The sequence below is a fragment of the Zootoca vivipara genome, chromosome 5, assembly GCF_963506605.1.
Source record: "Zootoca vivipara chromosome 5, rZooViv1.1, whole genome shotgun sequence".
Classification (NCBI taxonomy): Eukaryota; Metazoa; Chordata; class Lepidosauria; order Squamata; family Lacertidae; genus Zootoca; species Zootoca vivipara.
In genome coordinates this window covers 957,104-1,101,282 of record NC_083280.1, presented here as the reverse complement: position 1 = coordinate 1,101,282, position 144,179 = coordinate 957,104, and positions in this window count along the sequence as shown.

Genomic DNA, 144,179 nt, shown 5'->3' with positions numbered 1-144,179 from the left:
TCCTGCTCCTCTTCCTATTGCCTTTGACCTTTGTGGCTATGGCATTTCTCACCTTCCCAGGCTCTGCCCCAACCTTACTTGTCACAGGACGGGCTTTAGCATCCTGTGAAACCTCTCGTTGGTGTTTAACAAAATAACATCAACCATAAGCACATACACAGTAACAATTTCATTTTAAAAACAAACTCGAACCCAATACAGATGCAGACCATGAAAAGAAAAAAAAGTATCTCCACTTGTTGAAATCGGTGCTTCGTTTCCCCAAGTTTGATGTCATATTAATATTGACCCCAGCACATTTGTATTCGCCTGGGGGCATTGGATCAAAGAACCCAAGTACCAATCACTGTTTTAGTTAGGCAGGATCCTCACCCTGTTCAGCAGGAAATGTAGTGTAAACTGGGGTTCCAGGAAAATCTGGAGGGTTGCATCAAGGCCCCCAACCCTCATCCCTGATTTAAAAGGAACTTACAAAACATCTCCCATAGATCTGCCCATCCCTATGTTGAACCCAGTGCTGTTTGCTGTTCTAGGAGACCAAATTATTCCCAATATACAGCCGTACCTTGGGAGTCAAACGGAATCCGTTCCGGAAGTCCGTTCGACTTCCCAAACGTTCGGAAACCAAATCACAGCTTCTGATTGGCTGCAGGAAGCTCCTGCAGCCAATCAGAAGCCACGGAAGCCCCATCGTACATTCGGTTTCCAATAATAGTTCACAAACCACAACAGTCACTTCTGGGTTTGTGACATTCGGGAGCCAAAATGTCCGAGTTCCAAGGCGTTCAACAACCAAGGTACAACTATATGCTGAATTCTGCTCTACAAAGGAGGGCACGGCCTGTCAGTAGGTCAGAGTGTGGTGCTGATAATGCCAAGGTTGCATGTTTGAGCCCCATATGGGACAGCAGCAAATTCCTGCATTGCAGGGGGTTGGACTAGATGACCCTCAGGGTCCCTCCCAACTCCACAATTCTATGATTCTGAGGCTCCTCTAGTCTCTAGTCCATGAGGCTGCAACGAAGTTCTGCTCTGTGACTCCCATTGCCCTTCCTCTTTCTGCTTAGCCAGCTAATGACAATGGAGCTGGTGATTACTGCCGCCAATTAAACTGCTGCTTTGTGTTCCATGTTCACTTAATGAACCGAGACCTTCATTCCATTCCTCCTGGTTCCTCGCTGCGAGCTACAGCGGCCAAACCAGGGTTATTGCATCTTAAACCTCAAGCCAAGAGTGCAATGAGAAAGAACAACGGGGGCTCTGGAACTTGTGAAGGTGAAGGCTGGAAAATTCAGAACCCCGATAAAGGAAAGTCCTTTAAACTGTGGAACTCATTCCCACAGGAGGCAGTGAAGGCCATCTTCCTTCTGTGGTTTCTTATATCCACCTTCTTCCATTCCTGCCCTCAGACACTTCCTGCATTTTTTATTTTTTATTTTTTGCTCCATGCCTATCCCTCCTTCCACCATTGTTCTTAAGAGCTGTGCTCCTGAAATCTCCTTTTTGCCAACTGCTTCCTCCTCCTGTTTCATGTCAATGGGGAATGCTGACCTGCTAGTTTATTCCATGCAGGGAACTACTATAATGTGGGTGGAACATTCTCTCAAGAGGAGACTCTTGAGAGTCCCATGGACTGCAAGAAGATCAAACCTATCCATTCTTAAGGAAATCAGCCCTGAGTGCTCCCTGGAAGGACAGATCGTGAAGCTGAGGCTCCAATACTTTGGCCAGCTCATGAGAAGAGAAGACTCCCTGGAAAAGACCCTGATGTTGGGAAAGATGGAGGGCACTAGGAGAAGGGGACGACAGAGGATGAGATGGTTGGACAGTGTTCTCGAAGCTACCAACATGAGTTTGACCAAACTGCGGGAGGCAGTGCAAGACAGGAGTGCCTGGCGTGCTCTGGTCCATGGGGTCACGAAGAGTCGGACACCACTAAACGACTAAACAACAACAACAACATGAGACAGCGTGCTGTAGTGGTTAGAGTGTCAAACTAGGATCAGGGAGACCAGGGTTTGAATCCCCATTTAGCCATGAAGCTCACTGGGTCGCCTTGGGTGCTAGTTACTGCTTCTCAGTCTAGCCTACCTGGCAGGCTTGTTGTTGGGACTGAATGAGGAGGGGGGGGGGGGACCATATATGCCAGCTTGACCTCCTTGGAAGCAAACGTGGGATATAAGCACAAACAAAAAATACCATGCAGAGAGGATCACAGCCTCCCACAAGGAATCGGGGGGGCAGCAGGTTGGTGAAACAGTTGAGAATTCAATGAGGGGTCCCTTTCGTCCTTTACAGACACAATTGCAGTCCTGAGGACATCCAGATAAGCAGAAATAACAAAGGAGTTTTAGCTGCCCAGGGTGGCTGGGGCAACTCAGCCTGATGGGTGGGGTATAAATACAGTGATAGGTAAAGGTAAAGGGACCCCTGACCATTAGGTCCAGTCGTGACCGACTCTGGGGTTGCGCGCTCATCTCGCATTATTGGCCGAGGGAGCCGACGTATAGCTTCCAGGTCATGTGGCCAGCATGACAAAGCCGCTTCTGGCAAACCAGAGCAGCACATGGAAACGCCGTTTACCTTCCCGCTGTAGCGGTTCCTATTTATCTACTTGCATTTTGATGTGCTTTCGAACTGCTAGGTTGGCAGGAGCTGGGACCGAGGAACGGGAGCTCACCCCGTCACAGGGATTCGAACCGCCGACCTTCTGATCGGCAAGCCCTAGGCTCAGTGGTTTAACCACAGCGCCACCTGGGTCCCAGCTAAATACAGTGATACCTGTCAATAATTCGGCCGTCCCGGGGGCCAGCTGTTAGACTGGTCCCACAGGCCAAATATGCTCTCACAAACGTGATGAACAACACACAAGTCAGTAAATAAGGCTAAACTGCTCTATTTACAGATAAACAAACTGGGAGCGCTACATCATGGCTCCCTCTCTCTGGCATCACAGCCAGTAAAGAGAGAGAACAAAGGAACAACAGTCCCACGTAAACATCCTATGACTGCAGACGGGGAATGAATCTTAACAATACCTTGGTACTCAAACAACTTGGAACCCAAACATTGCAAACCTGGAAGTAAGTGTTCCGGTTTGCAGACATTTTTCGGAAGCCGAACGTGCTCCGTTCTGAGTGTTACGCTTCCATTTTGAGTGCCTATTTATTCTGCATTTTTGGTTGTTGTTGTTTGGCTCTTTTTTGTGTGTGACTGTGTGGAACCCAGTTCAGCTTCTGATTGATTGATTGATTGTCTGACTGCAGTACATTGTTTATTGCTTTCATTTTATGGATCAATGGTCTCGTTAGAATAGTAAAATTCATGTTAAATTGCTGTTTTAAGGGTTGTTTTTAAAAGTCTGTAAGGGATTAATCCATTTTGCATTACTTTCTATGGGAAACAAAATAATAAAAATTCCTTCCAGTAGCACCTTAGAGACCAACTACGTTTGTCACTGAAAGCTCATACCAATGACAAACTTAGTTGGTCTCTAAGGTGCTACTGGAAGGAACTTTTTTATTTTGTTTTGACTACGTCAGACCAACACGACTACCTACCTGTAACTTTCTATGGGAAATAGTGCCTTGGTTTTGGAACGCTTTAGTTTTGGAACGGACTTCCGGAATGGATTAAGTTTATTATTATTAATTATTATTATTAATTATTATTTATTATTATTATTAATACCCCGCCCATCTGGCTGGGTTTCCCCCGCCACTGTGGGCGGCTTCCAACAAATACCAAAATACATTAAAATATCACAGATTAAAAACTTCCCTAAACAGGGCTGCCTTTCGGTGTTTTCTAAATGTCATGCAGTTGTTTATCTCCTTTACCTCCGATGGGAGGGCGTTCCACAGGGCGGGCGCCACTACCGAGAAGGCCCTCTGCCTGGTTCCCTGTAGCTTTGCTTCTCGCAGGGAGGGAACCGCCAGAAGGCCCTCAGTGCTGGATCTCAGTGTCCGGGCAGAACGATGGGGGTGGAGACGCTCCTTCAGGAATATTGGACCGAGGCCGTTTATGGCTTTCAAGGTGAGCGCCAACACTTTGAATTGTGCTTGGAAACGTACTGGGAGCCAATGTAGGTCTCTTAGGTTATGTGGTACTAATGTAAGGTACTAATGCAATGAAATTATTAATATTATTAAGTTTGCTCTTACGTATTAAGTTTGTACCTCCGTATAGCATTGAAGGGGCGTCTTCATCATGCAAGGAGCTGTTTGACTCCTGTGCAGTTGCTTATCTCTTGAATGAACCCTCTCCAGTTGTGAACAAACTGCCATCGCCTCCTGCTGCCCTCGAGTGCCCGGAAGTGCAATGACCGCTCAGTGTCCCTCGCCTCATTACATGATTCGCATTATCAGCCCAGAAAGGCCTTTGGTTTCAGGTCAGGCTCAATGCCAGAAGGCAAACGCAAGTCTCTCTCTCTCTCTCTCTCTCTCTCTCTCTCTCTCTCTCTCTCTCTCTCTCTCTCTCTCTCTCACACACACACACACACACACACACACACAAGAACGCCCCCCCACACACATGCCCAAGCAATGGAGGGGAAAATCCAAGTACCATAAAATGCTGGGCTGCTAAGAGGAGGATGCAGCTCTCCCACTTGCAAGCAAAGACTGGAAAATAACCTTCTCCCCTTTTCCTGCCTTTGACTGCAGCTTCAGTGTGACTACGATGCTGCATTTTAAAGCCAGGATTTCATGATTCTGCATGAAATTGGCAAAGTAGGGTTGGAAACAACCCCCAGGGTCTCCCCCCCCCCCGCTCTTTTTCGGCTCATGTTCAGTTTGCAGTCTGCCATCACCCCTAGATCCTTTTCACGTGTACTGCCTTATGCCAGGTGTCCCCACCTTATAATTGTGCACCCGGTTATTCCTGCCTTGCATTTGCCCCTATTGATATATCTTTGCAGGCTCCCCACTCCCATGAGGAGTGAAGGATTATAGGGAGAACTCCTGTGGAGGCAGATCAGAGCCATCCTGGCTAGTAGTCACTCACAGCCCCACTGGTGGAGAAAGGCGGGTGTGGTGCGCAACGGGTATCAGCTGTGAGGGCGGGTGACATCGCCATGCCACACACACACACACACACACAATTGGAGAATAATATATATGATAAGAATAATATTGGAGAAAACTGGGTATTGAAACTTGCTTAACCTAAATCATATATCCCAGTTTCCAGCGGCCCTTTAAAGTACGCTTCATGCTGACCTGGTTGACCTGGCTAAGAAAACACCACCAAGAGCGTAGGGTATTAATTCCCTTATATGAAACCCCTTACTAGCTGCACACTTGTAAAAGTATGCAGATGAAAATACAAACGGTTGGGTTTCTTTAACTGAAAAACAAACTGAATCTAAAGAGACTTTAAACTAAAGATAAATGCTTTCTCCCACATTCCAAACCTCCCACAAACTCCCACAAAACTCCCATTAAACTACCCAAGAATTAACAGCAAACTAGCATTATAACTAAGCAACTCTCATACTAAGATTCACCTAAGGAATCTCTTAAACTGAGAGTCTCTCTCACTAAGATTCAACTTGGAATCTCTTAAACTGAGAACAACTGAGAGAGTGATCTACTAAAAGATAAATCAAACTGAAAAGATTTAACTAAGAGATGCAGAAGGCTTTCTGTCAGAGCCTTATATACAAGAAGCAGAGCCCACGCCTGTGAGCAATTTACAGAAACGCCGGCACCTGTTTCTCTTAAACAGACAGTATTTACATTAGACCGGCTCTAAAGTAACTTGACTATTCAAAAAAATCCAACACACACATCGCTCGCTGCGCGGGCGGTGGGCCGCTAGGGATGCTCATCGTACGGCTGGCTAGTGGGGCCCCTACCGATGCTCGCCGTGTGGGTGGCAGGCGGCTAGCCCCACCCCCACACCACTCCAGGTGCTGGGGCAGGTAGCTGCACCCCTGGGCAGCCCTCATTTCTATGAATTTGTCCACTCCTCTTTTAAAGCCATACAGGCTGGTGACCATCACTGCCTCCTGTGGGAGGGAGTTCCGTAGTCTAACAATTTCATTTATAAGTCATCCTTCCGCCCCGAGATGTCCAGGGTGGCAAGGGAGCAGACAATTTATTCATTTGTTTCATAAAATCTATACACTGCTTGATTGTAAACAAGCAAACCTCAAAACAGTTTACAATGATGAGAATAAAACAAGAAAATTATCAGTAAAGACAACTCCTTAAAATGTTCAAAAACCAAAACTGGCAATCAATTAAAAACAGAATCAAGGCATGCATCAATGTGTCTGGGTAGTTTTGCCGGGGGGGGGGGAGTTTTTAGCAGGTGCTGAAAAGAGTAAAGGGAAGGAACCTGCTTGGTGTCAATAGGCAGGGAGTTCCAAAGTGTCATTATCACTGCACTTGATTTCTTCTGGATGTAGAACAGGTATCATGTGACAGGTAGGTAGCTGTGTTGGTCTGAGTCGAAACAAAATAAAAAAATTCCTTCAGTAGCACCTTAAAGGCCAACTAATTTTTTATTTTGGTATGAGCTTTCGTGTGCATGCACACTTCGTCAGATACACTGAAACAGAATCCACCAAACCCTTATGTATATACAGAGGGTGGGGGGTGGGGGTGATGGGAATGGGTGATGGGCTGATAGGAGTGGTAAACCTGTTGATGACTGTTGACGACTGTTAATGACTGCAATTGGTCTAGCGGGGGGGGGAGCAAGGGCTGAGGTGCTAAGGAAAGCTTGATCATGTATAATGAGATAAGAATCCAATGTCTTTGTTCATCCCAGGTGGCTCCATGGTTTTAAGCTTGCTAATGAGTTGCAATTCAGCAACTTCTCTTTCCAGTCTGTTTCTGAAAATTTTTCTGTAATAAAACAGCTGCTTTGAGATCTTGTATAGAATGTCCTGGGAGATTGAAGTGTTCTCCTACTGGTTTCTCTGTCTTGTGGTTCCTGATGTCAGATTTGTGTCCATTTATCCTTTGGCGTAGGGTATCATGTGGTACATGTTAACTGTGGCAGTTGATTAGGGTCCTCTCTAGTCTCCATCCAGAAAAGGAAGAGGCATTATCATAACCCGATTTGGGCATCTGGCCGGCTGCTGTGACAACAGCATCATGGACTGGGCGAGTCCCCTTTGATCTCACTCAGCAGCCCTGTTCTCCTTCTGCAAGCTGCCTTTGCTGGGTTTATTTTGGCACCGAGTCCAGGAGGCGCGGGGTACCTCGATCCCCTTTGAGCCAGCCTTTCTCGCCTCATCAGGGAAGGCTTTCCGAAAAGGGAATTTGCACAGCTGCAGCCCAAACAGCGCACGGCTGCACTGACTTGGAAGCCCGGCAGATAAACTGTGCAGAGATCTGATTGTGCAAAATGTATTTTATCGTTCCCAGCCATCGCTCCATGACTATTGATTCCTAGCCAACGATTAACTAGGAATGACCTTAGTGGCTCGAAAACACCGAGGCAAGGTGCCGTACAAAGGCGGAAGCCAATGGCCGAGGAATGCCGGCCGTGCCACTCCCACCCTCGCCCCTGCCCAACCACACACACCCTTTGCTCCCAGCAGTAAACTCAAACCAGGTATTTTTCCACTACGAGTCCTGAACTGGTGATCCAGAAACAGCCAGGAAGTCATAGATGAAGGAAGGGGGTGTGCTGGGAGGGTACAGAACAATGTGCCAGTGACTTTCCAAGACGGAAATTGGGCTGGACTTGGGCCTGGTGGTGCAGACACTGTAAGGTCCTCCAGTTCACAACCTCTCTCAGACATTTTGGCACGTTGTTCTCACCCCATATTCCCTTTGTGAAGGGAAGCAGCTTAGATCTGGTGTCGTTGCGAGCTTCATCCAGGTGAATGGGATCTGGGGTTTGCAAATTGAGGTCCCATACCCTCCAGCATATGCCTGTTGTCTTTGTCCATGGAGTTTTCTTGGGCTCCTTGATCACTGCAGATGGTGACAGCAGCCTGCTTCTTGGGAGAAAAGCAATGACAAACCTAGACAGCATCTTAAAAAGCAGAGACTTCATCTTGCCGACAAAGGTCCGTATAGTTAAAGCTCTGGTTTTCCCAGTAGTGATGTATGGAAGTGAGAGCTGGACCATAAAGAAGGCTGATCGCCAAAGAATTGATGCTTTTGAATTATGGTGCTGGAGGAGACTCTTGAGAGTCCCATGGACTGCAAGAAGATCAAACCTCTTCATTCTTAAGGAAATCAGCCCTGAGTGCTCCCTGGAAGGACAGATCGTGAAGCTGAGGCTCCAAGACTTTGGCCACCTCATGAGAAGAGAAGACTCCCTGGAAAAGACCCTGATGTTGGGAAAGATGGAGGGCGCTAGGAGAAGGGGACGACAGAGGACGAGATGTTTGGACAGTGTTCTCGAAGCTATGAACATGAGTTTGACCAAACTGCGGGAGGCAGTGCAAGACAGGAGTGCAAGAATTAGGACCTTACTGCTCAAGCCAGGGCAGCTGGACCTTTCAGTTGCATATTGCATCTGCCAATCAATATTGTTGTTGTTGTTGTTGTTGTTGTTGTTGTTGTTGTTGTTGTTGTTCATAGAATCATAGAGTTGGAAGAGACCACAAGGGCCACCCAGTCCAACCCCCTGCCAAACAGGAAACACCATCAAAGCATTCCTGACAGATGGCTGTCAAGCCTCTGCTTAAAGACCTCCAAAGAAGGAGACTCCACCACACTCCTTGGCAGCAAATTCCACTGTCGAACAGCTCTTACTGTCAGGAAGTTCTTCCTAATGTTTAGGTGGAATCTTCTTTCTTGTAGTTTGAATCCATTGCTCCGTGTCCGCTTCTCTGGAGCAGCAGAAAACAACCTTTCTCCCTCCTCTATATGACATCCTTTTATATATTTGAATATATATATATATATTTGTTGTTGTTGTTGTTGTTGTTGTTGTTAATTGTGTTTATATACCGCTCTGTACCCGGAGGTCTCAGGGCAGTTCACAGAAAAGATCACAACATATATAATCAGAAGAAAAACAACAACCCAATCAGCACTGGATTGATGTATAAGCTAAACTATCAATAGCTGAGGGCCCCACTCTCTTGGGGCCTTCCAAAAAATACACTATTAATATACTTCTTCTTAATTGTATTTCAGTTCAACAATTACTTTGATAAAATACATATTTTGTTATGTGCAGATGGCTTTAGATACCTATGAGGTCCATAAATTACCACACAGCATATACTCAACACAAAAACCAGTGACCATTTGTTGTTGACAAAGGACAGCTGGACATATAAAGGGCCCCATTACCTTCAGGAGCTTAGGGAATCATCAAATCATCTGACCCTGAACCCAATAACACCCCCCCAGAAAAGAGACACATTTTAAAAGGGTATAGGATGTCAATGAGATCAACCCAAGGCCTGGTTAAAAAGGAACATTTTTGTCTGGCACCTAAAGATGTATAATGAATGTGCCAGGTGAGCCTCCCTGGGGAGAGCATTCCACAGATGGGGAGTGAAATATACTCGGAGTCGAGAGTGAATTTCATGCTCTTTATTCAGCTCATAGTCATCAAGGAGAAGAAGAGAAGAAATGGCTCTTTTCCCAAAACCATCTGCTTATATACATTATTTACACAATGGGCCTTGCGTGATTGGCTACTTCAGGGCTACAACTGTGGGCCAATCAGGTTGTGGATTGACTTCTGCCTGCAGCCTGATTGGCTGCTCCTACAGGCCAATCAGGTTGCAGATTCACTTCTACCAGCCGCCTGATTGGCTACTCCTGCAGGCCAATCAGGTTGCGGATTCACTTCCACCTGGAGTTGGATTGGGTAGCTCCTGCGGACCAATCAGACTGCTGATTCTGAATCCTATTGTTCTAGGATTCAGCTCAGTACATAACAGGGAGCCACTGCAAAGAAGGCCCTGTTCCCGTCTTGCCACCCTCTGGACCTCTTGAGGAGGCATATGAAGAAGGGTCTAAGAAGATCTCAGGGTCCAGGGAGGTTCATATGGGAAGAGGCGGTCCTTGAGGTATTGCGGTCCATTCTCTGTGCATATAAAAATTGGGTGGGTGGGAGGTGATTGGGGGGAGGGGAACAACTTTGGCTATTGTTCTCCTACCTTGCAGCTAGTTGGGTGGTGGTGGGGAGTTGTTCTGTGGCACAGAGCAACGTATTTGGTTAAGCCAACCATGGTGCTTAACTAATCACTCCAAACCATTGCCTGGAGACAAAGGGACTGGTTTGGCATGCTTGCTCTACAGCAGGCATCCCCAAACTTCCGCCCTCCAGATGTTTTGGACTACAATTCCCATCTTCCCCAACCACTGGTCCTGTTAGCTAGGGATCATGGGAGTTGTAGGCCAAAACATCTGGAGGGCCGCAGTTTGGGGATGCCTGCTCTACAGTATCCTCATAGACACAGGATCCCAAGAATTGAGTGGGCACCATCCAGACGGACTCCCCCAAACCCACAACAGTATATTCTGTGACAGGAGTGCCAACTTGGTCCTGCGACTGTGGGTGTCCAGGGTTGTGGGTGCCATACAGGTGCACGGCCCTGGCATAGAAATTTGTGGGTGCCCGGCCCCTTCGTGGGGAATTTTGTGGGTGCAAGCATCCCTGAACACCCGCCGGCTGTCATATCCCCTCCATGCTGGGGTGGGGGTGTGTGCGTCTGGTTGGAGAAACCAGCTGTTATATAATACTGCAGATATTGTACAGGGCTGTGGGGTGACAAAAGCAGCCGTCTGTGGGGAGGAGGCGGCGAGAAGCCCTGTTGCGCCACCAGCCCACAGCCCTGACGGCACCGACTCCCAGCCTGTCTTGTGACTTTCCGGGCCTCGCTGGGCACATTCCGTTCGGTGGCGCTCGGGAACTGACCACCGCTTGCTTAACTGCGGGTGACTAAGACAACCTCAGTTGCGTTTCCCTGCTCCCCTTTGTGATTTATGGTTGCCACATTAACCACATTGGGAAATCGCTCTCTGGGGCGGATGGGCTGCAGGGGCAGGGCAGACCGTGATCTGCTCTCAGGTCCTTGGAAGACAGAGGGCCGGGGAGTGACGCAAGGGCCTACCCTGCAAAGCACCCCCCTAGATTCTCTGAATTCCTCAGAAGATTCAGTTCCTGGAAAGACCATCACAAATCCTTCTACTGGCTCCCAGTACGTTTCCGAGCACAGTTCAAAGTGTTGGTGCTGACCTTTAAAGCCCTAAACGGCCTGGGTCCATGAAATATACTCGGAGTCGAGAGTGAATTTCATGCTCTTTATTCAGCTCATAGTCATCCAGGAGAAGAAGAGAAGAATGGCTCTTTTCCCAAAAGCATCTGCTTATATACATTATTTACACAATGGGCCTTGCGTGATTGGCTACTTCAGGGCTACACCTGTGGGCCAATCAGGTTGTGGATTGACTTCTGCCTGCAGCCTGATTGGCTGCTCCTGCAGGCCAATCAGGTTGCGGATTCACTTCCACCTGGAGTTGGATTGGGTAGCTCCTGCAGACCAATCAGACTGCTGATTCTGAATCCTATTGTTCTAGGATTCAGCTCAGTACATAACAGTCCAGTAGACCTGAAGGAGCGTCTCCACCCCCATTGTTCTGCCCGGACACTGAGGTCCAGCTCCGAGGGCCTTCTGGCGGTTCCCTCGTTGCGAGAAGCCAAGTTGCAGGGAACCAGGCAGAGGGCCTTCTCGGTGGTGGCGCCCGCCCTCTGGAACGCCCTCCCATCTGATGTCAAAAAGGAAAACAGCTACCAGATTTTTAGAAGACATCTGAAGGCAGCCCTGTTTAGGGAGGCTTTTAATGTTTAATAGATTATTTTATTCCATTTTTCCGTTGGAAGCCGCCCACAGTGGCTGGGGAAACCCAGCCAGATGGGCGGGGTATAAATAATAAATAATAATAATAATTATTATTATTATTATTATTATTATTATTATTATTATTATACCATTCTATGAGCTGCTCCTTGCCTTCCATTTATCATTATTTAAGAACTTATGGAGGACATTGCTGCATCAGGCCAATGGCCCATCTAGGCCAGCATCCTATTCTCACAGTGGCCAACCAAATGCCAATGGGAAACCCATGAGCAGGATCCGAGCACAAGAGCAACATTCTCCCCTCCTGGGGTTTCCAGCAACTGGGATTCAGAAGCTTTGCTGCCTCCGACTGTGGAGGCAGAGCAAAGCCATCCTGGCTAGGAGCCATTGACAGTCCTCTCCTTCTCCATGAAGGCATCCAATCCTCTTTTAAAGCCATTGTCTCATGTGGGAGGGAGTTCCACGGTTTAACAATTTCATTTATAAGTCAACCTTCCGCCCTCAAGACATCCGGGGCGGCAAGGGAGCAGACAATTTATTCGTTTGTTTCATAAAATCTATACACTGTTTGATTGTAAACAAACAATCCTCAAAACGGTTTACAATGAGAACGAAACAAGGAAATTACCAGTAAAAACAATTCTTTAAAATATTCAAAAACCAAAACTGGCAATAAATTAAAAACAGAATTAAGGCATGCAGCAACGTTCCACGTTTCTGGGTAGGCTTGCTGGGGGGAAAGGTTTTTAGCAGGTGCTGAAAGGAGTAAAGGGAAGGAACCAGCCTGGTGTCTTCTGGATGTGGAACAGGTATCACGTGGCGCATGTTAACAGTGACAGTTGAATCGGGACCCATAGGGTAAGGCGATTTCACAGGAACTCAATTTCTCCAGGGAGAGCAGAAATTCTCCAACAGTTGGGTCACACCATTACCAAACGCTTGCTGTCTCTCTCTCTCTCTCTCTCTCTCTCTCTCTCTCTCTCTCTCTCTCTCTCTCTCTCTCTCTCTCTCTCTCTCTCTCTGTGTGTGTGTGTGTGTGTGTGTTTTTATCTGTCTGGGGGGGGTGCAGGATGGCAAGCCCCATGGGAGGGAACGTGGAGAAAATTTGGAGACTATCTTGCAAAGTGGGCTTCTTTTGCTGGAGGGCTAAGAAAAAGGAGAAATGTAAAGTACTGCACTTGGGCAAAAAAAATGAAAGGCACAAATACAGGATGGGAGACACCTGGCTTGAGAGCAGTACATGTGAAAAGGATCTAGGAGTCTTGGTAGACCACAAACTTGACATGAGTCAGCAGTGTGATGCAGCAGCTCAAAAAGCCAATGCAATTCTGGGCTGCATCAATAGGAGCATAGCATCTAGATCAAGGGAAGTAATAGTACCACTGTATTCTGCTCTGGTCAGACCTCACCTGGAGTACTGTGTCCAGTTCTGGGCACCGCAGTTCAAGAAGGATACTGACAAGCTGGAACGTGTCCAGAAGAGGGCAACCAAAATGGTCAAAGGCCTGGAAATGATGCCTTATGAGGAACGGCTTAGGGAGCTGGGTATGTTTAGCCTGGAGAAGAGAAGGTTAAGGGGTGATATGATAACCATGTTCAAATATATGAAAGGATGTCACGGAGCAACGGATTCAAACTACAAGAAAGAAAATTCCACCTAAACATTAGGAAGAACTTCCTGACAGTAAGAGCTGTTCGGCAGTGGAATTTGCTGCCAAGGAGTGTGGTGGAGTCTCCTTCTTTGGAGGTCTTTAAGCAGAGGCTTGACAGCCATCTGTCAGGAATGCTTTGATGGTGTTTCCTGCTTGGCAGGGGGTTGGACTGGATGGCCCTTGTGGTCTCTTCCAACTCTATGATTCTAGGATTCTAAGGAAGATTTCCAAAAACTGTCCCAGGAAAAAGAAGTCATCAATTTGGCTTTACCGAAAATGTCTCTGAGATGCTGGGCTAGTCTTGGAAAGGGTCATAGCTCAGTGGCCAAACCATGCAGGTGTTCTGCCTATGGAAGGTCTCCAGTTCAGGTACCCTCCAGGTAAAGGGGTCAGGTGAGGTCCCTGTGACCCTGGCGAGTTGCTTGCAGCCCAAGGAGGAGCACCAAAGGCTTCTTCATATTTTCAATCTTACTCAAGATGCCATTTATAAATCTTGCTCTTGCATTTCCTCCCTCAAACCATCTCCCTTCGCTACCATCTCACTTTAATCATTTCAAGATAAGGAAGGCGAAAGGTCTGAAGGGAACTGCGAGGGATCCTGAACCCTACTCTTTGAAACTCCTCTCTCCCTTTATCAGACCTGTCTCTCTTCTTTCCCCAATGCCTCAAATGTTTTGACAGAGCAGGAACTCCCAATTTTTTATTTCTTCTTTACTTTTAAGCAACATGTATCATTGTGTGGCAGCTCCAGGGTGCAGAAAAGAAAGAGAGAGAGAGAGAGAGAGAGAGAAAGAAGAAAATGTCCCCTTTGACTCTCTGTTTTGGTATGAATCTAAGATTACAAAACTGTCAACAGGGACTCGTGGAGAACGAAATCATTAAGGTGTGATGATGTTATCTGATGAGGAAACGGCTCGATGGCGCTTTTCAGATGTGCAAGGCTGGCAAACCCGCCACAGAGGAAACAAAAGTGTGAAGTCTCTTTCAACACAAACACAGTCCAGGAAATGGCAACAGGTGTCTCTGTGTTTCTGTGTGTGTCCCTGCCTCTGCACAGTGGATTTTTTCAACCTTGGAATTTGGCAAAATTGACGGGTAAGAAAGATCACATCCTTCCAGAGTGAATTTCTTGCCTTTTTCGTGTTGTTGTTTTTATTTATTTAAAGCCACTTTAGATCACAACCAACTAAGTTCTACTCAAAGCAGATAATCATAGAATTGTAGGGTTGGAAAGGATCCCCAAGGATCATCTAGTCCAACCCCCGGCAATGCAAGTACGGACCCCAGATCTGAATTGCAATTAGAAAATCTGACTCATCAGTATTCCCATTAACTTGCATTGCAAAACCAACATATTCATAACTTTTTTCACATAAGTGCATGAGACTCAGAGACATGGTAGCCCATCCAAAGGGGATTGTCTTTAGCAAATTGCAGCCCAACAGGTCCTGAGGGCTGTGGGTCTTCCTCCCCCCCCTACTAGCCACATTTCAAGCCACTTATTTCAGGCCCTGTGTTGGAAGCTAGAGCTGTCAATGAGCAATGCCAATGTCCCCTCCTCCCTAGCCTGTTGTTCTCCATATATGGTGCTACACTTCATAATTACAACACTTTGGATACAGGCTGTCTGGCTTTCTTACAGAGTACATTCAACTATGAAGTACTCTCACATACCCTCCAACATTTCTCTGATGAAAATAGGGATGTCCTATTCCAGAATAATAATAATAATAATAATAATAATAATAATAATAATATCTTTATTATTTATACCCCGCCCATCTGACTGAGTTGCCCTAGCCACTCTGGGCGGCTACTGACATATAAAAATTTAATAAAACATTAAACATTTAAAAAAACTTCCCTATAGGGGGCTGCCTTCAGATGTCTTCCAAAGGCTGTATAGTTACTTATCTCATTGACTTTTTTTGGGGGAGGGGGTGTTTGCATGACTCTATGTCCTCCAACATTTCTCTAATGAAAATAGGTAGTGCTTTCCCCCCTAGAAAAATAGGTGCCTGTATTCACCATGAAGTTGTTACAGTAAGTGCTACACTTTTTAATCAAAGAGAGGGAGGGGTGTGCCGGTACTGCGTACCCTTGAAGAAGAAGAAAAGCACTGAAAACAGGGACTTCCCAATGAAAAACGGGACATTCTGGGACCAAATCAGAAACCGGGACGGCTTCTGTAAATCAGGGGTTGTCCCTGGAAAATAGCGACAGTCTGGAGTGAAATAGAACTGCCATGACCCAAAACAGAGCAGTTTCAGTATGACTGAATTCAGTTCAGTATTCAACTGGATTGTTTGTTTGTATCTAAATCAATAACCAGCAATCCTTCTGCTTGCGTTGCCTGGGTTTGGCACCTGTCAGCTTAACTATAGGTATGTTCATGTAGGCTGCTTTTTTCGTGTTGTTACAATGCATCGTGCGGTTTGTAGCCTTACCACTGCCAATATATATATATATATATATATATATATATATATATATATATATGTATGTATCAGGACCCAGGTGGCGCTGTGGTTAAACCACTGAGCCTAGGGCTTGCTGATCAGAAGGTCGGCGGTTCGAATCCCTGTGACGGGGTGAGCTCCTGTTGCTTGGTCCCAGCTCCTGCCAACCTAGCAGTTCGAAAGCACGTCAAAATGCAAGTAGATAAATAGGAACCGCTACAGCAGGAAGGTAAACGGCGTTTCCATGTGCTGCTCTGGTTTGCCAGAAGCGGCTTTGTCATGCTGGCCACATGACCTGGAAGCTATACGCCGGCGCGCAACCCCAGAGTCGGTCACGACTGGACCTAATGGTCAGGGGTCCCTTTACCTATATATATATATATATATATATATATATATATATATATATATATATAAGTCTTCTGCTTGGAAAAAAGTGGTATTGGAAAAAGAATTGTTCAGCTGGGCCCTGCACCTTCTCTGATGTGCATAGCTGCCAAGTTATCCCTTTTTTAAAGGGAAATTCCCTTATGCTGAATAGGCTTCCTCGTGAGAAAAGGGAAAACTTGGCAGCTATGCTGATGTGCAGAAGCGCTCCAAGTCACAGGGGCATGAGGATACTGTAATCATCCTTGTCTTCCTCGGAGGGTTGTTGCAAAGATTTCTCCAAAAAGAAAGCCTGTGAAAGGCAGTGCACTTTCAAGGATTTTTTTAAAAAACAAAATGCACAGCTGACGCCGCCACTAAAAAAATGCATGAAAGGAACCCAGATTCCGAGCCAAGAAAAACTCAATCCCATGATCTGAATTAAAGACATAAATCAAATATCCTTGATTGCACAACAGACTTGGCTTCTGCTAGTGATGGGATGGGTCACAGAACATTGGATAACAAAGGCTGGAAAATCCCATTATGTTGTGGTTGCTATGGGGTGGACTAATGTTTGTTTATTATTTCATTGGAGTGCCAGGCACTCTGCAACGAAGAGTATAACACGGGTTGTAGCTCTGTGGGAATAGGAGGGTTTTCTGGAAGATCATGGCACCCGTGATGGGCTGGGGTTCCTGGGATTCGTTCGAGGGGGGCCTTGGCTGTTCGAAGTGGCATGATACAGCTTTGAACATATTGGGCACGTGGGTCCTTAGACAGGAACTGAAGTGGGAAAAGAGAATTGAGAGCAAAAACGCTGGAGTGTAGGTGGGTTCCCACAAGGCAAGACACAGTGGAAACAGTAAGGACCTTCATTGAACTACATATCTGGGAAACAGGGGCAAAGCAACTGCTTATATACATTCCTGAAAACCTGGGCCACTCCCACTCCCAGCGTGATTGGCTGTCTAAACTTCGAAGCTGCGAATCACAACTCAGAGTTCATGGGCCAATGGCAGAGGCCCAAATCCTGAAGTGTTCTGTGATTGGACAACTTGTATCGAATCAGAACACAGGAGCTCAGAATCCTTAGTCCAGACTCAAGCTCAGACAAACACAGAACACTGAATATATAGCAAACGCCTCGCTGACATCTCGAAGCATTTGACAGCGGGATGGGGGATCTTGATGGTGATGACGGATGAGTTACTGCTACTGACTGAGGTGGCAGAAAACACTCTGCTTCAGGAACAACTGTAGATTTTGACCATCTGTCCTGGATGCTTTAGCCGAGATGACCTGCATTGCAGGGGGTGGACTAGATGACCCCCAGGTTCCCTTCCAACTCTACCGGTACAATTCTAGGATTCAGTAAGGCACAGATCGTAGGAAGTTCAGCAGAGACTGAAAACCTACAGTTACAGGTATACCAGACCATGGATATGCCCAGGTCTCCTATTTATTGAGTATCCATTCTTGTTTGTAGGTGGGGAGCTTAGACAAAGTTGTGTCAAGCAAGTGTTGTCCTCCCAAGTTTCCCAGTGCTTCCACCATCGTTTTCCTTATTGCAAAAACTCCAATGGGAGGGGGGAGTGGCTTTGTTGCACAAAAGCTCCAAATCAACTGAATACCACCCCCAAAACTGCATCAACAACCAGGGACTGCCAAAAGGACAGGGTGGCACATAATTCTTCCACTTTTGCTCCCTGCATTTCTGATTTTCTGAAAGACCACGTCCGTCTGTACAGAACGTAAGAACATAAGAAGTGCCTGCTAGATCAGGCCAGTTTCCCATCTAGTTCAGCATCACAAGTGCACTCTCCCCTCCTGTGGGTTCCAGCAACTGGTATTCAGAAACAAGCACAGACATTGTGCTTAAGAGCCATTGAAATCCTTCTATTGAACTTCCAGATGTCCATGGAGGTGCAGGTCCATTCTGTGTCCAGGGCAGCTGTCTACCACAGGCATCCCCAAACTGCGGCCCTCCAGATGTTTTGGCCTACAACTCCCATGATCCCTAGCTAACAGGAGCAGTGGTCGGGGAAGATGGGAATTGTAGTCCAAAACATCTGGAGGGCCGAAGTTTGGGGATCCCTGGTCTACCAGCTCCATCTGGTACGCAGGCTGAGACCCTACCTGCCTGCGGATTGTCTCGCCAGAGTGGTGCATGCTCTGGTTATCTCCTGCTTGGACTATTGCAATGCGCTCTATGTGGGGTTACCCTTGAAGGTGACCCGGAAACTACAACTAATCCAGAATGCGGCAGCTAGAGTGGTGACTGGGAGCGGCCGCCAAGACCACATAACACCAGTCCTGAAAGAGATTCATTGGCTCCCAGTACGTTTTCGAGCACAATTCAAAGTATTGGTGCTGACCTATAAAGCCCTAAACGGCCTCGGCCCAGTATACCTGAAGGAGTGTCTCCACCCCCCATCGTTCTGCCCGGACACTGAGGTCCAGCTCCGAGGGCCTTCTGGCGGTTCCCTCCCTGCGAGAAGTGAGGTTACAGGGAACCTGGCAGAGGGCCTTCTCGGTAGTGGCGCCCATGTTGTGGAACGCCCTCCCATCAGATGTCAAGGAAATGAACAACTATCTGACTTTTCGAAGACATCTGAAGGCAGCCCTGTTTAGGGAAGTTTTTAAGGTTTGATGTTTTATTATGTTCTGATATATGCTGTGAGCCACCCAGAGTTGCTGGGGAAACCCAGTCAGATGGGCGGAGTATAAATAAATAAATAAATAAATAAATAACTATTATTATCATCTCCTCCCTGAATTTGTCTAATCCTCTTTCAAAGCCACTCAAGATAGTGGCCATCGCTGCCTCCTGTGGCAGCGAGTTCCACAGTTGAACCATCATGCACTGTGTGAAGGAGTTCTTATGGAACTCTCATAGAGTTGGAAGAGACCACAAGGGTCATCCAGTCCAACCCCCTGCCAAGCAGGAAACACCATCCAAGCATTCTAGACATATGCCTGTCAAGCCTCTGCTTAAAGACCTCCAAAGAAGGAGACTCCACCACACTCCTTGGTAGCAAATTCCACTGCCGAACAGCTCTTACTGTCAGGAAGTTCTTCCTAATGTTTAGGTGGAATCTTCTTTCTTGTAGTTTGAATCCATTGCTCCGTGTCCGCTTCTCTGGAGCAGCAGAAAACAATCTTTCTCCCTCCTCCATATGACATCCTTTCATATATCCTTCCTGAATCTTCCAACCATCTTCTTCACTGGATGTCCACGAGTTCCAGTGTTATGAGAGAAGGAGAAAAAACTTTTCTCCATCCCCTTTCCTCATGCCAGGCATAATTGTATAAGCTGCTATCCTGTCGCCTCTTACTCGCCTGGATCGTTTGGGTTGGCCTTTTCCAAACTTTTTCGCACTTGCCCCCCTTCCATTCTCTTCCAACCAAAGCGTGCCGCCCAGGACTCCCAAGAAATCTCTCTTTGTGTGTGTGTGTGTGTTGCGTTGAGCCGAGCTTGGCCAACACAGAATCCCAGCTGCAACGCTGCATGTGCATGTGAGCGCATTCCTTTCCCCTGCTCACAAATGAATTTCTCAGCAAAAACAGATGAGCAAGGTCAGTGGGCATATGGGAAGCAGCAGCAGAAAGAGGTAGAAAGTCAGGGCCCGCTTTTCAAAGCAGAAAGCTGCTGTTGTCTCTCTCAGGGCTTATCCACATTTAACTTCTGCCCTACTCTTTCCAGGCCCAGGTCTCTGCTTTAAAACTCCATGTCTGAGAGCTCTCTCTCTCTCTCTCTACCCGCCTCCCGTAGCTTCACCCACAAAAACCCACTCAATCCATCGTTCTCAAACCTTTATTGGCATATAGAAAAAATTCCGAAAGGTTTATAGTAGAATAAAATCACTCAGCAAAAATCTGCAACGAAAAATTGCAATGCTGTCCTGTAACATTCACCAATCCTAACTATGTGTTGCAAGAAACCTGGCTACGATCTCAAAAAAACAAAACAAAAAACCCGGTAAAAAATCCCCACTCTTTAAAGCTGAAGCGCAACAAATAGCAATTGCAGGTTGTGTACAGTCATACCTCAGGTTGCGTCCGCTGCGGGTTTCATTTTTCCGGGTTCTGAACGCGGTGGACCCGGAACCCGGAAGTGTTTACTTCCTGGTTCCGCCACGTGCACATGCCCAGAAGCGTTCTGAGTGCTTTGCGCATGCCCAGAAGCGCTCTATCGTGCTTTTGCGCATGCGCTCTATCGCTGCTCGGGTTGCGGACTTTTCGGGGTGCTAACGGCACCCTGGAACGGATTGGGTCCGCAACCCGAGGCACCAACTGTATAAGCCCTCAGTTGATGCATTAGCAACCTCTGCAACTCCGAGCCACACATTCCAGTCTGGAATTCCAGCCTGTGTCTACCGACACTTAATATAGAAAAGATGGGGAATTGGGACCTACCCCCTTTGTTGCAAAGGCTCAGCACTAGGGATTCTGATTCCGACCTGCATTCTGAGCATCTGCTCTGTCAACACACTTAGCAGAGCAGAACTCAGTCTCTCCTAGAGAGCTGCATTTCTAGGATTTTGCTAGCTGAGCTACAGGGAAGCGGAAAGCTCCTGTTACTTTTTCCCTGCAGCAAAAAGCAAGATAAAATACAAACTCTCTCCCTCTTGGCTTAAATAATAGAGACAGCAATGCTTCTGGATCCCAGTTTCTAGAAACCACAGGAGGGCAGAGAGTTGCTCTTGTGCTCAAATCCTGCTTATGGCTTTCCTGTTAAGGGCAGCTGGTGGGCTGCTGTGAGAAGAGGGTGAAGGGTGAGATGGACCACTGGCCTGATCCAGCAGCGTCTTTTTGTGTATTTATGGGAGAGGGCTCTTGTGCTCAGCTCCCGCTTGCTGGTTTTCCCACAGGCAGCTGGACGGCCGCTGTGAGAACAGGAGGCTGGATGAGATAATCCCTTGGACTGATCCAGCAGACCCTTTTTATGTATTGATGTTCTTATGAAGCAAACTGGAATCCACTCTTTGCCTTCCATGGACACGCCCCTCTTCCTGTCCCAGCAGGCATCTCTGTTTGGGGTGAGCAAAACATCTGGGATATTCAGGGAGTTCCCCCGTTCTGCACTCATGCAAATGGATTGTTACAGCCTTGCATGACTCATCTTGCATGTCACCCCAATCTCTAAGCCATGAGTTGGCAAGCTAAGGCCCGCGGGCCGGATCAGGCCCAATTGCCTTCTGGATCCGGCCCGCGCACGGTCCGGGAATCCAGGCAGCCGGCATAGTGCACGCGCGGAATGGTTTTTGCAACTCAGCCAGGCTTGGGGGTCAAAAGTGAGGCGGGCGGCTGGCTCGAGACAAGCCCCTTCTCCGCCCATTGCGCATACACAGCAATCTTTTTGTAAGGGGGAGAGAGTATAGAGAACCTCCCTCTCTCATCAGGAGCAGTTCCTCCCCAAGCAGCCAGGAAAGTGTGGGGTCTGAAGGGGCTAGTCAGGAAGCGGAGAGAGAGTGCCAGATCTATGGCAGCGGGAAGAGAGAGGGGCAGAAACGGGGGAAAGGGAAAAGACGGAGCGTAGACCTTTCCCCCCGGCACCGGAATTACGGAGGAGGAGAAAGGGGAGGAGATTCACTGTCCCGAGGCTATTATGTTGGTGGAAATCGCGAAAAGGGGCAGTGCCGGATTCTGGATCGGAATAAGCAGACATGCACCCAACAGCTCGTTACACTGTAAATAGAGTGCAGCAATAAAGACTGTTAAAAGACAAGCATGTGGAAAGTCGTTACTCTAGAGTAGTCGCAACAACCCTGACACTTTTCTTCCAGGGTGGGGGGTGGGGAAGAGGGAAAAGAAGCCACAGTTCGGATTTCCACCATGGAACTGCTGGCGACTGACCTCAGGAAGGGCAATTCTGGTGGCAGGAGCTCGGAGGCGCCTGGGCGGCTGCACTCCAAAGCAGTTCTGCTGGGAAGGCCACAGTGTGAGCCCTGGAAAAGTAAATAGCCACCGCCGCCTCGTCTTCCCTCACGTGGGGAAAAGAACATTTTTGCTTGAGTGGCGGCAGCCTGACTTAGCGCAGCCAGCGGCTTTCCCCTTCACCCACGCATGCGGACATGCTCTCCAGGGCTGACAGGAATGGCGCGCTTACCTCAGCCCCCCACCCCACCTTACGAGAGAAATAATAACTGTCAACGTGTAAAGTACAAAGGAAGCAGCATGGCTGAATGAGGGACACCCCCCCCCCCAAAAAAAATCACATTTGGGCAACATTGGGGTTGGTCCCATTAAGGGTTTTTTGCCAAAAATGTGGGTCATAATCATGGCAACATATAGTCCAACACACCCACACCCACACCCACAAGGTCTGAGGGACAGGGGACCGGCCCCCTGCTGAAAAAGTTTGCTGCCCCCTGTTCTAAGTGATGCTGGGCACTTACCCAAGGTTCATGTTTCGTTTGATAATTAGGCATAGAGGAGACTGTGGCATCTTTATGATATATGGTTTATTTGCATGCATATACAACCTGACCTTGCAATAGAGGGGTTCGCAGCATGAACACCCCAAATGGTCTTGTTTACCCCATAGCCGCAGCCTTGGATTCAAACAATAATCAAACATTGCTGTCAAACATTGCTCTGACTCTCTCTCCAAATCATCAGTTGCTGGCTGCTCCTCAGGTGCAGGCCCATGCCTCAAGCTTTGTCTGCATGCTTTCTTCCACCGCCATTTCCCTCAGGTGCTGACTGCTCCCCCTGCACGTTGGCAAGGACCTCCAACGCCTCCTGTTCATGTATGCACCCCTATTGCCTCCCGTCTTCCACAGCAGGCTCACAGAGAGTGGAGAAATGAATCAGCAGAAGCTCCTCAGCTCCATCCAGCTTGCTCTTCTCTGAGGCATCATCTTCCCCCTTGCCTTCAGCTGCTGACTGCGTCTCTTTGCCATCTCAGCCCCTCAGCTGCCTGGTGACACTCTGCATCTTCATTAACCAGCTGCTCCAGGAATGTTGCTATTTCTCCCTCCACTTCGACTCAGTCAAACCTCTCTCACAGGAAACACAAATCCCACTTCTGACACCAGTGTTGCACACCACCCCAATTCCCCTAATTGTGTGATATTCCAGGGCTTCCAGGCGCTTACCTAGGGTTTGGGAATGAGACTCGGTGCACACTGTGGTATATTTATGATATATGGTTTATTTACAAATATATACAACCTGAGGCTACGATGGACGGCATCAACACTCCAAGAGGGTTTTGTTTCTCCCATAGCCTTGGTTTCAAACAAAAACTGAACATTTCTCTCAAACATTGCTCTGACTCTCTCTCCAGCTTGGTGCTTTTCTTCTAGGCCAGGCATGTCAAACCTTCGGCCCTCCAGATGTTTTGGACTACAATTCCCATCTTCCCCAACCACTGGTCCTGCTAGCTAGGGATCATGGGAGTTGTAGGCCAAAACATCTGGAGGGCCGCAGGCTTGACATGCCTGTTCTAGGCCATATTACTGCAATTCAGCCCTAAACTCAGACTTTGTCCTTCTAATGAACTGTGAGCTGAGGGCAACCATTTGCCATCTCACACAGATCCCCTTGGTTTTCCCAGTAGTGATGTATGGAAGTGAGAGTTGGACCATAAAGAAGGCTGATCGCCGAAGAATTGATGCTTTTGAATTATGGTGCTGGAGGAGACTCTTGAGAGTCCCATGGACTGCTAGAAGATCAAACCTATCCATTCTTAAGGAAATCAGCCCTGAGTGCTCACTGGAAGGACAGATCGTGAAGCTGAGGCTCCAATACTTTGGCCACCTCATGAGAAGAGAAGAATCCTTGGAAAAGACCCTGATGTTGGGAAAGATTGAGGGCACTAGGAGAAGGGGATGACAGAGGACAAGATGGTTGGACAGTGTTCTCGAAGCTACGGACATGAGTTTGACCAAACTGCGGGAGGCAGTGCAAGACAGGAGTGCCTGGCGTGCTCTGGTCCATGGGGTCACGAAGAGTCGGACACGACTAAACGACTAAACAACAACAACAGATCCCCTTGCCTTTGTTCTCCTGACTGGCCCATCAGCCAAGCTATCACCTCAACACAGGAAGCTAGCCTGGCTTATATTTTAACACTTGTTGAATCCTTGGAGGATTAGAACAGCTTCACGTGGAACCTAATGCTTCTGAATCCCAGATGCTAGAAACCTCGGGAGGCGAGAGGGCTATTGTGCTCAACTTCTGCTTACAGGTTTCCTATTAAGGGCATCTGGTTGGTCACTGGGAGAAGAGGGCAGAGGAGAGCAACCAAGATGATCCAGGGTCTGGAAACCAAGCCTTATGAGGAATGGTTGACGGAGCTAGGTAAGAGGAGACTGAGAGGAGATATGATTGTTGTTGTTTAGTCGTGTCCGACTCTTCGTGACCCCATGGACCATAGCACGCCAGGCACTCCTGTCTTGCACTGCCTCCCACAGTTTGGTCAAACTCATGTTGGTAGCTTCGAGAACACTGTCCAACCATCTCGTCCTCTGTTGTCCCCTTCTCCTTGTGCCCTCCATCTTTCCCAACACCAGGGTCTTTTCCAGGGAGTCTTCTCTTCTCATGAGGTGACCAAAGTCTTGGAGCCTCAGCTTCACGATCTGTCCTTCCAGGGAGCACTCAGGGCTGATTTCCTTCAGAATGGATAGGTTTGATCTTCTTGCAGTCCATGGGACTCTCAAGAGTCTCCTCCAGCACCATGATATGATAGCCATCGCCAAATATCTAAAGGGCTGTCACATGGAAGATGGAACAAGCTTGTTTTTCTCCTGCTCTGGAGTGTGGAACTCAAACCAATGGCTTCAAGTGAAAAGAAAGGAGATTCTGACTAAACGTCAGGAAGAACATTCTGACAGTAGGCGCTGTTAGACCGTGGAACGGTCTCCCTTGGGAGGTGGTAGACTAGACTCTCGTTCCTTGGAGGTTTTAAAGCAGAGGTTGTCCCGGATGCTTTAGCTGAGATTCCTGCATTGCAGGGGGTTGGACCGGATGACCCACGGGATCCCTCCCAACTCTACGATTCTATGTTTCTAGGATTCTAGGAAACTGGATGAGATGGGCCATTGGCCTGATGGGGACTTGCTCTTGTGCTCAGGTCTTGCTTGCTGGTCTCCCCACAGACACCTGTCTGGCCACTGTGAGAGCAGGTGCGGAGCTAGACGGTCCCTTGGCCGGATTCAGCAGGTTCTTTTTATGTATTCATCTTCTTATGAAGCAAACTGGATTTCAATCTTTGCCTTCCATGGATACGCCCCTCTTCCTGTCCCAGCAGGCATCTCTGTTTGGGGTGAGCAAAACATCTGGGATATTCGGGGAGTTCCCCCTTTCTGCACTCATCCAAACTGGCTGCTACAACCTCTTGTGAGTCACCTGCAGCCACTTCAACCCACCAGCATGCAGGTAAGGCCGGCCAGTTTCTGCCCTGAAGCCTGGGCTTGCCTTGAGCTTCTGCTCGATGCGCCCTCTGAACTGTTCCTAAACTCTCCTTGGATCCGTGCCCAATGGCCCCGTTGACCCAGATTTCAGTTTTTTTCCCTAGAGCAGGGCGGGTCCGTTGCAAAATCCCTCACGTGAGCGAGAAGAGCAAAAGCTCCCTTTGGCGACAGAGACAAGTTAGTGATGACCCACAGAGCATTTGCCTGGGGGGGGGGGTGGGGGGGGAGAGAGAGAGCATACCCTGCAAGAAAGGGTGTGTGACTCAGGGCGTGAGACATCGCGGGTGGCTCCCCTCTTGCACAACAGCCTGGAGATGCTCAGTTCAGGGATTGAGGCTATGCGAGGAGGAGAGCAGGGTGGGTGGGCTTGGAGAAGTCTTGGCCCGTGGCTTGCCCAGTAAGTCCCAGCTCTTCAATTCCCCCCCCCCCCCATGCATCTCTGGTTAGAAGGATCAGACAGGAAAGACCATTCTCTGCCGGAGAGTCTGATGAACTGCTGCCAACGAGTGTGGACTCAGATGGACCATGGGTCTGTCTGCGTGTAAGGCACCTTCCTCTGCACCTGTGCCAAGAAAACTCCAATAATAATAATAATTTATTATATATACCCCGCCCATCTGGCTGGGTTCCCCCAGCCATTCTGGGCGGCTTCCAACAGAATAAAACATTAAAAACTTCCCTAAACAAGGCTGTCTTCAGATGTCTTGTAAAAGTCAAATTAAAAAATTCCTTCAGTAGCACCTTAAAGACCAACTAAGTTTTTATTTTGGTATGAGCTTTCGTGTGCATGCACACTTCTTCAGATACACTTGAAACAGAAGTCAGACCCTTATGTATATACAGAGGGTGGGGTGGGTGGGAATGGGTGATGGGCTGATGGGAGTGGTAAACCTGTAGATGGCTGTTAACGACTGCTGATGACTGCAATTGGAACTCATTACCAAGCTTAGAACCATGGAGCCACCTGGGATGAACAAAGACATTGGATTCTTATCTCATTATGCATGATCAAGCTTTCTTTAGCGCCTCAGCCCTTGCTTTTTCCCCCGCAGGACCAATTGCAGTCATCAGCAGTCGTTAACAGCCATCTACAGGTTTACCACTCCCATCAGCCCATCACCCATTCCCACCCACCCCACCCTCTGTATATACATAAGGGTCTGACTTCTGTTTCAAGTGTATCTGAAGAAGTGTGCATGCACACGAAAGCTCATACCAAAATAAAAACTTAGTTGGTCTTTAAGGTGCTACTGAAGGAATTTTTTTATTTTGCTTCGACTCAGACCAACACGGCTACCTACCTGTTGTAAAAGTCAGATAGTTGTTTATTTCCTTGACATCTGATGGGAGGGCGTTCCACGGGGCGGAAACGTACTGGGAGCCAATGTAGGTCTTTCAGGACCGGTGTTATATGGTCTTGGCAGCCGCTCCCAGTCACCAGTCTAGCTGCCGCATTCTGGATTAGTTGTAGTTTCCGGGTCACCTTCAAAGGTAGCCCCACATAGAGCGCATTGCAGTAGTCCAAGTGGGAGATAACCAGAGCATGCACCACTCTGGCACTACTTGTCCTAGGTAGAACTTTATCCTCTCAGGACCCTTTTGCGATGTGCCCATGGTTCCATGGCGCCGCACAGAGGCATTCCTGCCAGGCTGATCTCTTGCTTCCTGTTGTTGTTTAGTCGTTTAGTTGTGTCCCACTCTTCGTGACCCCATGGACCAGAGCATGCCAGGCACTCCTGTCTTGCACTGCCTCCCGCAGTTTGGTCAAACTCATGTTCGTAGCTTCGAGAACACTGTCCAACCATCTCGCCCTCTGTCGTCCCCTTCTCCTAGTGTCCTCCATCTTTCCCAACATCAGGGTCTTTTCCAGGGAGTCTTCTCTTCTCTTCTCTTGCTTCCTAAGCACATACCGTAAGAAGAGCCCATCTAGTCTAGCATCCCTGGTCTCACAGGGGCCAACCAGATTCTGGGAGAGGGAGCCTGCAAGCAGGACATGACTGCACAGCAGTTTGCCCACCGCGATTCACAGCAACTCATATTCTGTGACAGCCTCTGACAGTGGAGGTAGAACCTAGGCATTGAGCTCAGTAGCCATCAATAGCCCTGTCCTCCATGAACTTCTGTAATCCCCTTCCAAAGCCATCCAAATGGGTGGCTATCCCTGGCTCCTGGGGGAGGGAGTTCCGCAGTCTAACTATGCACTTCCTTTTATCTGTCTTGAATCTTCCAACATTCAGCTACATTGGATGTCTGCGAGTTCTAGTGTTATGAGAGAGGGAGAAATGCAGGAGGCATTGATGGCAACCAAGTTGGGTGGCTTTGAAAGAGAATTAGACAATTTCATGTAGGAAGAGAGGGCCATCATAGAATCATAGAGTTGGAAGAGACCACAAGGGCCATCCAGTCCAACCCCCTGCCAAGCAGGAAACACCATCAAAGCATTCCTGACATATGCCTGTCAAGCCTCTGCTTAAAGACCTCCAGAGAAGGAGACTCCACCACACTCCTTGGGAGCAAATTCCACTGCCGAACAGCTCTTACTGTCAGGAAGTTCTTCCTAATGTTTAGGTGGAATTTTCTTTCTTGTAGTTTGAATCCGTTGCTCCGTGTCCGCTTCTCTGGAGCAGCAGAAAACAACCTTTCTCCCGCCTCTATATGACATCCTTTTATATATTTGAACATGGCTATCATATCACCCCTTAACCTTCTCTTCTCCAGGCTAAACATACCCAGCTCCCTAAGCCGTTCCTCATAAGGCATCGTTTCCAGGCCTTTGACCATTTTGGTTGCCCTCTTCTTCTGGACATGTTCCAGCTTGTCAGTATCCTTCTTGAACTGTGGTGCCCAGAACTGGACACAGTACTCCAGGTGAGGTCTGACCAGAGCAGAATACAGTGGTACTATTACTTCCCTAGATCTAGATGCTATACATCGACGGCTATGATCCATGTTGACTATGCTCTGACTCCACAGCGGAGGCAACAGTGCTGGAAACCAAAGGAGGGGAGAGTTGCTCTCGTGCTCAAATCCTGCTTTCCCATAATAGGCACCTGGTTGGCCCTTGTGAGAACAGGATGCTGGAATACATTAGCCATTGACCTGATCCAGCAGCCTCTTCTTATGTTCTTAAAGATCTGTAACGGCCACCTTCGAAACTGCTTCGTATCAGAGCAACTGAAGGAGGAAGCTGAAAGGTTTCACTGTAAGAGATTAAAATTTCTGATATAGAAATGGATATCTATATAGATGATATAGATATAGATGCACATGCAAGGTGGAAAATGTTCACCCACGCTTTTAAAATCTCTTGTAAACGTGCTCCTCCAAGTATTGTGCAAAAGGACTCGCTCCAAGACCTTGCATTGAGTGGGCGATGGCCACACAAGGCAGCCTTCATTGAAGAGGAGCTACCCACCGATTCCTCGCTTTCGCTCTCCTCCCAGCCCCCCCTTCCTGCTGCCCAGCTGAGTCACTGGTGCTGAGTCACACAACCTGCCTATTTTCTCCTCTCTTCCCCCGCTGCCTTCAGCTGGCCATGCAGATTTGTTTTGGCTGTTGCAATCTGGGAAGAGGAAAAGCCATCTGCCGCCACCACTCTGCTTGCCGTAGAAGATGAACGTCTCCTGCCGCGTGGTGGGGTCGAATCAGGTCGGAATTAGCCCGGGGCCATCCCGTCACGGCACTGCCTTCCCTCTCTCGAAAGCGACAGTCACGAGAGGCATGGAAAAACCCTTCCCAACATGAGCTTTGCAGCATGGGGAGGGGGGGTCTCAGATGGGGGCTCCTTCCCACTCCACTCGGGTCATATGACGCAAGTAGCTGCCAAATGGGGCTCTCAAATCCATGGGCTTCTCTAGAGAGGTTGCAGATTGGCATACGTCCACAGAGCAGAGGAGATATGAGAGCCATCTTCAAATATATGAAGGGCTGCCACACGGAAGATGGGGCCAGCTGGTTTTCTCTTGCTGTAGATGGGGGACTCAAACAAATGGATTGGAAGCTACAAGAAATGAGATTCCGATTAAATATTAGGAAGGACCTTCTGATGGTAAGAGCCATTGGACAGTGGAATGGACTTCCTTGGAAGGTGGTGGACTCTCCTTCCTCGGAGATTTTTAAGCAGAGGTTGGATGGCCACCTGTCATGGATGCTTTAGTTGTGATTTACATGTGAAAAAGATCTAGGAGTCTTGGTAGACCACAAACTTAACATGAGTCAGCAGTGTGATGCAGCAGCTAAAAAAGCCAATGCAATTCTGGGCTGCATCAATAGGAGCATAGCATCTAGATCAAGGGAAGTAATAGTACCACTGTATTCTGCTCTGGTCAGACCTCACCTGGAGTACTGTGTCCAGTTCTGGGCACCACAGTTCAAGAAGGATACTGACAAGCTGGAACGTGTCCAGAAGAGGGCAACCAAAACGGTCAAAGGCCTGGAAACGATGCCTTATGAGGAACGGCTTAGGGAGCTGGGTATGTTTAGCCTGGAGAAGAGAAGGTTAAGGGGTGATATGATAGCCATGTTCAAATATATGAAAGGATGTCATATGGAGGAGGGAGAAAGGTTGTTTTCTGCTGCTCCAGAGAAGCGGACACGGAGCAATGGATTCAAACTACCGGTACAAGAAAGAAGATTCCACCTAAACATTAGGAAGAACTTCCTGACAGTAAGAGCTGTTCGGCAGTGGAATTTGCTACCAAGGAGTGTGGTGGAATCTCCTTCTTTGGAGGTCTTTAAGCAGAGGCTTGACAGGCATATGTCAAGAATGCTTTGATGGTGTTTCCTGCTTGGCAGAGGGTTGGACTGGATGGCCCTTGTGGTCTCTTCCAACTCTATGATTCTATGATTCCTGCTCTTCTATGATTCCATGAATTTCCAGTGCAACAATGGATGTGCCTTGCTGAAAAATCAAAAGTGACTGGAAGGTTTCCTAAGAACAAAAGAAGTGCCTTCTGGATCAGGCCCAAGAGGCCCCCATCTAGCCCAGCATCTTGTCCTCACAGTGGCCAACCTCAAAGGGAAGTCCACGAGCAGGATTCAAGCACAAGAGCAGATCTCCCTTCCTTTGGTTTCCGGCAACTGGTATTCAGAAGCATTGCTGCCTCCATCTGGTGCCACACGCTTTCGACCAGAAGGTCCTGTCAGCAGTCTGGCCTCAGCATTCTGCCCCAGCTGCAGTTTCCATACCAAAGCTAAGGGCAGCTCCACATACAGCACACTACAGTCATCTAGTATTGAGGGTACCAATGCATGCATCCCCTCCAACATTTCTCTGATGAAAATAGGGACACCCTATTCTACACTAGGAAGCTTCCCCTGTGGTTTGATCTTCTGAAACGTAGACATCATACAAATGTCAACATTGGTATAATAATATTAATAATAATAATAACAGAAACAGTGAGCGTGATCAGGAATATGCCAGAGAGTAAATCCTATTGAACTTAGTGGGACTTAGTTCTGAATAAAAATTCTTTGGATTGCAGCGTATGGCTGCCCAGCCCTGACCTAGTTACCTACATCAGTGAAGGAATACAGAGAGTAGAAGCACATCAAATAAGGGTATATTGTACACTAAATATCTCAACACAACACATACTGTAACTCAGAATAAGGCGACCTTAAAGAATATATATTTATATATATTCTTCTTCTGTCGCAAACACTCGTAGCCGAGTAAGATTGTCTTCCATTAACAAGGTTTTAATAGTGAGTCCATAAGTGACTGTGGAGACCAATTCTGGATCTTTCCAGGCAGGAGTTGATCACGGTGTGGATTTGCCAAGCATGTCTTCCTCTTAGCATTTTTCTCCCTTGCGTCCTGAGTTCGTGTGTCTTCAAAACCCATGAAACCTTTAGTAAATGCTGTTCTCCAACTGGAGCGCTCACAAGCCAGTGTTTCCCAGTTGTCAGTGCTTATACTACTTTTTAAAAGATTTTCCTTGAGAGAGTCTTTGAACCTCTTTTGTTCACCATCAGAATTACACTTTCCATTTTTAAGTTTGCAGTAGAGTAGTTGCTTTGGAAGACGATAATCAGGCATCCGCACAACATGACCAGTACAACGAAGTTGGTGTGTGTGTTAAGCATATCTGGTGCCCTGCCGCTGTGGTGCGAAGATCCCTCTGGCGCGCCCCCCCCCATTTCCCAGCGCGGCTGTCTGGCGGCGCAGTGCCCCCTGGCGGCCCTGCGCCCTGGCGCATTGCGCCACCCAGCCTTGCCTTAGGGCTGGCCCTGACACACACACACACACACACACACACACACACACACACAGAGAGAGAGTCTCAATCAATCTTGAAGAGATATATACAATCTTACAGATTACTATTCAGTGTCACCAGGTTCAGCTGTAATGTAATAATAATAATAATAATAATAATAATAATAATAATAATAATTTTTTATTTGTACCCCGCCCATCTGGCTGAGTCTCCCCAGCCACTCTGGGCGGCTTCCAGTCAAATATCAAAACAATACAGCAATAACACAATTACAAAATAACACAATAACAACACTCTGAAGACCAGAGTGTAGATTCTTTGTGCTAAATCTTGTAGTTGAGAAACTGTGTCCGAGGAGGACTCTGACAAGGAGACATCCGGGTAAAATCTCTGCTTCATCCTCCTCCTCCAGGTCGGTCCAAGTACATTGATGAAGAGGCAACTGAATGCTCAACAAAGTTGCCTGTTCATCAGTACTTGGGCCAACATGAAGAAGGGTGATTAAACAGGGATTTTACCCGGATGTCTCCTTGTCAGAGTTCTCCTTGAACCTAGTTACCTTGGAGCCAGCTTCATTGAATACAGTGCGACTTCCTTCTGAGTAGACAGTGTCCGGCTCCATTTACAATCAAGGAACCAACACTCCTCAGGCTTCCTTAAAAATGACTGAAGTGTTGCAGTGAAAGAATTTAAAGTGGATTAGTGACCTTTCCCTTCAACATCATAGGAAGGGCTTTGTAGGCCAGCTTCACTGTTTCCTTCATTTGGTGCAGGGATTTTATTTTCAGGATAAACAGGACATCCCAACAGGATCCAATCAGAAACCGAGATGGCTTCCGTCATTCTGGGACTGTCCCTGGAAAATTGAGACCCTTGGAGGGCATGGAGCCAGGGCGTAGGAAGGGAGGGGCGATGGGGGCGCTCAGCCCCAGGCAGCGTGATCCCGAGGGCGCCATAGCGGCTGCCCCCGCCCACCTGCACTGGGCTCCCCGCCCGGGTGGCGCGTCACGCCCCCAGAACGCTTGCCAGTCCTGCCCCCGCCTGCTCTCCGTCCCCGATGCCAGAGAATGAAGCTCCACCAGTGCATGGAGCATGGAATGCAGACGTCAGGCTACCTCCAACCAGGTATGGGCATAGTTGATGAACCAGACCAGTGATGGCGAACCTATGACACGCGTGTCAGACGTGACACGCAGAGCCCTCACTACTGGCACGCGCCCCATTCACGCTGTCGTTGTTGTTCCCCCCCATTTGTTCGCCCTCCTCCTACAGCTTGTCTCCACTGTTGCTGTTGGGTTTTTTTAACCCTTTCTGTGCTGTTTTTTCTGGCGCTTTGGCAGACTATGATTGGGTGTAACAGCGTTCTTTTTTAACCCGTTCTGTGCTGGGGCTTTTGGCACTTTGGCAGACTGTCGGTGCTGCATGTTAGTTCCAGCGAAGGTATTATTCGTCATTTATTTCTGTTCTCTTCCCCCCCCCAAAAGCGCAGCAGCTTTGGGGCACCCCCCCCAAAAGCAAAGCACCTTTTGCACCCCCAAAGAAACCCTCCAAAACTTTGGTTAGCAGCTCCCCCCAAAAAGTTCAACACTCTGGGCACTTTGTGATAATAAGGTTTTTTTGGTTTGGTTTGGTTAAATAATTAGTTTTTGGTTTATTAATACAGTTATATATTACAATTATACATTTTTGTTATTTAAACTATAAATAACAGGTGGCGCTGTGGTTAAACCACAGAGCCTAGGGCTTGCTGATCAGAAGGTCGGCGGTTCGAATCCCTGTGACGGGGTGAGCTCCCGTTGCTCGGTCCCAGCTCCTGCCAACCTAGCAGTTCGAAAGCACGTCAAAATGCAAGTAGATAAATAGGAACCGCTACAGCGGGAAGGTAAACGGCGTTTCCATGTGCTGCTCTGGTTTGCCAGAAGCGGCTTTGTCATGCTGGCCACATGACCTGGAAGCTATACGCCGGCTCCCCCGGCCAATAATGCGAGATGAGCGCGCAACCCCAGAGTCGGTCATGACTGGACCTAATGGTCAGGGGTCCCTTTACCTTTTATCACAAAATTGACACACCAAGCTCAAAAGGTTGCCCATCACTGAAGTGCCCATCATGGAAGTGACACACCACCCGAGTTATGCTCACTTTTTGGCAAATATTGACACACCAAGCTCAAAAGGTTGCCCATCACTGAACCAGACAGAGCTCACAATTGGCCCTCCTAGCCGTAGAAGGCGTTTGGGGGCCTCTGGTGACCAAGGGGTCCCTAAGACCACCTGCAAACTATGCACTTGCTCCCCCAGAGGGTGCACAACCCCATTCAGAGTAGGGAACTTGCCAATTTCCCGAACGGACGAACCACCACCTCCCCAAGACTCAAGCATTGCCCTGCATTGCCCTGCAACGCTTCCCCAGTGTTACCGCATTGTCCCTCTGCAGAGGAGCTGTGGTCCGGCAAAAGCAGAACCAAAACAAACCGGGACGTTTGTGGTGTAGAGAAAGTTACGGGATTTCAGCAGGAAGTTTGAGAATAGGCACTGTGATTGGAAATGAAGCCGCATGGCCACGCCAAAATAAAAAATAAAAATTGCAGGCTGAAAAAGTATCGGAAGCGGGAGCGCAAATCGTCATGGATGAACAATAGAATAGGCATGTGGAGAGCGTATTGTGGCATAAAGCAAATTTCTAAATACCTCCCTGCATTGATCGCTGCGCTCTGATGGTCTGCATCAAGAAACCAGAAGTATTGGGGTCAATGCAAATCACATTCAATATTGCAGGGACAGCCCCTGTGGATTTATTTGTTTTGCTAACCGTGCCTTGCAAATTCCTGTTCCTATTTTGTCTCTATTTAGGGGACGCAGAGCGGTTGTCTGTCAAGCATCTGGTTGGCCACTGTGAGAGCAGGATGCTGGACTGGATAGGCCATTGGCCTGATCCAGCAGCCAGACTCTTCTTCCTACCGTAGGTTCTTATCTGGTTGTGCATAATACCACCTGCTCGAGCCCATTCAGCGACTCCCATTGTCTGGAGTGAGGGCTGGTCTGTTTGCGCATTTGCAAGCCAGCAACAACAACAACTTCTTCTTCTTCTTCTTCTTCTTCTTCTTCTTCTTCTTCTTCTTCTTCTTCTTCTTCTTCTTCTTCTTCTTCTTCTTCTTCTTCAAGGCATCCCCTGAAATAGGGACAAAAGTAGGAACAGGAATTTACAAGGGAGAGTAGGCAAAATAAACAAGCAAACAGGGAGAGTCCCCTGCTAAACTGAAGCACATGCGATTTGCAGGGACAACGATACTTCTGGTTTCTAGATGCAAAACCTCAGGCCGGATTCAGATCAAACTTGGGAAAGTCATTCTTAACATTTTCATCATTTCATTTCATTTCATTTCAACCCAAAGTGACTTGCCATAAAACAAACAGACAATGCACCCTGCACAGATGCATTAATACCAAGAGGAAAGAGAAATACGTTAAAAACATTCCACCCCCTTCTAAAAGGCCAAAGGGCTCATTATAGAGGTAGGTTTTCATCAGGCACCTAAAGATAATAATAATAATAATAATAATAATAATAATAATAATAATAATAATAATAATTTTATTTATACCCTGCCCTCCCCAGTCAAAACCGGGCTCAGGGCGGCTCACACTAATAAAATTACAATAAAACATAAAAAGCAATTAATTAAAATACAAATTAAAATACAATATTAAAATTTAAAATGCAGCCTCATTTTAAGTAGTCATAAATCCAAGCCATGAGGGAGGAAAGCACAGGGGTCAGACTATGTCAGACTACAATGATTGCGCCAGGCAAGTCTCCCTGGGGAGAGAGTCCCACAAATGGAGAGCCACTGCAGAAAAGGCCCCATTCTCATGTTGCCACCCCCTAGACCTCTTGTGGAGGGGGCACACAAAGACTAAACATTACGGAAAACTTTCTGCTTGACAATGGAACGGACTTCCTTGGAAGGTGGTGGAGATTTTTAAAGAGAGAATGAGTGGCTATCCGTTGGGGATTTTGAAGCTGTGATTCCTGCATTGCAGGGGATTGGACTAGATGACCCTTGGGGAATCTGTTCCAACTCTAAAATTTCTCCGATGAAAATAGGGACGTCCCATTCCATCATGATAATTTTACTATTTATACCCCACACATCTCACTGGGTTGCCACAGCCACACTGGGCAGCTTCCAACATACAGTATATAAAAAAATTCCTCTTCTTCTTCTTTGGCGATCCCTCGTAGCCGAGTAAGATTGTCTTCCATGAACACGGTTTTAACAATGAGTCCATAAGTGACTGTGGAGGCAATTCTGGATCCACACGTCCTTCCACAGTGGGGACAGTGGTGGGAGTTGATCACGGTGAGGGTTTGCCAAGCGTGCCTTCCTCTTTGCATGTTTCTCCCTTTCGTCCTGAGTTCAAGACACTGTTGATGGAATCTTTCGAGCAGTTGGAGATGGCGTTCATAAGTTGTCCATGTTTCACAAGCATACAGTAAGGTTAGTAGTACAATAGCTTTCTTTATAAACAAGCATTTTGGTTTCCCTGCAAATGTCCCAGTCCTCAAACACTCTGCACTTCAATTGGGAGAAAGCTGCACTCACATAATAAGACATTAAACATTAAAAAAAACTTCCCTATACAGGATTGCCTTCAGATGGCTCAGGGGTTGGAGAACTCCATCCCCTGCAACATTTCTCCAGCGAAAATAGGGACACCCTAAGGAAAAGTGGGACATTCCGGAATCAAATCAGAAACCGGGACGGCTTCTCTAAATCAGGGACGTCTTGGAGGGTCTAGATACAGATAGGTAGCCGTCTTGGTCTGCCGTAGTTGAAACAAAATTAAAAAAAATTCCTTCCAATAGCACCTTAGAGACCAACTAAGTTTGTTACTGGTATGAGCTTTTGTGTGCATGCACACTTCTTCAGATACATAGGTTGTGTAGCAATGTCCCTCCCTCCCCAGGAAATAAAACACAGGAGAAATAAAACACAGGACACAGTGAATTAGATTTAAGTGGGCGAAAGGGCCACAACTTTATTGGTTTCGGATGTTGAGCGGTATTGGCTTAGGCATTGGAACCTAACCGACTATATCCGACTGTAACCCGTGTGTTACAGTCTGGGAGAAATTAACCACCAGAAAGGAGCCCCAATGATGTAAATCCACTGAGACACCTCCTGTGGCCACCGTTGGGGGGTGCCATCAGGCCCTGACCTCAGTAGGCCCAGGACAAAGCAACCGCCCCCGGAACCCCTTTAACGGGGTTAAATCTCCAAATTGCGGGCAGAGGATGACGCAATCTGCCCCCCCCAATTCTCTTATGCAAATTTCCAATGCCTAACCGCCAATCGAGCCCCAAAGGCTCGCCGCCAATACCCTCACACCCGCAACCAACGCTCTAATCCCCTGACTAGGTCCCCCAACCAAATATCGTTTCCCAGTGGTGATAAATGTACCCCATCCTCTCGATAAAGGGCTGCTTCAGTGCGTATCAATTCTGGGTGATCAATTATCTGACCGTTAAGGTCCAGCACCCTGCGCATCACAAACGAATTCAGAAGCCTCCTGGATTTGTTCAAAGCTTTAGGGCAGTGCCCGTCACGCCAAACACGCCTCTGCAACAGGCAGGACCACAGCAGCGTCATCCCAGGGAAGGAAGCCAGCAACTTATCAAAGTCCTCAAAAATGCTCAATTTCAAGTCCACGGCGTTCCTGTACGCCAAATCATTCTCCCCCAGCTGTATGACCAGCGCGTGGGGGGGCCCAACTGAAGCAGCCCTGGCCTGGATTGCTGGTAAGAGTTCGCTCCATCGCATCCCCCTCCGGGAAATCCACGAAACTTTCACATTTTCTGGGAGGCCAAGACCGTTCCCCAGACCCGTTTCAACCGCCCTTTTCTGGGCCCAATGGATGATGCTGTGACCCGCTATCCACACCGAGATGTGGTGCCCACCTGAAAAAGGAAAATGACAGGCGGGGATCAGTTTAGGGAGAAGGCTAAGGGGTGGGGCGCAGGTAGCCCTTGTAAGCATTCAATTTCCACCTCCCCAGCTCCTGAATCCTTTCAGACGACAAACCCATGTGCATAGCGGAGGTGGCTGCCCCAATACGAAAGGAATGGGCAGAGAATTGGCTGGGTTCCAGGCCACAAGCTGCTATGGCTTTACGTAGAACCCGAGTGAACTGGGCACACGTGAGTTTGGACTTGTCTTCGTTCAACAGAGGGTCAGTGCCAGCTGGCCTCAGGGAAAGGAAACGCCTTAGATCTAGCACCGGACATGGGCCGTGACTGCCAGTTGCTGGTAGGCGAATGGTGACACCCATTCCCCGCTGGTCAGTCTTTGATCGTCGAATGTGCACGACCGCTAAGGAATTTGACAGGGACACATCCTGCATCCTGATCCCCCGGGAGAGACCATTGGGGTGGTCTTCGCACACTACTTCTCCAACCCTTAGGGCTCCAAAAAATGCTAAGGAAAAGGCTGCTGCAAAGAGACTAGATTCGTAGTCGGACCAGCAGAGGGCGCGCAGGTGGGTGTGAATTTGACACAGCAGATCAAACGTGATGGACCTTCTTGAGTCGCGAGACGGCGGTTGCAACCTGCGCCATCCTTCCATGGCCCTGCGAAGATGGAAATTATCACAAGGGTCCCTGGAGTATAGTGATTTGCAAAAGAATGAAATGGCTGCTGTGTGCAAATTAAGTGTTTTCGCTGCGCGACCCAGATCCCTGAGGTGAACCACATATTGCATGACCTCCCTTTCTGAAGGGGGGTCAAGCGGTGCGGGAACGGGACCTTTACGTCTGAAACTTAAAAATTCGTTCCACGCGCGCCTATATGAGCTCAAAGTGGAGGGGGCAACAGACGCAAATACTCCCTTCAAGATTTCTCGCTCCCAAGGCTCCATAGGGACTCCGGGAATGGCTCTGGCCACTGCTGTGCCTCCGGTGCCAACGAGCGGAAGCGGTCCATCTGGAAACGAGACAATGCATCCGCAATATCGTTATTTACCCCGGGACGAACTTTGCTGTGAATTGCATGTTCAGTTCTAAGCTGCGCAGCACAAAAGCCCGAAGAAGGGCAGAAACTCTGTTGGAACGGGATGATTGCCGTGAAAGGACACTAACCACCGCCTGGTTGTCGGTCCTAAAGCAGACCCGGCGGTTCCTAAATTCCTCAGCCCACAAGTGCACCGCGGCGACTATTGGAAAGAATTCTAAGAAGGTTAGATCACGTGTGATGTCTGAGTCATGCCAACTTGCTGGCCAAGGCTGGGCGCACCATCTGCCCTTAAAGTAAACACCAAAACCCAGGGAGCCTGCTGCGTCCGACTGCACCTGGAAATCAGAACTCAAGGTCAGATTGTCCTGCCAAAGTGACACCCCGTTGAAATGGTCCAGAAAGGTCAGCCAGGCCTCAAGGTCGGCTCTTACCCCCTTGGGCAAGCGGACTCTATGGTATGGCCGCTTGAGACCCACAGTCAGCCTGGCTAGACGACGGCAGAAAGGGCGTCCCGGCGAAATGACCCTGCATGCGAAGTTAAGATGGCCAAGCAGGGATTGAATTTGTTTAAGGGTAACCTTTTTGAGGAGGATGAGCTGCGAGATTAGTTCCTTAAGGGCAGTGAGCTTATCCATGGGTAAGCGCGATGTTTGCGCCACGGTGTCCAACTCTATCCCCAAATAAGTTAATCTAACCACGGGCCCTTCGGTTTTATCGGCCGCCAGGGGCACTCCAAGTTCCTGAGTAAGGGCAGCGAAGGCCTGCATAAGGCCTGCGCAGTCCGCGTTATTTCCCTTACCCACGAAGAGGAAGTCATCTAAGTAATGTGTGACGCCAGCTAATCCTGTTCTAAAGCGGAGGGCCCAGTCCAGAAACGTGCTGAAAGCCTCAAATGCTGCGCACGCAACCGAACAGCCCATGGGCATGGCTTTGTCTATGAAGTACGCCCCCTCAAACCTGAAGCCCAACCATTTGAAGTCCTGAGGGTGCACTGGCAGAAGGCGAAAGGCCGACTCTATATCGCATTTGGCCATCAAGGCCCCTTTCCCAAATTGTCTTACCAACTTAACGGCTTGGTCAAAGGAAGCGTATTTCACGGTACAAAGCTCCTGCGGGATTCCATCGTTTACCGATTTACCAATAGGGAAAGAGAGGTTGTGAATGAGTCTGAATTCACCCGGTGTCTTTTTTGGGACGATACCTAGGGGGGAAATGTGGAGTCCGGGGATGGGTGGTGCTTCGAAGGGGCCCGCCACCCGACCAGCAGCTATTTCCTTATTGATTTTCTTAACCGCTATGTCTGGCCTCTCCCGCAGAGACTTTTGGTTGGGCGGGTCGCCCGACAAAGGCGGGGAAAGCACCGGGATTCTGAAGCCTTGAGAGAAACCTTCCCAGATGTAGGTGGACGCACTGCTGTTGGGGTAGAGATCTAGGAGTGAACGTAGGGGGAAAAGGTTTATGGGGGAGCGTGCTATCGTTAGGGATGTGTTAGTATCTATTTTGGCCAGGGGCTGGTCCTTGCGCACCTCCTTGAGGGTTCCTGGAACCCTGGTTGGAGCCGCCGCCTCTTCCCCCCCGAAAGGGCTGCCTCCCCTTGAAGCAAGATACCCCAGGGTGCTGTCCGAGACACTTGTCGCACGCATGCGCGTACTTACAATTGGGCCTCTGGCAAAGGCCCCTGTTAAATTCCCAGCAGACCCTATGACGGGGGTCCTTCCTGGGTTCCAACCTGAGAGACTTTTGTGGCTCCGCCTGCTTCTTTTCAACATAGGGGACCACGTGGTTGCTCCAGAAATGCTGATTCCTCTGGTCCCAGCGAGTCTTTGAGTTTTGAGAGGCGTTTCTACGAAAATCTTCATCATAGTTTAGTGCCGCCGCCTCCCCAGCCATTGAATAGGCTAACCTGACATCCGCTATGTAAGCCATCAAATGCATGGCCCTCTTGGGATACGCTGCCGAAATCACAGCCACCCAAATATGTATGCCCTCGTGCCAGTTGTCAAAAGTACGCTCAGCGCGCGGGGTTCTAAACTTGCGCCTGCCATACTGCTTCCTCTTCTCCCCTTTGCCTAACATGTGCGACAAGGGCAGGAGAGTGAAGACATCTATGAAGTCCCCGTTCAGTATCTTTTCCCGCTTACGGTTTGAAAGGTGGGACCCCAGCACAATATCGGTGTCTGCACAGGTGGAGACTTTCACTTCAGGAACCACAGCACCTCCCCGACACTCTAGCGTACCATTAAAGGACTTCCGATGGGAGCTAGCCCTCCTCCTATGCACCCAGGCCGGGAGGCCCATCTGGTCCTCAGCCACCCCCCAATAATCCTCCATAGGGATGTCCGCGTCTGAGTCGGAAGACGTACCTGATTCATCATCAGAGTCATCCTTCTTGCTGCGCTTCCGCTTGTCGGTCTTCTTCTTCGCCTTCCCGCCTTGATGTCCTTCTTCGGTGGCTGGTGCCACACTGGCGGGCCCAGGCCCCGTGCCGATGGCCTCTGGTGCCGAGCTTGAACCTGCAGCCGCCTGAGACCTGAGGAGATCTGAAACCGACTGAGCAGACAGGAGGGGGGACGGTGGGGGACGACCCAAGTCCTGAGAGGAGTCACGTGGACCTTGGTGGGAGATGTGAACGCCTGCTTGCGCTGCCTGCGCCGCGTTGGCAACCTGCTGAGAGTTATGGATGAAGGAAGATGAACCCTGCGAGACGCCACTAACCTGTTGAGAAGGCTGCACTAAGGGCTGGATCTGATGCGGGTTAGCCATGAAGGAGGCTCCCATAGCCTGCTGAGAAGGCTGCGCTGTAGCCTGAGCCTGAAGAGGGTTAGGCATGAAGGAGGCAGCTGCAGCCTGGACCTGATGAGGGTTAGGCATGCAGGAGGCCGATGTGCCCCCTCGTGCTTCCGCGTCCTGCCGCTGACTAGGGAACAAGGCAGCAGACCCGCTGGCCTGAGAACTAAGTTGTGAAAAATTATTCGTGAAAGACGCAGATGTGCCCGGGCGGGCACCATCGTCCTGCTGTGTGCTGGTAAGTAAGGGGCCAGGAGCTCCCCCGCTGCTAGTCTGAGAACTAAGAAGGGAGAAATTAGAGGAGCTAGATGCCTGACTATTTTCCAGAGGAGTCTCGAGGACACAGGCCTGGGAGCTGGCAACACTATTTTGTGATGCCCGGTTCGCAGAGGCGAGAGAGACACACAAAGGGGCCAAAGTACTGCACAATGGACCTAGCTGATTGCAGATACTCTGCAAATTAGAAGCCACCTGGGCCAAGGCTTCGGGGTTGAAAGCCGGGGCAGGGCCTGCAGCCGCGAGGTCAGTGTTGGCTGGGGGGGCTGCACCCTTAGATTTGTTGCGCAGGCTGCGGCCAGCCATGGTCCTGCGAGCTATAGCGGGCCTAACTAGAGCGCTATACGTATGTGTGCAGCAACGCCCGCCCAAAGCTAGCTCCCTTCCAAAAGCAGCAGTCAACTGCAATCTAATGACGGTAAGGCAAAAGATCAATGCTAAGATAAAGAATATATAGCCAGGCTAAACCCACTAATACAGCACTGACTGAGCCAAAGACGCAATCCCCCAAGCTTGAAGAAGCGGGTGACTGTCAGAGGTAACAGGCCTAGTTGGAAAGAGGCAATAAGAAATAACGTGGAAAAGCACAAACAAATAGGTATTAGCTTACTACGTGCGTTAATTAATGCCCACGCAGCCCCCAATAACGTTTAAGGAAGGCCCAGATATTAGCAAGGTCCACCAACAAAGGTTATTATGCTAAGAAAGGGATGCACGCGAGAGAGGAATGCAAGCACCAATTCCCAGGATTCCCTGGATCAGCTCAGCACTGACGCAAATCGAAGGAACAATAATGCGGGTTATTCGCCTAAACAAAAACAGCAGATCAAACATCCAAGGATCCCAAATGAGCGAAGTGCAGCCAATACAGCCAGCCCCCAGGACTAAGTACTAATAAAGTAATAAAGTAATAAAGAAATAAATTAATAATAAAGTAAGGCTAGTGATAAATATGCTGCCGCTAAGGGAAGAGTGAGCGGGAAAAGGACACTCAAAATGGCCGCCCCACTGAGTGAGCGGGAAAAGGACACTCAAAATGGCCGCCCCACTCGGACACGTGGGCCTTCCAAGATGGCCGCTGGGGCTGCGACTGATGGACCCTTTCAAAATGGCCGCACGGGAGGCACGCGTGGCCACACTCTTAATGGCGACCGAGCGGCAGCAATTGAGCGGCGGCAATTAGCCAAGAAACCCCCCGGGGAGTCGCTAACAGAGCGACGTGCTCGTACTCACTGCGACCCCAGAACAAACAAGCCAGGAAGCGGCAGCGATCCAGAAGCGGCTGGCACGGGGGCCCTCGGTCAGCTGTGAGGCGGAGTGGGGCGATCAGCTGTGCGGCGGTGGACTAGCCTCAGCGCGCACCGCTACGGGAGCAGGAAGCGACCGCCGCAACCCGGAAGCGAACGGCGCGTGGAGAGCGCACCCAAAAACACGCCGTAAAGCGGCCTACGGGCTAAGGGGACTCCGGCGAAGGTACGGAGGCCCGTGGCTCGCGCCGCCGAACACAGCGGTGGCGGCAGAAGCGCGGCTGCCGGCGCGGAGCTCGGCCGGCTACGAAGCAATCCCCGGGGGCTCGGGTTGAACGAGGAAGCCGCCGGGAGAGAGCTGGTTCCGCTGGGAGATGTTTGCGGCAAGGCAGCGGGCTGGGAGATGTCTGCGGCAAGGCAGCGGGCTGTTGAAATGATGCGAACCCCCAGGGGCTCGGACCGACGACCGTCGCGGCGTCCTCAATCCACGACCACCGGAGCTGGGATCTGAACGCCTGCTTGAAATTAAACAGATGCACCAGGAAGGAAAGGTAAGGTTAAAGGGGTTAGGAGGCTAAGGGGAAAACACGCAAGGAAAGCTCAAAGCAGGAGAACTCGATCCAACGACGATGCTGAACTTCTCGCTCTGGGATCCGGGGCGAAAGAGGATGCGTTCCCGCCCCGTCCCAGTTTAAATGGGTGGAAGCCCCGCCCCGGCTGACCCGATTGGCCAGCCTGCTTATGACGTGGCGGGGATTCCCCCCCTCGCGAGAGGGCTGAATCTCAGCCCCATCGCGAGAGTTCTGTCGGGCCAAGCCCACAACCCCACCTCCGTGTCAGCGGAAGTGGTTATCCCACGATGTCTTGTGGCAGTAAGTATGCCTTGTTTGCGGAAACGAGGCTGATCTGCACAAAGCAGTTTCATTCATATAAATATATTTCCATACGATTCATTGCACCTGTTCTCTGCTCAGAGCTTGGACCAGATTGTGTGGATTTAATCATGTGTTTGATGGGTGAGTGATCCTTTTGCGCCGCAGAGCTTTTAGCAGGGGGGTGGGGGGCTGAGAAAGTTCTCAGCCAAAGTAGAATCCAGCTGAAACGAAGGTGGCGGTTTGTCCCCACGCACCCACCCTTTAGCCACCGTGGGGGGGGGGAGGAGAAAAACGCTGTGACTTCAATTGTGCCTGGAAAGCTATCAAAGAGACCCAGCATAACATCTCAGCCACCCACCCTTGCCTGGATGCCAGCCATCCTGCTTCAAACCAGCTGCAGCTTCGCATCCTCTTCAAAGGCATCTCCACCAAAGGCACATCACAGCAGTAAAAGGCAGGGGCTTATACAGACATGCTATAGATTAAACAACCCTTTCCTGCCCCCTCTGCATTCCCTGAACCCGGGCCAAGATGCTTCCTGGTTCTCTTCAAAACCTAGAGGTGGATCCCACAGCATGGCAGACTCCCGCATGGGTACCAGGGCCGGATTGAGGTTTGATGAGGCCCTCAGCTCCTGAAGGTAATGGGGCCCTTTATATGTCCAGCTGTCCTTTGCCAACAACAAACTGTTTTTGTGTTGAATATATGCTGTATGGTCATTGATGGACCTCATAGGTACCTAAAGCCGTTTGCACATAACAAAATATGTATGTTATCAAAGTAATTGATATAGAAATGAGCAAACCAGTGATATTTGAGGGAGCAGGCTAGCAGGCAGGGCCCATGACTTACATCATAGGAGCCTACACAACACAAAACACGGTTGTTGAATGTAGGTTTTATTTTATTTGTTTTTTATCTTATACAGTGGTACCTTGGTTTATGAACACAATTGGTTCTGGAAGTCTGTTCATAAACTGAAGCGTTCATAAACTGAAGCGAACTTTCCTATTGAAAGCACTGGAAAGTGGATTAATCTGTTCCAGACGGGTCCGCGGAGTACTTAAACTGAAGCGTTCATAAACTGAAGCATGGGTGTAATTGGTCCCGGAAGTCTGTTCATAAACTGAAGCGTTCATAAACTGAAGCGAACTTTCCCATTGAAAGTAATGGAAAGTGAATTAATCCATTCCAGATGGGTCCGCGGTGTTCGTAAACCGAAAATTCATAAACCAAGGTGTTCATAAACCAAGGTTACACTGTATTTTGGAAATGTACATCCAGGTTTTTTCCTTTAAAAATCCATTCTGGACCAATAAAACATGGGCCACAGTAATGGCATGCAGTCCTTCCAGTGAGCACTCAGGGCTGATTTCCTTCAGAATGGATCGGTTTGATCTTCTTGCAGTCCATGGGACTCTCAGGAGTCTCCTCCAGCACCATAATTCAAAAGCATCAATTCTTCAGCGATCAGCCTTCTTTATGGTCCAGCTCTCACTTCCATACATCACTACTGGGGAAACCATAGCTTTGACTATACGGACCTTTGTCGGCAAGGTAATGTCTCTGCTTTTTAAGATGCTGTCTAGGTTTGTCATTGCTTTTCTCCCAAGAAGCAGGGGTCTTTTAATTTCGTGACTGCTGTCACCATCTGCAGTGATCATAATATCCATTTGAGGTGAAGTGACCTCTCCATTCTGCAGGAAATCAGCCCTGAGCGCTCACTGGAAGGACAGATCGTGAAGCTGAGGCTCCAATACTTTGGCCACCTCATGAGAAGAGAAGACTCCCTGGAAAAGACCCTGATGTTGGGAAAGATGGAGGGCACAAGGAGAAGGGGACGACAGAGGACGAGATGGTTGGACAGTGTTCTCGAAGCTACGAACATGAGTTTGACCAAACTGCGAGAGGCAGTGGAAGACAGGAGTGCCTGGCATGCTCTGGTCCATGGGGTCACGAAGAGTTGGACACGACTAAATGACTAAACAACAACAACGACCACATTTAGTTTTGGATAGGGAAATTGGTGCTGATAGTGTGTTTGGATTAGAGCAGGCATCCCCAAACTTTGGCCCTCCAGATGTTTTGGACTACAATTCCCATCTTCCCCAACCACTGATCCTGTTAGCTAGGGATCATGGGAGTTGTAGGCCAAAACATCTGGAGGGCCGCAGTTTGGGGATGCGTGGGTTAGAGTGAGGGAGCCTAAGTGGATGAGAAGGGCCAAAACAGTAATCCAGTCTGCAGAGATGATGTTCGAAGGTATCTTATGCCGATTCAGACCATTGGTCCACCTAGCCCATGTTTGCCAATCTGATTGGCAGTGGATCTCAGCAAGGGGTCAGGTCTCGGGATGTGGGAAGGGACTCCTTCCTGTAACCAGATCATCCCAGCCAAAGAGGCCAGAAATTAAACCTTTTCATGCACAAGGCGCTTGTCCTACGAGTGAATCTTGCAGCTTGGTGCCTCCGAGTTGAAAGACTGGAAGGCATTCTAGACTCCAGTCCTCAGATGACCCTGGTCTGATGCAGGCCAGGAAATTCATAGAATCACAATTTTCTGCCAGTGCAATTTTTGGTTTACTTTGCAGGATCGTTGTGAGGCTCACAGCTAGATAGTGCATGGGAAGTCTTTCCAGTACTACATAAATGTTAAACATTCTGCTTTTGCAAAATCTCCTTTTGCGTAACTCTTCCGGTTCCAGATGGGCTCTCCTCCTTTGCATCTCGTCATTCCACTTCCCCCTCGTCACCGGCAAAAGTAGGAAGCCCTCTGTTCTCTTCCAGTATTCTTCTTCCCCTCTAGAGAAAGGGGAATTTCACAAGATTTTCTGTCCGTTTCTGAACTTTCTCGTAGCCAAGTTCCTTTTTGCTTTCTAGTCTTCTTTTTTCCACTCAAACTTTCAAGTGCATAAACAACCATTCAGGCTGCTTCACCGAGGACTTCAAAGTCTGCCTGAATTTTTAAAGCCAGTTAAGACAAGGCAGTCTACCTGTATAGGTGCAGTTTAGAAATATCAGTGTGCATGCAGAGTGGTGCTATATATATATATATTAAAAAACTCTGCTCAGTTAGTGCAAGGAATTATTTATTTAGATTATTTCTATGGCCCTCTTTTGCGCAAGCCGCAGGGAGGTTTACAAAAAGACAAATAATAGATCTTAAAATGTAAAAAATAAAATAAAAAAATCCATAAAGCATCAAAACTCCAAATAACAACTACCAACAGAATTGGAAGGTTCCCCCAAGGGTCATGTAGTTCAACCGCCTGCAATGCATGAATGCTAACTAAAGCATTCAAGACAGAAGACCGTCCAACCTCTGCTTAAAAACCTCCAAGGAAAGCTTGTCCTAACCTCCTGCGTCCATAACCTCCTGAGGGAGAATGTTCCCCTGTTGAACAGCTCTTATTCTCACAAAGTTCTTCCTGAGGTTTAGTCAGGATTTCCTTTCTTGTAACTTGAATCCATTGGTTGGGGTCCTTTTCTCTAGAGCAGGAGAAAACAAGCTTGCTCCATCTTCCATGGGACAAACCTTGAGATATTTGAAGATGGCTGTCATATCTCCTCTCAGTCTCCTCTTTCCCAGGCTAAACATACCCAGCTCCTTCAACCATTCCTCATAAGGCTTGGTTTCCAGACCCTTGATCATCTCAGTCGCCCTTCTCTGCATATTTTCCAGCTTGTCAACATCCTTCTTAAATTGTGGTTCCCAGAAGTATTCCACGTGTGGTCTGACCAAGGCAGAAAAGAGTGGGATTATGACTTCCCTGGATCGGGACACAAGACTTCTGTTGATGCAGCCTAGAATAGCATTTGCTTTCTTTGCTGCTGCATCACACTGTTGACTCGCGTTCAGCTTGTGGTCCACCAAGACCCCTAGATCCTTTTCACATGTACTATTGGCAAGCCAGGTGTCCCCCATCTTATATTGGTGCAGCTGGTTATTCCTGCCTAAGTGCAGAACTTTACATTTGTCACTGTTAGAATTCACTTTGTTAGTTTGAGCCCAGTTCTCCACATTCTAGCTCAGCACCTGTTTACATATTAGAGCACTGGCAGGTCTGAGATAAACCTTACAACGTATAATTGATGGAGCATTTTATATGAGATTATAGAAAGAACCATGTATAGATATCAACAGTATGCTGATATAAATCAATGTGTAAATTTTATAGCCGTCGAGTTCAGCGCCTGTTCTTACAGTGGCCAGCCGGTTTGAGCCCAGTTCTCCAATCTGTTAAGGTCATTTTGAATTCATCATTGAACAACCACAGGCCCAGGACAGAACCCTGTGGTACCCCACTTGCAACTTTCCCCCAGGAAAAAGTCCAGCCTGTCAACCAGTTACAAATCTACAGTCCACATTTTACCAGCTTCTCCATAAGAATGCAGTGGTGTCGCAACGGGGGGGCGGTGCGCTCCCGGTGGCACATCTTCAGGGGTGACAAGGCGGCGCCCCGCCACAGCAGCGTGAGCAGCCATTGCGCCGCCACAGCCGCATGTAGAGGATCCTCCGTTCGCAGGGGACCCCGCCCCTCCCAGCCTCCCTCCCTCCCCGGCTCGCTGTAAGCGGCTCCTGCTTTGCTGCTTTACAGTAAGCCAGGGAGGGGCGGACAGCTCCCCCTCCCTCCCTCCCTCTCTCCTGGGTTTGCTGTAAAGCGGCAAACAGGAGCCACTTACGGCAAGCCGGAGGGCCCCCCCCAGCCTCCCTCCGAACCTGGCTCGCTGTTAGCGGCTCCCACTTTGCCACTTTACAGCGAGCCGGGGAGGGAGGGGGGTGGACGGGAGCCGTGACTCCCAAGAGGACACAGCTTTGCCAGCGTCCCGGCAAAAAAATTCCGCACTGACAAAAAAATTCCGCACTGGGCACCACCTGGGCTTGCTACGCCTCTGTGAGAATGTCCTGGGGGGCTTTGTCAAAAGCCTTACTGAAATCAAGATATACTATGTCCACGGCATTCCCCTGATCCACCAAGCTTGTAACTCTTAAAAAACAAAGAGATTGGGTGTGACTTGATTGTTGAGAAACCCATGCTCTATCTTAGTAATAACCGCATTCTTTTCTAAGTGCTCACAGGCCGATGTTCAGCAACGAGTGACTGCAAGAATTAAAACACATCCTTAAATTTTCTGCATTGGCAACAGAACTCTTCCCTTTCTTTCCCCGCATGCCACCTAAATCTGTTCCAGAGTTTCCCACCCCTCTCCTCAATCCTTCAAATATAGGACACTTTCTTTTTTTAAAAAAACAACACCATTATTTATTTGGTTTTTCAGATTAAAGTTTTACAATCACATATCGAACATACAACATCAAAACAAGAGTCCAAAGGATCTCCTGGAATTCCCTCCTCCCCTTTGTGGGTCCTATTCTTAGTCATTTCCTCCTGCATCTTTTATAATAATCCAGATCCTTTACATCTTCATTATATCCAAAATCCACCATTAAACTACAAGTGTTATTCCAAGCCTACTAACGATTTTAGCTGTCTGCAATGGTTTTTAAGATAAATTATATACATTTCCCCCGTTCCTTATTAAAATATGGGTCTCCCCGATTTCTGATTATTCCGGTCATTTTAGCCATTTCAGCATAATCCATCAATTTAACCTGCCATTCTTCTCTGGTCGGGGCTTTATCTTCTTTCCATCTATATAGGACACTTTCAAACAACACACCACAACCACTTCAACAGCCTAGAGCAGGCATCCCCAAACTTCAGCCCTCCAGATGCTTTGGACTACAATTCCCATCATCCCTGACCTCTGGTCCTGTTAGTTAGGGATCATGGGAATTGTAGGCCAAAACATCTGGAGGGCCGCAGTTTGGGGATGCCTGGCCTAGAGGTTGCCCATCCATCCAGGCAGCGATCTGAGTGGACACACCATCTTCCCCACTAGGGTGAGCGGTGCAGAATTTCTATTTAGGAAATTCTATAATAGGAAAATAGGTTTCAGACAGGAGAGGTTCCCTCATCCCTTCTGCATGCAAAGCAGGTGCTCATGCCCGCTTCGTCATGATTTTCCAAATCAGCTGCTCCGCCTATAAGTTTCAAATGCAAATGCATGCAAATAGTTGCCCTCTTCCTCTGGGGTTCCCCCTGCAATCGACTGAGTGGGCCGTAATTAATGGGATTTGTGTGAACAGCTCCCTTTGCCCCTCATCAGCCTCTTGGCAATCAAATCCATTGCTCCTGCTCTATCTCCTCCCCTCAATTTTAATGGTATGAGAAAGGGAGGGGGGAATCTCCTTCCCATAAGGATAGCCTGCCGCAGGATCAGGCCGGTGGCCCATCTGGGCCGGCACCCTGTTCTCACAAGGGGCAACCGGATGGAAACCCTGGGAAACCCGCAAGCAGGATTCAAACACAAGAGCAACTTCCTCCCCTTCTGCAGTTTCCAGCAACTGGAGACCCATCCTGGTTAGTAGCCATCGATAATAATAATTAATAATAATTAATAATAATTAATAATAATAATTTATTTATACCCCGCCCTTCCCAGTTTAGAAGCCGGGCTCAGGGTGGCTAACAACAAATATAAAACATCAACCAAAAACAACTTAAAAACAATGAAAAATACACATCAATATACAGTGGAACCTCGGTTTATGAACACCTCGGTTTATGAATTTTCGGTTTATGAACACTGCGGACCCATCTGGAACGGATTAATTCATTTTCCATTACTTTCAATGGGAAAGTTTGCTTCAGTTTATGAACGCTTCAGTTTATGAACAGACTTCCGGAACCAATTACACCCATGCTTCAGTTTATGAACGCTTCAGTTTAAGTACTCCGTGGACCCGTCTGGAACGGATTAATCCACTTTCCATTACTTTCAATGGGAAAGTTTGCTTCAGTTTATGAACGCTTACTCCGTGGGCCGTCTGGAACGGATTAATCCACTTTCCATTACTTTCAATGGGAAAGTTTGCTTCAGTTTATGAACGCTTCAGTTTATGAACAGACTTCCGGAACCAATTACACCCATGCTTCAGTTTATGAACGCTTCAGTTTAAGTACTCCGTGGACCCGTCTGGAACGGATTAATTCACTTTCCATTACTTTCAATGGGAAAGTTCGCTTCAGTTTATGAACGCTTCAGTTTATGAACAGACTTCCGGAACCAATTGTGTTCATAAACTGAGGTACCACTGTACAGTAGTATCACTAGGGCAACTGGCCAAGTTAGTGCTGCTAAGACCAGCAAGGAGACCAGGGAAAATTTTGATGTGGGGACCTAGAAGGGTTTATTCATAAAAAAAGGAAAGGGAAAGGGGATGGCAGATCAGGCTAAATTGAAGGCCAGGCAGAATAACTCTGTCTTACAGGCTTACCTTCCAAGTCCCAGACTGCAGAATCCGGGACTAGCAGCCGTGTGACACCGGAAGTTGCGTCGACGTAACTTCTGGTGTCGCTTTGCCCTTCTATGGGCACAAAAAATGGCCGCCGCCAGCTTCGAAAGTCGCTTGTACGCATGTCAGGAAGTGCATCGACGCAACTTCCGGTGTCGCTCCGTCCATCTATGGGCACCAAAAATGGCCGCCGCCGACACCGGAAGTCGCATCTATGCACTTCCGGACATGCGTAGATGCGACTTTCAAAGCCAGCGGCGGCCATTTTTTGTGCCCATAGAAGGGCAAATCGGAAAGAAAAAAAATGGCCACCGGCAGGAGAAAATAACGGAGAAAAACGGGAGACGAAGTAATACGGGAGACCACCGGGAAAAGGTCAGTAAAAACGGGGGTTTCCTGGGGAGAACGGGGTACTTGGCAGCTATGCTTACAGGCTCTGCGGAAGGAGATCAAGTCCCACAGGGCCCTAGTCTCATGGGATAGAGCATTTCACCAGGTTGGTGCCATCACTGAAAAGGCTCTGGCCCTTGTGGAGGATAGTCTGGCTTCTTTAGGGCCTAGAAACCTTAGGCTGTTATTATTCGTGGACCTTAGGGTCCTCTGCGGGGCATACCAGGAGAGGCGGTCCCGTAAGTACGAGGGTCCTAGGCTGCATAGGGCTTTAAAGGTCAAAACCAGCACCTTAAACCTGACCTGGTACTCCACCGGAAACCAGTGCAGCTGGTAAAGCACTGGGTGACTATGCTCCCATGGCAACGTCACCGTAAAGAGCATCGCTGCAGCATTCTGCACCCGCTGGAGTTTCTGGAACAGTTTCAGTTTCGATAGCCCTGACTTCCATGAATTTATCCAATCGCTGCTTTTACTTGGATGGGGGCAGGGCAGGGATGCAGCAAGTTAGGGGCTGTACAGCTGCGCCAGCAGGGGCCACCACCACCAAGTCCTCATCTGCCAGAAAGCCAGTGTGGCATAGTGGTTAGAGAGTTGGGATGTGGCCTGGGAGAACAGGGTTCAAATCCACACTCAACTATGAAGCTCATTGGGTGACCTCGGGTGTCAGTCACTTGCTCTCAGCCCAACCTGTGAGGATAAAATGGGGGGGGGGATGTATGAAAGCCCCCTCGGATTCAAATTCCTCTTTTTCTTTAATTTCCTCACCCTTCATAAATCTGCCACAAGATTTGCTTTCTCTACCTTATTTTTTAAATATATCTCAAAGGACTCCCAATTTTTCCCTGCTTTCTCTTCCTTTGGAGATCCCATATTTTATAGCCAAATTTTTATACCCCATTAATTTAAGAGGAATTTGAAATAAGTATGCATTAATCAAGAATGAAATAACTCAATATATAGGAAAGACTGGAAGTAAGAGAGGGGGGTGGGGGGTAGAGGGTAGAAGATTTAACGGGTATGAAAGAGAGAATGACTGTAAGAATTTGTTACATAATTTTTTATGATTTAATTTAGGATTATGTTTATGTTCTTTATGTTCTTTATGAATTAATTTATGACTATGATTATGTTTATGATGATTTTTATTTCTATTTTTTGTGTAAATGCGTGAATCTGTTTGTTTTTTGTTTTTTGTTTGTGAACGTATTGTGAATGTATTTTTAATGTGTAATTCAATAAAGTTTAATTTTATAATAATAATAATAAAGCCCCCTCGGATTCCTCAGAGGAAAGGTGGAATAGAAACACAAGAAATAATAATAATGATGATAATGATATAAATAATCTATTTGTAAACTGTTTTGAAGTTCTTCAACAATCAAGCCGTGTGTAATCTTTATGAAATAATTATTTCATGCCAAGGGTCAAAACACCGAGTGTCAAATCCGGGCTGTGTTAGCGCAATTTGAAATCTGGACATATTGCAAGGTGGTTTTGAGAAACAGACTGAAAAGAGGAAGAAAACAGAACCTTGTTCTCAGCTCGTCTTGAGAAACAAGGACATAGGAACTGAAATCCCATTCTTGCACACCCTGGTCTCTTCTAAGAACTGTTTTATGCAACAGTGGGGTTAGCTTAAAAATTGGGCAATTAAATGCTTAATTGAAGTATAAATTCAAACATCGGCACACAATTTTTAAGTTTGCTGATTCTTCTGTGAGCTTTGGAGAGCTTTCCTTCCTTCCACCTCCTTCTCCTCCACTCTTCGCTGAAATGTGCTAGCACTCTAGCGACAGAAATAGAAAGATTTTGTCAGAAAAGCATCATTTCGAAACTGGGGTGGCTTCTCAAGAGCCCAGACACGCTCTGAAATTTTGCACAGAGCAGAAGAACATTAAAAGAGACCCCTTTCCTTGAGCCATGGCTGTCTAACCTCTTGCTTCCCAGAGTGGGCAACTGCTATTGGAAAGCAAGACATCTTTAGTAAGGACCACAAGCTTAACATGAGTCTGTTGGATATTCTCTCTGTGTGTAAGAGAAGCATTTGTTCCAGAAACAGAGAAGAACAGAGAAGGAGTTCCAAGAAGCAGCAGAAGACTGAGATTGTTTTGTCTATGCAAGGACGTTTTCTTTGGAAACTCTGCTTTTTTGCAGTGAGAAAAACAGAGAGAGGGTCTTGGACTCTTGTCGGACTCTAAGCATGCCTCGCCCACAGCAGTGGTGAATGTCTGCATATATTTGCTACCAATATGCTTTTATGCCTATCAAGTAAACCTCCACACTTGATTTTATGGCATCCATGAGTGTTTATTACCTACTGTCAGGGCCGGCTCTAGGGGTAGGCTGGGTGGCGCGGGGCGCCAGGGTGCCAGGTCGGCAGGGGGGCGCTGCACGGCGAAGCCGCGCGGAAACCATGCTGCACGCTGCGCCCACCCACCAGCCGCGGGAAGAAACTGGGCGGGGCAGGGCGGGGTGGGGGCACCGGAGTGATCCGCGCACCATGCGCCAGGGCGCCCGACCCGTTTAAGACGGCCCTGCCTACTGTGTGTACCTTTAACCCCAAAGACATTTCCAAACAAGGAGCTGCAGAGAGATGTAACTCTGCTGAGTATAGATACTGGCACACACACACAGCGAAAGTGATGCTGGACCCGATCCTTCTAAATCTTCCATCGGAGGTTGGTGGATCGATCCAACAGAGCCAACAGCGTGATGCAGCAGCAAAAAAGGCAAATGCTATCCCAGGCTGCATCAACAGTCTAATCCAGGCATGGCCAAACTTGGCCCTCCAGCTGTTTGGGGACTACAATTCCCATCATCCCTGACCACTGGTCCTGTTAGCCAGGGATGATGGGAGTTGTAGTCCCAAAACAGCTGGAGGGCCGAGTTTGGCCATGCCTGGTCTAATCAAGGGATCAAGGGAAGAAGTCCTGTGTCCACTTCTGGGTGCTACATTTTGAGAAGGGCATTGTTAAGCTGGAACATGTGCAAAAGAAGGCAGCCAAGATGATCAAGGGCCTGGAAACCAAACCTTATGAAGAACGGTTGAGAGAGCTGGGAATGTTTAGCCTGGAAGAGGGGAGATATGAGAGCCATCTTCAAATATCTCAAGGGCTGTCCCATGGAAGATGGAGCTAGCTGGTTTTCTCCTGCTCCAGAGGGTAGGATCCGAACATTACAATAAAAGAGATTCCAACTAGACATCAGGAAGCACTTTCTGAGCTATTCAAGAGTGGAACAAACTCCCCCAGGAGGGGGAGTTTTAAGCAGAGGGGGGTTTTAAGGGAGGTTTTAAGCAGAGGTTGGAAGGCAATTTGTCAGGGGGTTGGGCTAGATGGCCCTTGAGGTTCCGTTTCAACTCTGCAATTCATTGATTCTATGAATTATCACCTCCCCTGTTGCTCTGCTTTGCACAGGGGCCCAACGCCATCACGGTGGCTTCTTAACAGATTTCTTTATAGTGCCATGAAAGTTGCTCTTTTATCACTCAAAAAAAATCAGACTTCTTCTGCAACCAACATGTTGGTATCTTTGCTCTATTTTTATAACAAAGCTTTCCTTAGTAATACTGTTTTGACAATACATGACAGAATTTCGAAAATATTTCTTTCTCCATTCTCTCTGACACCTCCCCCTACTTCCACATTCGGCCTTTTCCCTGTTCAGTTCAATTCCTTTTGCTATCTTACTCAAATAGGAAATGTGATTTATCGAAAGTGAAAGAACGGTGGGCTAACTCGCAACTTTTCTACGGTTGTTTGAATATTTGTATTCGATTGCAGCCTCGGTGGCTGAGCATCCCATTTCTTCTTCTTCTTCTTCTTCTTCTTCTTCTTCTTCTTCTTCTTCTTCTTCTTCTTCTTCTTCTTCTTCTTCTTCTTCTTCTTCTTCTCCTCCTCCTCCTCCTCCTCCTCCTCCTCCTCCTCCTCCTCCTCCTCCTCCTCCTCCTCCTCCTCCTCCAAACATGGAAACTTCTAAACTTATCCTTTCCTCTTTGATCCGCGATGCAATAAGTAAATTCTTCGGAACAGCTTTTCCAGGCAGTGGCGGAGGAAGAGGAGTGTGGGGGGAGTGCACCGCACCCGGCAACGCGATCCCAGTTAGGGTGCCATCATGGCTGCCCCCACCCCGCCTGCACTGGGTGCCACGCCCCCACAGGCAGCATGCCACGCCCCCAGGACGTGTGCCAGCCCCACCCCCACCTACTTTCCACCCCCCAGTGCCAGAGCATGAAGCTCCGCCACTGTTTCCAGGATAAGTAAACTGTTTCAAGGACGATTCTTCATCAGCAAATAAATTCCAAATAAATTGTCCTCTCAGGTACAAATAATGACTATGGATCAGTACTCACAAGTTTACTCATCCTGGAAAAACTGTTCTGTTCTGTTCTGTTCGCTGTTTACTGCTGCGTCCGACAGTGCTTTGAATACGTTATTCCTATGTTTGGAGCACCTACGACTGCAATATTGCCCTTCAGCTCTCTATATTGGACAAACAGGCCAAACCCTACGCCAAAGGATAAATGGACACAAATCTGACATCAGGAACCACAAGGCAGAGAAACCAGTAGGAGAACACTTCAATCTCCCAGGACATTCTATACAAGATCTCAAAGCAGCTGTTTTATTACAGAAAAAATTCAGAAACAGACTGGAAAGAGAAGTTGCTGGATTGCAACTCATTAGCAAGCTTAAAACCATGGAGCCACCTGGGATGAACAAAGACATAGGATTCTTATCTTATTATACATGATCAAGCTTTCCTTAGCACCTCAGCCCTTGCTTCCCCCCCCCGCAAGACCAATTGCAGTCATTAACAGTCGTTAACAGTCATCATAGAATCATAGAATCATAGAGTTGGAAGAGACCACAAGGGCCATCCAGTCCAACCCCCTGCCAAGCAGGAAACACCATCAAAGCATTCCTGACAGATGGCTGTCAAGCTTCTGCTTAAAGACCTCCAAAGAAGGAGACTCCACCACACTCCTTGGCAGCAAATTCCACTGCCGAACAGCTCTTACTGTCAGGAAGTTCTTCCTAATGTTTAGGTGGAATCTTCTTTCTTGTAGTTTGAATCCGTTGCTCCGTGTCCGCTTCTCTGGAGCAGCAGAAAACAACCTTTCTCCCTCCTTTATATGACATCCTTTTATATATTTGAACATGGTTATCATATCACCCCTTAACCTTCTCTTCTCCAGGCTAAACATACCCAGCTCCCTAAGCCGTTCCTCATAAGGCATCGTTTCCAGGCCTTTGACCATTTTGGTTGCCCTCTTCTGGACACGTTCCAGCTTATCAGTATCCTTCTTGAACTGTGGTGCCCAGAACTGGACACAATACTCCAGGTGAGGTCTGACCAGAGCAGAATACAGTGGTACTATTACTTCCCTTGATCTAGATGCTATACTCCTATTGATGCAGCCCAGAATTGCATTGGCTTTTTTAGCTGCTGCATCACACTGCTGACTCATGTCAAGTTTGTGGTCAACCAAAACTCCTAGATCCTTTTCACATGTACTGCTCTCAAGCCAGGTGTCTCCCATCCTGTATTTGTGCCTTTCATTTTTTTTGCCCAAATGTAGTACTTTACATTTCTCCTTGTTAAAATTCATCTTGTTTGCTTTGGCCCAGTTGTCTAATCTGTTAAGGTCATTCTGAAGTGTGATCCTGTCCTCTGGGGTGTTAGCCACCCCTCCCAACTTGGTGTCATCTGCAAACTTGCTCAGGATTCCCTCAAGCCCATCATCCAAGTCATTGATAAAGATGTTGAACAAGACTGGGCCCAAGACAGAACCCTGTGGCACCCCACTAGTCACTACTCTCCAGGATGAGGAGGAGCCATTGATGAGCACCCTTTGGGTTCGGTCAGTAATCCAGCTACAAATCCACTGAATGGTAGCATTGTCTAGCCCACATTTTACCAGCTTCTTTACAAGAATATCATGGGGCACCTTGTCAAAGGCCTTGCTGAAATCAAGATAGGCTACATCCACAGCGTTCCCTTCATCTACCAGGCTTGTAATTCTGTCAAAAAATGAGATCAGATTAGTCTGACATGACTTATTTTTCAGGAACCCATGCTGACTTTTAGTGATCACAGAGTTTCTTTCTAGGTGCTCACAGACTGTTTGCTTAATGATCTGCTCTAGAATCTTTCCTGGTATTGATGTCAGGCTGACTGGGCGGTAATTGTTTGGGTCCTCTCTTTTCCCCTTTTTGAAAATAGGGACAACATTTGCCCTCCTCCAGTCTGCTGGAACTTCGCCTGTTCTCCAGGAATTTTCAAAGATTATTGCCAGTGGTTCTGAAATCACCTCTGCCAGTTCTTTTAATACTCTTGGATGTAGTTCATCTGGCCCTGGAGACTTGAATACATCTAAACTAGCCAAGTATTCTTGTACTACCTCCTTACTTATTCTGGGCTGTGTTTCCCCTGCTGAATCATCTGCTCCATATTCTTCAGGTCGGGCGTTGTTTTCTTTCTTGGAGAAGACAGAGGCAAAGAAGGCATTGAGGAGTTCTGCCCTTTCTCTGTCCCCTGTTTGCATTTCACCATCTTCTCCTCTGAGTGACCCCACTGTTTCCTTGTTTTTCCTTTTGCTACGGACATACCCATAAAAGCCCTTTTTGTTGCTTTTAACCTCTCTGGCGAGCCTGAGTTCATTCTGTGCTTTAGCTTTTCTGACTTTGTCTCTACACGTGCTGGCTATATGTTTGAATTCCTCTCTGGAGATTTCCCCCCTTTTCCATTTTTTGTACATATCCCTTTTAAATCTTAACTCAGTCAAAAATTCTTTAGATAGCCAGCCTGGCTTCTTTAGGCACCTTCCATGTTTCCGTCTCATTGGTATTGCCTGAAGTTGTGCTTTTAATATCTCCCTTTTAACAAACTCCCAACCATCATGAACTCCCTTCCCTTTTAGTATTACTGTCCATGGGATTTCACCCAGCGTTTCCCTAAGTTTTCTGAAGTCGGCTTTCTTAAAGTCTAGAATTTGGACCTTAGTATGCTTGGTTGCTCCTTTCCGCTGGATAATAAACTCCAGAAGAGCATGGTCACTCCCACCTAATGATCCTGCCACTTCTACCCCACTAACCAAGTCATCACTATTGGTTAGGACCAGATCTAAAATGGCTGATCCTCTTGTTGCTTCTCCCACTTTCTGGACAATGAAGTTGTCTGCAAGGCCAGTGAGGAATCTGTTCGACCTTATGCTCTTGGCTGAGTTTGACATCCAACAAATATCAGGATAGTTGAAATCCCCCATTACTACTATCTCACTTCCTTTGGAATGCTTGGCCATCTGTTCCAGGAAGGCATCATCTGTGTCCTCAGTTTGGCTTGGGGATCTATAGTAAACTCCCACAATGAGATCACTGTTGTTTTTCTCTCCCTTAATTTTGACCCAGATACTCTCAATTTGGCTTTGAAGTTTTAAATCCTGGATCTCTTCACAGGTATACATATCCCTAACATATAAAGCTACTCCTCCTCCTTTCCTGTTTGGTCTATTTCTCTTAAATAGATTGTATCCCTCTATTACTACATTCCAGTCATGAGACTCATCCCACCAGGTTTCAGTGATGCCTATTATGTCATATTTAGTTTGCTGTACCAAGAGCTCAAGTTCATCTTGTTTATTTCCCATGCTCTGTGCATTAGTATACAGACATTGAAGACCGTTGATCATTCCCCCATGTCTCTTATTTAAGGATATTTTCGTCCCACCACTAGGTCTGCATGCTGCTTGCTCCATTTGGTCCTTGACATTTGGATGATCATCTTCAGCATTTGATAGACTCCTACCTTCAGGACCACTGTCTCCCTCCCCCACATAAGTCAGTTTAAAGCCCTCCTGATGAGGTTTTTGAGTTTTGTGGCAAAAACATTCCTCCCAACTTTTGTGAGGTGCAGTCCATCACTTGCCAGAAGTCCATCTTCAAGAAACTGCAGACCGTGATCTAGGAATCCAAACCGTTCCTGTTTGCACCATTTGCGAAGCCAGTTGTTCACTTCCCCTATTTTTCCCTCTCTCCCTGGGCCATGTCGTTCAACTGGGAGGACAGAAGAGATGACAATTTGTGCATCTAATTGCTTCAACTTCCTGCCCAGAGCCTCATAATCATTTTTGATCTTCTGTAAGCTATGGCTTGCAGTGTCATTGGTTCCCACATGCACCAAAAGGAAGGGGTATTTGTCGGTGGGTTTTATGATTCCTTGCAGCCGTTCTGTTACATCTTTGATCTTGGCCCCAGGTAGACAGCACACCTCTCGAGACATCTTGTCAGGCCCACAGATCACTGCTTCTGTACCCCTCAGTAGGGAATCCCCAATCACCACTACACGCCTCTTCATAGGCTTGGTTGGGATTCTTCTATGTGCTGTCCCTTCCAAGGTTACCTGCATATTTCCAGAGGACTGACTTGGTTGCTCGTCTTCATATTCCTCATCAACTGTGATGAGGGAGAGATCCTCAGGTGGAGTCTGTTCCTCGTCTTCCATGAGCACTTCAAAACGGTTGTGTAATTCTAAGCACTCAGAGCGATCCCTGGGCCTTCTACTTCTATGAGTCACGTTCCTCCATACATCTGGCTGCTGTGTTGGGGAACTGACCTCCTCCTCAGGGAGATCCCCTGTCTCCTCCTTGGTGCAGACAGTGTGCTCTGCTGCATCCAAGAAAAGCTCCAGCTCTTTAATTCTCTGGAGCGTAGATACACGCCCCTGAAGCTGCTGCACCTTCTCTTCCAGAAGGGCAACCTTGTTTTCCAGTAGGGCAACCAACTTGCAATTGTTGCAGGTGTAGCTACCCACATCCTTTGGCAAGAAAACAAACATTGCACAGGAATTGCAGGTGACAATGGTTGTTCCCTCCACCTCCATCTTGAAAACCTTGAGGTCAAGGGGGAAAGAGGAAGAGGCCTAGGTCCCCCCTAACAAACGTATGAGATTTGCTGCCCTAGGTCAAAAAGATGGGTCACCCAGATCCAAGAGGCAGATCCAAGAGGCAGCAGCCCTAGAAAACCAGCACAAGCACACAAACAAGTAAGAAAACAAATAAGCACACAAACTTACTCACACACAGCCCCAAAAGACAAAACCACAAAACCTACAGAGTGTCTCCCAAGCTCAGCTCACCTTCTGCTCCTTCCTCAGTCGCTGCACTCCAAGCTCTGACTAGCTCCGCCCACAGCTAATCACCTGAACTTCCTGACTCACACTTCTAGGTGAAAGGTCACAGCCAGAAACAAACAAGGTCACAGCCAGAAACAAACACCCACACAAGCCTGGACAGTCACCCAAATCCAAGAGGCAGCAGCCCTTCTGCTCCTTCCTCAGTCAACAGGTTTACCACTCCTATCAGCCCATCACCCATTCCCATCACCCCCACCCCCCCACCCTCTGAATATACATAAGGGTCTGGTGGCTTCTGTTTCAGTGTATCTGAAGAAGTGTGCATGCACACGAAAGCTCATACCAAAATAAAAACTTAGTTGGTCTTTAAGGTGCTACTGAAGGAATTTTTTTTATTTTGCAATATTGCTGGATATTGACTATTGAAAGGCACCTTCCTCCCTGATAGAGATTGATTACGCTTACTATTTCTCCCCAATGAACTTTTGCATGCCTATGCATGTATCATATGTGGATGTTTATGATGTGTAAATTTTATAGCCTAATCAAATTATTGGTAATTCATTATTAGCCACGTATTGCTTTTTGTTCAGATTCTTCTGTATTGCAACACAGGGGTTTTTCTCAGCCACGAAAGAAAGGCAATTTACCTGCAAGGTCGCCTTATCCAATATACGGCCACTAGACTGCTTCATTCTGCATTTATAAGAACTCAACCTGTTGTGGCAAAATCTACACTTTGGAACTCCCTGCCAATTGATATCAGGCAGGAGCCTTCCCTGCATTCTTTTCGGCACCTGCTAGAAACATTCTTGTTTGGACAAGCCTTCCTAGATGCTTAGGAAGTTGATGCTAGTTTTAATCTGTTTCTAGTCTATTGTTAAGGGACCCAGGTGGCGCTGTGGTTAAACCACTGAGCCTAGGGCTTGCTGATCAGAAGGTCGGCGGTTCGAATCCCTGTGACGGGGTGAGCTCCCGTTGCTTGGTCCCAGCTCCTGCCAACCTAGCAGTTCAAAAGCACGTCAAAATGCAAGTAGATAAATAGGAACCGCTACAGCAGGAAGGTAAACAGCGTTTCCATGTGCTGCTCTGGTTTGCCAGAAGCGGCTTTGTCATGCTGGCCACATGACCTGGAAGCTGTACGCCGGCGCGCAACCCCAGAGTCGGTCACGACTGGACCCAATGGTCAGGGGTCCCTTTACCTTTACCTAGTCTATTGTTATTTTATTTTTTCAAAGTCTCAAATTATTGCTGCTAATTCTCCTAAGTGGTTATTTTATTGTTTTTTGTTGTTGTTGAAAGAATAAAATAAAATAAAACATTACCGCTAACACAAATGAAGCTGCTGGTGTCCCTTATTAGCTTGACACACACACACACACACACACACAAACATATTTTGGAAAATGAACTCCCCAAAAAAATTAAAATCAGCACCCGTTTGTTTTTTTTAATTTAAATTTTTATTTCATTGCAGAGAAAGAGAGGCAGCTGCGCAACGAGGAAAGCTTCAGAGCTAGAAAGTGAGAGGAAGTAGAAAGGAGCGAACCGAGAGCTGGCGATGGGGTTCTGGTCACCGGAAGAAAAATAAAAATAAAAAGATTCAGAAATAGCATAACTGACATGCAAAGCAAGCCTCTATTAGGGGCTCAGAATAGCTCTCCCAAAAGGAAGAAGGAGGCGGCTGGGGACAGGAGGGGGAAAGTTCTGTGCTCCTTTTCTCCTGGGCCATTTGGGTCCCTTTTCAACAAAAGAGCCTGTCATATCTTTGCGTGACAAAGCTCCCAGAAATCCCAAATAACTCACAACTGACACAATATTTTAGGATTTGGGTTTTTGGCATTATTTTGGCCACAACTTTATTAAAAAATACATATTAATTCTGAGTGTTGGCTTAGGCTTTGGTTAATCCATCTGTCCCCTCTAAGGGACAGGACCATTTCCATCTGACCCCCGTTGGGTCAGGACCATTCCATCTGCCCTGGTTGGGCAGGACCAATTCCATCTGACCCCCCTTTGGGTCAGGACCAGCTCCGACTTACCTAATGGTAGGTAAGTCAAGTAAACACCCCAAGGGATTGGAGGTACGGTTCACAGGCACTCTCCTTCCCCCAAGGAGTGTTCCCCAAGGCTCGGCTCTGTAATGGACACACCATCCTTGCCTATGGCAGGATGAATGGACTAGAGTCCCTGAGCCCCAGGATTCCTTTAACGGAATACTTCCATAGCTGCCAAGTTTTCCCTTTTCTCGCGAGGAAGCCTATTCAGCATAAGGGAAAATCCCTTTAAAAAAGGGATAACTTGGCAGCTATGGAATACTTCTATAAGGAGCAAGTAAGGGGGGTAGGCATTTTTATGCCATGCCCCACCTATACCAATTTTTAACCAAAGCCTAACGGCCAACCTAACAAGTTGTGACAATTTGCTTGACAGTAGGCAAAAACCAAATGGCAAGAGCCAATCAGCCAAGTGGCAAAATTCCTACTAGGCCCCTGAATACAGGCGACCCCCGTGAACGGGCAAGCAGTGTCGACTAAGCCTAAATGCAGCGGAGGGCGGGCGGGAGATTCGAAGCCTTTTTCCAATTGTAAGGGAAAGCGAAAGTAACATGGGCTTTAAATAGAAAAGTACTGTCAATCAAAATCAATGACACGCCCCATGATTCAGCCTAACTACAGCCCACCCCCTCCCAGATTTCTTTTGAGCTCGTCCGCAACCCCCACTGCACTCTATGAGCGCAATGGGCTTTACGGCTTCTTAGTTCTTCCAAGAGTTGCTAGGTAGGGTTGCATTTGGCTGGATTCTACTCACCCATTATAATTTTTTTTTTGTAAATAATTTTTATTAAATTTTACAATTTTATAATCATCACAATCAATATTATCTCAAAGGCAGAAAAGAACATAAGTCCCCACCCCCCCACCCCCCACGACTTCCCTCAACTTCCTCTTCTGGTTCTTTGAATATTTACTCCCCTGCTTGTTTTATTCTACCTTGATATTGCAATCTCTAAGTTAAATATTGTTATATTCTTGTCATGTTTATACCTTAATTGCTTTCAAATGGCATTTTACATTTCGTTATTTTCCAGTTAAAGGTAAAGGGACCCCTGACCATCAGGTCCAGTCGTGACCGACTCTGGGGTTGCGACACTCATCTCGCATTATTGGCCAAGGAAGCCGGTGTACAGCTTCCATGTCATGTGGCCAGCATGACTAAGCCACTTCTGGCGAACCAGAGCAGCACACGGAAACACCGTTTACCTTCCCGCTGTAGCGGTTCCTATTTATCTACTTGCACTTTGACGTGCTTTCAAACTGCTAGGTTGGCAGGAGCTGGGACCAAGCAACGGGAGCTCACCCCGTCACAGGGATTCGAACCGCCGACCTTCTGATCAGCAAGCCCTAGGCTCTGTGGCTTAACCCACAGCGCCATCTGCACCCCCCCCCAGTTATTTTCCAGTTATCCCCTCTTAATTTCTATATTTGTTTGTTAATTGTGTTTACTCAAACCCTGCTAGTGAGTCTACTTCTTTATAAGGTTTCTGTAAATACAACAAAAATGGTTCACAGTCTTTTTCAGTCTGTATTTTTTTTTCCACCCATTAATTTTTTAACCTGCCTTTAGCACGAGTGACCGTAGAGAGGCAGAATACGAAGACCAGAGTAAATCTTCAAAGGAACTGAACAACCCCCTTTCATTCTTTTTTTTTCAGTTTGAGGAAACTGAAGCAGCGCTTGAATTATGGGTGAAAATTATGGGAGGCTGTTGTTGTTGTTTGGTCAAACTCATGTTCGTAGCTTCGAGAACACTGTCCAACGATCTCATCCTCTGTTGTCCCCTTCTCCTTGTGCCCTCCATCTTTCCCAACATCAGGGTCTTTTCCAAGGATTCTTCTCTTCTCATGAGGTGGCCAAAGTATTGGAGCCTCAGCTTCAGGATCTGTCCTTCCAGTGAGCACTCAGGGCTGATTTCCTTCAGAATGGATAGGTTTGATCTTCTTGCAGTCCATGGGACTCTCAAGAGTCTCCTCCAGCACCATAATTCAAAAGCATCAATTCTTCGGCGATCAGCCTTCTTTATGGTCCAGCTCTCACTTCCATACATCACTACTGGGAAAACCATAGCTTTAACTATACGGACCTTTGTCGGCAAGGTGATGTCTCTGCTTTTTAAGATGCTGTCTAGGTTTGTCATTGCTTTTCTCCCAAGAAGCAGGCGTCTTTTAATTTCGTGACTGCTGTCACCATCTGCAGTGATCAAGGAGCCCAAGAAGGTGAAATCTCTCACTGCCTCCATTTCTTCCCCTTCTATTTGCCAGGAGGTGATGGGACCAGTGGCCATGATCTTGGTTTTTTTGATATTGAGCTTCAGACCATATTTTGCGCTCTCCTCTTTCACCCTCATTAAAAGGTTCTTTAATTCCTCCTCGCTTTCTGCCATCAAGGTTGTGTCATCTGCATATCTGAGGTTAGTCCCATGCAATCACAGAATTGTCGTCTCGGAAGGGACCCCAAGGGTCATCTAAGCCAACCCCCTGCAATGCAGGAATCTCAACTGAAACATCCATGACAGATGGCCATAATGCCTCTGCTTAAAAACCTCCAAGGAAGGAGAGTCCACCTTCCAAGGGAGTCCATTTCAACCGTTGAACGGCTCTTGTGGTCAGAAAGTTCTTCGTAATGTTTTTAGTTGGAATCTCCTTTCTTATAGCTTTCCCTAAAAAAAACCCTGAAGCTTTCCTGCTAGGAATTATGGGTCATGAAATTCCCAAAAATGTTCAGGAGAATCTTTATGTATGCTGCTGTAGCAAGCCAGAATTTTAATTGCAAAAGATTGGAAAGGAGAGGATACACCATCTAAATTAGACAGGCAAGACAAATTAAGGGGATACACTGAACTGGCGAGACTATCAACAAGGTTAAGAGACGTTGCAGATGAAAAAATTATCAGAGAATGGGACATATACAGAGTTTATGTAAAAGAACACTAACAAATTACTAATCTGTTGGCAGGTTTTGATTGAACCTCTGGGTGTCAAATAGGAAAACTTGATAAAACTCAGTCAGACAACAGGGAGTAACTTTAGGCAGGTGCGTGTTTAAAGAGTTTAATCAGGGAACGCAACGGGAGGATTGGAGGTCAAGTTAAATTGAATTACAAAACGATGTACAAAGCAAGTATCAATTAAGGAATGAAAGATTGTATGCTTTTCTTTTTCTTTTGTGTTTAACATCAATTGATCATCTTTGTTATGTTATGCAATTTTCAACCAATAAAGCATTTATGCATAAAAAAACAAAACTTTAAGCTATTGGTTCGAGTCCAACCCTCCAGAGCAGGAGAGACAATCTTGCTCTGTTTTCTATGCAACAGCCCATCTAGGTATCCTAGTATAGGAATGCTGCAAAGCATGGATGCATTGCAGGGGGCTGGACTAGATGCCCCCAGGGTCCCTTCCAACTCTACAGTTCTATGATTCTATGAAAATTGGGGTGCCAACAAAATGATCAACTCCTGCACATTCTCCTTTAACAGGAGGCTGGCCTGCACAAGTCAGCAGGAGATAATTGCTCTTGCCGATTCCACAAAACCTTTGATTGATTAACCTGTTAGCTTGGCTAAAAACTTTTTAATCAACTGGAAAAGGTGCATTAGAAAACCCTTCGGATGGCAAGAGATGTTTGACAGTAGAACAGACTCCCTCAGAAGGTGGCGGACTCTTTTTCATTGCAGGATTTTAAGCAGAGGTTGGATAGCCACCTGTCAGGTGTTAATTGGGTATGTTTAGCCTGAGTAAGAGGAGATTAAGAGGAGATTGGAGAGCCATCTTCAAATATCTGAAGGTCCATCACAGGCAAGCGGTGGCGAAACTGCATGCTCCGGCACCGGGGGCGGAGAGCAGGCGGGGGTGTGGCTGGCGCACGTCCTGGGGGCGTGGTGCATGTCCTGGGGGCATGGCACACTGCCGTGGGTGTGGCGTGTGCCCCGGGGGTATGGCATGCCCCAACGGGGGTATGGCGTGTGCTCCAGCAGTGTGGCGTGCCGCCCGCGTGGCCGTGGTGTGTGTCCTGGGGGCATGGCATGCCGTCCACGGGGGTGTGGCGCCTGGCGCACTGGGGGGGTGCACAGTGCGTGTTGGGGGCGGCCGTGATGGTAACCCCCCACCCCCCCATGGTGTCAAGGGCACTCCCCCCGCCTGCCCCCCGTTCCTCCGCCAGCACATGCAAGATAGAGCAAGCTTTTCTTTGCCGCTCTGGAGGGTAGGACTTGAACCCATGGCTTCAAGTTACAAGAAAGGAGATTTCCACTAAACGTTAGGAAGAACTTTCTGATAGTAAGAGGGACAGACGTCCTCAGAAGGCGGACTCTCTTTGTTGGATTTTTTTAAAGCAGAGATTGAACGGTCACCTGTCAGAGATTTTTCATCTGCCATTCCTGCATGGCAGGGGTGGACTAAATGTCCTTTCAGTGTCTGCTCTACAATTCTATGATTCTATGAGCCATCCCTGAGATATAGGCAAGGATAAACTCCAGCAATAGCCTGATTGGAAGCACATTTGATCAGGCAAAAAAAAAAGAAAAGAAAAAGGCTAAAGGGAATGAAATATAATTATGATATTGTGAGGGACAAGGGATACCGGGAAGTCCCTCCCATCTTAAGTTCCAGCCCATCCCCAAGCGCTGGGGAGAGCAGGGAGAGCTCTGCCTCCAGCGGAGAATCAGGAAGTGGTGTCCGAGGCTCAGGCAAGGTTGCGGAGCCCATGCCCCAGGTGGGACAGGAAGGGGGGAGTCCGGGGGGAAGGCCAATTCCCCCAACTCCGGAATTGCGCCGAAAACGTAGGGGGAAGAGGCTGGGTCTCCCAAAGCTTCTTTGCTGGAAGAAAACGCGCCAATCTCCATTCGGAGGTACTGTCACCTCACCGTAAGCATGTATATAGATCGCTCTGAGCACTGTAAATAATCAGCACTTAATAAAAGTCTAAAAGGACTATGCTGCGAGGAGTCGTTACTCTAGAGTAGCCACATCAGCACCTCTGACAGATATTTTTATTTTGTATAATTTAATCTAGAACAGGTTCCTATAAACACCACAACTGACAGACATTGTCTTAATGGAGAGGCTCCCCCCACTGCACTCCCCCCCCCTTTCATGCACTGAAACAATGAAACTAGGCTTGTCGCTTTCAAACTATTGCTTTTCCCCATTCGTAGATCTGAACAGCAGGAATTTTAATGTAAGCATATGTTGTGTGCATGTACGTGCGTTGTATTGTTCTAAGACCTAGATTCACTTATTCTTTCCGTTGTTTAAAAGTGTATGTTTGATTGTTTTTAACTGTGTGATTCCCTTGAGGCTTTGGTGGAAAGTGATTAATAAATCGAAAAAATAACAATACAGTCACACAGATGACAAATTCCACCCAAATATTATTTTATCTAGTGGGTTTTTTTTTACTATAATGATTTCTTTCTTCTTTTTGAATTGTTTGACATCAACTAACAAAAACAGAAAAGAAATAATGACAATAATGCCGGAAGAAATATCAACAACCTCAGATATGCAGATGACACAACCTTGATGGCAGAAAGTGAGGAGGAATTAAAGAACCTTTTAATGAGGGTGAAAGAGGAGAGCGCAAAATATGGTCTGAAGCTCAACATCAAAAAAACCAAGATCATGGCCACTGGTCCCATCACCTCCTGGCAAAGAGAAGGGGAAGAAATGGAGGCAGTGAGAGATTTCACCTTCTTGGGCTCCTTGATCACTGCAGATGGTGACAGCAGTCACGAAATTAAAAGACGCCTGCTTCTTGGGAGAAAAGCAATGACAAACCTAGACAGCATCTTAAAAAGCAGAGACATCACCTTGCTGACAAAGGTCCGTATAGTTAAGGCTATGGTTTTCCCAGTAGTGATGTATGGAAGTGAGAGTTGGACCATAAAGAAGGCTGATCGCCGAAGAATTGATGCTTTTGAATTATGTTGCTGGAGGAGACTCTTGAGAGTCCCATGGACTGCAAGAAGATCAAACCTATCCATTCTTAAGGAAATCAGCCCTGAGGGCTCCCTGGAAGGACAGATCGTGAAGCTGAGGCTCCAATACTTTGGCCACCTCATGAGAAGAGAAGAATCCTTGGAAAAGACCCTGATGTTGGGAAAGACTGAGGGCACTAGGAGAAGGGGACGACAGAGGACAAGATGGTTGGACAGTGTTCTCGAAGCTACGAACATGAGTTTGACCAAACTGCAGGAGGCAGTGCAAGACAGGAGTGCATGGCGTTCTGTGGTCCACGGGGTCACGAAGAGTCGGACACGACTAAACGACTAAACAACAACAAAAGTGATCATGAATGGTTATTATTATTATTGACACATGTACGTCAAAAATACACACTTAATTCTTAAAGCCGCCGATTCAAATACCGATTGCTCTTTTTGAAGTGACAGTAAAACTACTTTGGTCATATAATAAAGCTGCTGTGGGTGATCTCAGGAGGAACCTAGTGAGGTCAAGGCGTGGTTTAATGCTTTCCTTTGCAGACTTTTGTCTGCCCAAGAAAATCACCTGTGTGACCCTCAACTCACTGGCTTTTCTTGCCCTGTTTATGAATCTCAGGAAGGGTCAATTCCTAGCTGATTCCCAGCCACGATGGCAATGCTCTGCCTCCACGGTCAGAGGAAATTTGCTTCTGAATATCAGTTGCTGAAAACCGCAGGAGGGGGGAAGTGATCTTGGGCTTGGGTCCTGCCTGTGGGCCCCACCCAGGGCCAGATTTAGGTTTGATGAAGACCCTAAGGTACTGAAGGTAATGGGGTCCTTCATATGTCCAGCTATCCTTTGTCAACAACAAATTGTCGCTGTTTTTTGTATTGAATACATGCTAGATGGTCATTGGACCTCATTATAAGTATTATTATCATTATCATTACTATTATTTTAGACCCCACCCATCTGGCTGGGTTTCCCCCTCCACTCTGGGCGGCTTCCAACAAATACCAAAATACATTAAAATATCACAGATTAAAAACTTCCCTAAACCGGGCTGCCTTTAGGTTTTTTCTAAATGTCAGGTAGTTGTTTATCTCCTTGACCTCCAATGGAAGGGCATTCCACAGGGCGGGTGCCACTACCGAGAAGGCCCTCTGCCTGGTTCCCTGTAACTTCGCTTCTCACAGTGAGGGAACCGCCAGAAGGCCCTCGGCGCTGGACCTCAATGTCCGGGCAGAACAATGAGGCTGGAGACGCTCCTTCAGGTATATAGGACCAAGGCCGTTTAGGCGCCACCACCCCTAAAGCCATTTGCACATAAGAAAATATGTATTTTATCAAAGGAATTGTTAAACTGAAATACAACTAAGAAGTATATTTGCGTGTGAAGACCCCCAAAACCACCACCCCCAAATAAAGACACAATAGACATAGAATTTAGGTTTTTGGCATTAATTTTGGCCACAACTTTATTGATTACAGCATGTGAGTGGTTGCTTAGGCATTGGTTCCAGACGACCTGAACCTGCGCGGTGGCAGGAACAGGACTGACAACTGGGCACCACCATATGTCAGTAAGGGAAAGCATCCGGGGGGGGGGGGCGAGAAGCTGGCTTTGATCTCACAGCTCACCCCAGACGCTCCCAGGGGCTCTGGTGTTTGGGCTGGGTGTTCATCAGTATGCGGATGATACCCAGCTCTACCTCTCTTTCAAATCAGAACTAGTGAAGGCGGTGAAGGTCCTGTGTGACTGCCTGGAGGCGGCTGGAGGATGGATGGCGGCTAACAGATTGAGGTTGAATCCTGACAAGACAAAAGTACTGTTCATGGGGGACAGGAGGCGGGCAGGTGTGGAGGATTCCCTGGTTCTGAATGGGGTAACTGTGCCCCTGAAGGACCAGGTGCGCAGCCTGGGAGTCATTTTGGACATAAAACTGTCCATGGTTATTAATATGAGGTGTGTGTGTGTGTGTGTGTGTGTGTGTACTTTTTTCTTTTCTTCTCTCTTTTTGTGGATTTTTTTTCCTTTTTCTTTTTTTGATGTACAAACAAGGTTGAAGAAATGTGGTGTATGTAAAATGTAATTTAAATATCGGTTATTGGATATTTAAATTAAATAAAGATTATGGGGGGGACAAAACTGTCCATGGAGGCACAGATTAATTCTGTGTCCAGGGCAGCTGTCTATCAGCTCCATCTGGTACGCAGGCTGAGACCCTACCTGCCTGCAGACTGTCTAGCCAGAGTGGTGCATGCTCTGGTTATCTCCTGCTTGGACTACTGCAATGTGCTCTATGTGGGGCTCCCTTTGAAAGTGACCCGGAAACTACAACTAATCCAGAATGCGTCAGCTAGACTGGTGACTGGGAGCAGCTGCCAAGACCACATAACACCGGTCTTGAAAGACCTACATTGGCTCCCAGTACGTTTCCGAGCACAATTCAAAGTGTTGGTGCTGACCTTTAAAGCCCTAAATGGCCTCGGTCCAGTATACCTGAAGGAGCGTCTCCACCTCCTGCCCGGACACTGAGATCCAGCTCTGAGGGCCTTCTGACGGTTCCCTCACTGCGAGAAGCCAAGTTACAGGGAACCAGGCAGAGGGCCTTCTCGGTGTTGGCGCCTGCCCTGTGGAACACCCTCCCATCAGATGTGAAGGAAATAAACAACTGTCTGACTTTTAGAAGACACCTGAAGGCAGCCCTGTTTAGGGAAGCTTTTAATGTGCGATGTTTTATCGTATTTTTAATATTCTGTTGGAAGCCGCCCAGAGTGGCTGCGGAAACCTAGCCAGATGGGCGGGGTATGAATAATAATTTATTATTATTATTATTAGTAGTAGTAGTAGTAGTATAGTACCTGAGCTCCCCTGCCCTGGCAGGACCCTTTTGCTGTTTCCAGCCACAGCCTCTCCCATGCTGGGCGTCTAGATCTTTCAGCTACCCACTCTTTCCTTTCCTTATAAACATGCTTGATACAGCATAGTTTTTATCAAAGGTCGCCATCAGTTGCAAAATGTCACCGACTCAAACAAATCACGCCATACTCATAAGGAGAACGGTGTTGCCCTGCTGAAGACACAATATTTACTGAATTATAATATACCCAGAGCTCTTTCCGTCGGATCTCGATGCCTTATGAATGGGTAGCTTTCATTGGGGAACGGCTGTCTGTTTTCTGCAATACACAGTGAGGTTTTTCCATCTCACCACAAAATCTGCACACCTTGGTTTTTGTTCTCTAAGGTGAGAACTTAGGGAGCTTAGGGAGCTGGGTATGTTTAGCCTGGAGAAGAGAAGGTTAAGGGGTGATATGATAGCCATGTTCAAATATATGAAAGGATGTCATATGGAGGAGGGAGAAAGATTGTTTTCTGCTGCTCCAGAGAAGCGGACACGAAGCAATGGATTCAAACTACAAGAAAGAAGATTCCACCTCAACATTAGGAAGAACTTCCTGACAGTAAGAGCTGTTTGGCAGTGGAATTTGCTACCAAGGAGTGTGGTGGAGTCTCCTTCTTTGGAGGTCTTTAAGCAGAGGCTTGACAGGCATATGTCAAGAATGCTTTGATGGTGTTTCCTGCTCGGCAGGGGGTTGGACTGGATGGCCCTTGTGGTCTCTTCCAACTCTACGATTCTATGATTCTATGTGTCAATCTGCTGAGAGCTGCAAAATATTCTCGAATAGGGAGGGTGTTAGCTACTCTGTGTTCCAACGAAGCGTCCTTCTTGCAGCGAATCTAATTCTGTACATCCCGGTGCCACTGAACTTTCCAGGCAATTCAATAAGGGAGCAATCCTAGGGAAAGATCCACTGGAATGAAGCGAATGTGCAGCTCAGAAAGCTGGTTCCTGAACCCTGGTCTTTCTCAGGCGCTAGAATGACACTCTAACCACTACAGCACAACAGCCCTTTTAAGGCTTGAGACTCGCAAGTTCAAAGCATTGCACATGGAATAGAAAGGGGGAGAAAAACCTTTGAAAGCAGAGGGGGAAATGCCTGGTCAAGGCTTCACGCACAGCAGAGAAACCAAGAGATTGGGCAAGAGGGGTGGTTTCCTGTTTGGGTCCCCATCAGAGTGACGCCACCTTTGGCCTCTGAAACTGTGACACGCAGGATCTGGTTGTCCTGGGATTACCCTCAGAGTCTTGCATGATCTTTCTGATCAAGGATGCTGGTAGTTTCTCCCTGACTTGCAACAGGCGTTCCAGCACGTGGGACCCCGAGTCACGAAACCGAGAGATTGCTCGTTTCCCCTGAGCATAGAGCCAAAGTGGCACCAGAATACTGGCAGGTTTTTGAGGGGGGGATCCTCCTCCTCCTTCTTCTTCTTCTTCTTCTTCTTCTTCTTCTTCTTCTTCTTCTTCTTCTTCTTCTTCTTCTCCTCCTCCTCCTCCTCCTCCTCCTCCTCCTCCTTCTCCTCCTCCTCCTCCTCCTGCGATCATTTGTAGCCGAGTAAGATTGTCTTCCATAAACATAGTTTTAACGATGAGTCCATAAGTGACTGCGGAGGCCAATTCTGGATCCACACATCCTTCCACAGGGGGACATTGGTTTCCAGGTAGGAGCTGATCACAGTGAGGGTTTGCCAAGCATGTTTCTCCCTTGCGTCCTGAGTGTCTTCAAAGCCCAGGACACCTTTGGTAAAGGCTGTTCTCCAATTGGAGCACTCGCAGGCCAGTGTTTCCCAGTTGTCAGTGTTTATACTACATTTTTTTTAGATTTCCCTTGAGACAGTCTTTGAACCTCTTTTGTTGACCACCAACATTACACTTTCCATTTTTAAGCTCGGAATAGTGCAGTTGCTTTGGAAGACGATCATCAGGCATCCGTACAACACAACCAGTCCAACGAAGTTGATGTTGAAGAACCGTTGCTTCAACACTGGTGATCTTTGCTTCTTCCAGTACACTGCCATTAGTTCGCCTGTCTTCATTCTCAGGGAAACCAAAATGCTTGTTTACAAAGCTATTGTACTGCCAACCTTACTGTATGTTTGTGAAACGTGGACCACTTATAAAGGCCACCTCCAGTTTGTGCTGCACTGGGACAGAGACGCCCAATGAGCTGAATCTAGCCATGTCAGAGGCTGTCAGGACAACCCAACCCACAACAATTCTTTCTTTTTTTCACCTCTGGGAAGGTGCCTCACTCCCCTGTGTGGCATTTAAGTATCGCCTATTTGCAGCCATATCAATCAACGAACTGTGTGGCACTCCTAAGCAGAGAGAGTTTGCAGCAGAATTCTCTCCTGCTCGGAGGTTAGGAAGAGGTTGGAGCGGAGGGTGGTATGTGTATTTTCTTTTTAAGGAAAGAGAGAGAGAGAGAGAGAGAGAGAGAGAGAGAGAGAGAGAGAGAGAGAGAGAGCATACTGCCCCGTTCCAAATACTCCAGCTGCAGCAATTCAAACACAGTGCGCTCTTTCCCATCGAGGAAGGCGAATCCGTTTAAGTTCTTTCTCAAGTTAATCCATTTAGCAAAGCAAAGGACCAATGGATGGAGGAGAAATTCAACTCAGTTCCCATTTAAAGGTGAAACTGCCCAATTTTTCACTTTCTGAAACAGCAGGCGAACGAAAACACAGCCGTCCTTCGAGATACCACACTTCTCTGAATTTTGCAACGCAGTTCTTCAGTCCTGTAATCTGGAAACAGTGAACAACAAAATGTACTCCGTTAGGGTTGAATGCTTGCCTGCGTGCTTAAAGCAAGAATGCAAACGGCCCTGAGACCTCTGGGTATAGGGTGGTATATAAATAAAATAAAATAAAATAAAATAAAATAAATAAAAATGTATATATCAGGGGAAATTTGCACTAAAATACTGATGAATTTTCATGAGCACTTTTTTGGGGGGGGTCACAAACTGATGTGAAAATGTGGACCAATGAACTTAAGATGTGAATAATGAGAAAATGAGAGAAAGTGAAATTGATTCTCCTGTCCTTAACCCATGGGCTGTCTTTGCCCTCTTGAAACCACACTGGGGGGCGAGGATTCGGTTCTGAACATGTTTTCATACATTTAGATATTTATATGTGAACATTGCTTTTCTGCATGAGATTGTTTTTTTAATTGTTTTATATACAAGATAGTTTTCTATATACGTTCTCATTGTTGACCTTGAAAGTGTGAAATCGCTTGTGAGAGGTTTCTTGTGAGCGATTCGCAAATGAAATTGAATACATTGATACATCAATTGAGAAAGAAAGTTTGTCCTAAATATACAAGCCAACTTTCATGCTGAGGTTTCCTCATTTATTTATCATGTTTATGAGAGGCCCCAGGAAATCAAATTTCAAGGCATCATACCAAACAGAGAAAGAAAGAGAGAGGATAAAAGCGTAACCTTTCTAAAAGGAAGATAAACCACAATGTGTTATGTTTTGCACAGTTGCACCCCCCCCCAAAAAAAAAATCACCACCACAACTGGAAAGTGGCCCTGTGGGTGAAACTGGCTGTCCTAAATGAAACACACTGACTTTCATTCTGATATCTCAGCCTTCAAGTGAAGATTCAAACTGCATCTGGGTTTCTCAGATTTTCCTACCCTTGTTGACAGTGACTGAAGCAGTAGGGCGTGTTGAATTTTTCATCTTTAAAAATCCTGATTTGAGGGGTGTTAAAAAGTTGTGGTATGATGAGGTAATTTGAAATATATTTTGGTTCCTTGTAAATATCGAGGTCTTGCTTGGTAAATCTCTATGTGAAAAGTTCCTACTTTTTAACATTTTTTAAATTTTCCTGTCATTTATAAACATATAGGCTATTCCCCAATTTTGATGAAAACAGATATTGATAAGTGCCTAAAATTGATTACAAGATACAGTGGTACCTTGCAAGATGAAATTAATCGGTTCTGCAAGTTGCTTCGTATAGCAAAAAAACTCGTCTTGCAAAGCATGGTTTAAAATTTTCCCGGTTTACCCGGTCTACCCATTTAGTTAATACATTCCTATTTGTCTTGCGAAGCGCGGTCATAGGAAACTTTGTCTTGCGAGTCGCCTCGCGCAACGCAAAACGCTTTCATCTTGAGAGTTTTTCGTTGCATGAGGCATTCGTCTTGTGGGGTACCACTGTATTGTAGTTCTCTTATATATGTATTGTAGTTTTCTGTACTATTAATATTAATATTATACAACAGTATGTGATATCTTTTTTGCTTTCTACCACCAGTCCACCCACTGAGGTCGTTGGGGTTTCAAAGCCGAAATGCTCTGACAAGTAGATTTCTCATCTATCCGAGATAGACAGAATGGGGTGGCATGAAGACATCTAACCAGCCCTAGCAATTGTCTTCTGTGTTGCATTGGAGACTGGGGGCTGGGGTCTTGCTTGAATATGTTACAGAGCATCTCTGGTACCAGAACAATTGTGTGGTCATCAAAGGAGCTGGGATCCTCACCCACCAACATCATTTTATTATACTATACTATATTCTATATATATATATACTATCTGAAGAAGTGTGCATGCACACGAAAGCTCATACCAAAATAAAAACTTAGTTGGTCTTTAAGGTGCTACTGAAGGAATTTTTTTATTTTACTTCGATCCAGACCAACACGGCTACCTACCTGTAACCATATATATACTATATTCAGCAGAGAATTGTGTCCTTTTGTTGCTCACTCCCACCCTCTGCAAACAGAATTTTATTCCCATGAAGGAGAAAAGCATGTTTTCTTTGAAGAATAGCTATGATGATAAACATGATAAGGAAGTCTATGCAGAGGACTGGATAAACTACTTGGAGGTGTTAAAAATACACTGTAAAGTAGAGCTACCAAAGTTCAGTCGAGTGACGGTCTTTCCTTATTGGATAAATTGGGGCGTGCAAAAACAGCATTCTGATAGTGTAGGATTAAGGCTGTTGGGCAGGCACCCAATCTTAAGATAAGGATTGCCACATTTTAAGAAAGACAAGATTTTAGTTCCTTCAATAGTAGCATGGATAATAAGCATTATGGTAACCCTTCTATCACGGTGATGGAAGGATGGAAATACTATATATTCTCCTGCTTCAGAACCATTAAATGAACAGAAGTCTTGACCTGCATGGAATATGGTTTCTCTAAGTCTGACACCATCTTTGTGAGGATCAAGAGCAGGCCTTTAGATTCTACAGGAATCAAATTTTAACAGTGTATACTTCTTTTGAAGAGCATGGTCCAGGGGGCTTCTGCCAGTGGCTCTCCTACTCAGATGTGGGCCCTCAGCAGATACATGATCACCAGCCCTTGAAGTTGTTAATTTATTATTCTTTTTTACTATAATAGGACGTTATAAGATAAAGCAGGCATCCCCAAACTTCGGCCCTCCAGATGTTTTGGACTACAATCCCCATCATCCCTGATCATTGGTCCTGTTAGCTAGGGATCATCGGAGTTGTAGGCAAAACATCTGGAGGGCCGCAGTTTGGGGATGCCTAAGATAAAGTAATGATATGTTGTTACAGCTAGAAACAAAATTTCTTTATATTTTCGCTTGTATAAAATGATTAAAAACTTTAACTTCGCTTCAAAATGCGAGTTTTCGGCTTTTTTTTTTTTTAGTGTATTTCAAACAGATCTCAATTTACCAAGCTAAACATCAACCAATCATAAAAATAATTGCATATTTGGATTCCTCATGTGCAATAACATATTTTTGAACCCCTCATTGAGCAAATTCCAAAAAAAAAAAAATTCGTCCTTAAATGACACGCCCTACTGAGGCAGTCAAGTTCAAGCTTGAAACACACAGGAAGACCCTGGTAGGCCTTCTGCACATGTTCATTGGATACAGGGCCGTCTTAAGTATATTTGGTGCCTTGGTGCCGTGGTGCGACGGATCCCTCTGGCACCCCTGCCCTGCCCCGTTTCCCAGCACGGCGGGCGGGCAGGCAGAGCTGTGCGGGCAGGCGAAGCTCCGTGGCAGGCGGGCGCCCTGGTGCCCTGCGCCACCCAGCCTGGCCGTGGGGCCGGCCCTGATTGGATGGATGTGGTGGCAGGGCAGGCTGTGTGGCACCATGGAAGCGAGCTCCACCCTTTACCTTTGGATGTTTATCTCTCGGTGGCTACTAAGCATGTTAGCTATGCTCTGCCTCTGCAGTTGGAATATTATTATTATTATTATTATTATTATTATTATTATCATCATCCCAAAAATAACAAAAATATAACACTAACAATAGAAATTCAAAACAAACCAGTTTGACTTCCCCCTAGTCCCTTCCTTGGTTCCATTATTTATCAGCGTACCGCATGTCTATTGTAAATTTAAAAACCATTTGAATTGCTTATTGTCCATTCATAGACAGATTACAAGTATTCCTAAAATTCCTAAAAGCTTCTGGGGTTTTTAAACAAAGGTTATTTTAAACATCTTCATTTCACAATATATCAGTTCCCAATATTTCTTTAGTTTTACAATCCCACCACATGTGAAAAAAAAATGTCCCTTCTGTTGTTTTACATTTCCAATACTTACTTTCTTTAGTTTTATACATACTACACTTGGGCAAAAAAAATGAAAGGCACAAATACAGGATGGGAGACACCTGGCTTGAGAGCAGTACATGTGAAAAGGATCTAGGAGTCTTGGTAGACCACAAACTTGACATGAGTCAGCAGTGTGATGCAGCAGCTAAAAAAGCCAATGCAATTCTGGGCTGCATCAAAAGGAGTATAGCATCTAGATCTAGGGAAGTAATAGTACCACTGTATTCTGCTCTGGTCAAACTTTACCTGGAGTACTGTGTCCAGTTCTGGGCATCACAGTTCAAGAAGGATACAGACAAGCTGGAACGTGTCCAGAAGAGGGCAACCAAAATGGTCAAAGGCCTGGAAACGATGCCTTATGAGGAACGGCTTAGGGAGCTGGGTATGTTTAGCCTGGAGAAGAGAAGGTTAAGGGGTGATATGATAGCCATGTTCAAATATATAAAAGGATGTCATATAGAGGAGGGAGAAAGATTGTTTTCTGCTGCTCCAGAGAAGCAGACACGGAGCAATGGATTCAAACTTCAAGAAAGAAGATTCCACCTAAACATTAGGAAGAACTTCCTGACTGTAAGAGCTGTTCGACAGTGGAATTTGCTGCCAAGGAGTGTGGTGGAGTCTCCTTCTTTGGAGGTCTTTAAGCAGAGTCTTGACAGGGATATGTCAAGAATGCTTTGATGGTGTTTCCTGCTCGGCAGGGGGTTGGACTGGATGGCCCTTGTGGTCTCTTCCAACTCTGTGATTCTATGATTCTACATATGTGTAGATATATAGATGGTATCTAACTCCAGTTAAATTAGCAAAAAAATGTATAAAACTGCTTGTGGATTTCCTACAATGGGCATCTGGTTGGCCACTGTGAGAACAGGATGCTGGACTAGATGGGCCATTGGCCTCATCCTGCAAGCTCTTCTTAGGCTCTTCTATTCTTATCATGCACTCCCAAATACAGTACTGCCTGTTTTCTGATGATGGATGTGAAGAAAGTGTCTTAGATGCCCATCAATTTCCCCAAGTTGTCACACATCTCCTGCCAAGAGGGCCTCCCTGACGAACATCAGGAGAAAGCACTGAGGCTCCCCCTCTCCCACAAGTAGAAAAAAGACCCTTTAAAATGCTGAGTTCCCTTTGCAGCTTCATTCCCCTTCCAACGTCGGGGTATCCTGGCCCCATTCCGGCACCAGTCACCCCAGACAGGATCCCAGTGCTTTAAATGCAAGGTGTCAGGTGGGATATTCCATGAAGCTGACCAGCTTTGCTGATTCTTTGTGGGGATGCCGGGGAGGGGGGGAATTGAACTGGGAACCTTCTGCATTCCAAGCAGAGATACCCCGCCGCTGAACTATGGCCCTTCCCAAATCTCAAGCTTTTGAGATAACCAGTAGCAGGGTTTGTGCGTCATGGCAGAGGCACCTGAGAATCTCACTGAGCAAAGAGGAAATGAATGGACATTGAGGTCCAGCGCCGAGGGCCTTCTGGCGGTTCCCTCGCCGCGAGAAGCCAAGTTACAGGGAACTAGGCAGAGGGCCTTCTTGGTAGTGGCGCCCGCCCTGTGGAACGCCCTCCCGTCAGATGTCAAAGAGAAAAACAATCCCAGACTTTTAGAAGACATCTGAAGGCAGCCCTGGTTGGGGAAGCTTTTAATGTTCAATAGATTATTGTATTTTAATATTCTGTTGGAAGCTGCCCAGAGTGGCTGGGGAAACCCAGCCAGGTGGGCAGGGTATAAAGAATAAATAAATAATTATTATTACTAGTGTCATTCAGCCCATTTAATAAACGGGCGCTAGAACATTCAGCCTTTTTGGGCGGCGGCATGTGGGGGGGCCGGCTGGCCCCTCCCACGACCGCCGCTTTGTCTGGGCGCTCCGCTGAGCCCAGCTGGCCAGCGGGCGCCCAGGAGAAGGCTGTGATTCGGCCTCTTTCTGCGGCGGCGCATGGGGGGGGTCCGGCTGGCCCCTCCCATGGCCGCCGCTTCGTCGGGGCGCTCCGCTGAGTCCAGCGGGCCAGCGGGCGCCCAGGAGAAGGCCGCAATTCTTCTGAGGGCTGCGAGGGAAACGGTAGGCAGAGGGGTGGGGGTGGGGAGAGTGTGCGCGCCTGTGTCCAAGTCTCTGTGTCCAATCCTTGTGTCCGTGGGGCACATGCGCAGTAGCGCGGACACAGGGACACAGGGAATCTGGGCGCAGAGACACTTGCACTTTATTATATAGCATTATCTGCATCAGGTGCAAGAGGACACGCAACCTCTCCATGGGTGGGGTATCCCACACATTTATCTCAACATTGGCTAATATCTAGGTCACCCTGGTGCTTGCCTTCCAAAAGTTGGCATCTGATCAAGGGTGGAAGCAGAAGGCGGACAGCCATGTTGCCGTCTGGCGAGATGAGGGTGATAAACACCACACGGCAAGTCTCCCCGAGTAATCCTTATTTAACCTCCCGATGGGAAGCCGCGCCTTCTGAACACAGCTGAGCGCCTTGGGCTCCAGGAGGTCAGCTCAGGTCACACGAAGCCTTGGCCATTTCTCCTTTCTTCTGGCAACAGAACCGGCCCATCCTGCTCCCGTTCTCCCCCCCCCCTTCAGCCTGGTGCTTCAGAAAAGAAAGCAAAAAGAGGAGGAGGAGAAGCAAGGCTGGGAGCAGTTGGCAGCCTGCCACCCAGAGAGCTGTGCCAATTTGGTGCCTGCTGGGATGTTTGGCTGGGACATCAAGGGCTTTGGGGGTGGGAAGGGACTCGGTGGGGGAACTGGGAAAGAGAAGGTGTCAGGGTGGGAAGGGAAGGGACTGTCCTGTGTGAGTGCCTGGAGGCGGTTGGAGGATGGATGGCGGCTAACAGACTGAGGTTGAATCCTGACAAGACAGAAGTACTGTTTGCGGGGGACAGGAGGCGGGCAGGTGTGGGGGACTCCCTGGTCCTGAATGGGGTAACTGTGCCCCTGAAGGACCAGGTGCGCAGCCTGGGAGTCATTTTGGACTCACAGCTGTCCATGGAGGCGCAGGTCAATTCTGTGTCCAGGGTGGCTGTCTATCAGGCTACGCAGGGTGAGACCCTACCTGCCTGCAGACTGTCTCGCCAGAGTGGTGCATGCTCTAGTTATCTCCCGCTTGGACTACTGCAATGCGCTCTATGTGGGGCTACCTTTGAAGGTGACCCAGAAACTGCAATTAATCCAGAATGCGGCAGCTAGACTGGTGACTGGGAGCGGCCGCCGAGACCACATAACACCGGTCTTGAAAGACCTACATTGGCTCCCAGTACGTTTCCGAGCACAATTCAAAGTATTGGTGCTGACCTATAAAGCCCTAAACGGCCTCGGTCCTGTATACTTGAAGCATTGTCTCCACCCCCATCGTTCTGCCCGGACACTGAGGTCCAGCTCCGAGGGCCTTCTGGCCGTTCCCTCCCTGCGAGAAGCCAAGTTACAGGGAACCAGGCAGAGGGCCTTCTCGGTGGTGGCGCCTGCCCTGTGGAACGCACTCCCATCGGAGATCAATGCGCCAGTCAGCCCAGTAGGAAAGACGGCTCTGTTGGGAGTCCTTCATGGAGCAGCAGTAAATCTGGGAAGCTCTCAAGATTTGGGCAACACCAGGCTGTGCCTTGATCTATGTTACATTCCCAGGTTGTTACAGAGAGCTCTGGAGGAAATCTGGAGGCACGAAGGTGCCTTGCACCCCTGGGTAAATATGGCCCTGAAGGTATCACTGTACCGTGTCAGACCATTGCTCCCATCTAGCCCAGTACTGTCCTCACTGACTGGCAGAAGCTCTCTCCAGCATTTCAGCAGGATTTCCTCCCAGCCCTACCTGGAGATGCCATGGGGGGGGATTGAACCTGGGACCTTCCGCATGCAAAGCAGATGCTCTGCCTCTGAGCCACAGCCCGTACCTTGCAGAATGTTGCCTATTCCCCTCAAGAAGCAAAACACCTGCTCCGTAGGGAATGGAGCTGGAATTTGAGACAGCGAGTATTAGGGTTTGGGGGTGAGAGCTGGTGCGGCTGTTCTTCCACGTTGGCCGAAGGTCAAGACCCATAAAGATAACTCAGAAAGCTCTTGCTAACGGCTGCACAGGCTTTGCCCCAGAGGAGAAGCATCAGAGGAGGGATCTGATCAGCAACTTGCTTTGCCAGAACAAAATAAAAAAATTCCTTCAGTAGCACCTTAAAGACCAACTAAGTTTTTATTTTGGTATGAGCTTTCGTGTGCATGCACACTTCATCAGATACACTGAGACAGAAGACACCAGACCCTTATGTATATTCAGAGGGTGGGGGTGGGGGTGATGGGAATGGGTGATGGGCTGATATGAGTGGTAAACCTGTTGATGATTGTTAATGACTGCAATTGGTCTTGCGGGGGGAAAGCAAGGGCTGAGGTGCTAAGGAAAGCTTGATCATGTATAATGAGATAAGAATCCTATGTCTTTGTTTCAGGTGGCTTCATGGTTTTAAGCTTGCTAATGAGTTGCAATCCAGCAACTTCTCTTTCCAGTCTGTTCCTGAAATTTTTCTGTAATAAAACAGCTGCTTTGAGATCTTGTATAGAATGTCCTGGGAGATTGAAGTGTTCTCCTACTGGTTTCTCTGTCTTGTGGTTCCTGATGTCAGATTTGTGTCCACTTATCCTTTGGCATAGGGTTTGGCCTGTTTGTCCAATATAGAGAGCTGAAGGGCACCGTTTGCATTTGATGGCATACACAATGTTAGAAGATGAGCAATTAAATAGTCCTGAGATGGTATGTTGGATGTTGTTGGGGCCGGTAATGGTGTTGTCCGGGTGTATGTGGCAGCAAAGTTGGCATCTGGGTTTATTGCAGGCTCTTTGCCAGAGACAGAGAGAAAAAGAGGCGTCCCCTCCATGCACACACCCCTTCGGAGCTTGCCAAGTTCCCGACCCGCTGAGCCACCAAGAGTTGGGCAATAAGCATTTGCAAGAGAACCTGTGGAGTTTCTTCTTTAGGGGACAGGTTGTCCAAACTAGAAAACATAGAGAACATGCAAGAAAATTAAGGCATTTTGGGAGATAATCTTCAATGAGCTTAAAAGAAAGCTTAAGATATCGTTTTTTAAATAAATAAATAAAAACCCAGAGGCTTTCCTCCTGGGGATTACAGGCCCGGATATACCCAAAAATATGAGGGAAATATTTCTCTACGCTACAGTGGCTGCGAGAATATTGATAGCCGCTAATTGGAAGGGTGATAAAGTACAGACAAAACTGGATTGGAAAAATAAATTGTTGGAGTGTGCTGAATTGGCAAAACTAACAGAAAAACTGAGAGACTGTACGGAAAACTGAGAGACGACTGTACGGAAAACTGAGAGACGACTGTACGGAACAAGCCTTTATTAGAAAATGGAGTATGTACAAAAATTATCTTAAGGAATAGCGTAATAACATGAAGTCTGTGGCAGCTCTAGAATAACTCTTGTGATACCGTATATTGGATGAATACTAGAAAAGATAATATACATGAGATATAATGAATAAGAAAATTGAAATAAAAGGTGTGATAGGTAAAACAATGTTTAGAGGCATAAGGAGTTGGCGGGAAGTCATTGGAATTTCGAGAAGAATTTAATACAATGTCATAATTACTAATCTTTTTTATTTCTTTATTACATATAATTTTGTTACATGTTTTTCTTTTATAATTTCAATAAAGCAATTTAAAAGCAAGCAAGCAAGCAAACTAACAAACTAGAAAACATAGGGTGGGTGTGGGTACTCTTCTAAGTCCAGGAAAATAATAATAATAATAATAATAATAATAATAATAATAATAATAATACCCCACCCATCTGACTGGGTTTACCCAGCCACTCTGGGCAGCTTACATCATATATAAAAACACGATAAAACATCACACATTAAAAACTTCCCTAAACAGGGCTGCCTTCAGATGACTTCTAAAAGTCAGATAGTTGTTTATTTCCTTGACAACTGATGGGAGGGCGTTCCACAGGGCGGGCGCCACTACCGAGAAGGCCCTCTGCCTGGTTTCCTGTAACCTCACTTCTCACAGGGAACTGCCAGAAGACCCTCGGAGCTGGACCTCAGTGTGTGGGCTGAATGATGGGGGTGGAGACGCTCCTTCACTACATGGGCTGTTGCCCACACTGGAGACATGCAGCAATCTTTAATAACAATAACAATAATAATAATATAACAATAATTTATTATTTATACCCCAGCCACTCTGGGCGGCTTCCAACAAAACATTAAAATACAATAATCTATTATACATTAAAAGCTTCCCTAAACAGGGCTGCCTTCAGGTGTCTTCTAAAAGTCAGACAGTTGTTTATTTCCTTCACATCTGATGGGAGGGTGTTCCACAGGGCAGGCGCCAACACCGAGAAGGCCCTCTGCCTGGTTCCATGTAACTTGTCTTCTTGCAGTGAGGGAACCGCCAGAAGGCCCTCAGAGCTGGACCTCAGTGTCCGGGCAGAACGATGGAGGTGGAGATGCTCCTTCAGGTATACAGGACCGAGGCTATTTAGCATAGCTGCCAAGTCTCCCGTTTTCCCCGGGAAATCCCCGTTTTCCCAGCTGTTCCTAGCTGAAAAAACGGACTTTTTTGTTTCCCCCCGGTTTATTCTGGCGCGGTGGCCATTTTGGAACTGGGCGGAGCATGCTCAGAAGTGACTTTTGATGCTGCTCTGCCCAGTTCCAAAATGGCTGCAGTGCGACTTCTGGCGCGGCGGCCATTTTGGAACTGGGCAAAGCAGCATCAAAAGTCACTTCTGAGCATGCTCCGCCCAGTTCCAAAATGGCGGCAGCGCTACTTCTGGTCTGCTATTTCCGGTCCGGTCCCTTATTTCTCTGACAGCAACTTGGCAGGTATGCTATTTAGGGCTTTCAAGGTCAGCACCAACACTTTGAATCGTGCTTGGAAACGTACTGGCAGTCAGTGTAGAAGACTGAGATGGACTCTATAGCTCAGTCAGTAGAGCATGAGACCCTTAATCTCAAGTTTGTGGGTTTTAGCCCCAGGTTGGGCAAAAGATTCCTGCTTTGCAGGGGGTTGAATCCTTGCGGTCGCTTCCCATCATGCATGTGTATATTGGGGGGAATTCACACTAAATTCTAGGGAAGTAATAGTACCACTGTATTCTGCTCTGGTCAGACCTCACCTGGAGTACTGTGTCCAGTTCTGGGCACCACAGTTCAAGAAGGATACTGACAAGCTGGAACGTGTCCAGAAGAGGGCAACCAAAATGGTCAAAGGCCTGGAAACGATGCCTTATGAGGAACGGCTTAGGGAACTGGGTATGTTTAGCCTGGAGAAGAGAAGGTTAAGGGGTGATATGATAGCCATGTTCAAATATATAAAAGGATGTCATATAGAGGAGGGAGAAAGGTTGCTTTCTGCTGCTCCAGAGAAGCGGACACGGCGGAGCAATGGATTCAAACTACAAGAAAGAAGATTTCACCTAAACATTAGGAAGAACTTCCTGACAGTAAGAGCTGTTCGGCAGTGCAATTTGCTACCAAGGAGTGTGGTGGAGTCTCCTTCTTTGGAGGTCTTTAAGCATAAGCTTGACAGGTATATGTCAAGAATGCTTTGATGGTGTTTCCTGCTTGGCAGGGGGTTGGACTGGATGGCCTTGTGGTCTCTTCCAACTCTACGATTCTATGATTCTATGATTCTAAATTGCTGCTGAATTTTCACGAGGGCTTTAATTTTCAAAGCATTGTAGCAATGTGGAGAGCTGGACTTAACCCTGGAAAATGGGGAACAGAGGGACTTCTAAGAAAGTGTGCCTAATTCCTACCAGGGCCCTAACATTAGGCAGAGCGAGGCTGCTGCTTCAGGCAGCAGATGTTGTAGGGCAGACAGCAATGGGGAGGCACCTGAGCGTATATCACATGGCTTGCCCTAATCTAGCCAGCGTCTCTTGAGCATAACAGAGGATGATGCCCGCTTTATGGTATTGACTTTGGCACATGGATTGGGACGAGAGAAAGAGAGAGAGAGAGAGAGAGAGAGAGAGAGAGAGAGAGAGAGAGAGAGAGAGAGAGGAGAGAGATTGACTTTTGTCCTTTGTCTCAGGTAGCAAAAGGTCTTGGGCCTGCACTGGACATTATTCTGAGATAGTTTCCTCCAAGGAAACATGTTGTACAGGATGGTGGCATTGGCCTACAATTCTGCCCACAATACACTCCAGGGAACGTCATTGCCAGCCTGCAAATATGCATAAGATCAAGATAGTCATAACATATATTTATCTACGTGTTCAGTGTCCTCTTTTGCGTGTTGCATCATCCGGTAGTACTTTATGTCATAACACTTGCATGCCAACAAACTCCGCTTCTCCCTGTGGTGAAAGCCTCTTGCAGCAACGTCCTCTCTCAGACATATAGGAAAACCCGCATCTTTTCTACGGAAGGAGGGGCAGCAACAGAACGTATCCGTTCTGGCTGACCTTTGATTTAACTCATGGTAAGCGAGCCTCCAGTCCATCGCAAATGCCTAGAAGACGCTAGAGGCTAAGAAAGGTCTTTCAAAACCAGGCACAGCCCTTAACGGGTAAATCGGTTTCTTCAGAAACGACCCCTCGCTGTCCCTATTGCTAACGGACTTCATCTCGGTCTCCCACCCTAGAAAGAGAGAGAGCTTGGAGGCGAACCCTGGTGTGTTTCTCCAGAACAGGAGCTAAGTCCCTCCGAGTTCAGTGGAACTGACTTCTAGGTAAAGGTGGATCATATTGCAGCCTTCTATGCCACCCACTCAGGCTTGCTAATTAATGCACACAATGATTAACTTCTCAGCTGTGAACCATTTCATAACATTTGAGTCCCATCCGATCTTTGCCTTGGTTTATGCAATGGGTTTACTTAGCCCAGCTCCCATCCAGCCACCTCCCTTACAACCAGATCCTAATCATGTTTACATAAGATATTTACCAGGGAGAGCCCCACTTTTTTTCTTTTTCTTTTTGGAAATGTCCCTGTGGCTGTTTGATACCACCCCCCACCACCACCACCACCTTTGGGAACTCTGAATTAAAATTCTATAGTGAGAGTTGCCAGAGTTTCAGCTGCAGAACCTCTCCCACATTAATTCAGCAGGGATAGCCCTCTCGTTCCTTTTACCTGCTAAAAACATTTGTATTTAGACAAACCTACCCAGATGTTTAGAAAGTGAATGTGAGTTTTTCATCTGTTTTTAGTCTATTGTTATTTTAACTTTTTGAAAGTCTTGAATAACCGTATCTGAAGAAGTGTGCATGCACACGAAAGCTCATACCAAAATATAAACTTAGTTGGTCTTTAAGGTGCTACTGAAGGAATTTTTTTATTTTGCTTCAACTCAGACCAACACGGCTACCTACCTGTAACTTGAACAACCGTTGTTATTCCCTATTGATAATTTCATTTTTAAAATCTTTTTCCGGAAACCGCTCTGTGTGTGTGTGTGTGTGTGTGTGTTTAAAAAAACAATCGAGCGATGTATAAACTTTATGAAATAAAAAAGATAAAAAAAGACAGTTGCATTGGGGGGGGGGAACGTCCCAGTTAATGCTGACTTGTTTACTCAGGTAGGGAACCTCAATCACATGGCAGACCTGGATTAAAATTCATGGAGGGTACATCTATTTATGGGTTCAGGATGGTGAGATGGAGCTTCCAGGAGCAGAGGCTGTGTACCTGCAAGCACCAGGCGCTGGGTGAAAAGATGGGGGACTTGTGGGTTTCTCCAAGCCACCTGGGTTGAGCTGGAATCCAGACGCTAGATCAGATGAACCCTTGGCCTGATCCATCAAGAGCAGGGATCTTGCTTAGCCTTCATGCATTATTCAGTCACTGTTGGATCCAAAAGCTCATCATTTCCACCTCGGTGTCCAGTTCCCTTCGCTTCCTCCTCATTATCTGTGACTTGCAGAGCACCAGAAGAGATGGGCTTGCTCAGACTGTTAGGGCTAACAGACATCTCCCGCAAGAGTTTAGCCGGCTTAGTCAAGCGAGTGACTCAGATGCTGATGTGACCGGTTTCCTCCGAAGGAAAAACAAAACAAGCCTCCCTCTCTCTCTCTAGTAAACCAGCAGGAATGCGCCACTGTAATGAAGACATCACCACCTGCTTATTCCGTAAGAATGTAAGGAGAGCCTGCTGGATAGGGTCAGTGGCCCATCTAGGCAGAGGATGCTGAGCTAGAGAATACTGAGCTAAGTGGGGCATTGGTCTGACTCTGTATAAGGCAGTTTCGATGTAGGCCTGAGAGCAACAGGACTCTCCCATCCTGCCCTTTCCAGCAATGGGTATATTATGACTGAATATGATGGCTCTTGGCAGTTGGGAGCACATGTTCTCCACAAATGGGTCCAATCCCCTTTTAAAGCCATTCACATTGTTTGGTGGCCACCATGACATCTCGTGGGATTGAATTTCGTAGTTTAACTAGTCCCCTCAAAGCAGCCGGTTCGCAACTCGAAGGTGCTCCTTGAAGCGTTGCCGTTCGTCTTTGCCATCACTTGAAGAAGAACAATTGGAGATATGACCAGGATTGAACCTGAGGCGTTCTGCGTGCAACCTGCCTGCTCTCCCGGTGAGTTAGGGGCCTTATCCTGAAAGGCACTCCAATGTCAGACACCCTCTTCTGCAAAAAGAGTGTCCAAGTCCCATGCAGATCAAATTCTTCAACTGGAATTCATTATGCAACTGAAACTAATCTGTGTGATGTGCTTAGATTTCACCATTGGCTCCAATTACCCTCTTCCTGAATCCTTCTCCGCCTTTTTGGCTCAGCGTCCACGGGACCCTGCTCTGGGCCATTATCTGTGAATAATCCACCGACACTCCTCCCCACACCCAACCCCACTCCCTCCTGCACTGGCTCCCTGAGTGCTTCACAGACTACCACCTTGTTTCTCCGACTTCCTTGCATAGCCCCTGCTCTCTGCCCTTAATTAGAGCTCTGCGTTCAGCCTCTTTCATTTGCTCCCATAACCCAATAAACTTGCCAGCGTCTACTGAATGCAAGGGGGACTCAAAGCAAGGAGAAGGTGCAAAAGGCTTGGAGAACATGCTCACAATTCAGGATGGTCCCAGGAGACCCGCCGAGCATGGGAAAATGAAACTGGAATCCGAAATCTGTCACACAATCGTAGAGTTTGAAGATACCCCAAGGGTAATCTAATCCAATCCTGACAATATGTATTATTATTACTTGATTTTGGATAAGAGATCATTGCTACCAAGAACAACATATTGGGGAGGGGTTGCTTGCAAATATCCACAGGTTGGGCCTTGCAGGTAAGGCAAGTTCTCCACTTTGCTATCGTTCCAATGACCTAAAAAAAAATATCCCTCCCTCCACTGACAGTTCCCAAGATCTGGATCTGTAACTAACTGCCCAGCCTTCTGCCAGGTTGTAAATTTTCTGCTCTCCTCTGGAAAGTGGAGCATAAAAATAACAGCCCATCAGCTGTCAGATTTGTTAGGGATGAAATAATACTGTGAAAATTTATTTGGATAGGTGTGTGTGCCCGTTCAGCCTTACCCAGGACTGCAGAAAGTCCTGTTCTCTGGAAAACCTTAGACGCTGTGTTACACTAGGACCTGGGTAGGGCTGCCAGACTCAAGAGAGGACAGGACTTCTGTGCCTTTAATTGCCCTGCTCTCTTTTGAGTCTGGAAACCTTAAAGAGTCACCAGCAGACCCTTTGTTTAATTTCCAAGCAAAGGGTCTGCTGGTTTCTCTTTATGGTTTCCAGACTCAAAATGAGAGCAGGGCAATTAAAGGCACAGAAGTCCTGTCCTCTCTTGAGTCTGGCAACCCTAGACCTGGGAGAGACTAGGGTTCAATTCCCCACTCGGCCATGAAGCTCACTGGGGTGTATGGCTGTTAGGGGAGGGTAGCCCACCTAGGGAACGGCGGCTTTGACTGGCCAGCTAAACCACGTGATGGCACCCGATGGGTCTCAAACCCTCAGTGAGTTGGGGACTTGCCCTGCATGCAAAGATAGACTCCAGAAGATTCAGCGGACAAGACCAAGAGTGATGGTCAAGCAGTTTCTACACCTGCTGTAGAAGGAAGGGAAGGGCAGGTGGGGCTCGTCCTCCTGGCAAGGGAGCCCATCTAGGAGAAGGAAAACTCTGATCCTAAACTTCCACTGCCTTGTGGGATATCTTTGGGAGAAGAAAAGGCTAAGGAGTAAACCCTTCACAAATGCAGAGTGGAGTCCCTAAGGCGGTTGGGTGGTGCCTTGTTACGTGGCAAGGTCTATGGAGGTTCAGGTTAGGGTAAGATATGGAATAATATTGCATCAAAAGGTAATTCAGATGATTGTTGGGTAGCCATAAAAAGACCTCTACAGTATCTACCAATTCAGGTGGTATTACTGTAAGAAGATTAGAAGAGCCTGCTGGATCAGGCCAATGGCCCATTGAGTCCAGCATGCTCTTCTCACAGTGGGAGACCCGCAAGCAGGATTCTCAAGTCCTTTTGTTTGCCTTCTGTGATGTCACCCCATCGCCAAATCTGATGGATATCATCATGCTCATTATGTGGCTTCCTGCTCCCAGATTGGCTGGAATCACCCATGTGACTGTTACACAGAAGTTTTAACCTTCCTCTCCATTGGCATCCTTTGCTGGAAACGTTTGGGGAGGGGAGCAATCATTAAAAACAGTTTAGCATTAATTTATGCACACATAAAATAAGATCTATTAAAACGTAAAGATGATTACATGAAAAAATATTATAGCACCAGCTCTTTCCTTAAAGGCAATTAGTTCCCAAAGGCCTGTTGGAACAAGAATGTCTTCCATTGCTGGCAAAACGACATCAAGGAGGGAGGCAGGTTCACTTCTCCTGGCAGGGAGTTCCAAAGTTGTCTGGGAGCAGCCACCGAGAAGGCCCTCGCCATGTCACCACCAAGCGGGGCTGTGAGGGAGGTGGAACAGAGAGAAAGGGCTTCCTTGAATATCTCTAAGCCTAGACAGTGTCGTATGAGGGAATGTGGTCTTTCTGATAACCCAGACCTAAACCCCCCTTCTCTTGTTGTTGTTGTTGTTGTTGTTGTTGTTGTTAATTGAGTGTATATTCCACCCTATACCTGCAGGCCTCAGGGCAGTTTACAGAGTAAAATCAAAATATAAAACCACAAAATACCTAATCAAAATAAAAACAAGAAGAACCAAATAACACAAATTCCTGTGTTCCCCGATTGTCTACAGCCAGGTAGAAGGAATAGGAATCACAAAGGGGGGGGGGGTGTCAGAAAACAGCTGCAGCGGATCAAGAAAACAATAGACGAAAACAGGAGCTAAACAAAAGCAAATGTTCTTTCCAACGTCACCACAAAAGGCGACTTTTCGTCCGGAAATCAAAATGGGAGAACATTTGGTACATACTGGTTTGATCTGATTTATCTTCAAAAGTGCCTAGAAAAGGCGTAGGCTTCTGAAATTTCTCGCAATTCGGTTGCAGTATTTAAATATCAATTATAATGTGGGGATTCCCATTTAAGTCTGTGGTTTGGGGGGGAGCCAAGAGAAGGCTCTGCCGTTTTCTGTGCTCCTGAAAAGGGATGAGTGTTTATGGAAATAATCTTGAACAGCAGATAATAAGAGCGCTGTTTCTCGACTGTGTGTGATTTCCATCCCACCAGAAGTGTGGTGGTTTATTAGACAGAGGAGAAAGTACAGTTCTGCTGGCTTTGACTATGGCTTGAGTTGCACGGCTGTGATCACGGCCTCTCGTTTAAATTTGTTGCAATCGGAATTGGTACAGTTGATGCAGAAAAGAGTCCTGTGCGCCAGGTTTTTGCTGATGCTGATCTTACCTGACTTTCTCTATTAACCCTCCTCCCAAAATAATAATAGAAACATAAAATAATACATTGTGTTATTATCTGTGGAACGCCCTCCCATCGGATGCCAAGGAAATACAGTAAACAACCACCTGATTTTTAAAAGACATCTCAAGCCAGCCCTGCATAGGGAAGGTGTCATGTGTGATGTTTCACTGTGGTTTTGCAACTTGTTGGGAGATAAATGGTCTGTTTATCTAGGTACTTGAACATTTTGTTTAGTCATTTAGTCGTGTCCGACTCTTCGTGACCCCATGGACCATAGCACGCCAGGCACTCCTGTCTTGCACTGCCTCCCGCAGTTTGGTCAAACTCATGTTCGTAGCTTCGAGAACACTGTCCAACCATCTCGTCCTCTGTCGTCCCCTTCTCCTAGTGCCCTCCATCTTTCCCAACATCAGGGTCTTTTCCAAGGATTCTTCTCTTCTCATGAGGTGACCAAAGTATTGGAGCCTCAGCTTCACGATCTGTCCTTCCAGTGAGCACTCAGGGCTGATTTCCTTAAGAATGGATAGGTTTGATCTTCTTGCAGTCCATGGGACTCTCAAGAATCTCCTCTAGCACCACTTATGGTACTTGAACATTAGGAATAACCTTTTGATGGTGAGAACTGTTCAACAGCAGAATTGAGTCCCTTGGGAGGTGATGGACTCTCATCCCTTGGAAGTTTTTAAGCAGAGGTTGGATGGTCATCTGCCAAAGATTCTTCAGCTGGGATTCCTGCATTGCAGGGGGCTGGACTAGATGACCCTTGGCAATCCCTTTCTGCTCTACAGTTCTAGGATTCTATCTCTTGCCTATTGAAGCCTCCCACAAGAACAAGGGTCTAGCTGGATCAGTCCAATCACCCATTTAGTCCAGTGTCCTGTTGCATCCGAAGACACCCGAGCCACAAAGTTCCAAGGAGAAAAATAAAGAACACCGACACAAAGAATTTTGGTTTATGGGTTCAAATAGGCCACAACTTTATTGGCTAAAGATGTGAATTTAGGGGGGATCTAATGTTTAGTAGATTATTGTATTTTATTTTTCTGTTAGAAGCTGCCCAGAGTGGCTGGGGAAACCCAGCCAGACGGGTGGGGTATAAATAATAAATTATTATATTATTATTATGAGTGGTTTGGCTTAGGCATTGGGGTGGAGCCAGGCTATACAGTGGTACCTCGACTTACGAACGACTCGACAACTGAATTTTTCAACTTACGAATGGGGCAAATGGCCGCACGCTTACGAATTTCTCGACATCCAAACGGAAACCGCGGTGGTTTTACATAGGGTTTTTTCGACTTAGGAATGTTTAGATGGGGTTGCTTCGACTTACTAATTTTTCCGTTTCCAATGCATTCCTATGGGAAATCGCATTTCCAATGGCGCTTTTCGACTTACGAATTTCTTGACCTACGAAGGTGCCTTCGGAACGGATTAAATTCGTAAGTTGAGGCACCACTGTCTCTTGACTCCTGCCCATCTGCAAGGAGTCCATGGAAGGGCAAACCACAGATAGGGGCAGCACCCCAAGGGGTTCACACGCCCAGGCTTCGGACAAGATTCACACCCTGGATCCCTTACTGAGGAGGGGCAGGCAAAGGCTACAACCTCCCCTCCGTCCAAACAAAGGCTTACCCAGTGCCTAACCTCACAAACGTTGTGACGATTGCTACTAGGTCGGTGGAAACCCAATGGCCGGTGCCCATTTGCCAAGTGGGAAAATTCCTACCCGGCCCCAACAACATGGCGACCGGCAAATTGTCCATAGCAAGGTCATATCTGAGCAAATGAAAAGAGGGTGGGTGGGTTGGGTGATCTGGCGATGGGGTGAGAGAGAGAGGGTGCCAGCCAGCTGCACCACAGTTAAATCGCCCGCTGCCACGCCCACACTGATAGCTGATTGGTTGGGGCTGTCCCACAAGGGACAGCAACAACACGGCTGGCATGACACAGAGAGGAGGCAGCAACCCCCCCTAAGTCGGTTGCCCAGCCACAACGGCGCCCACCGGGAAAAAGTGAGTGGGCTTCTCACAGTGGACCGCCAGATATCTGGGGTGGAGGCCTCCAGCCCTGGGGCTTGGATCTAGTGGCTATTCAGGGCCCCTAGCAGTGTGTGTGTGTGTTTTGGGGAGTCTTGAGAGCCAGTGTGGTGTAGTGGTTAAGAGCGGTAGACTCGTAATCTGGGGGACCGGGTTTGCGTCTCTGCTCCTCCACATGCAGCTGCTGGGTGACCTTGGGCTAGTCACACTTCTTTGCAGTCTCTCAGCCCCACTCACCTCACAGAGTGTTTGTTGTGGGGGAGGAAGGGAAAGGAGAATGTTAGCCGATTTGAGACTCCTTCGGGTAGTGATAAAGCGGGATATCAAATCCAAACTCTTCTTCTTCTCTTCTCTAGGACACCTCAAGTTTGAGGGCCAGGCAGGGCTGCATCCCTGGCAAATGAGCATGGACAGAATGGCTCAATGAGCTTGTTTTTCCCCAAGTCAACTTTTAAAGCAAGCTACCACCTTGCATTAAAGAGGGTGTTGGAATCCCCGCTTCCTAAAATTTCAAAAGTTTGATTGGTGTCTCAGTTCTACCAGGACCGTCATTACCCAGGGGTGCAAGGGGTGCGGGACACCCAGGCGCTGAATTGGGGGGGGGGCACCAGACACCCGCCACTGAAGCCGCCTAAGCTCTTAACTATCTACCTGTTATGAAATAATAAATAATTTGGATCAAGCTAGAAAAACAAAACGAAATGTATATTAACTGTTTCACTAAAGGACTTTCGACTTTGTGCACTCATTTACCAAAGACACGCCGCACTTGTCATTCACAACGGCGGCACTTGTCAGACTCAACGACTGCGCTTGTCATTCACAACAAGAGATAAGGCGTAAGCATGGTGTCTGACATAAGCATAATAAAAGTTTATTTGGGGGCTAAACTAAATTTGGGAGTGCTGGGCAGATCTTTGCACCCCAATGGCGTATATGCTAAAGACAGGGCTGCTAAACAACAACAACTACAAAAAAAAAAGGCGCATTGCTGGGGGTTGAACTAGATGACCCTTGGGATCCCTTCCAACGCTGCTGTACATTTCTATGATTTTATGAGAAAGAAGACAACATAAGAATCTACAAAACTTTTACAAAATGCGGTCCACTTTTATTTCATTTGTAGCAAAGGAGGAACATGCTTAGAAACCAAACCGAGACGCACGGAAAGGACGCTTTCTAAATTACTAGCTCTTGAGTTAATGTTTTATTTTATTATTGCTATTACAGCTGGACATACCTGGGGTTGTTATGGGTGGGTGGGGAATGGAGTTGTAACTGATTGCTTGTTTGTTCCTATATTCAAAATTAATGAAAATGGAAAATCTCCCTCTGGCATAAAATCAGTTTGGTCTCATATTAGGGCCAATGAGTTCAGAACCTCACCTCTGGCCTTAACTTGCATCTATTCTGGGCATCCGAGAATGATGCCATTTCAACGAGGTCATCCCTAACGAAAGCTAACTCAGTGTTCTCAAAAGCACAGGGTCACATCATCACATCAGTCAGTCGGGCCAATCAGGAAGCCAGGCCAGGGGCTCTGCCTTCCGGCGATGACTGAGGTGGCTTGGAACCTCCTATGGAATCCAGCCCAGAGAATGTCTCCCCTTCCCAGGGGTCACTTACCTTCTCCAGTGGCTCCTCAACGTTCCTGAGGATCATTCCAGACTTGATCGCGGCGTCCAAGAAATCAGAGAAGGGAAACTCCAGAAGTTGCCCCACCGGGGCTGGCTAGAAAGGTTTCCCATAGAACCTGCAACATAATTCCCAGTGGCTGCAAAAAAATGCATTTGTTAGTTTTCTTTATTTATTCCCCTCCCCCATTCTTATTTCTGGATTTGCTTCTAATTGTGAAATGTCTTAGGCTACAAGGATAGGGAAAACTGCATTAATAGTTGCTGGACAGCTTTGAGATTTGCCCTGGGAGAGAGAATGGGATGTAGCATCTTGTAAGACGGCAGGCTGCCTGAACAGCATCACTCCACGCTGCAACATTTTGTTCCAGCTCTTGCTTGTCTTTCAAATACCATTCTAGTGGCCGTCACAACTTCTTGTGGCAATGAGTTCTCCCAATGTGCACTGTGCAAAGGGCAGGAATAAAAATGTAACAGTCATGCACATAATTGTTTCCCCTTTCTGGAGATTTATTATATATTCGTTTTCTTTCTTTCTTTCTTTCTTTCTTTCTTTCTTTCTTTCTTTCTTTCTTTCTTTCTTTCTTTCTTTTTGCTTCTCTCTGTCCTTTGATCCCCTGGGAGTGCTGTTCATCTGTTTCCTGTAGAGATACACTTCGGCAGTTTTTGGATGGGGAAAATCTAAACAATACTCATAAGTGAGATAAAAAGTTTTCTCGAACACCCAAACATATCGTACACTGAATCAGATTGTTGGTCTTAGTATCAGTATTGTATTAGCTTCATATTATTTATCCTTAACTGACAGCAGTTTCTCTCCTAACACTAGAACTTGTGGACATCCAATGACTCTTCAGATCCAGGACAGAAATCCTTCACGCAGCGCAGAGTTAAACTATGGAACTCCTTCCCGCAGGAGGCAATGATCACCACCAACTTGGATGGCTTAAAAAGAAGACTGGGCAAATTCACAAAGGAGGAGAGGGCTATGGATGGCTCCTAGCTAGGATGGCTGTGCTTCCACCTCCATATTCCCAGGCAGCCGGATCTTGAAAACATGATGCTAACTGTTTGACACGTCCAGAACATCAGCAAACTGGTTTTCGGAAGCGTCGCTACCTGCAACTTTGATGAGAAAATAGTAAGAGTCTTGTTGAATGAGGCCAGTGGCCCACCTAGTTCAGCATCCTTTTTTCACAGTGGCCAACCAGATATCCATGGGGAACCCACAAGCAAGGTTCAAGTACAAGAACGACTCTCGCCTCCTGTGGTTTCCAGCAACTGGTTACACCACAATACTTTAAGTGTTTGTTGTTCTAAGAGTGTACACAGTAAAGGGAAAAGGAAAAAAACACCCCTTTATTTCTGTACATAAAGCTATCCAACTGTTTTCATCCCATCCCTTTTCCAAGTTGCTCAAATATGGTTTCCCTCTACAGCTCTCTCTGCACAACCCTGTGAGGTAGGCAAGGCGGCAAAATGGTGACCGGTTCAAGAGTTTCCCCAGATACGACCACAGCAGTGTGAATACTTGTGGCCCAGAGTTGGAAAGACAATAAACGGCCTCGGTCCAGTATACCTGAAGGAGCGTCTCCACTTCCATCATTCTGCCCGGACACAGGTCCAGTGCCGAGGGCCTTCTGGCGGTTCCCTCACTGCGAGAAGCCAAGTCACAGGGAACCAGGCAGAGGGCCTTCTCGGTAGTGGCACCCGCCCTGTGGAACGCCCTCTCACCTGATGTCAAGGAGATAAAGAGCTATCAGACTTTTAGAAGACATCTGAAGGCAGCCCTGTTTAGGGAAGTTTTTAATGTTTAATAGACTATTGTCCCATTGTTAAAATCGTGTTTATGGAAGACAATCTTACTCGGCTACGAGTGATCACCAAGGAAGAAGAAGAAGAAGAATTTTAATATTCTGTTGGACGCCGCCCAGAGTGGCTGGGGTATAAAGAATAAATTATTGTTATTATTGTTATTGTTATTATTATTATTATTATTATTATTATTATTATTATTATTATTATTATGTTCCGACCAGAGACGGATGGCTGATGGTGAAATGGGCCAGGAAAATCAGAAACCAGGAAGAGAAGAACTTTAAGAAGAAATGGGAAAAGTTTACAATGTCCTTAAGAGAACACTGTAAACAACTAAAAACTTTGGAAGGATTTGAGTAATGCTTGTAATATACGAAGAACTATGATAAAAAATTGATTGTTTGTTTTAAAAATAGAGAAAATAAGGAAGGCAGTTGGAAAAAAGATTGATAATGGTAACCATGGAAGAGAATCCTAAATGATGATGTTGATGTAGAATGTTTAATTCAAATTGGTTAGGTATGTAAAACTCAATCATTTTATTTATTTATTTTAAAGAGTTTACCCTCGTAAAGTTCCTGGAGAACTGAACCTGGGTCCCCCACAGACTTTGACCACATCACATCATCACGGTGCCTAGAGCCGCTATCAACTTTCTAGCTGTTGTGCAATTCTCCCGCCACTGTTAGCAGGCCCTGCGAATGAGTTGCGTGCGTCTGTGATATTCAAGAGGCCAAGCTGTTTTCTGAAAATATTGTTCTTCACCGAGCGCTTGGGTGGGTGATGGGAAGAGATAGATAAACAAATAAGCCCATTTGAACAAAGGAATAAAGAGACCGTCGCAGGGTAGAGTCGAGGCCAAACTCCCCAGCCCCCTGCGAGCGCCTGCAAGCAGCGTTTGTCTTGACTAAGCCCCACAGTTTCTCTTCCTGCCTCAAGCCGTGCTTGTCGCACAAACAGATTCTCAGTTTGACTCACAACAGCAGATATAATTCTTGTTTTGCTCTTGGTATTAGTGTGCAAACATCCCTGCAACCTCGCCGCCAGCAAGCCGCAAGCCCGTGCTCGATTTCACCTTGCCCGGGTCCCAGTTGCCCGCCAGCAGATGCAGCTGGGCCCTGCAGCTGGATGGGGCTCACTAGCGCGGATCGTCGCTCCCCGCTGGGCCCTCTCCTTGGTCCAAGGCACCTAGCAGTGAAGTAAACAGAAGATGGGTCTGCCGGCCAGGTGCAGACCTTGCATAGGCTCTAAGAGGATTAACATGCTGACCTGCATAGTTTTCTCCCCATTACAGAGGCAAGGAGCGAATCATAGGTAGAATTGTAGTGTTTGGAAGGGATCGTCATCCGATCAGGTTGGATCCTAACAAGACAGAAGTACTGTTTTGGGGGTGGGACAGGTGGGTGTTGAGGACCAGGTGTGCAGCCTGGGAGTCATTCTGGACTCACAGCTGTCCATGGAGGCGCAGGTCAATTCTGTGTCCAGGGCAGCTGTTTACCCGCTCCATCTGGTACGCAGGCTGAGACCCTAGTAGGTAGTATCTGAATCGGTAGAAATTAAAAATGAGCCTGACCATTGCTCCATTCAGCTCAGCATTGTCTACTCTGACTGGCAGCAGTCCTCTGCGATTTCAGAAAAGGGACATTCCTCGCCCTTACCTGGAGCTGCCATTAGGAATTGAACCCGGCGCCTTCTGCAGGTTGAGCACCCTTTAACTCCAACCTTCCTTCAGGTTGCAAGGCATTCCCGGTCCCTCAGCTGCTGCCCCTTGCTAATAGGAAACACTGGGTCCTTCTGTCTGTCTCTCCCCCATCCTTTGGAGTCAATTAGGGCTTCTCCTGATGGCCAGATGGTGGGAACAGGGAAGGAGGGCAAATGGGGTGAATGCTTGCAAGGTCACTCCGGGGTGAATCTCTCAATGTGTGCATGTGCGTGCATGCAGCTTCCTGGTCTCATCCACAGCTGCTGCAGCCAGACATGGCATAAGGATCACAGCAGGTCAGCCAGGGGGAAAAACAAACAAACAGGCTGGGCTGCTTTATTGGGGATCCCCTCCCCCACCCCCGCCACTTTGCTCTCGCCTTACTGAACCTTTGATTGATTCTGCTGAAAATAGCAGAGCATCATTTTGTTCCCCCACCTCACACCCGAATGATACTGGGCTTCCCCCCCTCTCTCTTTCTCTCTCTCTCTCTCTCTCTCTCTCTCTCTCTCTCTCTCTCTCTCTCTCTCTCTCTCACACACACACACACACACACACACACACACGCAGGAAACAGGCTGCATTCCAGTTTCTCTCTGCAGCTTTCCAAAGAATTGGATCCGCTTTTTTTTGTTTTTTTGTTTGCACACTCCGCTGCACAGAAATGTTCCGGAATGAGGATGCAAGGAATGCCAGTGTGTGCCTGCATTTCCATGCGCAGCTTGGCAGCTGTTCTGCAAGTCGAGCTCACTTTGCGCGCCTTTCTTGTTCTCCTTATCCCTGCCCTGCTTCCAGTCTGGATGCTTTCAAGGAACTTGGTACATTTCAGGGTAAGGTAAGCAGAGCTGCATTCAGGCAAAGCCTAGGGACCTCAGTGTCAGGCCTTGGACTTTGAAAAAATAAATATGGGGTGTGTGTGTGTGTGCCAGAACATGGACAGAAGGATCCTGGGAGGCAAAGTGCAGCCTTACTTATCCAAATTTTTATCCTTTTAAATTATCCATACTTTCCGTTACTTTACAAGTGTGGTTAAAATCCTGCCAATGTTTTAACCTGCTTACAGTGGTTTCCTAAATAAATTATAAACTTTTCCAATTCTTTCTTAAAGTTCTTGTCTTCTTGGTTTCTGAGCTTCCCAGTTAATTTTGCCATTTCAGCGTAGTCTATCAACTTAGTTTGCCATTCTTCTCTGGTCTTAAAGTTCTAGCCATGAAACTGTCTCAACGCGCCATTTGCCCAACACACATATTGCAGTTCACACTCACAAGCTGTTTTTGTTTTGTTGGTTTTTTTTTGCAAATTTGGGAGTGGAGCAGCCAAAGGAAGAGTCACCCTGTTGTCATGGATGAATCACACCCTTTTAAATGTGTTTGTGGCAGCGGTGTGTGTGTGTGTGTGTGTGTGTGTGTGTGTGTGTGTGTGTGTTGGTTTGTGGTTGTTGCTTCTTTTGCTCTTATTTTTATTGTGCATTTTGTGTTTTTATCTTGCTTCTTGTGAACCATCCTAAACTCTACAGAGGTATACAAATTTAATCAATAAGTAAATGATCAATTATAGTGCTGGAGGAGACGCTTGAGAGTCCCATGGACTACAAGAAGATCAAACCTATCCATTCTGAAGGAAATCAGCCCTGTGTGCTCCCTGGAAGGACAGATCGTGAAGCTGAGGCTCCAATACTTTGGCCACTGTTATGTACTGAGCTAAATCCTAGAACAATAGGATTCAGAATCAGCGGGAGCTACCCAATCCAACTCCAGGTGGAAGTGAATCCGCAACCTGATTGGCCTGCTGGAGCAGCCAATCAGGCGGCTGGCAGAAGTGAATCTGCTACCTGATTGGCCTGTAGGAGCAGCCAATCAGGCTGCAGGCAGAAGTCAATCCACAATATAATTGGCCCACAGGTGTAGCCCTGAAGTAGCCAATCACGCAAGGCCCATTGTGTAAATAATGTATATAAGCAGATGGTTTTGGGAAAAGAGCCATTCGTCTTCTCTTCTTCTCCTTGATGAATATGAGCTGAATAAAGAGCATGAAATTCACTCTCGACTCCGAGTATATTTCACTGGCGACGAAGGTGGGATCCTGCTGAGCTGACCGCCACCACGCACTGCACCGCAGCACCGCCACCTGCTGCACCGCTGCATCGCACCGTGCATCCAGGCTTCAGCTCCAGGACCCAAGGAACCCAGAATGGCAACCGACAGCAGCTTCTTGCCATTCAAACCAGCATCAGGAGACTGGGAAGGGTACGCCGCCCGTTTCAACTTCCTCCTGCAAGCGAAAGAAGTCACCAACGATGCCATGAAGAGGGCGACATTCTTCAGCGTCTGTGGAGAGGAGACGTTTGAAATCGCCCGGGCTCTCCTTGCACCTAGAGATGTCGCTACCGTCTCTTACAAAACAATAATGGAACGGCTGAAGGAGCACTTTTCACCACAGCCCTCGGTGGTAGCTTGCCGAAATGCCTTCTACGCAAAGCGGCAAGCCCCGGGGGAAACCATAACTGGGTTTGTGACCTCCCTCCGCCAAGCCGCCCGGTTATGCAACTTCTCAGAGTTGGAGAACATGCTTCGTGACCGCCTCGTCGGTGGCCTGAGGGACGAGATGTTGCAACGACGCCTCTACGCCAAAAAAGACCTCACGTTCCAGATTGCTCTGGAGGAAGCCCTGGCAACCGAAGCCGCCGAGAGGTCAACGCAAGAGGCACGACCGGCCCCGCCATCCCAACCGAGGGTCTACCACGAAGACCTCACCGACGAATCCGAATCTGACAGGGAGGAAGTACACCGAGTACAGCGGCGCACTCAAGCAGCACACACACCACAGCAGCCTCGACGAGAAGGAGGGAACTGTGCAAGCTGCGGGGAGAACCACGAGAGGAGGACCTGTCGTTTCCGCAACGCAGAGTGCAGGCAGTGCAGAAAATTGGGACACATCGCCCGGGTGTGTCGGGCTCGACTCACCCGTCGACAACCATCAGATGACCGACCCAGGAGCCCCAGGTCACACGGCACCATGCACCAAGGCAACTCGACGGAGATCACGGACTACCAGGTATTCCAGTTGCCCCATCCCAGCACAGAGAAAATTTATATAGAGGTACAGATAGAGGGAGCCCCATGCCGCATGGAGCTGGACACGGGTTCAACTCTATCCATAATCTCGGCCCGAACATTAAGGGAACTGTGCCCTAATGGGGGTCCCAAACTAAGGCCGGCCCCATTCACCCTCCGGGACTTCCAGAAACGTAAGGTCCCTACAATGGGGGTGGGGACCTTCAGGGTGCAATATCGAGGGCGAAAGCAACAATTGGACTTGCTGGTAGTTAAGGGCCCCTACGTTAGCTTACTGGGACTGGCATGGTTTGGACCTCTGGGGCTAGCCGTTACCGGGGTGAACCGCACTAGCTTACAAGTGGACGTGGACGCCATATGCAAAGAGTTTCCAGGGGTTTTCGATGGGGCATTGGGACGATATACAGGACCCCCCATTGCCCTACAGCTAGACCCCGCTGTACGACCCATCAGGCACAAGGCCCGCCGGGTCCCGTTCGCCCTGAAACCCCGCATAGACGAGGAATTGGACCGGCTCGTGGAGCAAGGAGTGCTGGAGCCGGTGCCCAACGCCCCCTGGGAAACTCCAATTGTCACACCCGTCAAGCCTAACGGTTCGGTCCGCATCTGTGCAGACTACAAATGCACCATAAACAAGGCTCTCACGGCCCATGCATACCCAGTGCCAGTGGTCAGCCATGTCCTCGCCACCCTGGCTGGGTCAAAAATCTTTGGCAAACTGGACTTGGCCCAAGCGTATCAACAGTTGCCTGTGGACGAAGCCACAGCAGAGGCTCAGACGATTGTGACGCACAGAGGGGCATTCAGAGTAAAGCGGCTGCAATTTGGCGTTAGCGTGGCACCAGGCATATTCCAGAATCTAATGGACTCTCTCCTTAAAGGGATTCCTGGCGTCACCCCCTTCTTCGATGATGTACTGATCGCCGGGCCCACACCAGAGGAATTTGAGGACCGCCTCCGCTCCGTCCTGCACCGTTTCCAGACGGCGGGCCTCAAGGTGAAGCGGGAAAAGTGTTTACTGGGAGTGCCGCAGGTGGACTTTCTGGGATTTAAGGTGGACGCAGAAGGGGTCCATCCAACCGGTGACAAGGTACGGGCCATTTGTGAGGCCCCAGCGCCCAAGAGCAAGCCCGAACTTCAGTCATTCTTGGGACTATTGAACTTTTACCATGCCTTCCTTCCCCATAAGGCAGCGGTAGCGGAGCCCCTACACAGACTCCTAGATAAAAGGGCCCCTTGGGTGTGGGGCCAGCGACAAAGGGCCGCATTCCAGGCAGTCAAGGACTTGCTCGTCTCAAACTCGGTCTTGGCACACTTCGACGAGAGGCTGCCAGTGGTGCTGGCATGCGACGCCTCTCCCTATGGCATCGGCGCTGTCCTGGGACACCAACTCCCGGATGGAAGAGAGGTGCCGGTGGCATACTTCTCCCAGACGCTTGCTGCAGCCGAACGAAACTACTCACAGATTGACAAGGAGGGTCTGGCAATCGTGAAGGGCGTAAAAAAATTCCATGATTTCTTGTACGGGCGGCCCTTTACCATAGTGACTGACCACAAGCCGTTGCTTGGCCTGTTTGCCCCCGAGAAGCAGACCCCCCAAGTGTTGTCTCCACGTGTCCTCAGGTGGTCAATTTTCCTTGCCGGCTACCAGTATGCACTAATCCACCGCCCTGGGAAGGCGATGGGCCACGCAGACGCACTCAGCAGGCTACCACTACCAGAAACAGGCCCCGACCCAGCGCCTGCGCAAGAGGTTATGACCCTGGAGCTGCTTCCCGACCGACCCATTCAGGCACAAGAAGTTGCGCACCATTCCACAAAAGATAGGGTCATCTCCCGGGTCCTGGACTGGGTGTGGCGAGGATGGCCCAGCAGCAGCCCCGGGCCAGAATTCGCTGGCTACACAAACCGCAAACATGAACTGTCGGCCCACAAGGGGTGCCTGTTATGGGGAAGCAGGGTTGTTGTTCCCCAGCCCCTCCGCAAAAGGGTCCTCACAGCCCTACACGAGACACACCCAGGGGTAGTGAGGATGAAGGCCCTTGCCAGGAGTTATGTGTGGTGGCCGGGGATTGACAGAGAGATAGAGGCCTGGGTCCAACACTGCCAGACCTGCCAAGAATCCCGCCCGGATCCCCCAAGGGCCCCAGTCCAGCCCTGGGAGTCCGCCCGACATCCATGGTCACGCTTGCACGTGGACTTCGCTGGCCCCTTCCAGGGAAAAACATTCTTCATAGTGGTGGATTCCTACACCAAATGGCTGGAGGTCGCACTGGTACCGTCCACTTCTACGGCGGCAGCCATCCGGGTACTACGTAAGCTGTTTGCAACCCACGGGCTCCCTGACACCCTCGTCTCGGACAATGGAACCGCATTCACGTCAGAGGAGTTCCAGACCTTCACAGCGCAGAACGCCATCCGCCACATTCGCTCAGCACCATTCCACCCTGCCACCAATGGCCAAGCGGAGCGCATGGTGCGGACCACCAAGGACAGCCTCCGCCGCATAACACAAGGGGACTGGGAATACCGCCTTGCCGCATTTCTTCTAGCACAGCACAGCACCCCAAGCACAACGACGGGCCGGAGCCCAGCTGAACTACTCATGGGCCGGCGCCTTGCAACTAGACTGGACCGACTTCACCCCGACAGAGCTCAGGATGAGGTAGTGGTGGGGAAAGGCAGGAACCCCCGGACATTTGTGGCCCAGGACCCAGTGTATGCAAAGAATTTTGGGGCAGGCCCAGCATGGGTACCCGCCACAGTCACCAAGGTGACCGGTCCCGTGTCGTACGAGGTACTAACGGAAGGGGGGCAATGTTGGCGCCGCCACTGCGACCAGCTACGGCGACGATTCCCAGGAGGAACCCAGGAGGAGAGCGGGACAGAGGGGTCCCAAGGGGACAGCAGGGCAGTGAGGCCTGTAGAGCGAGAGGGGTGGGCAGGGGAAGCAGAAGCAGTAGGCACAGAGGGGCGCCCCGAGGCTGGAAGGACACTGGAACCAGAGTCACAACCTAGTGGTTCAGTGGCGCCAGACCAGACAGCCCCGGCACAGCCAGCAGCCTCGGAACACGAGCCAGAACCAGAACCCCTGACCAAGGAACACCCCAGGCCACAACGCACACGGAGGCGGCCAGCAGACCTTGGGGACTACGAATGCAACTTCCCGGGCAGGACTGGAACTTAGAGGGGAGGGGTGTTATGTACTGAGCTAAATCCTAGAACAATAGGATTCAGAATCAGCGGGAGCTACCCAATCCAACTCCAGGTGGAAGTGAATCCGCAACCTGATTGGCCTGCTGGAGCAGCCAATCAGGCGGCTGGCAGAAGTGAATCTGCTACCTGATTGGCCTGTAGGAGCAGCCAATCAGGCTGCAGGCAGAAGTCAATCCACAATATAATTGGCCCACAGGTGTAGCCCTGAAGTAGCCAATCACGCAAGGCCCATTGTGTAAATAATGTATATAAGCAGATGGTTTTGGGAAAAGAGCCATTCGTCTTCTCTTCTTCTCCTTGATGAATATGAGCTGAATAAAGAGCATGAAATTCACTCTCGACTCCGAGTATATTTCAGCCACCATCTGAAGAGAAGACTCCCTGGAAAAGACCCTGATGTTGGGAAAGATGGAGGGCACAAGGAGAAGGGGACGACAGAGGATGAGATGGTTGGACAGGGGAGGAGCAAGTGGGGGCTGGGTGAGGTACGCCCCAGGCACCGACCTGGAGGGGGTGTCACTTGGGGCCATGCCCCCGCCCCACGATCGGTGCCTCCAAAGCCGTACACCTCACTCCAGCTACAAACTCCAGGTAAAAAGCCCGCTCAGTGTGGTGGGTGCACCGCGCTGAGTGGGCTTTTTACCTGGAGTTTTGTAGCTGGAGGCACACAACCTTGGAGGCGCGAAGGGGCGGTGATACCCACCCGGGTGCATGGCAATTTGCCGTCCCGGGTGTCGCGGCCCCTCACTATGCCCCTGTGGTTGGACAGTGTTCTCAAAGCTACGAACATGAGTCTGACCAAACTGCGGGAGGCAGTGGAAAACAGGAGTGCCTGGCGTGGGGTCACAAAGAGTCGGACACGACTAAACGACTAAACAACAACAAAATGATAGCACTAGGAGCTTTCATCTCAGGATTGGGGGCAAAGTGCTATCAACAACCTTCGTATGCTTCTAAGTATGCTTGCTTTTCCCCTCTTGACTTCATTGTTTTAGTTTTCGTAAACCACTTTGAGGGAAGGTACTGTGAGGGTCATCTAGTCCAACCCCCTGGAATGCAACTAAATCTCAACTAAAGCATCCGAGACAGATGTCCATCCAACCTCTACTTAAAAACCTCCAAGGAAAGAGAGTCCGCAACCTCCCGAGGGAGACCGGTCCACTGTCAAAGAGCTTTCACTGTCAGAAAGTTCTTCCTGGTGTTTAGTCAGAATCTCCTTTCTTGTAACTTGAAGCCATTGGTCCAGATCCTCTCTTACAGAGCTGGAGAAAACAAGCTTGCTCCATCTTCCGTGGAACGACGCTTAAGATTTTTGAAAAGAGTTATCCTTTCTCCACTCAGTCTCCTCATATCCAGGCTAAACTTGCCCAACTCCCTCAACCATTCCTGGAAAGCTTGATTTCGAGACCCTTTAGCTGAAAAGTGCCCATAAACTGGAGTTGAATCTTAGTATGATGGAAATGCTATGGGTCGATGGTTCTCAAATCCAGGAGTTGTAGAGGTGGCCTGTCCTTGGTGGAGTCGCACTCAACCTAAAGGAACAGGTACACAGCTTGGGGATTCTTCTCAATTTGAAGCTGTCACTGGAGGCTCAGCGTTTTATGAGATACTAGTATCTTGAAGCCCGTTAAAATAACGGGTGCTAGAGTGCGTGTCTCGGCAGCGGCAAGGCCGGATCGCAACCCCGGCACTCGGAGATCCGCGCCTCCGGCCCGCAGCCGCTGCGGCTCTTGGAATGGAAAGTTTCGGCCGGGGCGGCCGTGAAGATCGGCTCGGTGCTGGCGGTTTGCGTGCCTATCGTGGGCCCGGCCTGCAGCCTCGGTCGCCGAGACCAGCCCGCAGCGGACAGCCAACTGAAAGGTCAAAGCGGAGCGGCCGGAGTGTGGGGGGCAGAGCGTGTGTGTGTGTGCGCGCACTGCCCGCTTGCTGCTGGTCGCTGGGGGGAGCAGCTGGGAGCGGCGGTTGGCGGCCGCAGGGAAACGGTAGGCAGAGGGGTGGGGAGAGTGCGCGTGCGTCTAGTCTCTGCGTCCAATCCCTGTGTCTGTGGGGCACATGCGCAGTAGCATGGACACAGAGACACAGGGACTGGACGCAGAGACACAGGGACTTTATTATATAGGATGGCTGATTCATGGAGTGGCACAGCATGGCCTCAGTAAGCCATGCTCTAATAACCTCATGGCTGGAATGCTGCAATGCGCTCTACATGGGGGCAACCCTTGAAGGCAGGCTGAAAAGTGCAGCTAGAAGAGACGGATTTAGAGGAGCATTCTGGTTTGCCCATATTGAGTGCCAAGCCAAGAGGGGGTGCCGCAACAATGATGTAGAATGGAAGGCGAAAGTTTTGCTGAAGCTTGAAAGCTGAACGTCCACCACTGCAGCTAGGGTAGCTGCCCAGCTGCTCAACAGGGCAGTTCAAGGGGAACATGTAGCACCACGACTCAAAGCTCTGTGCTGTCTGACTGTGAGCTACCAAGCCCAATTCAAGATGTTGTCGCTGAGAGTTGGTGTTCCAATTCAGGGCCTTCTTGGTTGTGGCACCCCAATTCTGGAGCTCCTCCCTCAAGGAAGTGCTTCCTTCCCCTCCCCACCCCATCACTGCTGGTGGTCAACAAAAGAGGTTCAAAGACTGTCTCAAGGCAATTTTTTTTAAATAAAAAAAATGTAGTATAAGCACCAACAATTGGGAAACACTTGCCTGCAAGCACTCCAGTTGGAGAACAGCCTTTCCCAAAGGTGTCATGGGCTTTGAAGACTCTCGAACTCAGGACGCAAGGGAGAAATGTGCTAAGGGGAAGGCACACTTGGCAAATCCACTCCCGCCCAGAAACCAATGTCCCTACTGTGGAAGGATGTGTGGATCTAGAATTGGCCTCCACAGTCACTTACGGACTCATAGTTAAAACCGTGTTTATGGAAGACGACCTTACTCGGCTACGAGGGATCGCCAAAGAAGAAGACAGCATCACTATTCAGATACAGGTAGGTAGCCGTGTTGGTCTGAGTCGAAGCAAAATAAAAAAAATTCCTTCAGTAGCACCTTAAAGACCAACTAAGTTTATATTTTGGTATGAGCTTTCGTGTGCATGCACACTTCTTCAGATTTTTGAAAAGAGTTATCATTTCTCCACTCAGTCTCCTCATATCCAGGCTAAACTTGCCCAACTCCCTCAACCATTCCTGGAAAGCTTGATTTCGAGACCCTTTAGCTGGACAAGTGCCCATAAACTGGAGTTGAATCTTAGTATGATGGAAATGCTATGGGTCGATGGTTCTCAAATCCAGGAGTTGTAGAGGTGGCCTGTCCTTGGTGGAGTCGCACTCAACCTAGAAGTGTCTGAAGAAGTGTGCATGCACACGAAAGCTCATACCAAAATATAAACTTAGTTGGTCTTTAAGGTGCTACTGAAGGAATTTTTTTATTCAGATACAGTTCTGCTGTTAATGCTGCTTTGGTATATGTGTCATTGGCCAGGAGTCAGCTTCACCTGTTGAGCAGCAGCCTGAAGGTGAAGTGACTCCACCTGCTGCTGATCAGCCTTCTTGCTCCTGATGAGAACCAGCTGGCTCCAGCTTCCTTAAGCAGAGATTCTGGCCTCAGTCAGTTGTTGGAAACAACATTTGTTGTTCCTGGCCAGATCTTGCTGCTGCTTGTGTCTTGTGATCTTGGACCCTCAACTTTCTTGACCTCCTGACCTTGGGACTCTGCCTCCAGGCCAGAACCCCCCTGAGACTTGGCTGGCTGGCTGGCTTCTCCTTCCACTGAGCTCTGCCGTGGCTGGCAGCCCAGGAGCACGGCAATATGGTTTTTACTATTGCATAAGAACATCATAAGAGCCTGACAGCTGGATCAAGCCCACCTAGTCCAGCATCCCGTTCTCACCCAGATGCCCCATTGGGAAGCCTGAAAGCAGGAACGGAGTGTGATTGCATTTCCCCCGGTTGTGTTTCATAACCCCTGGCAGATTTTTAGGAACCTGCAGCGTTTCCATCAGCAAAACTAACCAGACAGACTTTTGCCGTGAAATGATAGCACAGCTCTCAAGCCGGAATATTTTGCTTGAAGTTCTAATATTAATGTACTCATGGCCTTTGCTTACCAAAGACTACAGAACCCATGATGCAGGGCGAAATAAGCAAGCTGACTACACAAACCATGGTGCAGTATTGGTTGACATACTTTTTTTTAGTGTTTGCATGTTTGGTCATGTGCAACAGCATCCAGGGCATGTGAACTGAGACAAACAATGCTATCAACAGGGTGCATGAAAGTTTTAAGTGTGTGTGTGCGCGTGTGTGTGTGTGCATACCCTGTTTCTCATATTTTAAGGCATCCCCATAAAATAAGCCATAGCAGGATTTTTAAGCATTCAAGGAATATAAGCCATACCCCGAAAATAAGACATAGTGATAGGAGCAGCAGCAATGCCGGCCGCGGCAGGAGGAGGAGGAAAAAAATAAGACATCCCTTGAAAATAAGCCATAGTGTGTTTTTTTGAGGAAAAAATAAATATAAGACGTGTCTTATAATATGAGAAACACGGTATACAGTGGAACCTCGGTTTATGAACACCTCGGTTTACGAATTTTCGGTTTACAAACGCAGCGGACCCATCTGGAACAGATTAATTCACTTTCCATTACTTTCAATGGGAAAGTTCGCTTCAGTTTATGAACGCTTCAGTTTATGAACAGACTTCCGGAACCAATTACACCCATGCTTCGGGTTAAGTACGCTTCAGGTTGAGTACTCCGCGGACCCGTCTGGAACGGATTAATCCACTTTCCATTACTTTCAATGGGAAAGTTCGCTTCAGTTTATGAACGCTTCAGTTTAAGTACTCCGCGGACCGTCTGGAACAGATTAATCCACTTTCCATTACTTTCAATGGGAAACTTTGCTTCAGTTTATGAACGCTTCAGTTTATGAACAGACTTCCAGAACCAATTGTGTTCATAAACCGAGATACCACTGTATATAAATAATCTCAGAAATATGTGTCTGCAGACCAAGGGAACGGATTCCACAGCATAATTCCCTGTAGGTCGGAGTTTGATGCCTCTCTGCAATTGTGGTTCAGTGCAAATGCAATTGCTTGCAGTGAGAAAGGAGAGGGGTGCCTTGACTTGTTTTCAACAGAGCACCAAGCCAGTTGAGTGGGACACAGTTTTGTTTTGTTTGTTTTTTGCTCCATTGCAGCTGGCAGCTCAGAGACGAGAAACCTTCTCTCTTCTGCGACCCACCCCCCTTCATTTCGGCAAATGCACCTGCCTGCTTTTTAACAAGAAGCAGGATTCTTTCTTTCTTTCTTTTTTGCCCCCTCCCTAGGTGTGTGAGGTCTGACCTTTACGCAGGAAAAAAACATTCTTAACCACAAACTAAATATAGATGCTTTAAGGCAGGAGGAGATAAAGATATAGGTCAAGTAACTGCGTGCTCCCCCGCCCCTCTTTTATTGAAAGCATAAATGTAGCAAGAAAAGAAGCGAGGCTCTTGCATAAAGGAGAAAGCGATACGGTTTATTTGCTCTTATTCTTGTTTTTTTAAAATTTGTATACCCCCCTCCCCCTTCTGAGGATGCCAGGGCAGTTCGCAAAATAAAAATACAGGATAAAAGCACAAATAGAAAACAAAACAAAACAATCTCCTTCCTTGGAGGTTTTTAAGCAGAGGGTGGATGGCCATCTGTCATGGATGCTTTAACTGAAATTCCTGCCTTGCAGGGGTTGGACTAGATGACCCTTGGGTCCCTTCCAACTCTTCAGTTCTAAGGTTTTATGATTCTAATCCCTGCTCCCACAAACACATTTAAAAAGCCGTAAAATATTAATCAGCCAAAGGCCAGGTTGAAGGGGAACATTTTTGACCGGCGTCTAAAAATATATAATGAAGGTGCCAGCTGAACCTCCCTGGGGAGAGCACCCCACAAATGGGGAGCCACTGCAGAAAAGACCCCGTTCTTGGGTTGCCACCCTCCGGACCTCTTGTGGAAGAGGCACACAAAGAAGGGCTTCATATGCTGAATGCAGAGTCTGGGGCGGTTTATTTGGTGAGAGGCGGTCCTTGAGGTATTGCGGTCCTGAGCCACTAAAGGCTTCATAGGCCAACATCAGCACTTTGAATTTGATTCCCGTCTTTGATTCCTGTCTTTATTTTAAAATATTCCCCTGAACATGCTGAGCTCTGCCGTTGGGCAAAGTGAAAATGCTGAGAAAACGCTCCATCCAGAAGGATTGAACTCTGAGTTTGATTTGAGTTGTTTTATTTAATTAGATTACTTTCAGGAGGTGCATGTTTCTTTAAAATTTCATTAGCCTTGGTTGACTAGGGTGTGACCTGTGGTGCTACTGTATATTAAGCTCTTTATTCCTTGCATCAGGTAGCAGGGGTTACGTATGAGTATGACCCCTGTTCCACAGAGTACATGCAAGTACTAGGTATGTTGTATGTTTGTTTTATTGTCTTATTGCTGTATCTTCCTTTATTTTTGCATTGTGAAAATAATATGGACTGTATAGATTCGGGTCCATGCCGGCTATTGACCTGATTATAATGTATGATTTATAGTATGTATGACATGATTATTGACTTATATTTATTTGATTTATTTTAGTTATAAAACTGAAGAAGCATTAACCGAAACAGATGATTACCCTGGATCACTGTCTGATTTATGGTTAACTACAGATTAAAACAGTTATTTTTTTGCCCAAGAACTGGTCGACGTGTTGCCTCCTTTTCTCAGACATTTTGACTTTAATTTGCAACACAGGGGTTGTTTTATTAGCATTGGGCAAAGTGAGGCAATTGCCTCAGGTGGCTGGAGGAGATGGGGAGGCAGTGACGGCAGCCATTGGGGTTCAGTGTGATGGGTGGCACCCAGTGAAACAGTTCTGCTAGTGCAAGGAGTTTTGGCTGGACAGCAGAGCAACCCACTCCCCTTTCCGGAACCCGTTCTCCCAACCTTCTGGAGCAAAGAGAACAAGGACATTGGTTCGAGTCCTACCCTCCAGAGCAGCAGGGAAAAAAGATTGCTCCGTCTTCCATGTGACGGCCCTTTATAGACATTGGAAGGTGGCTATTGATAGGAGTTGTCTTGAGCCCTTTTAAAGCCACCCAAGTCAGTGGCCATGACTACTTCTTGTGGCAGAGAGTTCCACACTTAAAGTATCATGGCTTATTTTCACCCACCCACATGGCCCTTCCGGCAGCTAAAAACAGCATCTCCTCCCCATTATATATGTCATACCAACACACAAATGGAATGAAAGAAGGACAACAGTTTCTGCTAACAGACTTAAAAAAAAAAATCAGAACGAGAAAAAAAAAGTGAAAACAAAGCAGAGTTGATCTGCCCCATCTTTTGGTGTAAACTGGAAACTCTCTGGCTTAAGGAGGCTGCTGAGCCTTGCAGCTATAGGAGAACTTCTCTGAGCTTCTTGCTGATTTTCACCTCCTACTTACCAAAACCAGTCTTGGTTTCTCCATCCTCTTTTCCTCTCTGTATCGAAATTTTCGGTAGATTCTTTTTGCCATTTTAAGAACTTTTGTCATTCTGCAACTGCAACGCTGGCTGGGCCAGTTTAGGTTGTGGCTTCATAAGCATCTTTTCAGATATGCCAAATGCACTTTCTCAAACCGCGAGTTGTGAGCCGAGACCTGGGGAGACTGGCTGTCCCCCAGCAAATTAACCTTTTCCAGCCCCACCAGACTGAGGCCGCTTCTGACATCTTCCCTGCCCGCTTCATCCGAATGCAATTTTGGAAGAGTTGATAGCTAAAGGTCCACACATCTATTAACTGCTGCCCATATAACAATCTGATTACAACTGGGAGGGAATAAGGATTCTGATGTCAGATTTTTTTTCTTTAATAGAATTTATGAACTGCCTGTCTGCAAAAAACAAAAACTCAACTCTAAGCAAAATTTAAAAAAATCCTTCAGTAGCACCTTAAAGACCAACTAAGTTTTTATTTTGGCATGCACACGAAAGCTCATACCAAAATAAAAACTTAGTTGGTCTTTAAGGTGCTACTGAAGGAATTTTTTTATTTTGCTTCGACTCAGACCAACACGGCTACCTACCTGTAACCTCAACTCTAAGCAGTTTACATTAAAGATTTTTATTTCTGATTATCTGTTCTTAGCTGTTGTTTGTTTGTTACATTTGTCAGTTGCTTTTTCATACCCAGGACAACACAAAGCCGCTTAAAGGTAAAGGGACCGCTGACCATTAGGTCCAGTCGTGACCGACTCTGGGGTTGCGGTGCTCATCTCGTGTTATTGGCCGAGCATGTGGCCAGCATAACTAAGCCGCTTCTGGCAAACCAGAGCAGCACACGGAAACGCCGTTTACCTTCCCGCTTGGAGCGGTACCTATTTATCTACTTGCACTTTGACATGCTTTCGAATTGCTAGGTTGGCAGGAGCTGGGACAGAGCAACGGGAGCTCACCCCGTCGCGGGGATTCGAACCGCCGACCTTCTGATCGGCAAGCCCTAGGCTCTGTGGTTTAACTCACAGCGCCACCCACACCCCCTACAAAGCCGCTTACAACCAAACAAATAGTCAATAAACTCAACACAGATACATTAAAACCAATATGAAGATAAATACATTGAAAATACATTGTAGTCAATGGCTGCTAGCTCTTGAGCTCGGATCCTGTTGAAGGATTCCCCCACAGGCATTTGGTTGGTCACTGTGAGAAAAGGATGCTGGACTAGATTGGCCAATGGCCTTACCCAGCAAGCTCTTCTCATATTGCAGGGGCTGTTACTTTCATACCTGTTATACGATTCCTCCAAACCCAAGACTGTAAATTCCTACCCAGAATTGTTCCCTGAGCTCTGCTGGCATGAATGCACACAAGAGTCTCCAACTTAGGTAATTTGTTTTAGAACATGGGTGCATTTAGCCAAACAGAGAGAAATTTCCAAAACCTACCACTTTCTCCAAACTGGATTTTGGGGGGATTTTTATTAATAATAATAATAATAATAATAAATTTTTATTTATACCCCGCCCTCCCCAGTCAAAAACCGGGCTCAGGGCGGCTGACACCAACAGAACCACAATAAAACATAAAAACAATTAATTAAAATACAGATTAAAATACAGTATTAAAATTTAAAGTGCAGCCTCATTTCAAGTAGGCCATAAGTGGCTGACACCAACAGAACCACAATAAAACATAAAAACAATTAGTTAAAATACAGTATTAAAATTTAAAGTGCAGCCTCATTTCAAGTAGGCCATAAATCCAAGCCATGAGGGAGAAAAACATAGGGGTCAGGCTGAGTCCAGCCCAAAGGCCAGGCGGAACAGCTCTGTCTTGCAGGCCCTGCGGAAAGATGACAAATCTCGCAGGGCCCTGGTCTCCTGGGAAAGAGTGTTCCACCAGGTTGGGGCCAGTACTGAAAAGGCCCTGGCTCTAGTAGAGGCCAATCTAGCCATCTTATGACTCGGGATCTCCAGAATATTATTGTTTGTGGACCTTAAGGTCCTCCGCGGGGCATACCAGGAGAGGCGGTCCCGTAGGTACGAGGGTCCCAAGTCGCATGTTGTTTAGTAACTTCATCACACTTAACTAATGAACATGATATGCAGTTTTCAATTTCTGTTTTACTCAGAGCAATCCCATTGAAATTGATGGACCTAACTTGGTCATCTTCATTAATTTCAGTGGGTCCATGGCAGCTAAAAATCAGTGCAATACCACCCCTAGTCTGAATGTCCAGGTTTTGCAAATTGCTTTGGATATAATTAACCAAACAACAGTGTAAGCAGACACCTAAAGAGGGACAATTCGTTGGTGTAATGAGTGAGAGGCAGGATTTATTGAGGTCAAATTAAATTGTCTCCGATGTGCTAATGAGTTTCGGTTTGGTGGCTTCACACTGAATCTTCCTTTGAAACTTTATTGGTCAGAATTATGGCACCTTTAAGATCTGCTAAAAAGAATAGGCAAACAGGCCCTTTTTCTGCAGCGTATTTGCACACACACCCCACACACACACACAGTTGCTGAGTCAGGAGAGAGCATGGATGGATCTTGCAAGACACAGGTGATGCGGCGCAATAGACTCTGGTGGGTCACCGGTGGACCTGGCTGAGTGATGGGTGGAGCTGGGTCAGAACTAGGATTTATTGCTGTTCAGACCTTCAACACTGGTTGCCTGAGAAAAGATTTGTTGGTAGGACTGGTACAATATCAGTGCCTGGTTGTCAGCCCTAACCATGTGAGATCTGGGGTCCACTAGGCTGAGCTCCTCCTTCTGTCTCTACTATTTCAGACTTCCTCTCAGTGTAGGAATTATGCTCAGATCTCTCCTCTTCATCAGAGATGGGGAGAATGTATGCATGGTGATGATGATGATGATGATGATGATGATGAAATCAGTGACGAAAGAGTTATCTGCACCATATGTGTAAAGCATATGTTTACATCACTTGGATTCCCTCGAAAGAATCCTTGAAATTGCCGTGTCCCCTTCCCAGAGCTATGATTCCAAGCACCCATAACAATGATTCCCCATGATTCTTTGGGGGAGGCTGTACTTAGGTGTGACCTAAGTTAGATCCATTAGAATCATAGAATCGTAGAGTTGGAAGAGACCACAAGGGCCATCCAGTCCAACCCCCTGCCAAGCAGGAAACACCATCAAAGCATTCTTGACATATGCCTGTCAAGCCTCTGCTTAAAGACCTCCAAAGAAGGAGACTCCACCACACTCCTTGGCAGCAAATTCCACTGCCGAACAGCTCTTACTGTCAGGAAGTTCTTCCTAATGTTTAGGTGGAATCTTGTTTCTTCTAGTTGGAATCCATTGCTCCGTGTCCGCTTCTCTGGAGCAGCAGAAAACAACCTTTCTCCCTTCTCTATATTAATTTCAGTGGGTTTACTCTGAGCAAAACTTGCTTGACTACTACCCAGTATAATTTCATAATATTGCAGCAGAGTTCTAGGGGTTTCAGAATCACAAGTTATCTATTAATACCGGGAAGAGCCAAGCAGCATTCCCCAATGGAGCACCACCCCAAAGGTCAGCCATTCTTGGTCAAGAACCAAGCCTATGAAGAGGCGTGTAGTGGTGATTGGGGATTCCCTACTGAGGGGTACAGAAGCAGTAATCTGTGGGCCTGACAAGATGTCTCGAGAGGTGTGCTGTCTACCTGGGGCCAAGATCAAAGATGTAACAGAACGGCTGCAAGGAATCATAAAACCCACCGACAAATACCCCTTCCTTTTGGTGCATGTGGGAACCAATGACACTGCAAGCCATAGCTTACAGAAGATCAAAAATGATTATGAGGCTCTGGGCAGGAAGTTGAAGCAATTAGATGCACAAATTGTCATCTCTTCTGTCCTCCCAGTTGAACGACATGGCCCAGGGAGAGAGGGAAAAATAGGGGAAGTGAACAACTGGCTTCGCAAATGGTGCAAACAGGAACGGTTTGGATTCCTAGATCACGGTCTGCAGTTTCTTGAAGATGGACTTCTGGCAAGTGATGGACTGCACCTCACAAAAGTTGGGAGAAATGTTTTTGCCACGAAACTCAAAAACCTCATCAGGAGGGCTTTAAACTGACTTATGTGGGGGAGGGAGACAGTGGTCCTGAAGGTAGGAGTCTATCAAATGCTGAAGATGATCATCCAAATGTCAAGGACCAAATGGAGCAAGCAGCATGCAGACCTAGTGGTGGGACGAAAATATCCTTAAATAAGAGACATGGGGGAATGATCAACGGTCTTCAATGTCTGTATACTAATGCACAGAGCATGGGAAATAAACAAGATGAACTTGAGCTCTTGGTACAGCAAACTAAATATGACATAATAGGCATCACTGAAACCTGGTGGGATGAGTCTCATGACTGGAATGTAGTAATAGAGGGATACAATCTATTTAAGAGAAATAGACCGATCAGGAAAGGAGGAGGAGTAGCTTTATATGTTAGGGATATGTATACCTGTGAAGAGATCCAGGATTTAAAACTTCAAAGCCAAATTGAGAGTATCTGGGTCAAAATTAAGGGAGAGAAAAACAACAGTGATCTCATTGTGGGAGTCTACTATAGATCCCCAAGCCAAACTGAGGACACAGATGATGCCTTCCTGGAACAGATGGCCAAGCATTCCAAAGGAAGTGAGATAGTAGTAATGGGGGATTTCAACTATCCTGATATTTGTTGGATGTCAAACTCAGCCAAGAGCATAAGGTCGAACAGATTCCTCACTGGCCTTGCAGACAACTTCATTGTCCAGAAAGTGGGAGAAGCAACAAGAGGATCGGCCATTTTAGATCTGGTCCTAACCAATAGTGATGACTTGGTTAGTGGGGTAGAAGTGGCAGGATCATTAGGTGGGAGTGACCATGCTCTTCTGGAGTTTATTATCCAGCGGAAAGGAGCAACCAAGCATACTAAGGTCCAAATTCTAGACTTTAAGAAAGCCGACTTCAGAAAACTTAGGGAAACGCTGGGTGAAATCCCATGGACAGTAATACTAAAAGGGAAGGGAGTTCATGATGGTTGGGAGTTTGTTAAAAGGGAGATATTAAAAGCACAACTTCAGGCAATACCAATGAGACGGAAACATGGAAGGTGCCTAAAGAAGCCAGGCTGGCTATCTAAAGAACTTTTGACTGAGTTAAGATTTAAAAGGGATATGTACAAAAAATGGAAAAGGGGGGAAATCTCCAGAGAGGAATTCAAACATATAGCCAGCACGTGTAGAGACAAAGTCAGAAAAGCTAAAGCACAGAATGAACTCAGGCTCGCCAGAGAGGTTAAAAGCAACAAAAAGGGCTTTTATGGGTATGTCCGTAGCAAAAGGAAAAACAAGGAAACAGTGGGGTCACTCAGAGGAGAAGATGGTGAAATGCAAACAGGGGACAGAGAAAGGGCAGAACTCCTCAATGCCTTCTTTGCCTCAGTCTTCTCCAAGAAAGAAAACAACGCCCGACCTGAAGAATATGGAGCAGATGATTCAGCAGGGGAAACACAGCCCAGAATAAGTAAGGAGGTAGTACAAGAATACTTGGCTAGTTTAGATGTATTCAAGTCTCCAGGGCCAGATGAACTACATCCAAGAGTATTAAAAGAACTGGCAGAGGTGATTTCAGAACCACTGGCAATAATCTTTGAAAATTCCTGGAGAACAGGCGAAGTTCCAGCAGACTGGAGGAGGGCAAATGTTGTCCCTATTTTCAAAAAGGGGAAAAGAGAGGACCCAAACAATTACCGCCCAGTCAGCCTGACATCAATACCAGGAAAGATTCTAGAGCAGATCATTAAGCAAACAGTCTGTGAGCACCTAGAAAGAAACTCTGTGATCACTAAAAGTCAGCATGGGTTCCTGAAAAATAAGTCATGTCAGACTAATCTGATCTCATTTTTTGACAGAATTACAAGCCTGGTAGATGAAGGGAACGCTGTGGATGTAGCCTATCTTGATTTCAGCAAGGCCTTTGACAAAGTGCCCCATGGTATTCTTGTAAAGAAGCTGGTAAAATGTGGGCTAGACAATGCTACCATTCAGTGGATTTGTAGCTGGCTTACTGACCGAACCCAAAGGGTGCTCATCAATGGCTCCTCCTCATCCTGGAGAGTAGTGACTAGTGGGGTGCCACAGGGTTCTGTCTTGGGCCCAGTCTTGTTCAACATCTTTATCAATGACTTGGATGATGGGCTTGAGGGAATCCTGAGCAAGTTTGCAGATGACACCAAATTGGGAGGGGTGGCTAACACCCCAGAGGACAGGATCACACTTCAGAATGACCTTAACAGATTAGACAACTGGGCCAAAGCAAACAAGATGAATTTTAACAAGGAGAAATGTAAAGTACTACACTTGGGCAAAAAAAATGAAAGGCACAAATACAGGATGGGAGACACCTGGCTTGAGAGCAGTACATGTGAAAAGGATCTAGGAGTTTTGGTTGACCACAAACTTGACATGAGTCAGCAGTGTGATGCAGCAGCTAAAAAAGCCAATGCAATTCTGGGCTGCATCAATAGGAGTATAGCATCTAGATCAAGGGAAGTAATAGTACCACTGTATTCTGCTCTGGTCAGACCTCACCTGGAGTATTGTGTCCAGTTCTGGGCACCACAGTTCAAGAAGGATACTGATAAGCTGGAACGTGTCCAGAAGAGGGCAACCAAAATGGTCAAAGGCCTGGAAACGATGCCTTATGAGGAACGGCTTAGGGAGCTGGGTATGTTTAGCCTGGAGAAGAGAAGGTTAAGGGGTGATATGATAACCATGTTCAAATATATAAAAGGATGTCATATAGAGGAGGGAGAACGGTTGTTTTCTGCTGCTCCAGAGAAGCGGACACGGAGCAACGGATTCAAACTACAAGAAAGAAAATTCCACCTAAACATTAGGAAGAACTTCCTGACAGTAAGAGCTGTTCGGCAGTGGAATTTGCTGCCAAGGAGTGTGGTGGAGTCTCCTTCTTTGGAGGTCTTTAAGCAGAGGCTTGACAGCCATCTGTCAGGAATGCTTTGATGGTGTTTCCTGCTTGGCAGGGGGTTGGACTGGATGGCCCTTGTGGTCTCTTCCAACTCTATGATTCTATGATTCTATGATTCTAAGAATGATGGGAGTTGGACTCCAGCAACATCTGGAGGGTGCTGTGTTGGAGAAGGCAGTGGTGGAGGCTCCTGGGCCCCAATCCCCTTTTCTCTTGGAGGCTGCACTCATCTTACCAACTGGGAACAGTCAGGCTGTTTGTGGGCAAACACAGCAATTCCCCCAGAGAGCAACACTTGCCAGTCACTAGCCAGCATCCACTCATTGAGGAGAAAGCAGGGGGGGGGGAGATTTAAAAGTAATATACTGTATATTGATCATATATTGTGAGAACATGACTAAATGCCAGATTTGGCCTAGAGAGACAGACAGACAGACGCAGAGAGAAAGAACGAATCTCACAGAACAATAAATATCGCCAGGATGTGCAATTTCACTTGGGTTTCCCGTTTGCTGAGCCCGGAGGCTTGTTTTGAATGCATCTTGCTATTTCGATCTCCAGCCAGGCTGCTGAGAGAATCGGGGTTTGAATCAGATGCTTTACATAAACCTCAGGTTTCACTAAATGTCAGTCCATGTGCGTTCTCTGCTTCTGCAGGAAGGGTATTAAAAGATTCAGCTTCTCGCTTATATCTGGAAATAGACCAGGGTTGGCCGAGAGGGGAATGGGTCCTTTGCACCAACCTGGGGAGAGGCAGGTTGCAAAGGAAAGCCGCTCCTCATGGTTGCCCTCTGGCCAAAGCTGCATCTTGACTCGGCAAGATGGAAAGATGGCTTCCTAGTGCATGGGGTCTTTGTCTGGGAGCTGAGTTCACCAGATACCTTACGCCAAACCAGGGCTCACTCAGACTGTGTGAACAACGTGTGGGCTCCCAAAGAGGTTTTTGAGGTCACTTTGCTCCTCTCGGGCCGTTCTGTTCCAAGCTAAACCAAGCGATCCAAACTGGGACTCGTAGTTGAGGTCTTTCCTCCCTAACAACGAGTTGTAAGAGCATAAGAAGAGGCTGCTGGATCAGGCCAATGGCTCATCTAGCTCAGTGTCAGGAGTCCAAGTTCCCAGCTTGATAACACAGTAAGTGTAGATAATTAAAAGGAGGATTTATTGCAAAAACAAACAGATAACTCCGGACGGCTCGCACAAAGCCTCCAGCTTCTAGAGAGTCCTTCCAGGATCTACAGAAGATATTGAACTTACGACTCTTACATCTCCTGTTTTGCTTCCTGTCTAACAACCCTCCCATTCACCGACTCTTAGGACTTAGTGGGTCAGCTCCACCTTCTTACTGGTCTGAGAGGCTGCCTCTGAGACTCTTGGCGCCTTTTTGTGCTTCCGGCGAGCTTTGGCTGTGTTCTAGCTTGTCCGTTACTGCCTTATCAGCTTGCTCGTCAAGGTCAGGAAGAGCCGAAGTCTGCAGCTGCCGGATCCCCCCTGCCTGTCTCACATCTGAGTCTCCCTGTTCCTGGCTGCTTTGTGCAGTTGACTGCATGCCTTCTCCTGGAGCTGGCTCATTCCTGACACTCAGCATTGTGTTCTCACAATGGCTGACCAAATGTCTGTGGGAAACTCGCAAGCAGGACCCAAGCCCAAGGGCACTTTCCCCCTCCTGCGGTTTCCAGCAACTGGTATTCAGAAGCATTGCTGCCTCCAACTTCCTGCATTGCAGGGGCTTGGACTAGATGACCCTTGGGAACACTTCCAACTCTACAATTCTACGAACTGTGGAGGCAGAGCATAGCCTCCATCCTGAGTAATAGACATTGAGAGCCAGCATGGTGTAGTGGTTAAGAGCGGTGGACTCGTAATCTGGTGAACTGGGTTCGCTTCCCCGCTCCTCCACATGCAGCTGCTGGGTGACCTTGGGCTAGTCACACTTCTCTGAAGTCTCTCAGCCTCACTCACCTCACAGAGTGTTTGTTGTGGGGGAGGAAGGGAAAGGAGATTGTTAGCCACTTTGAGACTCCTTAAGGGGAAAGCATGTCAAAATGCAAGTAGATAAATAGGAACCGCTACAGCGGGAAGGTAAACGGTGTTTCCATGTGCTGCTCTGGTTTGCCAGAAGCGGCTTTGTCATGCTGGCCACATGACCTGGAAGCTATACGCCGGCTCCCTCGGCCAATAATGTGAGATGAGCGTGCAACCCCAGAGTCGGTCACGACTGGACCTAATGGTCAGGGGTCTCTTTACCTTTTAAGGGGAGTGAAAGGTGGGATATCAAGTCCAAACTCCTCCTCCTCCTCCTCCACGAATTTGTCCAATCTTCTTATAGTGCCATCCAGCCTGTTGCCACCTGCAGGAGAGCATTCCATAACGATGCACCGCATGAATTTTTCATCCATACAAAATGTTTTATTGCTCTTTTGCATTGAGCTGTCTGGTGTGTCCTTAGCCATCACCGCAAAAAGACTGGCTGAATCACCTGGAATTCTGTACACACAGGGCATACCTTGCCAGTAGGCTGCCCTATGTGAGGCCCAACATTTGACGCCCTCCCCCCAGGGCTTCGGGAAGCAGGTTGTGAGGCTCTAGCAGGGTCCCTGAGCCCTCTTCCCTCCTTGGTAGTGCTTGCTTGCCCAGATTTGCGAAAAAGGCAGGAGAACTCCAGGGCCCTGCCAGTGCCCTCATGCCTCCTTTCTGAAGTTGGGCATGTGCTTAGCGGGCTTTGAGAAGGCGCCCTTCTTGGCTGCACGCCTGGAGTGACTTCGCCTCTCGCACTGCTCTAAATTCACGCCTGCTGTACATCAGGGGCTAGCATGGTTGGGTCCGTGGACCAGCTGCAGTGAGGGCTGAAGCTGACACTAATTCAGTCCTTTCTGTTCACTTCTAAATATTTCTCTCTCTATCTCTCCTTTTCCTCTCTCCTGCTTTGTTCTGCTCTTTCATGGAATGTTTTTTAAAACAGAGGCTGGGGTGAGTTTCCACCTGTCAATGACCCCTTAACTGCGCTTCCTGCATTGCAGGGGGTTGGACTGGATGACCCTCGGGGTCCCTTCCCACCCCACACTGCCACGATTCTATGTTCCCTTCACCTCCAAGGATGTTATATTGGACAGGATCCTTTCTCTGCAGAAGAAGGAAACAGAAAAGGGAATAAAAGGGTGTGATAAACCTTTAGGAAATTTCACGCTCGGTTTGCTGAGCAAACATCCTGAGCCGCCGTGTTGCTGAGCAGGTGCCTATAAAGTCCCTATTAACCCAGGAAAATGTCAGGCGAGCATGTGACTCTCAGGGTGTAGAGGATGCTTTGGGGAGACTTATTTATCTCCGGGAGGCACAGCTGTGGATGCACGACGAAGAGCGAGATCTCTCCGTGAAAATGAATTAGAGGTTTCAGTTCCGGAGCTGGTGGGCCGGTCACCTGGCCTTTGTAATGCGAGCGGCTGCTTTGCCTTCAGGAAGTCGTGCAGCTGAAACTGAGTGTGGAAAGTGACTCACCAGCCAGCATCTCTGTCTTTGTGAAATTAGACTTCTCTCGGCCTCCAGACTTACAGGATGAGGGCAGGCAGGCAGGCAGGCAGGCAGGCAGGCAGGCAGGAAGGCTGAAAGCCTCAGCTATGAATGCAGCTACCAAGGCCTTGATACCTGGAGAGCAACAGAGTGATGCCCTCTGAGTCTCCGGCTGCCTGGCCTTTCTCACAATTAGGAAGATGTGTCATTCAGAGGACAACTGGAAAAGGAGGTCTCGATGGGAAGGGGCAAATCCGGGGTCAGTTTTGGTTTCTCGTCCTTCCGCCCTGAAGCACAGCTTGCCTCCTTTTTTACATCAGTCGGCAATTTATTTTGGCAAAGTCTGCACTCACAAAAATTGCACTCCTTTTTGTACCCAGTTCTCCTCATTCTTGGAAACCATTCCCCCAAATCTTACGCATTTTTTAGACGTCATTTTAACTTCCATATACACATTTGTGAACGCTTTCCCTAAAATGCATCTTTCTTTTTTTTGTACACGTCTTTTGGTTGGAGAAGTACACCCAGAAATTTGGAGAACGGTGAATTTTGAAGGAAAGTTGTGTTTTGGGTTTTGTATTGGTTGGGGAACAGTGAACTTGGTTTATCCCAATCAAAATGTGAATCAAGCAGAGTTCTCCTGCATCTCTAATTCAGAGGTGTCCTTAAGATAAGAATTGGAGGTCTTTGGGCAAAATCTCCTCCCTCCCAGCTGAAAAGTGTTTTTATATTGCAAGAGTCCCAGCCTTCCAATGAAGCTGAATGTTGGAAGAAGCAGCTACTTCTTCACACGGCATGGAGTTAAACTGTGGAACTCGCTGCCACAAACGGTAGTGATGACCACCAACTTGGATGGCTTTAAAAGAGGTTTGGACAGATTCATGGAGGAGGAGGAGAGGGGCTATCAATGGCTACTAGCAACAGTGATTATGTCCTGCCTCCACAGCCAGAAGTAGCATCTGGTTGGCCTCTGTGGGAACAAGATGCTGGACTGGCTCTCCTTGTGCCTTATTTTTTAATTCATGGAAATACTTGCACATCGCTAGCTCATGAAAATTATATCAATGCAGTTTACCGTGATAAAACCATAAAACCACACGACAGAAACCATATGGAAAAGTTCAAAACAGGCATCAATCAACTGTTGTGGAAGGATGCATTCTTAATTGCTTGCATAGAAAATTTTTCAGTGGGTGTTTAGAAGTTGGCATAGAAGAAGTCTGCTGAATCTCCAGTGGCAGGGAGTTCCACAGGACTGGGTGGACGACATTAAAGGATCGACTTCTTGTTATCGGATGAGCATTACCAACTTGGAGAATGTTCAATGATGCTCCAGTGGGTGATCTCGGTGACTGACCTGGGGTATAAGGATGGAGCCTAAGTTGTTCAGGGCTCTGTCAATTTGTAAGAATGTGCTTTGTTCTTAACTGTGCACCCCAGAGGCAAAGGAGAGTCATGGATAAGTGCTGCAGTTCGTTGGCAGCAATGGTTCCCTTGTCATTTTGGGGGGGCAGGGTGGAGTGTTGGCTTTTTCTTCTGCACCCTCCACCCTTCTCCAGAAGTCACCGTCTACAGCAGATCCATGGAGCAGGATCACCAACACAAGTGAAGGCAGCAGAGCCTTGCTGGCTCGACAGCAACCCAGAGCAACTGCGCCTGGAAATTTACTGGAATGCAAGTGAGCCGGGTGTTGCTCAGTCAGCTGAGAACTGGCATAGCTGGGGGCTCTTCCCTCCGTAGGTGGGACGGAATGAGGTAAGGGCTGCCGCCAAACAGAACGGAAAGCCACCATCAGCGCAGCTGTCAAGGGAGGAGACGGGGTGATCAGGTGGCCTCGCACGAGCCTTCTGGAGCCTCCACAAGATACAGCCTTTTGGTACCACAGCCGCCTGGGAGGGAGGCAGCAGCAGCTATTGCAAACACCGCCTCCTGCTAGAATGTGACCCCTGTGCTATTTATAGCCGGATGAACGCTCTTTGCAGGTGTGACGAGTGTCGGCAACCTGCGGCCCACATGCCAAATCTGGGCCAATGAAAGGACTCTGCTTGGCCCTCCAGAGATTTTCACGGCTTCTACTCTCTTTTTTGTTTTGCAGCCGTTGTCCCTGTGACTGTCTCTTTTTTGCTCTTCTCTGGCCCTCCGGTTATGGCTAAAAAAAAAAAATCACTCCTCTGACCTCCCCTTTGGTAAAGAGGGAAAAGAGAGAAACAAAGAAGCAGGGAATGTTGTATTACACATTGTTGTTGTTACAGGTAGGTAGCCGTGTTGGTCTGACGCAGCCGAAACAAAATAAAAAATTTCCTTCCAGCAGCACCTTAAAGACCAACTAAGTTTTTTATTTTGGTATGAGCTTTCGTGTGCATGCACACTTCATCAGATACACTGAAATAGAAGTCCCCAGACGCTTATATGTAGAGAAAGGGTGGGGAGAGGTGGTGGAAATGGGTGATTGACTGACTGATAGCTGTTGACGACTGTAAACGGCTGCAAATGGTCTTGCATGAAAAAGCAAGGGGTGAGATGGCTGAAGATCGCTTTATCATGTATAATGAGATAAGAATCCAACGTCTCTGTTCAAACCAGGTCTCTCCGTGGTTTTAAGCTTGGTGATAAGTTGCAATTCAGCAACTTCTCTTTCCAGTCTATTTCTGAAATTCTTTTGTAGTAAGACTGACAGCTACTTTGAGATCTTGTATAGAATGTCCTGGGAGATTGAAGTGTTCTCCTACTGGTTTCTCTGTCTTATGGTTCCTGATGTCAGATTTATGTCCATTTATCCTTTGGCGTAGGGTTTGGCCTGTTTGTCCAAAAACATTGTTTTTGATTTGTCATTTAATTGATTATCCTTTTATCATACTGTTAGGTCGCTTCAGACTATAGAAAGCGACAAACACATGCATTAATTGTAATAATCAATAATGATTAATTGTAAGAACAGCTGTGTTTCGGGGGAGGTTACTGGGTACTGATGTCGGCGACTTCTGTCTGTCCTGAATCTCATTGAATTGTAGAGTTGAAGGTGGCTCTCTCCTCTCAGTCTCCTCTTTTTCAGACTAAACATCCCCAACTCCGTCAACCGTTCCTCATTAGGCTTGGTTTCCAGACCCTTGATCCTCTTGGTCCCCCTCCTCTGCAAATGTTCCAGCTTGACCCACCTCTAACTCTCCAGTCATAGATTAAAAGTGAGAAGAAAGGGGGAGAGAGTTTGCATTCCACTTTGGAGTCACTGCGAGATCTTTTCACCTGCAGTAGTTCACACGTTGAGCTCTGAGTCATCCGATGAGGGGACTGCGTGTGACGTCCATGCATGTGTGAATCAGGGCTAAGATTATTTTTAAAAAGCAGGAAGGGTTGCTTTATAGGGCGAGGCCTAAAGAATATGATTGCACAGTCCTTCCATCGGAAGTACATTTTGTAATGGTGAAGGCTAGCTGCATTTTTAAAAGTAGGTAACTTGAAGAAATCCAACGCTTGCATACAGTGCTTTTTTTTTCTTAAAAAATGTTTAGGGGTACTCTCATTTTGACTCAAGAAAATCACCATTTTATAGTTCAAATCGGGGGGGGGGGTATACAGTAAATGGACAAAAGTACGAAGATTCACAAAATGTTTAGGGGTATGCGTCCCCCTGCATCCCCCCAGAAAAAAGCACTGTTTGTGTTCAACTAAGTCATGGTACTTGCAAAATTGAAATGATGGCCAGTATCATACCAGTATACAAATCGTGGGTGCCACCACATCTGGAATACTGTGTAACCTCCTTTTTGAGGTGAGGCAACCAGAACTGACAGATCGTGAAGCTGAGGCTCCAATACTTTGGCCACCTCATGAGAAGAGAAGACTCCCTGGAAAAGACCCTGATGTTGGGAAAGATTGAGGGCACTAGGAGAAGGGGACGACAGAGGACGAGATGGTTGGACAGTGTTCTCGAAGCTACGAACATGAGTCTGACCAAACTGCGGGAGGCAGTGGAAGACAGGAGTGCCTGGCGTGCTCTGGTCCATGGGGTGACGAAGAGTCAGACACGACTAAACGACTAAACAACAGCAACTGGAACTGTACAGAGTATTCCAGATGTGGTCTGGGTGGGCTGTTGGCCTGATCCAGCAGGCCTTTCTTGCATTCTCACAAGCGACCTCACACAAAGTTGGGGTGAGGCAGGAGGACTTTTGCTTCCATTCGGGGAACTGTAGCTGCACGGTGGAGGCAGGAGAGCAGGAATTGGGTTGTTGCAAAGAGTAGGAATTAGGTTGTTGCAAATCTGGTAATTAAGTTGCGGCTCTTGTTTAAAGCCAGCCCTTGTTGATTTATGAACAAGTGTGGGTGCAATCAGCTACCTGACGGGTGCTATCTAGCTTTACCCCTCCCCACGATTGGAACATCACCCAGTGAGTCACTCAGCACAAGATCCTCTCCCCTTCCTGCGATGGATGCAAATCCAGGCCAATCTCTGCCAGCAGATCATCCGAATGGAATGGCAGGTTGTAATTCCAAACTGTTGCACCTGGAGGAGGTGTGGCTGCAAACAGGGCTGTCCCATGCTACCTCCAGAACCCCCTTGTGGGGACCCTTCTGCTCAGCTGTGAAGGACAAAGTCCTTTGGGCACCAATCATATACAACCGCTTTGCAGAAGAGGCAAAATCGGTGGCAATGCTGCAAATCAAACTTGTGACCTGAATGCCAGGCAGGTGCTTACGGCCCTTAGGGGTTGTGTCATGGAGATGTTCCCTCCGTGTTGTGCTAGGAGAAAACCTCTTTCCTCGTTACTCACACAAAGGGGCAAAGCGTTTAGGAAGGGGCTGGAGAGGCATAACTCTGCTCCCACCTTTGTGACGCGTTGGACTGAAGATGGAAACCCTAAAAAGAAGGTTGGCAGATCGTTCATCCCAAACGGAGGTCTCCTGTCTTGTGGTCTTACCACCACCACCACCCCCTTGGCACTACCCCAAAACACACACACCCTCATAGAATTGTAGAGTTAGACCCATCTTCTCCAACTCCTGCAATGCAGGAATCTCAGCTAAAGAATCTCTGACAAAAGGCCACCCGACCCCTGCTTAAAAACTTGCAAGGAACGGGAGTCCACCATCCAAGGTGTTCTGTTTTACTGTCAAATGACTCTTAGCATCAGAAAGTTCTGGATCTCATTTCTTCTCATTTGAATCTGTTGGATTGGGTCCTACCCTCTGGAGCAGCAGAAAACAAGCTTGCACCATCCTCCACGGGACAGCCTTTCATATTTCTGAAGATCATAGAATCATAGAATCGTAGAGTTGGAAGAGACCACAAGGGCCATCCAGTCCAACCCCCTGCCAAGCAGGAAACACCATCAAAGCATTCTTGACATATGCCTGTCAAGCCTCTGCCTAAAGACCTCCAAAGAAGGAGACTCCACCACACTCCTTGGCAGCAAATTCCACTGCCGAACAGCTCTTACTGTCAGGAAGTTCTTCCTAATGTTTAGGTGGAATCTTCTTTCTTGTAGTTTGAATCCATTGCTCTGTGTCCGCTTCTCTGGAGCAGCAGAAAACAACCTTTCTCCCTCCTCTATATGACATCCTTTTATATATTTGAACATGGCTATCATATCACCCTGTCATACCACCCCCACTCTCCTCTTTTGCAGGCACAACCACCTCCCTCTACTGTTCCTCATAAGGCTCGGCTTCCAGGCCCTTGATCACCTTGGCCGCCCTCAAGCAGTTTGATCTGCCCCATTAGGCTTTCATAGAATCATAGAAGACTGGAGTTGGAAGGGGCCTCAAGGGTCATCTAGTCCGAACCCTGCAATGCAAGAATCCTGCCCAAAGCCATCCCTAGGTGGGCTCGAACCACCAGCCTTCGGGTTAACAGCAAGACCCACTGACTAATTGAGCCACTTCACATGGAAGATGGAGCAAGCTTGTTTTCTGCTGGCTCCTGCTTAAAACATTTTTTTGTCCTTTGAGAAAGCCTATCCAGACATGTAGATGTTTTATTTTTATTTTTAAATCCTTATTAGTTTGTACTATTTCCAAATGCTTTGAATTGTTTTCATCTGCTTTCATTGATCATTTTATTATTTCTCCTTCGAGGTTTTCCTGCAATCGACGCAGATTTTGTTAAAATAAATAATAGAAAGGGGTGACAGGCAAGGGGAGCCCAATGAGTTCCAGTGGAATTTCTGGTGGTGGTTCTTCTGCATCCTTCAGGCTGATCTGTCTGTGTCGCTAAGGAAAGGAGGCCTCGGGATTTGCTGCAATGAAGATGCTCTCCTGGTGTCCATTTTCCAGGGACGGAGAAAGGCAGGAGGAATCATAAACTGTGCTGTTTCTCTTGGCAGGCTTGGGGAGCCCAAGTTCCTCAAAGTAACTGAGAACAAAGCCAGGGAGGAAATGGTTGGAAGGAGAAATTCTAGGAATGCCACTCCTCAGCTTGCCAGATTCAGGTTCAGTTCAGCCTCTGGGCTTGTTTACATGGTCAGCTGTCTTGTGTTGAGGACTCCTGCCCACTCCATAATGACATTCACTTTGTTTACAGCTTCAAAGGATAAATCAGAAGCTGGAGCCGGACACACACCCAGCAAGACAAGCAGCTCCAGTCCTGCAGCCATTTCCCTTATCTGATCTGAACTAGTGTTTGTGATTCCGGCACTGCAGAGGGTTGGACTAGATGACCCTAGACAAAATATTCAGAGGAGCCTGAGGAGCTACGGACAGTCCCAGTTTTCCGAGGGGCTGGCTGGATGCTGAGCTCTTCAGCTTCTGGGCTTGTTTTGCATCTCCAGCACAGAGTTGATGATAATAACAGCTGCCGACGTTAACCAATTAAGGATTGTTTACGTTGATTAGCCATCTCCCTTGTAATCAACTAATTGATTATTTCCTTGATTACATTTAGATACGTTTATGCAATAACATTTATTTGTTTGAAACCTTCCTAGCGGCCTTTCGGGAACCTTGCCTCTTGAAGAGATGGAAGGAACCGTTCAGGACTGAGCAGTGACAAGTCTCCCCCAATCCATGGGAGGAAGAAAGCCACCACGACAAGCTCCATTTTTGGAATTGGAAACATGGACTGTTCTTAGGAAATGGTTAGCTGGAGGAATTCTCTATGTTGTAGAATTCTCTGCATTGCAGAGGGTTGGGCTAGATGGCCCCTGGGGTCCCTTCCAACTCTGCAATTCTACGTTTTTTCTTTCCCTACATCAGGGGTGGTGAACTCAACCAGTGTGACCCACAATGAGGGATGAGAGGAGATGAAAATATACATAGAATTCCTGCACCAAGTGAAGGAAACAGTGAAGCAGGCATACGAAGCCCTTCCTATAATTTTGAAGGAAAAGGTCAACAATCCATTTTATATTCTTTCTTTGCAGTGCTTCAGCAGCCAGGCATTTCTTAGGAAACACAAGGAGTGTTGATTCCTTTATTGTAAAAAGAAAAAAGCCTTTCTCTGGCTACTCAGAAGTAAGCCCCATGGTATTTATTGGAGCTCACTTCCAGGTAACTGGGTGAAGACTGGGCAGCCTTATGCTGCAATCCAAACCATTTTTACTCAGAAGTAAGTCCCACTGAGTTCAACAGGATTTACTCTCTGGTGTGTTCCTGAGCATTCTCAGAGTTTCTATTACTATTTATTTATTTATTTATTTATTTTATCCTGCCTTTTCCCCAGACAGGGAGTCAAGGCAACTTACAGCTAAAATTTCACTCCATTTATCTGTTGTACACGATCCTGTCCCTCACACATTTTTTTCTTTACAACAATCCTGCGAGGTAGGTTCGGCTGAGAGGCTGTCATTGACTCAAGGTGACCGTTGTCAATATGTATAGGGCATCCATTTGTGCACGAGATCAAACTCAGGAGGAGCTTCCTGGGGTAGAATAGGGCACCCCCTATTTTCACCGGACAAATGTTGGAGGGGATGCATACACAGAAGCGTGTGTGTGTGTGTGTGTGTGTGTGTGTGTGTGTGTCAGCGGCAGCTGCAATTACCCAGCCTTCAGTCACCAGCATCATTTACCAAGACGGGGGAGCGATAAGGCCGTCGCAAGTTTGGCCCAGAACAAGTGCAGAAGCATTATGGCATTTCTGCCGGAGTGTGTGCACTGTGCTGACCTCCCAGCTGCCTGGCAACTCTCTCCCTGCTGGGAAGCTGCATTAGCATCAGGGCAAGAGGTTCAGGTAAGCACCACCACCAAGCCCACCGACTGCTACTGCGCTAACACACTGGGACCAAGGTGACTGCAAAAAGGTTAAATCAGTATGCCTTTAAGAATAAACCCCATTGCTTAATTCCCCTTTCAGGCTGTAGACTTGCAGGCAGGATGGCTCTTGGAGAAACTTAGTGACTGCCTAGCACCTAGCAACCAAGATGCTTTATGCAAGGTAAATGGCATTGTAAAAGCTTCACGGTGCAATCCTGTGCATATTTTCCTTTGAAGTACGTTCCACTGAAAAACAACAACCCCACAGGATTGCCTCCTTAGTTAGCCAATCTATCAATTCAGCTGATTTAAAAAATGGTTTTCAATTAATTTGAGCATTGCATTTTTAAAAATATTGCATGTGCTTTCATTGCGAACTTTTTGTTCGGGGAGCTAAATGCACAAAGGACGATAGGTGCACAGGAAAACAAGAAGCTGCCTTTTACTGAGTCGGACTGTTGGTGCATCTAATTCAGTATTGTCCACACTGACTAGCAGTGGCTCTTCGGAGATTTCAACAGAACATTCTCCCAGTCCTACCTGGAAATGCCACGGACTGATCCTGGCAACTTTTGCACCCACACCCTTGAGCCAAGGCAGCAACCCTAAGTGTGAGTGTTTCTGCATTATTATCCCAGCATTTCTTAAAACAACCCGGTGATGTCATCTTCTTCTTTGGCGATCCCTCGTAGCCGAGTCAGATTGTCTTCCACAAACACGGTTTTAACAATGAGTCCGTAAGTGACTATGGAGGCCAATTCTGGGTCCACACGTCCTTCCACAGTGGGGACATTGGTTTCCTGACAGGAGTTGATCACGGTGTGGATTTGCCAAGCGTGCCTTAGGGCACCTTTTCTAGCCCCTCCCCCTTTTCAGGATGAGCAGAGTGGATCCCAAAAGGGGCTGTTCAATCATGCATACAGCTGCTGAGCTCCTCAACTGCCTCGTTCCTTGAGTCAGAACGACTGAATCTGTATCCACCGCCCATGTGCTGGTTCATGACTAGGGGCTTCTAGATTTCACGATCCTGCCCCTGTTACCATTTGCCGATCGCCATGGGACTTTTGGGGTTTGGGTTTGGGATGGGTTTTTTGAAGACGCCTGTGCTATGAATTTGTTTTATGTGCATAGATCAGTGCATGCTGACCAACACACAGTCTTCGCAGTAAGGCTCTGTTCCGATGGCATGAAGTAGTCACGACAAACCGGTAGATTCCTCTCTGCTGCAGCCTTCACCCGCCTTCACAGCCATTGTAACATACCGATTGTTATCACCCGCCTGTTCTGGCATTGAAAACTTTGGGGATCATTCTTTGCCTAGCTCAGGCTTCCTCAACCTCACCTACAACTCCCATGATCCCTACCTAGCAGGACCAGTGGCCAAGGATGATGGGAATTGTAGTCTCAAAAGATCTGGAGGGCAGAGGTTGAGGAAGCCTGGCCTAGCTCCTTCCCTTTGACCTTACCGCCTTGGGTGACCCTGCTGGGAGTACGAGATTCCCGACGGCTTTGCTCACAAGGGTCATAGGAACATGCAAGCCCACTCACCCCAATGAGGTGATGATCCAGCGAGTGAGAACCCTGTAATGTTGTCGTTTAGTCATGTCCGACTCTTCGTGACCCCATGGACCAGAGCACGCCAGGCACTCCTGTCTTGCACTGCCTCCCGCAGTTTGGTCAGACTCATGTTGGTAGCTTCGAGAACACTGTCCAACCATCTCGTCCTCTGTCGTCCCCTTCTCCTTGTGCCCTCCATCTTTCCCAACATCAGGGTCTTTTCCAGGGAGTCTTCTCTTCTCATGAGGTGGCCAAAGTATTGGAGCCTCAGCTTCAGGATCTGTCCTTCCAGGGAGCACTCAGGGTTGGTTTCCTTCAGAATGGATAGGTTTGATCTTCTTGCAGTCCATGGGACTCTCAAGAGTCTCCTCCAGCACCATAATTCAAAAGCATCAATTCTTCGGCGATCAGCCTTCTTTATGATCCAGCTCTCACTTCCATACATCACTAGTGGGAAAACCATAGCTTTAACTATACGGACCTTTGTTGGCAAGGTGATGTCTCTGCTTTTCAAGATGTTGTCTAGGTTTGTAATGTAGCTCAGTATTATTAAATGCACCTGTGACTGATGACTGTTGTGCGGTTGACTCAGAGGATTCCCCACTTTGCAACTTATCCTCTTCATTGCTGTCTGACACGACAAACTCAATCACGGTCCCTGTGACCGTTCTATCACTAGGGTTGTCACTGAAAGTCCCCCACTTTGGGGGTTCTTCCTCAAGCAAAGCATCGCGAACCAATGGATTCAAATTGCAAGAAAGGAGATTCCAATTCCAGTAGGAAGAATTTTCAGATGGTAAGAGCCGTTTGATATAGTGGAACTGACTTCTTTGGAAAGTGGTGGCCTCTCCTTCCTTGGAGGTTTTTTAAGCAGAAGTTGGATGGTCACCTGTCAGGGATGCTTTAGATGAGATTGCTGCATCTCAGGGGGTTAGACTAGATGAACCTTGGGAGTCCACGATTCTACGATTCGATGAATCTGAAGCCCACAATCTGAAGCAGGGAGTAAATCAATGCAAGGCAGAACCTTCCGGGCGACACCTTCTTCCAGTCTTGGAGTATCCCAAGATGAAACCCTCCTTATTGGTGGTGATAAGGAGATTTGGATGTAGAGAGAAAAAAGGTGTAATAATTTAGATGTAGAAAAATCCTTCCAGCCTAATTAAGGCATTTTGCGCCAAAATCTCTCTGTAAAGTTGGCCTGTACTTTAATATGTAATTTTATTTTATAATGCATATTTTAGACTACTGATTTATTTAGATTTTCTACATAAAAATTAGGTTAACTTTTTTTAAAAAAAACCCACTGGCTTTTATTTATAATTTAAAGTATTTATTAACAACAAGAATAACAATTCATTCATTTATTAAATTTGTTTACCACCCTATACCCGTGGGTCTCAGTTACGACATAAAACCACAATATAAAAACACAAAATACATAATAAAAACAAAAGCAACCCAATAACATCCCCCTCCCCTCTTAGAGGTTTTCGTTATTTAAGTGGCGTACAAATCCCATCAAATGAATAAAATGTGCTCCTTGCCACTCCCGCAAAGGAGATAAGCAATGGGCACTACATGTTCTTGTGGGTCATTACCCTAAATACTGCAGAACGATGGAAGTTGGGCCAGGTTTGTTCTGAGTCTAACCAGAGGCAGCTGTTGGCGGATGGTTTCGTCACCATCCAATCTGGACCGTTCTAATTAACACATTGTGGGCGTGTGAGCGTAGCAGAGATACGCAAGAGCCATTAAATGCAGGCAGATAGGAGCTGGAGAGCAACACCCAGCTCCTCCAGCCCAAGGAGAAAGAGGTCACAGTCTAACGTTACACACGGACACCTGGTGATTTGAAAATAATTCCACCCCCCCACCCCCACCCCACCCCCTTGACTGCCCAGGTAAGTGGTTATATGACTGCAGCTCGAAAGAGCTCCCTAAAACAGCAGTTCCCAAAACTCTTTGAGGCCACTGCCCCTCTCAGTTCCATGAACTCACCCCCCCCCCGAGTGCCTCCTCCCCTATTAAAAAAATATTAATCAGAATATCAGTTTGCACAAACCACTAAGGAAGATAACGACACAATAAAATTCAGAACGGGGAGAATTAATCACACATTCATTCAAGTCTGCTCTGGTCAGACGTCACCTGGAGTACTGTGTCCAGTTCTGGGCACCACAGTTCAAGAAAGGATACTGACAAGCTGGAACGTGTCCAAAAGAGGGCAACCAAAATGGTCACAGGCCTGGAAACGATGCCTTATGAGGAACGGCTTAGGGAGCTGGGTATGTTTAGCCTGGAGAAGAGAAGGTTAAGGGGTGATATGATAGCCATGTTCAAATATATAAAAGGATGTCATGTGGAGGAGGGAGAAAGGTTGTTTTCTGCTGCTCCAGAGAAGCGGACACGGAGCAATGGATTCAAACTACAAGAAAGAAGATTCCACCTAAACATTAGGAAGAACTTTCTGACAGTAAGAGCTGTTCGACAGTGGAATTTGCTGTCAATGAGTGTGGTGGAGTCTCCTTCTTTGGAGGTCTTTAAGCAGAGGCTTGACAGCCATCTGTCAAGAATGCTTTGATGGTGTTTCCTGCTCGGCAGGGGGTTGGACTGGATGGCCCTTGTGGTCTCTTCCAACTCTATGATTCCATGATTCTATGATTCTAAGTCCAATTAAAGCAATTTAGTCTCATTAATTCAACAGAGCAGAGGAACTTGATCCATAGATACCAGGTTTTCAAAGTCTGATGGTCATTTAAACCTCCAACACCCCCTGCCCCCCCAATCCCACCCCCACCCCCCTGGGTTCACACTGCCTACTTTGGGAGCCCTTGCTCTGAAATATGTACTTAAACATAGCTTAGGAACATAAAAAGATACCTGATAGATCGGATGAAAACAAGAAATACCAGTCCAGAGTTTGGAGTTGGTGATGACCCAAGAACCAGACCATCAAGCCTGGTATAGACCTGGGACATGTTGAAAGTTGAGTGGAGGCTGACTTTAAGCTCTGTTCAAGAGAGAAGCTGGCATCAAAGACTTCACAGGGATTGAGTGATGCATTTGATGTGAATAGGCAGCTAGATGGAGTGTCTGAAATAAGCACTGGCACGAGTTTGAAGGACTTGCATTCTTATTGCACCCTCTGAAAGAAGAACAGCGAAGTTTACAATGATGGGGAATTTTGCAACCGGCAGAGAAAAGTCCAGAGTAGATAATCATCCATCTCACGGGGACCCAAAAGCCATCAGGGGGGTGCAGAATATACATGGATCCAAAGCCCTTTGATAAAGCCCTGCAAAAATCAATGTCCCCATATCCACGATTGTAGTTAGATTGGTTACAGGTAGGTAGCCGTGTTGGTCTGGGTCGAAGTAAAATGAAAAAATTCCTTCAGTAGCACCTTAAAGACCAACTAAGTTTTTATTTTGGTATGAGCTTTCGTGTGCATGCACACTTCTTCAGATACAGTGAAATAGGAGTCCCCAGGCACTTATGTAGAGAAGGGGTGGGGAGGGGTGGGGATGGGGAGGGGAGATCACTCAGAAGGGTGGTTGTTATGTACTGAGCTGAATATATTTCAGTGGTGGAAGTGGGTGATTGACTGACTGATAGCTGTTGATGACCGAAAACGACTGCAAATGGTTTTGCATGTAAAAGCAAGGGTTGAGATGGCTGAAGATCGCTTATCATGTATAATGAGATAAGAATCCGATATCTCTGTTCAAACCAGGTCCCTCCATGGTTTTGAGCTTGGTGATAAGTTGTAATTCAGCAACTTCTCTTTCCAGTCTATTTCTGAAATTCTTTTGTAGTAAGACAGCTACTTTGAGATCTTGTATAGAATGTCCTGGGAGATGTCCTGTAGTTAGATTGCTGCATCGGTCAAAAGCAAGGGCTCTTCTCCGGCTGTGACAACAGAAATGGATTCTGGGTGGTTGAGCTGGATAAAGAATCCAGGTATTGGAAACCATTTAATGCCCGCCCTTCACCACCTGCACTCTGACCCTGGGCCATCCCACTTCACAGTGACATAGGAACGGACACCATTGTAGGTGCCGCGTAAGAGCTTTCTCGCATTTGCAAGAGATCGACCTTTTGGCATGGTGGCATTGTGGTTGGGCCACAGGCCCCACGCCAGCGGATTGGCCAATGGCAGGACCTGTTTTTAATTAATTGTTGATTTTAGGTTTTGTGCAAAATGCTATTTTGGCCCAACTTTTTACGGTAATAAATGATACATGCAAAATCCCGGAAAACTGGAAACTGAGTCTGGTAGCCCCCATCTATAAGAAGGGAGACCCCCAAGACCCATCAAACTATCGCCCCATAAGTCTCCTGGACATCGCGTATAAACTTTATACTCGTTACCTGCTAAATAAACTGGTTGGCTGGGCTGACCACTCTAACTTGTTTAATCCGGAACAGGCAGGGTTCAGAAAGAGCCATAGCACAACAGGTCATTGTATGGTATTACAGTGGTACCTCTACTTACGAATTTAATGCATTCCGAACACACATTTGTAAGTCGAAAAAAATTGTTAAGTCGAATCCCATAGGAATGCATTGGGAGAAAAAATTCGTAAGTCGAAGCAACCCTATCTAAAAATTCGTAAGTAGAACAAATCATATTTAAACTGCATCCAAGATGGCGGACGGAGCTCCATTCATAAGTAGAAACATTCGTAAGTAGAGTTATTCGTAAGTAGAGGTACCACTGTACAGTCAATGATAGATAAGTATACAAAGGTACATAAGAGCAAACTTTTTGTGGCTTTTGTAGATCTTACATCTGCTTTTGATTCAATCTGTAGGGACAAATTATGGCAAAAACTATATGAAACAGATATTGATAGACGACTTCTCAAAATACTTAGAGAGTTACATACAGACACCACAGTTAAAATCAGAACTGGGATGTCAGGCAACTATACGGACCCAATACCACTGGGGAAAGGGGTTAAACAGGGTTGCTTGTTAGCGCCGTTCCTCTTTAATTTTTATATAAATGGCATTGTTCAACATATGGCGAAGTACAAGTCATCAGCTCCTGCCCTGGAAGGCAAACACCTGAATATATTGCTATATGCTGATGGCATGGCTGTCATGGCACTTACTCGAAGGGGCCTACACAGCATGCTGGAGGGGCTCACTGCTTATTGTTCCCAAAACTCTCTAAAGATAAATTATGACAAAACCAAAATTGTGGTGTCTACTGGAGCTCGCCACACATTTAGATGGTCTTTAGATGAACACATAATTGAACAGTGTCCTTTTTTAAAATATCTTGGTATCACTTTCCAAGCTACATCTAGCTGGCTTGCCCACTTCAAGGCTGTAACCCTTCTAACACGTAGGACAATCGGTGCTCTGCTCAGCTTTTTTTATACGAGGGGAGGGCAACTGGTGATCCTGGCACTAAAAGCTTTTGTTGGAAAAGTGATTCCTCAGATGCTATATGGGGTAGAACTCTGGGGATGGAATCAGAAGCTGCTAGAACGGCTTGAAATCTTCCAAATTTTTTATCTCAGAAGAATTCTAAGCCTCCCTCAGGGTACTCCGGCAGCCTTCTTAAGAGTGGAAGTAGGATTGCCTTCTGTGTCTGCCAGGGCCCACTTAAGATTTCTGCGTTTTTTCATCAATCTTGCAGATGCCTCAAACACCCTATTGGCTAAACAAGCCTTTGTATCTTTACAGCATAATACTACTTGGCGTCAAAACCTATTACATATTGTATCCAGATACAATCTACCCGAGTTTAATACTCTCAAACTGTGGAGCCCTGATAAAGTTCGGGAATGGATCTTTGAAAAAGACGCCTTTTTAGACACCACAAAGATAAAAAATTCTGGGTTTTCCTACTGGTTCCCTCGAGTAAAGGCAGTCAAAATCTGTGCCAACTACCTGGTGGATATCACTGATCCCACCCTTCAGAGAGCTTTCACCATGGCCCGGTTTCAAACATTGCCAACTGCATACCTGACCGGTAGATTTACAAAAATCCCAGCAGAACACCGTTTATGCCCTTGCTTCATGAAAATTAAAGTGGATCTTATACATTACCTCCTCTATTGCCCCATTTACTCGGGCTTTAGACACGCGATGCTGCAAACTATACCCAACTCTATAATCAATCCTGAAGATAGAGTAAAATTTTTGTTAGTTGATGCTAACCCACGAATTACCCATGTGGTAGCGGTCTTTGTGATGAAGGCCATGAAAGCCAGGGAAAGATTTATGGATGATAAAGTAAAGACCCCTTCATCGTCTGTTTAACTCATTGCTTGTTTTCCTCCTCTTTCTGTTTTGTGGGATGAAGGTTTTGTTGGGATAGTATGTAATGAATTTTAACTTGTTTAATTATTGTTGTGTTGATATTTGTGTACAGGCATGGTCCTCACAATAAACGGTTTTGTGGTTGATTGAAAGAATTGCTTTCACAGATAATTTTATTGTTTCATTTTCTTCGTAAGCCACTTAGAGGGTTAAAGAACAAACAAACAAACAGCATATAAATTTTATGGAATAAGTAAAACAAATAAACCCATCACAAGCTGCTGGGAATCGTTCTGATAAACCGGAAAGTACCTTTCTTTACTCTAGGGGAGAAAAGGGATGCAGATTGTCAAATGTGTTTCTAGTTATGCATTCCAAAGGAACCAATTTGTTCAGCTGGCGGTCTTTATCTCATGAGACATCATACCTACGTGAGACACAAAAAAGGGCTGGATGTAACCTGCAGGATCTTTTCTCACGGAGCAATTGCAACTTTCTACTCCTTCTCCTCCTTCTGTGTGTTTTTGTTGCATTCCTCCCCTTGCCTCAATCCAGTGAAAGTCTGTCTTTGACTTTAATTAAAAAGCCACAATTGGTTTGTTTTGGACGAGAGATATCCCTGTACTTCCCTGCAGGGGTGTGTTTGGTTCTGTGGGATAGTGCAGAAGGGAAGATAGAATCGTTCTAGTTGGGGAGAAAGGGTGGGAACCAGGAGACTACACCTGTTGGGAACCTCACAGGTTCTCAGAGACGTGTCGGGAAGTCTTTAGAGGAAATCAGTGCAGATCTAGAATTTGGGTTGTTTTCTCAGCTCTCTGGGATGTTGCAAGAGGCTAAGGCCCATTACCAAGCTCCTTGCTTGAACCTTGCAACTGGTTTCTTGAGGCATAAAGACGGAGCTTTGCGCAGTGTGCAGAGTCAAGCAGCAACATGTAAGCTGTCCTATCTACGGTAATTTATTTAATTTTCCTTCTTGCCCTATCAGGTTGGCTTGCTGCATTTACAGATAATGCCATCACAGCCTGCAATCTGTACGGAGGAACAGGTTTCAAAACGAGGAGAAGGCAAGCTTGTGTTGACTGTGCCAGACCCTCCAAGTATCCCTGTTATCCAGGGACGCCCCTGATTTAAAGAAGCTGTCCCAGTTTCTGGTTTGATCCCAGAATGTCCCACTTTTCCTTAGGGTGTCCCTATTTTAATTGGAGAAATGTTGGGGGGCACCAAGCCAAGCACAGACCGGCAGTCACCTATCATGGACCTGCCCCCCTATGCTCCCTGCCTTTGCAGATTGAGGGGGGCAGGAAGCCCTGCTTCTCCCTCCTCCACCCCCCAATTATATGGCTGCTGAACAGGATCACAAGTCGGGTAGGACTGCAGTGAGCTGTACCTAGAGAGGTGAGACGCTCCTCTGAAAAGCTCTGGCTAATCTCACCCAAATCCTTTTGGCTTCGCAACTGGAAAGCTGAGAGAGATGGACAGGACACTGGGAATGGTGATTAGAGAGGTTGGAGGACCAGGTCTTGCTGGACGACAGTCCCCAACACCCCAAACATTGGCCATTGTGGCTGATGTTGATGGCACTCAGAGTCCGACAGACCTGGAGAGTCCCAGGTCCCCCCCCCAACCCTGATACAGTGGGGGGAGGGCTTGATTATTTCTTTGACCACAGCTGTCAACAGGTCTTTGCATGCGCCTGGTTTCTTCAGCCTGCTGGTAATGATTCTGCAGCATCTCGCGCTCGCTATGGCTTGGCCATTGCCCCACAAAACCCGACTGAGTTCCTCCACCGTCAAAGTGTGAAGGGGGGAGGAGACTCCAACACCGGGCCGGCCCACCCAGCAGGCAAGGTGAGGCAACTGCCTGGGGCGGCAGGGGTAGCGGCAGAGCCGGCCTGCAAGGAATCAATTGCCTGTTCCTGCCGCCACTGCCGTGTGCTCCTTGGAGGCAAGACCTGGCAAGTTCCCCACATACCACCTCTATGGCAGTTGTGTCACAAATAGGAAGCACTGCTAGCATTGCCATTCGAGGTCTCCTGGGCTCTGTACCCGCCTGGCACGATTCAGAGCGCCTCTCCCCTGTGGTGGCCTTCAATTCCCACTTCACCTGCTGGGGGAGGTGGATTTGATCCCCCTCCTTTGTTCCCAAGGTTCATTTGCTTCTTCTTCCCTGGGGAGTTCACCTCAGGTGACGAAATGTCTTGGGACAGCCCTGCTCCAACGACCAGCCATTTATTTGGACAACGGAACGGAGAACCTAAGAGGACCAGGCCAGGGGCCCATCTAGTCCAGCATCCTATTCTCTCAGGGGCAACCCAGATGTCCTAGTTCGATGCCCGCAATCAGGACTGAACACAAGAACAACTTCCCCACTATATAGTACCACTGTATTCTGCTCTGGTCAGACCTCCCCTGGAGTACTGTGTCCAGTTCTGGGCACCACAGTTCAAGAAGGATACTGACAAGCTGGAACGTGTCCAGAAGAGGGCAACCAAAATGGTCAAGGGCCTGGAAACGATGCCTTATGAGGAACGGCTTAGGGAGCTGGGTATGTTTAGCCTGGAGAAGAGAAGGTTAAGGGGTGATATGATAGCCATGTTCAAATATATGAAAGGATGTCATATAGAGGAGGGAGAAAGGTTGTTTTCTGCTGCTCCAGAGAAGCGGACACGGAGCAATGGATTCAAACTACAAGAAAGAAGATTCCACCTCAACATTAGGAAGAACTTCCTGACAGTAAGAGCTGTTCAGCAGTGGAATTTTCTACCAAGGAGTGTGGTGGAGTCTCCTTCTTTGGAGGTCTTTAAGCAGAGGCTTGACAGGCATATGTCAAGAATGCTTTGATGGTGTTTCCTGCTTGGCAGGGGGTTGGACTGGATGACCCTTGTGGTCTCTTCCAACTCTATGATTCTATGATTCCCAGCAACTGGTATTGAGAGGCAGACCACCTCTGACAGTGGAGGTAGCCCCTGCACCACCAACAGTGGCATAGAATGGGTTTGGGGCGCATATAGTTTGGGGGTTCAGGGTAAAGGAGCCCTGGGCGGTTAAGTCCAGTCAAAGGCGACTATGGGGTTGCGGCGCTCATCTCGCTTTCAGGCTGAGGGAGACGGTGTTTGTCCAGAGACAGCTTTCCAGGTCATGTGGCCAGCAGGACTAAACCGCTTCTGGCGCAACGGGACACTGTGACGGAAGCCAGAGCGCACAGAAACGCCGTTTACCTTCCTGTCGCAGCTGTTCCTATTTACCTTCTTGCGCTGGTGTGCTTTCGAACAGCTAGGTTGACAGGAGCTGGGACAAAACAAAGAGAGCTCACCCCGTTGCGGGGATTTGAACCGCCGACCTTCTGATCAGCAAGCCCAAGAGGCACACTCTCCTCCTGAGATTTCTAGCCACCGGTACACACATGCACACACACTGCTTCATTAAACACCTTATTGAATGACTGGACCAGGCTGATATTATATTACAGCCCTAGACATACAAACGCCCGGCCCCGCAATCGTCCACCCTCCTCCAGACTGTGATATTTTCGGTGGAAATGGTCTCTACGAACCTGAGCCTTCCAACAGAACAACTGCTCGCCTGGGTCCTTTTCTGCTCTCCCATGCTTAGCATAAGAGTTACATAACTTTGCGTAACACAAGCCAACTGATCTTTGTGTTCTCCCTCTGCAGAGGAGCCTGTGGCGAGAGACCCATGAACACACACAACGCAACTCCTTAATGGCTTTCTGTTTTGTATCCCACCAACCCCTTGAGGTTGCACCACTGATACCCCAGCCCCACCCCAAGAACTTTGAAGGGCAAGATTTTAATTCTCCCAGTGTGTGAAAACAGTAGGCAAAGACAAAAATCTCAGGCTAAATTTAGCCGCCGATTGCACAAGCAGTCCCTCCCAGGGATCCAGTCCTTTTAAGACAGTAGCAGTTTCATAATTCCACTCTGGTGAAGGAGCTCTGATCTCTGACGATTGCTGGCATGAACAATTTATGACTTGTTGTGGAATTATGGGGGGGAGGAGGAATTCTCCACCATGTGACCCTCCACTTTCTTAGAGGAAGCGTATTTTGTAATGTAACATTTGGAAGAGGAGCATCATGTGCCTCTAAAATCTTCCGTTTGGCTGGATTCCAAAGGCGAAGGGATGAAACACTTTCTGGAACAGGGTTGCCAGACAGCCAGGATCATACCGGTTCGGGCGGTAAAATTCGCTTGAACAAGGCTGTGGGAGAGGCTATGCAGCTCAGTGGCAGTGCAGATGCTAGGCATGCAGAATGTCGTGGGCTCAAAGCACAGCATTTCTCATCAGAAGTATCTCAGGTAGCTTCCCTGAGACCTTGCAGAGCCACTGCCTGTCAGAGTAGACAAAACTGGCTAGCTGGACCAGGGCCGGCTCTACAGCCAGGCTG